The 141,377-nt window shown below is 47.0% G+C and overlaps 3 protein-coding genes, 2 long non-coding RNA genes and 1 other non-coding gene across 15 annotated transcripts; 1 reads left to right on the top strand and 5 right to left on the bottom strand.

The window, feature by feature from the left end:
* Nucleotides 1–30,646: 30,646 nt before the first annotated feature.
* Isg20 (interferon stimulated exonuclease gene 20) lies at nucleotides 30,647–42,321 on the bottom strand. 5 transcript variants are annotated; one of them, XM_039105635.2, is made up of 4 exons: nucleotides 36,968–42,321; nucleotides 36,449–36,699; nucleotides 34,362–34,562; nucleotides 30,647–31,210 (listed from the first exon to the last, which is right to left on the bottom strand). In XM_039105635.2, the coding sequence occupies exons 2-4, from the start codon at nucleotides 36,674–36,676 to the stop codon at nucleotides 31,085–31,087; spliced, it is 555 nt and encodes a 184-aa protein (XP_038961563.1). In that variant the 5' UTR covers nucleotides 36,677–36,699; nucleotides 36,968–42,321; the 3' UTR covers nucleotides 30,647–31,084. The 5 variants fall into 5 exon arrangements, with proteins under 5 accessions (XP_038961563.1, XP_063140729.1, NP_001008510.1 ...); XM_063284659.1 differs by having other exon boundaries at nucleotides 30,647–30,974; NM_001008510.1 differs by having other exon boundaries at nucleotides 30,647–30,974; nucleotides 36,978–36,991.
* An 826-nt stretch (nucleotides 42,322–43,147) lies between these two features.
* Nucleotides 43,148–52,551, bottom strand: Aen (apoptosis enhancing nuclease). Of its 2 annotated transcripts, none has more exons than XM_006229399.5 (4): nucleotides 52,471–52,551; nucleotides 48,746–49,333; nucleotides 45,621–45,821; nucleotides 43,148–44,442 (listed from the first exon to the last, which is right to left on the bottom strand). In XM_006229399.5, exons 2-4 carry the CDS (start codon nucleotides 49,268–49,270, stop codon nucleotides 44,170–44,172), a joined length of 999 nt encoding a protein of 332 aa, XP_006229461.1. In that variant the 5' UTR covers nucleotides 49,271–49,333; nucleotides 52,471–52,551; the 3' UTR covers nucleotides 43,148–44,169. The 2 variants fall into 2 exon arrangements, with proteins under 2 accessions (XP_006229461.1, NP_001101957.1); NM_001108487.2 differs by having other exon boundaries at nucleotides 52,225–52,517.
* A 7,520-nt stretch (nucleotides 52,552–60,071) lies between these two features.
* LOC120099863 (uncharacterized) lies at nucleotides 60,072–67,691 on the bottom strand. Of its 3 annotated transcripts, none has more exons than XR_010063075.1 (6): nucleotides 67,554–67,691; nucleotides 66,448–67,196; nucleotides 63,491–63,609; nucleotides 63,303–63,381; nucleotides 61,448–61,555; nucleotides 60,072–61,080 (listed from the first exon to the last, which is right to left on the bottom strand). It is a non-coding gene; the product is annotated as an uncharacterized LOC120099863 (long non-coding RNA). The 3 variants fall into 3 exon arrangements; XR_010063074.1 differs by having other exon boundaries at nucleotides 61,448–61,550; XR_005499258.2 differs by lacking the exon at nucleotides 61,448–61,555.
* Mir8 (microRNA 8) lies at nucleotides 61,156–61,250 on the bottom strand. The gene has a single exon (NR_031809.1). It is a non-coding gene; the product is annotated as a microRNA 8 (primary transcript).
* A 6,552-nt stretch (nucleotides 67,692–74,243) lies between the features above and the next one.
* LOC120099862 (uncharacterized) lies at nucleotides 74,244–85,624 on the bottom strand. The gene is made up of 2 exons (XR_005499255.2): nucleotides 81,343–85,624; nucleotides 74,244–74,656 (listed from the first exon to the last, which is right to left on the bottom strand). It is a non-coding gene; the product is annotated as an uncharacterized LOC120099862 (long non-coding RNA).
* Nucleotides 85,625–101,683: 16,059 nt separating this feature from the next.
* On the top strand, nucleotides 101,684–117,930 carry Det1 (DET1 partner of COP1 E3 ubiquitin ligase). Of its 3 annotated transcripts, none has more exons than XM_039113038.2 (5): nucleotides 101,684–101,842; nucleotides 104,658–105,750; nucleotides 108,695–108,882; nucleotides 109,495–109,560; nucleotides 114,295–114,432. In XM_039113038.2, exons 2-4 carry the CDS (start codon nucleotides 104,668–104,670, stop codon nucleotides 109,550–109,552), a joined length of 1,329 nt encoding a protein of 442 aa, XP_038968966.1. In that variant the 5' UTR covers nucleotides 101,684–101,842; nucleotides 104,658–104,667; the 3' UTR covers nucleotides 109,553–109,560; nucleotides 114,295–114,432. The 3 variants fall into 3 exon arrangements, with proteins under 3 accessions (XP_038968966.1, NP_001386312.1, NP_001032271.1); NM_001399383.1 differs by lacking the exon at nucleotides 109,495–109,560 and adding an exon at nucleotides 117,292–117,930 and having other exon boundaries at nucleotides 101,717–101,842; nucleotides 114,295–114,486; NM_001037194.2 differs by lacking the exon at nucleotides 109,495–109,560 and having other exon boundaries at nucleotides 101,717–101,842; nucleotides 114,295–114,703.
* Nucleotides 117,931–141,377: the final 23,447 nt, after the last annotated feature.

Raw genomic sequence — 141,377 nt, 5'->3', positions numbered from 1 at the left:
CATTCATAAGATCTGTCTTCTTCTGCCTCCCAGTACTGAGATTAAAGGTGTGTGCTACTAAACAAACCCAGCCAAGAAGCGGTACACCTGAAGCTAGTACATATCTTACTGTGGGCTATGAGGTAGGAAGGCATGGTGAAAAGAAGGGCAGATGAAATCCAGATAAGTGTGAGATATATAGATAGATGACAGAGAGGAGAGAGAGATGGAGATAAAGATGGATATAGATGATATATAGATATATAGATAGATATAAATATAGATTGATACCAATTTAAGCGTTTAAAAATGTGAACCATGTAAATACACTGTTTTCTTTTAAACTGGTTTTGAACTGGATAGATAGTTGAGGAAGATCTTGAACTTCCAGAGTATTGATTGGGTTTATTGACTTACAGCAACATGCCTAGTTTGTGTGGTGTTGGGGCTCAAATCCAGGGCCTAGTGGTACATGCTAGGCAAGCCCTCTGCCAACTGAGCTATATCCCCAGCAAAATATACTACCTTTTCACACTAAAATTTAAGTTAAAAAAATAGGCTAAGTTAAAAAAAAGCAAAGGTCAGGGGAAAACCAGTTGACTAGGTAATTTCTGGATTGTCTTGCAGCCTTGATGAACAACTGGGACTGGGAATAAAGTGTAGAGAGGAACATCAGTATTGGCCACAAATGCCTGTCACCAAAGGCAGAGGGGGGAGGGAAAGACCTGGGGTGCCTTTCCCTGTGGAGTGTACCTGCGAGACTCCAGGACCTGCCCCCAGCCCTTCTGTAAACACAGTACATGCAGGCACCCTGGTGCCTGAGCGCTGAGAGCTCTGTGTGCCCTCCCATGCCCGCCGCTCTCCTGGGCTCCAGAGGGTGGAGGCTAGTGTCTGCGTTCCTCAACCAGCAGGCCAGAAGCAGCCCCACCCACCCGCCAGCAGGATGCAGGCTTGTCTCCAGCTGACGCCAGCTCCAGACTGTGGCCTGAGCCGAGTCCAGAACTGAACCCAGGGCACAGATGTTCATATTCTCCCACTCCCGACGAGCTTCTTGAAAAAAAAATCTCAGAGCCAACCTTCCTCAATCCACCTTTGAGTGAAGAGAAGAGCAGCCCTTCTCTCCTGCGGCTGCCGGCATCTGGCTGCTCGCCCTCGGGGGCCAGCCACAGGCTGCAGGTCCATGCCGCCCTTGTCTGCACTGCTGGCTGTTGGCCGAAGTCCCTGCAGAGAGGTGGTGACTAAGAAAGAGCAATACAGGTTCCAGTTGGCCCCTGTCTGAAGGTCTCTGGTTTTTTCTGGCTGCCTCACACTTTGGAGGGTGTCTGGCTGAGGTGAGGGGCAGACCCACAAAATCCCTAAGTCCCCCAAACCGGGCCCTACAGGCAGATCAGGACATACACACCCGGCCTCAGACAGCAGAGGAGAACTCAGGATCCACTGAGGTACTCTTACCTGCCCAGCATTACGGGACACAGAACTACCTAAAAAGCAAGGGTCTAGGACCCAGGGGTGGGGTTGGAGGTGGGACTAGCTTAGTCTGTAAAGTGCCTCGTTCTGCATAAGCGAGCAAAGGGACCTGAATTCCATTTGCAGCACCCATATAAAAAGGTGGTGGTGAGGGGCTGGGGATTTAGCTCAGTGGTAGAGCGCTTACCTAGGAAGCGCAAGGCCCTGGGTTCGGTCCCCAGCTCCGAAAAAAAGAACCAAAAAAAAAAAAAAAAAAAGGTGGTGGTGAGTGGGGGAGGTTCCCTGGGACCTGACTGGGCAAAGGCCAAGCCTGACAACCTGAGTTCAGTCCCCAGGTCTCCGTGGTAGGAGAGTACAGACGCCACACCACACGTTGTCCTCTGGCCTCTATACTTACACCATGACATGCATGTCCACAAGTGCACACATATGCACATACAATACATGTAATTTTTGAATGAAAACTTAATGCTAAGAAAGGAAAGCCCAAGCATAGTGGGAAGTGCTGTAATCCCACTGCTAAGGAGGCAGACACAGGAGGATCCTGGGGGTTCCGAGGAATCCAGCAGAATTGGTGAACTTCAGCTTTAGGGAAAGACCTTACCTCAAACAATAAGGTGGAGAGCAGTTGAGGACACTCAATTTCTACCTCTAGTCTCCACGTGCACACATGTGTATACACACACACACATACACACACACACACACACACACACACACACACACACACACACAAAGTATTACACATCATATACAAAATTAATAAATAAACTCCAGGCTCTGTCATGAGCATGACATAAGGGCTGAGCCTCAGTTTCATCATCTATCAAATGGGATGATAATAACAACATTCCTGAAGATAAGATGACATAATGGTGATAAATCATCTAGTCGGGGGGAGGAGGAGAAAGAGAGAGAGAGAGGGAGAAGGGAGAGAGAGAGAGAGAGAAAGAGAGAGAGAGAGAGAGAGAGAGAGAGAGAGAGAGAGAGAGCTTGCCCCCTGCCTCTAGGGTAAAAGTACAATGTTAACTAACACCTAACACCAAGTGAGGTTTAAGAAACCAACTGCCCTGGTTCAGATTCTAGCAAGCTATGTGGTCTTGGTCAAGTTACTTACGCTCTCTACCGCTGTGAAAATGTTAGTACATGGTACCCAGGGCTGCTGGGAGACACACTGGCATTTACAGCAGTGTTCATGCTAGCCCATGGGCCCTCTTCTGTTCCGGGAGGCCTGGTTCACCCCAGTCTTTTCACGGTCTATTTCTGACCAGAGCAGGATGGAAAGCTCCATCCAAACTTGGCCTCAGGATGAAAAGCTGGGCTTCCTCTCCCCACCTCCAACCAGCATCAGGTTTTCATAAATGTCTGTAATCTCTACCTTAGGCAACAAAGCCCTCCAAACCACCCATGTGGGGTGAACGGGTCCCCTGGGCTTCCTGTCCACTAGGTATCTAGCCCTTCAATTCCTAAGGCCTTTGCCACCCACCTCTCTGCACCTCTCTGGAGGGAGGCTGCTTCCTTTTGTACTCTCTGTGGTGTTTGCCCCTCTAGCTTCCGGCTGGCACAGCTGACAGCCACATGCCATCCTCCAGCCTGCCTGATGACCACAGTGGTCAAGTACACGTTGTGCCAAGAGCCTGTGACCCACCAGTAAAGAGCTGCGGCCACCAGTAGCACAGTGACTGTCAGTCTGAGGCTGCTCTCCACAGGAGCTCCTTAAACAAAGTGTTTGGGCTGCGGGTGTAGCTCAGTCAGGGGAGTGCTTGCCTGGTATGCACAACCACTCTGGGTTCCTTCCTCAGCACCAGGCACAGTGGCAGGCACCTTTAATCCCAGCCCTCGGGTGGTAGAGGTGACTCATCCTCTACTACACGTGAGTTCAAGGACAGCCTGAGCTCCAGAACTTGTCTCAGAAGTACATAAGAATAAAAAAGAAAAGAAAGGCAGTATGAGTCTTTCTGGTGTGTCAGGTGGAGGGAGAGACTTCTAGAGCATTCTGTCTGCACCAGGGCAGAGGCTGACAGGATCCAAGTCCCTTCATCGTCCCCTGTCGTCATTTGCCTTGATGGCCCTGGGTCTGCCGTCAAGACTTAGTTTGTTACGCAAACCCAAAATGTGCTCAAGTGAAACACATCGTTTGCCTCTTCTTAAACAAATGAAGGGGAGCAGCCATTTTACCCTTTTATAAGGAGCAATTGCTTTTGCACTAGGCCCTGTATGGTAGGTACAGCACCCTGGCCCCACATGGAGCAAAATGCAAACACTGACACTGGTTTCCAAGTAAAATGTGCAACAAACACTAGAGTCGAGATGCTCCACGGCCCAGGTCCTGTCTGTTTTATCTATGATGTATTCCTAGACCTGGGAAGAGAGTTTACCATGCAACGTAGCGGAAGTTTAATAAATGTTTGCTTGGTAGCTATAACTAGACTCACAGCCTGATTCATGTATATGCCCTCTCTGCACTGGGGAGAAGCTTGGCAATCCTCAGGTCATACACCATTTCCTTGGCTCCTCCTGATAGCCTAGCCTGATGTGATGATGTAGTGGGTATCTCCTTATAAATTTATGTATTTTGTAAATTTATGTATAGGTGTTTTCTTTGATGTATATCTTTATGCACCACATGCATTCCTTGTGCTCTTAGAGACCAGAAGGAGGAATCAGACTCACTGGTACTGGAGTGACAAATGGCTGTGAGCTGCCATGTGACTGTTGGGGACTAAATCCAGGTCCTCTGAAAAGCAGCCAGTGCTCTTTACTTCTGAGCCATCTCTCTAGCCCCTCATTAAAGTGTGTGTGTGTGTGTGTGTGTGTGTGTGTGTAGAGGGGAGTGCTAGTTTGTTTGCTTACTTTAATAAAGAGGGTCTCTTGCTGGCCTGGTATTCACTGCTGGCTGACCAGCAAACCCTGGGGAATCTGTTTGTCTCCTCCTAACCAATGCTAGCTGAGATCACAAGAGGGAGCCACCATGCCTGCCATTTTTAAGTGGGTTCTGGAGATCAAACTCAGGTACTTAGACCTGTGGGGCAAGAATTTTGCCTACTGAGCCAACCCTCTCTGCCTAAATGATTGACTTTTAAGAGAGCAGCACAAAATGAAGACTCAAAGAAGGCAATATCGTGGGTCTAGGGGCCAGGGACCAAGCGAGAAGGCTTTAAAACTCCAGGAGAGCGCTCTGAGGTAAAGAGCTATGGTGAGGAAGATGAGTAGAGACTGCAGGGAAATCTTTAGGACGTGGAGAACAGTGAATGAAGCAGGTAGGAGAACCAAGGAAAGTTCTGGTTTCTGATATGTATGAAGGGATAGAGGAGGAAACTCCAAAATCTAGGCAGAGACGCACAAAAGAAAGGTCTTAACAATCAGTGGTGCTGGGAGAATCATGGGTCAATTTGAGTTTGGCAGCTAAGTGAGTCATAAATGGCAGAAGAGGAATCGCAGTGGAAATCTTAACACCTCCTTTAGGATCAGCACTGGAGAATGCCCACGACGCGTGGCCTCTGGAAGGTTGTGGAGAGCAGTTTCACTGAGGCACTTGTGCCAGTTATATGCCAGCTTGACAAAAGCTAGAATCCTTGGAGAGGAAGGAACCTTAACTGAAGACACACCTCCACCAGACTGACTTACGGGCAGCTTATGGTGTTTCTTCTTGGTCAAAGAGGGATGGCCCAGCTCAATATGGGTGGTGACATCCCTGGGCTAATAGTTCTGGAAACTATAAGGAAGTAGTCTGGTGTGAGGGTTTGTGTATGCTTGGCCCAGGGAGTGGCACTGTTGGGAGGTGTGGCCTTGTTGGAGTAGGTGTGGCCTTGTGAGTGTAGGCTTTAATCCCCTTGTCCTAGCTGCCTGGGAGTCAGTATTCTGCTAGCGGCCATCAGATGAAGATGTAGAACTCTCAGCTCTGCCTGCATCATGCCTGCCTGGATGCTGCCATGTTCCCACCTTGGTGATAATGGACTGAAGCTCTGAAACTGTAAACCATCCCCAGTTAACCTTTATAAGAGTTGTCTTGGTCATAGTGTACATTACAGCAGTAAAACCCTAACTAAGACAGCTGGGCAAGACATAAGGTGCAAACCACTGAACAATACTCCTCTTTGGCCACAGCTTCAGTTCCTGCCTCCAGGTTCCAGCATAAAGTTCCTGTTCTGACTTACCTGGATGATGGGACACAAACCCTTTTCTTCCAAGTTGCTTTTGGCCATGGTGTTTTATCACAGCAATAGGAATCTGAAGACAGATGCCGAGAACAGAAGGCAACACTGGGGAGGGAAAAGGAGAGAATACAGTGACCTCAAGCTTCTGAGTGGCTTCAAGAAGCAGCCATGGTTGGAGAGGAGCCCAGGCTCACCAAACACATATGAACACTGTATAGCGTGGCACCTACTGTCTGGAGACTTCAGTCCAACAGGACATTCAAATATTGACCCAAGGTTCCAAAGATGAAAACACTTTTCAATATTCTGAGGCCCCACCTCAGCGTGAGGAGGTTTCTGAGAAAGGCGGAAATCAGAGTAGCGCTAATTCAGTAGTGACTTGGAGTCAGTAGTGGATGCCCAGCTCTCTGTTCAAGTGCTCTCTCTTTGACCGAGGATTCTCATCATTCTTCCTTCCTCTCCTTTCTTCCTTTCTTATTCTTCTGCCTTCTCCCATCCAGAGAACCTTAACCTGCTCTTTTATTTACTAAAGTTACGTCATCAATGCTTTGATCATTATGAATAAAATTTGGGGGAATTCTCAAATTTACATAAATTCTGTGAATCCCGGATCATTAATTCCAATCCCTGCTTCCTTGGAGCAGAAACTAAACACAAGGCAAAAGCACATTTCCTCATAGGTCTGCACAGCCTGTTCTTCATGGGGATCTGGGCACAGCTCTTGCCGTTCCCTGCAGTCTTCAGTAACTACTTTCATGAGGAACAGAAGGTGACAAACTGCTAGAGTTAAAATGATTTCTTACGTTAAAGTTTATGCAAGAGAAGTGGCTAGCTCTCTCTAATATCTCTCTAGGCACTGTCATCCCCAATCCTTCAAGTAACTAGGAGAACAAGTACTAACTTTGTATATGCTTAGATTATACATCATCTTTTAATTCTCTAATCTTTGTTTCCTCATCCTAGCAATTCCATGGCCTCCTATACGATCCTTCTAATACTATTTGATTCTAGATCTTGTATAAACCTTTCTTCTATAAAATAAATCCATCTATCATTCACTTGTATTTTATAGATTCCTATTTTTTTATCCATACCTATATTAGTCAGGGTTCTCTAGAGTCACAGAACTTATGAGTAGTCTTTATATGTAAGGGAAATTGTTGACGGCTTACAGTCTGTAGTCCAACTCCCCAACAATGGTCAGCAGCAGCTATGATTGGAAGTCCAAAGATCTAGCAGTGGCTCAGTCCTACAAGGCAAGCAAGCAGGCAGAGAGCATCTCCCTTCTTCCAATGTCCTTATGTAGGTCTCCAGCAGAAGGTGTAGCCCAGATTAAAGATGTGTAATCCAGACTTCTGGATCTGGGACTTGCTTTGTCCCAGATGACCTTGAACTCAGAGATCTTCTTGCCTGGGATTCATAGCCACTGTGCCTCAAGATCTTCATGACAAGATCAAGGTCAGAAACTTGTATCTCCCAGCCCCCAAGACCTCGATCACAGGTGAACCTTCCAATTCTGGATAGTAGTTCACTCCAGATATAGTCAAGTTGACAACAGGGATAGTCACTACAATACCTTTTCTTCATGAAATCACTTTAACTCTCTATCCTTGACATCCCCAAGTTCACCCTGGCTAATTAATGCAACAGTCGTTGGACTGAAGGTACCTGTGTCTTCTCATGATTGCGAATTCAAGGCCAGTCTGGCAATGAACTATGTCTACAAAAGGACCGTAGGCTTTTATGGCCTCTGTGGTTATGTTGTCTAGATCCTTTCCCACGGCCCTGAAGGCCTCATGACCATCTCCATTCCTCATTCCTGAGAACCACATCTGTTTCGGTTACTGGGTGTGATTAGCTCTGAGTAATGGAGGGAGAAAGTATTATTCTCCGGAAAGAAAGATTGAAAGTAAAATAGAAGAGACAGCAGATTGTTTCCAGGCCAACAGCAGTCATCAGCACCGGTGAGGGATGATGGGGATGTCACACCTCCCCTTATAGAGCCATGCCAGACACGGCATGAATGCCTGAAACATGATCAGCCATGAATCATGATGACAGCAGATTGAGTCTGCTGTGTAAACAATGGAACGTGTCTGTTATCAGCCTGTGAAAGTAGTCCAACTCTTTTAGATCAAAACTGGAAGACAAATAAAAACAAACAAAAAAAAATAATTACAGCAAAATCCTTTGCTACCAGCTTGTAGCTAACATTCTTGCTTTGGGGGTATTTATTTATTTATTCATTCATTTATTTATTTATTTATTATTTTTATTCTTGTTGAGATGAGGTCTCATGTAGCCCAGGCTAGTCCCAAACTCATTATATACCTGAGGCTGGCCTTGAACCTCTGAACCTTCTGCCTCTGCCTCCCACCTACAGACATTTCAGGCATACATTACCATATCTGGTTCACTCTTGCTTTCTTCATCAATGCATTTCTCTTCCATAAGCCCAGCAACACCATGGAATGTTGGCTGCCACCGTAGGGGGACAAGGCATGGGATACCCCTCCTCATAGTAATCCTAGTTTGTCAATTATGACCAAAATACCTGGCAGAATAGCATGAAAGAGGGAAGATTTACTTTGGCTCACGGTTTCCTGGCATTCCACACAGGGCTGGTTGTGCCCCATGCCCAACCCCATAGTTAGGCCAAACACTATGGCAGCCGGAATGTGCGGTAAAGAAGGTTCCTTACCTTTTGGTGAACAGAAAGCAGACAGAGAGGAAGCAACTGGGGACAAGGTACAACTTTCAAAGCCATTCCCCAATGACCCACTTTGTCCAGCTGGGCCCCACCCAGCTCCCAAAGTAGTACCACCAGCTGTAGACTAAGCGTCACCCTGTGAGCCATCAGAGAACATTCCAGATCCAACTCATCGCATCCCAGACTCTGCAGAAGGGAAGAAGCTCTTGCCTTCAGACTTCCAGCCTCCAGCACAGAGAGAATTTTACTCCTGTAAGCCCTCTAGGTGGTGGCACTTTGTTATAGTAGTTGGTAGAAAAAGAATGCACTCCTATAGCTTCCCTCTGTTCAGCCAAGACCCAACTGCGTTTCCTGCAGGGGAGTTTGTAAGCCCTCGGCTTCTCCCAACTATAATCCAAGCGTATCTGCATCGCCACAGCATCTCACTCCTCCTGGGTAGAGTTGGGGCTGCCTTCCTTTTCCCATCCCATGCTGTCATCCGCACTCTGTCCCGTCTCCTACACCCTGGTCCTGACCTTCAGTTACCTACTCGTAACCCCATCGTTCCTCAGTTGCTATAATAAAAACTGCATCTGAGGGCCAGTGGGATGGCAGAACAGGCCCTTGTAGTCAAGCTTGATCTCCCAAGTCCCATCCCCCAGGATGCATGTGGTAGAAAAGAGAACCCCCTCCCACGACTCTTACCTCCACATGCGTGTTCTCAAACATATATGCCTACATAAACAGATAAATGAATGTAGCAAAAGCCTCACTTATTTGAGATGCACAGAAATAATGTTTGCCACCTGAGAAATGATACACCTTAGTGTTGAAACTACCCTCGTGTGACTCCATAACTCTATTCAAACACTACAGCATGCCACTACAGTGTGCTGAATTTTATTTTTCTACAGAATTAACATCTGAACAATTTTTAAAAGAAACTAAACAATATAACAAATCCTATCATAGCAGACAGTGGCCCTTGGCCCAGCTCCCATTATCTACAGCAAAGGTTGTTCAGTGGTCAGAATTTTCAGTGTGCGTAACGCTTTCTTCTGGTGGTTACCTCAACTATCTAAATAGCACCCATGTGCTGGTTGTTTCCTGTTTGGGATTTCCCTGATGTGAAATCCCATCAAAAAGGTAACGGTGCAAATGAGCACACGCTCCCCAACCTCCCCAAATAGTTACATCATCTGGGGTAAGGGCCATTAATCAATATTCAATACTTGTGGTGTTATTATATGTAAATAACTACTTACTATTTTTGCTCCTTGGTTTGAATAATTGTCTCATTTTTTAACTGGCTTTTCAATGTGCCTATAATTAATGCTGCTCCAACCAACCCATTCTCTCCTTTTGGAATGACTTCCCCTCTGTATAACCAGATCCAGGTCTCTAGCTTTCCTGCACTCTGCACTGGCTTCTCTGAGCACCACAGGTACAGCTTGTATCTGGAGGCAGCCCCTTCCCCTTTCCTGGGCACATCTTTTACCTGTCTGTCCTACAGTAACATTTTCCTTTTCTTTCTTTGTTTGTGTGAGGCACGCACACACACACATACACACACACACACACACACACACACACACACACACACACGACAACAGATCGCCTCTCTAAAAAGGAATCAGAAAAATAAGCATTTGTAAGTACAGACTTTTTTGTATTGGTTGGCCTGATACTCAATATAAGGCTTAGGCTTGCCTTGAACTCAGAGCCATTCTCCTGCCTTAGCCTCTGAAATGCTGGGATTACAAGCGTGAACCATGTCTTACGGCTACTATTGGTGTGATTAAAAACACCATGACCGAAAAGCAAGCTGGGAAGGAAAAGGTTTATTTGGCTTATACTTCCATATCGTTCATCATCAAAGGGAGTCAGGACAAGAACTCAAGCAGGGACCGGAAGTCCCACACCCGCGGATCCCGGCCCGCAGCAGCTCTCTGCTCCCAAACCCCGTGGGAGAGAGACCTCACCGCCTGATCAGGTGGGCACTCCTGAGGCTGCAGAGCGGAGGAGACCACCAACACTGCCCACCCCTGCCCACATCCCTGGCCCAAGAGGCAACTGTATAAGGCCTCTGGGTTCCCGTAGGGGAGGGCCCAGGAGCGGCAGGACCCCTGCCTGAGACACCGCCTGAACCTGAAGGAAACAGACTGGATAAACAGTTCTCTGCACCCAAATCCCGTGGGAGGGAGAGCTAAACCTTCAGAGAGGCAGACACGCCTGGGAAACCAGAAGAGACTGCACTCTGTGCACATCCAGACGCCAGAGGAAAACACCAAACGTCATCTGGAACCCTGGTGCATGGAGGCTCCCGGAAAGAGCGGCGCAGATCTTCCCGGTTGCTGACGCCGCGGAGAGGACTTAGGCAGTACCCCACGAGCAAACTTGAGCCTTGGAACCACAGGTGGGACCAACTTTTCCCCTGCAGGAAACCTGCCTGGTGAACTCAAGACACAGGCCCACAGGAACAGCTGAAGACCTGTAGAGAGGAAAAACTACACGCCCGAAAGCAGAACACTCTGTCCCCATAACTGGCTGAAAGAAAACAGGAAAACAGGTCTACAGCACTCCTGACACACAGGCTTATAGGACAGTCTAGCCACGGTCAGAAATAGCAGAACAAAGTAACACTAGAGATAATCTGATGGCGAGAGGCAAGCGCAGGAACCCAAGCAACAGAAACCAAGACTACATGGCATCATCGGAGCCCAATTCTCCCACCAAAACAAACACGGAATATCCAAACACACCAGAAAAGCAAGATCTAGTTTCAAAATCATATTTGATCATGATGCTGGAGGACTTCAAGAAAGACATAAAGAACTCCCTTAGAGAACAAGTAGAAGCCTACAGAGAGGAATCACAAAAATCCCTGAAAGAATTCCAGGAAAACACAATCAAACAGTTGAAGGAATTAAAAATGGAAATAGAAGCAATCAAGAAAGAACACATGGAAACAACCCTGGACATAGAAAATCAGAAGAAAAGACAAGGAGCTGTAGATACAAGCTTTACCAACAGAATACAAGAGATGGAAGAGAGAATCTCGGGAGCAGAAGATTCCATAGAAATCATTGACTGAACTGTCAAAGATAATGTAAAGCAGAAAAAGCTACTGGTCCAAAACATACAGGAAATCCAGGACTCAATGAGAAGATCAAACCTAAGGATAATAGGTATAGAAGAGAGTGAAGACTCCCAGCTCAAAGGACCAGTAAATATCTTCAACAAAATCATAGAAGAAAACTTCCCTAACCTAAAAAAAGAGATACCCATAGGCATACAAGAAGCCTACAGAATTCCAAATAGATTGGACCAGAAAAGAAACACCTCCCGTCACATGATAGTCAAAACACCAAACGCACAAAATAAAGAAAGAATATTAAAAGCAGTAAGGGAAAAAGGTCAAGTAACATATAAAGGCAGACCTATCAGAATCACACCAGACTTCTCGCCAGAAACTATGAAGGCCAGAAGATCCTGGACAGATGTCATACAGACCCTAAGAGAACACAAATGCCAGCCCAGGTTACTGTATCCTGCAAAACTCTCAATTAACATAGATGGAGAAACCAAGATATTCCATGACAAAACCAAATTTACACAATATCTTTCTACAAATCCAGCACTACAAAGGATAATAAATGGTAAAGCCCAACATAAGGAGGCAAGCTATACCCTAGAAGAAGCAAGAAACTAATCATCTTGGCAACAAAACAAAGAGAAGAAAAGCACACAAACATAACCTCACATCCAAATATGAATATAACAGGAAGCAATAATCACTATTCCTTAATATCTCTCAACATCAGTGGCCTCAACTCCCCAATAAAAAGACATAGATTAACAAACTGGATACGCAATGAGGACCCTGCATTCTGCTGCCTACAGGAAACACACCTCAGAGACAAAGACAGACACTACCTCAGAGTGAAAGGCTGGAAAACAACTTTCCAAGCAAATGGTCAGAAGAAGCAAGCTGGAGTAGCCATTCTAATATCAAATAAAATCAATTTTCAATTAAAAGTCATCAAAAAAGATAAGGAAGGACACTTCATATTCATCAAAGGAAAAATCCACCAAGATGAACTCTCAATCCTCATCTTCGGTTGGTTTATATACAAGTGTGCAATTTCTAGGCTTGAAAGTAAAATGATGCTATCTGGTGCTGGATAGAGGAGCCTTATTTTTTATTATGGCAGCTTGCTATTTTTGTAACATGGTGATTTGGTTGAACACAATAAAGTACAGTAGTAACTGATCTCCCCTTCTTCCTGGATGAGTGAGGAGATGATTAAATGTTGATGTCAGCATCCTTGAGCATATTCAGATGAGCTTCTGCTTCTGTTGAAAAGGATGCTGTGTTTGATTGTGGTCCGAAGCTTTGAAGCACTACTTGGCATCTCCTTCCTTGGAGGTCTCACTGTTTAAACATAACAGATTTGATAGCTTGTTGGTAAGGTGAGGTCCAGCTTGTCTCCACTAGGTCATCTTCATGTGAATCCGGTGGTTATACGGTTTTGTTCTAGGGATATTTCATTTTTTTAATAACGGTTTTAGCTGACATTCATGGAGAGAATGAATCCTTAGAACTGTGCCACTAGTGAAAGGAAATCCTGTCTAGAGTATGTTTCTTTACAAAGCTGTGTCACACCATCCTTTGGGCCCTCTGCTGGAAAAGTAGAATCAAGTCTCAAATAATGCCTTTTAAATTGTATCCTCTAGTATTATAGATGTAGGACAGTACTGTATCATACCTCTGTGGATGTAAAATAGCTTGTACCTGCTTTATGATACGTAGTAGTGACCGTGCTTTATCAGAGCTGTTTTTAATGATGTTGCTCAGAATGTTTTCTTTCCAGATGATGATTGAGAAGCTAATTTTAAAAAAAAAATGATGCCAGGTACCACAAGAGTAACAGAACTGTGCTGTTTTCTCGGGTTTTGTTTTGTTTTGTTTTGTTTTGTTTTGTTTTGTTTATTAACTTGAGTATTTCTTATATACATTTCAAGTGCTATTCCCTTTCCCTGTATCCGGGCAAACATCCCCCTCCCCCCTCCTCTTCCTTATGGGTGTTCCCCTCCCAACCCTCCCCCCATTGCCACCCTCCGCCCACCAGTCTAGTTCACTGGGGGTTCAGTCTTAGCAGGACCCAGGGCTTCCCCTTCCACTGGTGCTCTTACTAGGATATTCATTGCTACCTATGAGGTCAGAGTCCAGGGTCAGTCCATGTATAGTCTTTAGGTAGTGGCTTAGTCCCTGGAAGCTCTGATTGCTTGGCATTGTTGTACATATGGGGTCTCGAGCCCCTTCAAGCTCTTCCAGTTCTTTCTCTGATTCCTTCAACAGGGGTCCTATTCTCAGTTCAGTGGTTTGCTGCTGGCATTCGCCTCTGTATTTGCTGTATTCTGGCTGTGTCTCTCAGGAGAGATCTACATCCGGCTCCTGTCGGTCTGCACTTCTTTGCTTCATCCATCTTGTCTAATTGGGTGGCTGTATATGTATGGGCCACATGTGGGGCAGGCTCTGAATGGGTGTTCCTTCAGTCTCTGTTTTAATCTTTGCCTCTCTCTTCCCTGCCAAGGGTATTCTTGTTCCCCTTTTAAAGAAGGAGTGAAGCATTCACATTTTGATCATCCGTCTTGAGTTTCATTTGTTCTAGGCATCTAGGGTAATTCAAGCTTTTGGGCTAATAGCCACTTATCAATGAGTGCATACCATGTATGTCTTTCTGTGATTGGGTTAGCTCACTCAGGATGATGTTTTCCAGTTCCAACCATTTGCCTACGAATTTCATAAAGTCATTGTTCTTGATAGCTGAGTAATATTCCATTGTGTAGATGTACCACATTTTCTGTATCCATTCCTCTGTTGAAGGGCATCTGGGTTCTTTCCAGCTTCTGGCTATTATAAATAAGGCTGCAATGAACATAGTGGAGCACGTGTCTTTTTTATATGTTGGGGCATATTTTGGGTATATGCCCAAGAGAGGTATGGCTGGATCCTCAGGCAGTTCAATGTCCAATTTTCTGAGGATCCTCCAGACTGATTTCCAGAATGGTTGTACCAGTTTGCAATCCCACCAACAATGGAGGAGTGTTCCTCTTTCTCCACATCCTCGCCAGCATCTGTTGTCCCCTGAGTTTTTGATCTTAGCCATTCTCACTGGTGTGAGGTGAAATCTCAGGGTTGTTTTGATTTGCATTTCCCTTATGACTAAAGATGTTGAACATTTCTTTAGGTGTTTCTCAGCCATTCGGCATTCCTCAGCCGTGAATTCTTTGTTTAGCTCTGAACCCCATTTTTTAATAGGGTTATTTGTTTCCCTGCGGTCTAACTTCTTGAGTTCTTTGTATATTTTGGATATAAGGCCTCTATCTGTTGTAGGATTGGTAAAGATCTTTTCCCAATCTGTTGGTTGCCGTTTTGTCCTAATCACAGTGTCCTTTGCCTTACAGAAGCTTTGCAGTTTTATGAGATCCCATTTGTCGATTCTTGATCTTAGAGCGTAAGCCATTGGTGTTTTGTTTAGGAAATTTTTTCCAGTGCCCATGTGTTCCAGATGCTTCCCTAGTTTTTCTTCTATTAGTTTGAGTGTGTCTGGTTTGATGTGGAGGTCCTTGATCCACTTGGACTTAAGCTTTGTACAGGGTGATAAGCATGGATCGATCTGCATTCTTCTACATGTTGACCTCCAGTTGAACCAGCACCATTTGCTGAAAATGCTCTTTTTTCCATTGGATGGTTTTGGCTCCTTTGTCAAAAATCAAGTGACCATAGGTGTGTGGGTTCATTTCTGGGTCTTCAATTCTATTCCATTGGTCTATCTGTCTGTCTCTGTACAAATACCATGCAGTTTTTATCACTATTGCTCTGTAATACTGCTTGAGTTCAGGGATAGTGATTCCCCCTGAAGTCCTTTTATTGTTGAGGATAGCTTTAGCTATCCTGGGTTTTTTGTTATTCCAGATGAATGTGCAGATTGTTCTGTCTAACTCTTTGAAGAATTGGATTGGTATTTTGATGGGGATTGCATTGAATCTGTAGATTGCTTTTGGTAAAATGGCCATTTTTACTATATTAATCCTGCCAATCCATGAGCATGGGAGATCTTTCCATCTTCTGAGGTCTTCTTCAATTTCCTTCTTCAGTGTCTTGAAGTTCTTATTGTACAGATCTTTTACTTGCTTTGTTAAAGTCACACCGAGGTACTTTATATTATTTGGGTCTATTATGAAGAGTGTCGTTTCCCTAATTTCTTTCTCGGCTTGTTTCTCTTTTGTATAGAGGAAGGCAACTGATTTATTTGAGTTAATTTTATACCCAGCCACTTTGCTGAAGTTGTTTATCAGCTTTAGCAGTTCTCTGGTGGAACTTTTGGGATCACTTAAATATACTATCATATCATCTGCAAATAGTGATATTTTGACTTCTTCTTTTCCGATCTGTATCCCCTTGACCTCCTTTTGTTGTCTGATTGCTCTGGCTAGAACTTCAAGAACTATATTGAATAAGTAGGGAGAGAGTGGGCAGCCTTGTCTAGTCCCTGATTTTAGTGGGATTGCTTCAAGTTTCTCTCCATTTAGTTTAATGTTAGCAACTGGTTTGCTGTATATGGCTTTTACTATGTTCAGGTATGGGCCTTGAATTCCTATTCTTTCCAGGACTTTTATCATGAAGGGGTGTTGAATTTTGTCAAATGCTTTCTCAGCGTCTAATGAAATGATCATGTGGTTTTGTTCTTTCAGTTTGTTTATATAATGGATCACGTTGATGGTTTTCCGTATATTAAACCATCCCTGCATGCCTGGGATGAAGCCTACTTGGTCATGGTGGATGATTGTTTTGATGTGCTCTTGGATTCGGTTTGCCAGAATTTTGTTGAGTATTTTTGCGTCGATATTCATAAGGGAAATTGGTCTGAAGTTCTCTTTCTTTGTTGGGTCTTTGTGTGGTTTAGGTATAAGAGTAATTGTGGCTTCGTAGAAGGTATTCGGTAGTGATCCATCTGTTTCAATTTTGTGGAATAGTTTGGATATTATTGGTATGAGGTCTTCTATGAAGGTTTGATAGAATTCTGCACTAAACCCGTCTGGACCTGGGCTCTTTTTGGTTGGGAGAACTTTAATGACTGCTTCTATTTCCTTAGGAGTTATGGGGTTGTTTAACTGGTTTATCTGTTCCTGATTTAACTTTGGTACCTGGTATCTGTCTAGGAAATTGTCCATTTCCTGAAGATTTTCAAGTTTTGTTGAATATAGGTTTTTATAGTAAGATCTGATGATTTTTTGAATTTCCTCTGAATCTGTTGTTATGTCTCCCTTTTCATTTCTGATTTTGTTAATTTGGACGCACTCTCTGTGTCCTCTCGTTAGTCTGGCTAAGGGTTTATCTATCTTGTTGATTTTCTCAAAGAACCAACTTTTGGTTCTATTGATTCTTTCTATGGTCCTTTTTGTTTCTACTTGGTTGATTTCAGCTCTGAGTTTGATTATTTCCTGCCTTCTACTCCTCCTGGGTGTATTTGCTTCTTTTTGTTCTAGAGCTTTAAGTGTGCTGTCAAGCTGCTGACATATGCTCTTTCCTGTTTCTTTCTGCAGGCACTCAGCGCTATGAGTTTTCCTCTTAGCACAGCTTTCATTGTGTCCCATAAGTTTGGGTATGTTGTACCTTCATTTTCATTAAATTCTAAAAAGTTTTTAATTTCTTTCTTTATTTCTTCCTTGACCAGGTTATCATTGAGTAGAGCATTGTTCAATTTCCAAGTATATGTGGGCATTCTTCCTTGATTGTTATTGAAGACCAGTTTTAGGCCGTGGTGGTCCGATAGCACACATGGGATTATTTCTATCTTTCTGTACCTGTTGAGGCCCGTTTTTTGACCAATTATATGGTCAATTTTGGAGAAAGTACCATGAGGAGCTGAGAAGAAGGTACATCCTTTTGCTTTAGGATAGAATGTTCTATAAATATCCGTTAAGTCCATTTGGCTCATGACTTCTCTTAGTCTGTCTACATCTCTGTTTAATTTCTGTTTCCATGATCTGTCCATTGATGAGAGTGGGGTGTTGAAATCTCCCACTATTATTGTGTGAGGTGCAATGTGTGTTTTGAGCTTTAGTAAGGTTTCTTTTACATATGTAGGTGCCCTTGTATTTGGGGCATAGATATTTAGGATTGAGAGTTCATCTTGGTGGATTTTTCCTTTGATGAATATGAAGTGTCCTTCCTTATCTTTTTTGATGACTTTTAGTTGAAAATTGATTTTATTTGATATTAGAATGGCTACTCCAGCTTGCTTCTTCTGACCATTTGCTTGGAAAATTGTTTTCCAGCCTTTCACTCTGAGGTAATGTCTGTCTTTGTCTCTGAGGTGTGTTTCCTGTAGGCAGCAGAATGCAGGGTCCTCGTTGCGTATCCAGTTTGTTAATCTATGTCTTTTTGTTGGGGAGTTGAGGCCATTGATGTTGAGAGATATTAAGGAATGTGATTATTGCTTCCTGTTATATTCATATTTGAATGTGAGGTTATGTTTGTGTGCTTTCATTCTCTTTGTTTTGTTGCCAAGACGATTAGTTTCTTGCTTCTTCTAGGGTATAGCTTGCCTCCTTATGTTGGGCTTTACCATTTATTATCCTTTGTAGTGCTGGATTTGTAGAAAGATATTGTGTAAATTTGGTTTTGTCATGGAATATCTTGGTTTCTCCATCTATGTTAATTGAGAGTTTTGCAGGATACAGTAACCTGGGCTGGCATTTGTGTTCTCTTAGGGTCTGTATGACATCAGTCCAGGATCTTCTGGCCTTCATAGTTTCTGGCGAGAAGTCTGGTGTGATTCTGATAGGTCTGCCTTTATATGTTACTTGACCTTTTTCCCTTACTGCTTTTAATATTCTTTCTTTATTTTGTGCGTTTGGTGTTTTGACTATTATGTGACGGGAGGTGTTTCTTTTCTGGTCCAATCTATTTGGAGTTCTGTAGGCTTCTTGTATGCCTATGGGTATCTCTTTTTTTAGGTTAGGGAAGTTTTCTTCTATGATTTTGTTGAAGATATTTACTGGTCCTTTGAGCTGGGAGTCTTCACTCTCTTCTATACCTATTATCCTTAGGTTTGATCTTCTCATTGAGTCCTGGATTTCCTGTATGTTTTGGACCAGTAGCTTTTTCTGCTTTACATTATCTTTGACAGTTCAGTCAATGAGTTCTATGGAATCTTCTGCTCCTGAGATTCTCTCTTCCATCTCTTGTATTCTGTTGGTGAAGCTTGTATCTACAGCTCCTTGTCTCTTCTTTTGGTTTTCTATATCCAGGGTTGTTTCCATGTGTTCTTTCTTGATTGCTTCTATTTCCATTTTTAATTCCTTCAACTGTTTGATTGTGTTTTCCTGGAATTCTTTCAGGGATTTTTGCGATTCTTTCAGGGATTTTTGCGATTCCTCTCTGTAGGCTTCTACTTGTTTATTAATGTTTTCCTATGTTTCCCTAAGGGAGTTCTTCACGTCTTTCTTGAAGTCCTCCAGCATCATGATCAAATATGATTTTAAATCTAGGTCTTGCTTTTCTGGTGTGTTTGGATATTCCATGTTTGTTTTGGTGGGAGAATTGGGCTCCGATGATGCCATGTAGTCTTGGTTTCTGTTGCTTGGGTTCCTGCGCTTGCCTCTCGCCATCAGATTATCTCTAGTGTTACTTTGTTCTGCTATTTCTGACCGTGGCTAGACTGTCCTATAAGCCTGTGTGTCAGGAGTGCTGTAGACCTGTTTTCCTCTCTTTCAGTCAGTTATGGGGACAGAGTGTTCTGCTTTCGGGCGTGTAGTTTTCCCTCTCTACAGGTCTTCAGCTGTTCCTGTGGGCCTGTATCTTGAGTTCACCAGGCAGCTTTCTTGCAGCAGAAAAGTTGGTCTTACCTGTGGTCCCGAGGCTCAAGTTCGCTCGTGGGGTGCTGCCCACGGGCTCTCTGCAGTGGCAGCAACCAGGAAGATATGCGCCGCCCCTTCCGGGAGCTTCAGTGCACCAGGGTTCCAGATGGCCTTTGGTGTTTTCCTCTGGTGTCCGAGATGTGTGTGTAGAGAGCAGTCTCTTCTGGTTTCCCAGGCTTGTCTGCCTCTCTGAAGGTTTAGCTCTCCCTCCCACGGGATTTGGGTGCAGAGAACTGTTTATCCGGTCTGTTTCCTTCAGGTTCCGGCGGTGTCTCAGGCAGGGGTCCTGCTGCTCCTGGGCCCTCCCCCACGGGAGCCCAGAGGCCTTATACAGTTTCCTCTTGGGCCAGGGATGTGGGCAGGGGTGGGCAGTGTTGGTGGTCTCTTCCGCTCTGCAGCCTCAGGAGTGCCCACCTGACCAGGCGGTGAGGTCTCTTTCCCAAGGGGTCTAGGAGCAGAGAGCTGCTGCGGGCCGGGATCCTCGGGTGTGGGACTTCCGGTAAACACAGGACGTGCCCGGTCCTAGAGGAATTCTGCCTGTGTTTCCCGATTTCACCAGGCAGCTTTCTTGCAGCAGACAAGTTGGTCTTACCTGTGGTCCCGAGGCTCAAGTTTGCTCTCGGGGTGCTGCCCACGGGCTCTCTGTGGCGGCAGCAACCAGGAAGACCGGGTTTTGTTTTTTTTACTTTTTTTTTTTTTAATGGAGTGTGCTGGATGTCTCTACAGTTTTGTTCAGATGACTGCAGAACCTGGAAAAGCTGTTGCTGCTGTTGATGCATAACACACTGCTATTATTGGTCTTTTTATATAAATATAAATATATATATACAGATATATAATTTGAATTTTTTGAAACTTTAGCTGTGCTGTCAACTTTGGAAAAAAGTATCCCCGTTTACTGTGTTGAGTTGGCACTGTACAGAAATTAACAGCCATATTGGTCTAGAAATGTTGAACTTAAGTTTTTTCCATTTGTACAGGGTAACACACTGTATTAAATATGTAAGGTCTTATCTACGTGGGTTTGATTACAAAAACTAATAAAGTATTCTCTAAATTTAAAAAAAAAAGCTATAAAAGGAAAAAAAAAAGAACTCAAGCAGGGCAGAAATCTGTAGGTAGGAACTGATAGATGCAGAGGCCATGGAGAGGTGCTGCTTACTGTTTTGCATCCTGACTTGCTCAGCCTGCTTTCTTATAGAACCCAAGACTACCAGCCCAGAGACAAGGCACCCACCATGGGCTGGGTCCTCCTCTATCAATCACTAATTAAGAAAATATCTTACAGCCTGATCTTATGGAGGCATTTTCTCAATTAAAGTTTCCTTCTTTCGGATAACTCTAGCTGGGTCAAGTTGCCATCACACAAGCAAGCACAAACCATCTCAGATTTCTTAAAATATATGCCTTTATCACGCCTTCATATGTGACCTGTGGTTGTGGCAGGTTAGTACCGAAGGGTGGAAACACTACTTCAGGATAGCAAGACATGGCACACTTCAAGTTTCTGGTCCCAAGACATCTGACACCCTTTAGATGCCTAGTCCATGAGGGTGAACCCTGATAATCCTCTCTGAAGGCTCTAGAGTCTTTTCTTAATCCACAGGAATCTAACTCCCACAATGGTGTGACATAGTGTAAGCCTTTGTTTAGTAATCTTACTGAGGAGTTCTCAAGCTCTATGTCTACTCACAGTGAACTGCCCCCAGTCCCCCGAACTTTTCTTCCTCTCTGTGAATGAGAGGACCCACTGAGGGGAGATTGAGATGTTGATGTTGAAGGTCCAGAGCCTAACTGCAACTTAACGTGGGCCATCCAGCTCCCTTAGAAGACATTATTGCCCACATCTGGATGAGACCTAACATCTTTGCAAGCACTAGGTAAAAATCTGGCATGTATAAACAGACCGCTAGCTTTCATCGTTCAGAGTGTGCCTGCCTGATGTCTGGAAAGTTCTTTGTGGCTTTCTTTGTTTCGTTGCTATAAAAACTTCAGGAAACTGCCACCACATTAAAGAATGGACCTTGGGGTAACCTGAATCAGTGTTCCCAGGACCGTGCCATTCATATACTAAATTCCTAGCTGGATTCTTTAACTCTCTCTCTCTCTCTCTCTCTCTCTCTCTCTCTCTCTCTGTTAATTTTCTGGAATATTTAAATGGCTTGATACCTTTTTGGTACAGAATTTAAAGCTTATGCTATATCTTTAATTGCAAAGAACACTTTAATTCTTAAAATATTTCTTTTTAAACAGTGTTATTTGGGGAGAACAAAGCCTCTTGATTTTCTGAGTGTATTAATTATAGTTTCCTTTTTTCTCTCTGAGTTTCCTTCCCACGTCCTATCTATCCTTTATCTATTCTCCCCTTCTGCTTTTCTACTGTGGGCCTCTCACATCCGTTGCTGGACACTCACATCGACAAACAATGCACTTCGAGTGTGCATGCTGTCATGGCCTTGACTCTGGCCTTGCTGGGCCAAGGGACAGGCTGGGTACTGGGCAGTGTTTTAGTTGCTTTCCCTCTGCTGTGGAGCATATGCAGAGGAATGCTTTATCTAGGCTAACAGCTTTAGAGGTCTCAGCCCATGGCTGCTTGACCCTGTCACTCAGAGCCGGTGTCGATGCAGAGGGTGATGCTGGGGACAATGAGGTCAACCAGCGCTGCTTACTTTCATGGTGACTGAAAAGGAGAGAAACAGAAGAGAGGGGCCAAGGTCTCCAATGTGTCCTTCAGGGGCATGACCTAGCTAGTGAACTAACTTCCTCCATTAGACCCCTCCTAACGTTTTCACCCCCTCCCAGTAGCATCACAGGCTGGGGACCAAAGCTTCTATAAGGAGGCTTTGAGGAGAACTTAAGATTCCAAACTACAACAGGGACCCTACTTAGCAGTATCTGTAGGTCAGTGCATTGGCTTGGCTTCCTCAGAGAAATCCTTCAGTCTCATAGGAAGGACAAGAGATGACAGAGACATTCTGTGGGTATAGCATGGAGAATCAATCCTACAGTTATGAGAGGACTCCCCTCTCAGAATGCTACACTTTGCATTACCCCTGGACTTAGCTCCCAATGACCACAAAACTAATCTCATTTGGGGAGCTATGTCATTTCAAGACATTTCAGTAAATGGAACTACACAGTCTCTATCTGCTGGGTCTGAGTCTGCACTTGACATGATTCTCTGGAGAGCAACCCACATTGTGGAGCATGTGAACAGCTACATGTTATGGACACAAGATAGTTTAGCTAAACATTCACTCATCGGTGAACACCCAGGTTGCCTACCCTGGCGAGTGTTAGGAGGAGGGCTGCTAGAAACATTGTGTTCAGGCTTTTGGCGCAGGCGTGCACTTTTGTTCCTCTAAGATAAAAACTCACTCGTGCAATTACACGAGTATTCTAACCAGAGACTAAGGAGAAGCGCCACAGACCATGACTGCCTCAGAGGACCAGCGATTCCACTGGGTGGTGCTTCCCACCAGCAGCAGCTAGTCTCCTACATACCTTGCTGCAGTCTGAGCAGTCTGTGCAACCCAGCACGCACAAGGCTGTCTCTGACCCCCACGTTAGCACTCAGAGGATAGCACTCTCATCCTCTGGCTTCAGCTTAAGAACCAGAGAGGAGACAGCTTCTGTTCAGAGTCACCCAGCCAAGAAACAAAGCAGCCAAATCCAGACCGCATGCTCGCTGCTTAACAGAATCCACCCTTTTCTCTGCTGCGTCCTGGGCCAGACTTACAGGGTTTCAGAGGCACGCCAGTCTGTACTATACAATTCCAGCCGTTCCATGTCCGATGCAGGAAAGATGCTAACTCCATAGAAAGAATGCTTATTTTACATCTGCCCCTCACCCAGGACTCCCGCTCCACCCCAAATCCGCAAGACCCAGGTTGGGGGTCAGACAAGCAGACAAGCAGAGGCAGAGTCTAGCTTCAGATATGGAGAATGGACCAGCAGAAGGGGCTGAGACCTCCAGCCTACAATCATGGGTTTAGACTTTGTTTCTGAGGCCTCCCTGGAGCAGAGGCCTCCAGGTTTTGCCACGAAACACATGTGGCTGGAAAGGAAAGAGCTGGTGCTGGGCCAGCGCCCTGCCTTTCCCTCCAGCTTTCTCATCCCACAGCAGGAAAAGCATATGTTCTTTCCATATAGAGGAAAGATTGTTCCGAGGGTGAGTAAGTCTCTTGGCCATGAAGCTGGCACAGCCCACAGACCACTGGGCAGGAAGCTGGGCAGCACTAGCTCCCACTCTTGGAAGCTGGACCAGGCTGAGTTGGCTGACACCCCCGAGAGGGCGGGATGGTGCGGGTGCTGAATTGTGGTGCCTAGGTCACTGACATCTTCAGGGCGGGAACCTGGGGGATGCTAAAGGTCTCTTAGGTGGCTGAGCAGGGAGCACTCTTTCCCATTCAGCTGCTGGACAAGACGAGCAAAGAAGCAGGGGTTGCCAGAGGCAGGCGACCTGAAGTCTGGGTCTGAGTCAGGGTGACTCAGGTGTGTGCTCAACCAGGCAGGGTCAGTTCCAGCCCATTATTTCCAGTGCCTCCCCAAATTTTCCTCTGTGCTTCAGCATTAGGTGGCAGTGGGTGACTCATCTTTGACGCCACATATCCTTCCATTAGCCCTAGATATATAGAAGACACTTCTCTCTCCTGACTGGGATGGGTCCAAATTGTTACCCCAATTTACCCCATTGGTTAAAGAACCTACTATGTGTGGAGTCTGAAGAAGGTGGAGAAAGTAGGCTTGGTGTAGTAGATAGGACGTTGGGCTGGTCAGGCGATCAGAGTAAAAATATTTTAAGAAGAAGTGTGAGACACCATTTAGAAAGTCAAGGGCTTGGGGCAGAAGAGTGAGACAGAAAGTCATGTGGAGATGAGACATGTCCCTGGGTCCTAAGCATAAGCTATAGGGGTCGGTCCCTACTGTATAACCTAGGGGTCTACCTGCCGCCAGACCCCTCCAGTCCCAGGATAGACAGCTCCAAGTGAATGGAGGCCAGAACCAGCTGGCAGGCAAAGTGGTGGCAGACTGGTCGTCTTAGAGACCAGAGGCAGCCCTGAGGTTGACCCCTTGGCCAGTCTTTCTTTGTAGCCCACAACCTGCTAGGGATAAATGGTTATTGCTTACTCCAGCGGGTGGGCAGCCCGGTTCTCATGGCTGGACTTGCTCCTGGGACATTTCCATCTGGGCCCTCAGAGCAGATGCTGACTTGGAGTCCTCCTCCTTCCCCAGTCTTGTCCAGAGAGTCCCCTCAGGACAGCTAGGAATAAAGACATGGTGCTTTGCAAGATGCAGGCTCTTCCTGTAGACTTTGTACCCCTGGGTAACATCTAGGGTTCAGGGCATCCACACATCCCGGCCTGAGGCAGGAAACTGAGTCAGAGCATCCCTTTAAGCATCTAGGTTTGTCCTGCCTTTCAAAAGAACTTGAAGGCACAGAAAGGTGAGCTTTGAGTTGGAGAGCCTGGAGTTATCTTGGACCTGGACCATTTCTCAGCCCCTTTCTGGGACTAAGACTAGCAGTCCCTGATCAGCACTCAAGCTTTTAAAAGGTTTTCTTTTTCTTTTCTTTTCTTTTTTTTTTATTAACTTGAGTATTTCTTATATACATTTCGAGTGTTATTCCCTTTCCCGGTTTCCGGGCAAACATCCCCCTAATCCCTCCCCCTCCCCTTCTCTATGGGTGTTCCCCTCCCCATCCTTCCCCCATTGCCGCCCTCCCCCCAACAATCTAGTTCACTGGGGGTTCAGTCTTAGCAGGACCCAGGGCTTCCCCTTCCACTGGTGCTCTTACTAGGATATTCATTGCTACCTATGAGGTCAGAGTCCAGGGTCAGTCCATGTATAGTCTTTAGGTAGTGGCTTAGTCCCTGGAAGCTCTGGTTGCTTGGCATTGTTGCACATATGGGGTCTCGAGCCCCTTCAAGCTCTTCCAGTTCTTTCTCTGATTCCTTCAACGGGGGACCTATTCTCAGTTCAGTGGTTTGCTGCTGGCATTCGCCTCTGTATTTGCTGTATTCTGGCTGTGTCTCTCAGGAGAGATCTACATCCGGCTCCTGTCGGCCTGCACTTCTTTGCTTCATCCATCTTGTCTAATTGGGTGGCTGTATATGTATGGGCCACATGTGGGGCAGGCTCTGAATGGGTGTTCCTTCAGTCTCTGTTTTAATCTTTGCCTCTCTCTTCCCTGCCAAGGGTATTCTTGTTCCCCTTCTAAAGAAGGAGTGAAACATTCGCATTTTGATCATCCATCTTGAGTTTCATTTGTTCTAGGCATCTGGGTAATTCAAGCATTTGGGCTAATAGCCACTTATCAATGAGTGCATACCATGTGTGTTTTTCTGTGATTGGGTTACCTCACTCAGGATGATATTTTCCAGTTCCGACCATTTGCCTACGAATTTCATAAAGTCATTGTTCTTGATAGCTGAGTAATATTCCATTGTGTAGATGTACCACATTTTCTGTATCCATTTCTCTGTTGAAGGGCATCTGGGTTCGTTCCAGCTTCTGGCTATTATAAATAAGGCTGCGATGAACATAGTGGAGCACGTGTCTTTTTTATAAGTTGGGGCATCTTTTGGGTATATGCCCAAGAGAGGTATGGCTGGATCCTCAGGCAGTTCAATGTCCAATTTTCTGAGGAACCTCCAGACTGATTTCCAGAATGGTTGTATCAGTCTGCAATCCCACCAGCAATGGAGGAGTGTTCCTCTTTCTCCACATCCTCGCCAGCATCTGCTGTCACCTGAGTTTTTGATCTTAGCCATTCTCACTGGTGAGGTGAAATCTCAGTGTTGTTTTGATTTGCATTTCCCTTATGACTAAAGATGTTGAACATTTCTTTAGGTGTTTCTCAGCCATTCAGCATTCCTCAGCTGTGAATTCTTTGTTTAGCTCTGAACCCCATTTTTTTAAAGATTTATTCATCTATTATATATAAGTACACTGTAGCTGTCTTCAGATACACCAGAAGAGGGCATCAGATCTCATTACAGATGGTTGTGAGCCACCATGTAGTTGCTGGGAATTGAACTCAGGACCTCTGGAAGAGCAGTTGGGTGCTCTTAACCACTGAGCCATTTCTCCAGCCCCCTCTGAACCCCATTTTTAATAGGGTTATTTGTCTCCCTGCGGTCTAACTTCTTGAGTTCTTTGTATATTTTGGATATAAGGCCTCTATCTGTTGTAGGATTGGTAAAGATCTTTTCCCAATCTGTTGGTTGCCGTTTTGTCCTAACCACAGTGTCCTTTGCCTTACAGAAGCTTTGCAGTTTTATGAGATCCCATTTGTCGATTCTTGATCTTAGAGCATAAGCCATTGGTGTTTTGTTCAGGAAATTTTTTCCAGTGCCCATGTGTTCCAGATGCTTCCCTAGTTTTTCTCATATTAGTTTGAGTGTATCTGGTTTGATGTGGAGGTCCTTGATCCACTTGGGACTTAAGCTTTAAAAGGTTTTCTTACTACACCCCATCTTCCTGCCTTTGGGGCAGCCTTCTTAGGCCGATGGTCCATGACTGCCACCTAGTGGTTACTGGCTGCCAGATAGGGTAAATGTACCGGGGAGGGTTGGGGTGGGGGTTTGGAAGTTCATAGAAAACAATAGAACAGTGAGCATGGGGTTGGGGAACACACCTTGAGAATAAAAACTGCAGTCTCCACTCCTGGGAGGAAGTCCCTGAGTTCTGTGATCTCAGTATCACAGATGACAGGCACGGCCACCGTAAAGCACCTCAGGTTTGTGGTGAGAGGGGGACCAGACCTGAATCCCTCAGATCCTACTTGATCTGCTGTATTGTGTTTTGTGTTGTGTTAGGACGGTATTGTTGAGGCCTAGGTAACTTTTACCTGTCCAGCCTGCCATCTTGTGCTATGGATAATGGTATAAGGAAACTTTCTATCGTGCTGTTACTAGGAAACTTTCTCATGCTCTGGTTGCTTGCAGGTTTTGTTCTGTTCTGTTCTTTGGTGTTCTTGGAAACCAATCACAACAGGAATCAGCTAGAATGGCTTTGTATAGTTAGTCACAATAAGCTTGGACCCGAACCAACCACCAGGCAGCACTCCCTACGCCGACGGATAAGCCTTTGGTTTCTTGCCTTTATAAGCTGCCCCTGGGATGGACCCCAATGAGAGAGAAATGGCTGCACCAATATAAGAAAACTCCATTTTGAGTAGGGGCCAAGTAAAGTTTATGTTCCCAAGACCTCCCTGGGTAACTGGCGTCCTGGTTGGTGAGTTAAGACACGAATGTTACCCAAGGCAAGTCCCCTGCCACAGATGAGTCCCCTAACCAATGACAACAGGATAAGTGTACAACAGAGACATGTTCCTAAGGACGTCCCCTAACCCTAAATCCTGATGGGCAGAATAACTTGGCACAGATGTTTGTGGATTTTAAGACTTAAAATCTCTGTAGGACCCTGGCTCCTGGTTGCAGCCAGCTCCTGAGTCCGGTCTTTGCCCCTGATTGATCACCCCTGAGGTAAACGTTCAATAACCTATCCCTGACTGAGATTGGTGTTCATATGGTTTGTGAGTGACTCCTGGACCCCAACAGGTATGAAGTGGGCTAAGCTAATTTCATATTTGCTGTGTAGCCAATGGTGACTTTGAACTTCTGATCTTCCTGCCTCAGCCTCCTGAGGGCTGAGAGTCCACACATACAGTACCATGCCTGCTCTATGTGGTTCTGGGGATCAATCCCAGGGCCTTGGTGATGCCAAGTGAATTCTCTTACAAACTAACCACATCCTCAGCAAGACTTGTTAGGACCCGACGCGGGGCCTTAGACCTCTCTGCATGAGCACTCCAGGCAGAAGAGGCTAGAAAGGTGACCTAGCCCTCCCTTGCTTAGGACAGCTGTCAACTGTGACTGCATATTGCACTTGCCTGCCATTCAAGCAGTCCTTTTCAAAGCCAGGACCCCTCGGGATGGTCCAGTTGCCTGAGAGAAATGCTAAGTGTGTGGCGAGAAGGTCCAAGGCAACTTACTGTTCTCACCTGTGTGTCCCACTGCAGAGCTATATACTAAACGAGGAGCCAACTCCTGTGGCAGGGTTGGGGTGTCTGTTCTGTCAAGCTCTGTGTGTGATTTTGATTCCCTGCCATTTGAAGCCAGGGGCTGCTTTCTGAGGGACCCTGGGACTTGGGTGCAGTGTGCTCACACTCAGTACGCATGAAGTACTGACCGTCCCCGGTAGCTTCCTGTTCTGCTGGTCTGGGTTGAAGCCTCTGCTAGGTAGTTAGATATTAACAGACTTGGAAAGCTTAGGTGCTAGACCCTGCCTCGTATGCAGTCTATAAACCAAAGGACAGGGACTTGTGGGTATTGGTGGTCACGAGGTTGGGACCAGATTCATTTTTCTTGCTGTGAGAAGAAAAGGGACCCCCACCCCCCTGGACAGTAACTATTTAAAATGGGCTCCATAGTATCCAGAAGTTCATGAAAAGGGGAGCCTTCTAGTAAGGAATGAAAAATGCATTATTCTGGACACACACCACTGAGCCTCCTCCTGGAAGTCAGAGCAAGCCAGTCCAGAGAGATCTATCACCACGGAACAGAACAAAGGCCTCAAAGGAAGGCCAGGGTTTTGTTCTTGGGATTGTAGAAGTGACCACAAAACTGCCTGGTGTGTGGGTCCGGTCACTGGTCTCCTTGGTCATTGTCTGCTGTCCCCCTTGATGGCACTTGCTTTGCAATAAGTTCTGTCTTCTACCCACCACTTTGTGGTTCATATCTGAGTTCTTTCACTGGAAATCACAAGGGCTAGAGACGGGAGTCCAGGTGGAGAGTCTGGCAACAACCCAAGAAATGATGACAGTCACTTGGCATTTGCTTCCAAGAAGACATGGTGCTGGTAGTTGGGAGAGGGAATGTAGCAAAGGAAAGTCGAGATGCTTGCTGATGGTCACACAGCTACTAAAGGGCAACTGGCCTCCTGACCTGGTTCCCTCAGACTCCAGACTTTCTCATTTTACAAATAAGGGAAGGCAGTGGCTCCACTACATCCCCAGTCTCAAAGCACCAATCTCACAATGGGGTGGGTGGACCCCAGAGCAGGGAGCACAGGAAACAGTGCCCCTTCCTGTAAATGCAACGGGAACAGGGTGGTGGGAGCTTAAGATTCATGTTACTCAGATTCCAAAGTGGCTTCCTTGAATATACATTGAGGATTGAGGATGCTAAGAAAGGCCAGTGGCACAGGCCTACAGTCCCAGCTAGTAGCTAGGGTGAGGCAGAGGGATTGCAAGTTCAATGCCAACTTTGGCAATTTAGTGAGGATCCTTTTACAAGCAAAAAGTTAAAAAAAAAAAAAGAAAAGAAAAAAGAAAAGAAAAAAGAGGGGTGAGGTGTGGATGTAGCCCAGTGATAGTACTTACCATATGCATAAAGAACCTGGGTTCAAGCCTCAGTACTGGAAAAAAGCAGGGAAGAAGGGAGAAAGAGAGACAGGGTGGGGCAAGATGGAGCAGCAGATTTAGGTATTTGTCATTATACTTGACCTGAGCTTGACCCTCGGGACCTTATGTGGTGGGGCAGTGCAGTGACTCCCAAGGGTTGTGCTATGAGCTCCATGCGCCGGCCATGGCATGAGCACCCATGCCCATGCACGTGGGAGAGAGGGAGGGAGGGAGGGAGGGAGAAGGGGGGAGGGAGGGAGGAGAAAGAAAAGAAAGGAGGAAGAGAGACAAGAGGAGAGAGAGCGACCTGATAGAATGAGGAAGTGCTGAGCACTAGCTAGAACGTGTCATCTAGGAGGATATGAAGCTAGTTGTTTTTCTAGTTCTAACTCTGCCGTGAGTTTTTGTTTGCACTGGTGGACAGCGCATAAAAATATATCGTGAACGTGATGTTCGGCAGCTTCCGTTCCAAATGGCTACTCCAATTGAATAGACAGCCACTGAATTCTTGGAATATGGTTGATTTGGGTGTGTGATTTTTTTTTTTTTGCCCCTTTTCAAATAAAGTTTAAAAATTAAAAAAAAAAAGTAATTAATGGCAAAAGTGGGGTGGGTGAGGGAGAGAGGGCTGGGGGTGTGGCTCAATGGGAGAGCACTTGCTTAGCATCCATAAGGCCCTAGGTTCAATCTCCAGAAGAAAACAACATCTAAAGTCTCTATGTACCTAAGCAGGCCGTGGTAATACACACCCCGAAATGCTAGCACTCAGGAGGCGGAGTCAGAACAGTCATGAGTTGGAGGCGGGTCTGGGCTCACGAAGAAAAAGCAAAAGCATGTTTTCCCATCACTGCCATGCCGGGTGCCCACTTTACAATGTACAATATAATAAACCTGGGGTAAGGAGGGAAAGAGAAAAAAGAGGACAGAAAAATGAGAGGGGTTGGGGGACAAAGGAGTAGAGGAAGAGGCACTTGCCCATTTCCTGGGCAAAAGGCAAGAAAGAGGTCCTGGTGGTTGATTAGACAAAATCAAAGTCATTTATTACTAAAGTTTGGTTTTTTTTTTCTTTGCTCCAAAGCAAGAGAATTGCTGTAATGGCGGAGTGTTCTTGCTTTTGCATTTTGTGGTTGTTGCTGTTGTTGTTGTAGCTAGAAACAGGTCTCATTCATGGAAAACTATGGTCCTTCAAGGAGTAGCTGCTTCTGATCCTGGATGAGGATGAAGTTCAGGCTGATGTTCCCAGGCAGGGCAGCCCTCGCTGGGCTCTGAGTCGCTGAGAGATTTTGTAGAGCTCCATTGTGGCCCTGGCATCTTCTACAGAGCAGTGGCCCCGCCAGTTGTTCTGCAGACACAGGGAGAGCGGGGGGCTGAGGGGGCTGCCTCCTCAGTTCTGGGGCTGCAGAGTGACCCTGGGATCCCTGGCTCGGGTTCAGGAGGGGTGTCAGCGGATGGCTAGAGCTGACAGGGCAGGAAGGGCAGCAGCCAGAGGAAGCAAGCAACTCCCGTGAGCAGTGGGCGAGTGAGGCAGCTCAGGGTGGGAAGGGCAGCAGCAAGTGGAGACCAGCAATCCTGATCATTCTACACAGAACGTAAGACCGAGGTGTCAGTGCTTGTCCAGCTGCATCCTCCTTCCCCCAAGAGACTGCCAGTACCTGGGAAACACGGCCAGAGTGAGGCGCTAAAGCAGAAGCTCTTTGAAGAGGAGGCGGAGCATGGGGTAGACCCTCCCCCTACACTCCAAGAGCTACATCTGATCGTCCCCAATTTTAGAAGTGGTGAAACAGGCTCAAACGCTGCAAAGGTTATGGAGTGAGGGCTTTTGTCCATGAGCCAGGCCCACGCCTGCAGCATCTTTTACCCCCCTGTGCTTTCCAGGCCTGGCTGAGGTCTTGCCTGCTCCTGGCCGCAGGGGCCGCAGCAGGCTGTTCAGGCCTGTTTCCCTGATGTCTGTTGACTGAGGTGGCCTGCCTTTCCTCCCAAGGGCTCTTTTCAGGGACACCTGCGGGGAGACAGGCTGCAGCATCCCATCCCCTGTTGCTAATAAGCAGGTGGCTGTGGTGTCTGGCTTCAAAGACTTGCCCTGTCACCACTCTCACTTGCCAAGCAAGGAAACTAAGGACAGGTTTCTGAAGTCTACTGCTTTGCTATCTGTGGAAGCTACAGGTGGACTGGAGCATCATCCCGTGTGTGTGTGTGTGTGTGTGTGTGTGTGTGTGTGTGTGTGTGTGTGTGTGTGTGTGTGTGTGTGTGTGTGTTGGGGAAGGGGAGTGTCAGTGAGAAGTGGGTAGTTCTGGCCTTGATCACAGTTTTAGTTCTCCTCCTAGGGCCTCAGGCGAGTCACCAACCTCCCTGTGGGGCTCATGCCCTTGAGGGGAGGGATCAGCACCTGACTGTGCAAGCCTGGGTCAGCTCTGGTTCAGGTGATCAGCAGGGTGATTCCCCTCATGTAGGAGCTGGAGGGCAGGTTCTGAGGACAGTGAGGTGGGAGCTGGTGAGGGGAGTGAACCAGATAATTAATGCAGATGAGGAACAGAGCCTAAGACCCGGCTCAAGATTTCCCATGACAAGGCCTGAGCTGAGAGCTACAGAGGGTATGGAGGGACAGGTGTGGACAGGTATGTGGATATCCCTGTAAGGCTCCTGATTCACCAGATCACAGCATCCAGGCCCCCGGGTTACGAGAGAAGCCAGGACCATTCTCCTGGGTCAGGAGACTGACAGGCCAGTCAGGTTCAGGCCCACTCCTGCTTCTTTCACAATTTCCACACATGTGGGGTGGGGCTCCATGCCACTAGCCGCTTACCCAGCCAAGTTATCTCCAAACTCCAGGCCTCATGTACCCTTTCCAGCCCTCTCCTTCCTCTCTAGACCTCTGTAATTTCAGTCCTGCAAACAGTGCTGGGATTTACTCTTTTATTCCGCAGACCATTGTTTTCCCCATCCTTAGGATACTCTCTCCCACCCCCCATATTTTAAGGTTAGCCTCTGTGGCTGAGGGTGACCAGAAACTTCTGATCTTCCTGTTCTACCTCTCAAGTGCTAGAATTCAGGCACGTGCAGTGCTTGGTTTCTGCGGTGCTGGGGATTGAACATGGGGCTCTGTGCATGCTAGAAAAGCAATCTGCCAACTGAGTGTTATCCCCCACTGTCCCCTACCTTCTACTGGGCAAAGCCTGTCCCTGGGGGCCTCCCATTCAACCAAGAGCTCCTCCTAGACAGGGGCATGGCATGCTAACCTGCACACCTGACACAGAGTAGGTGCTCAATGAAAGCTACTGAAGCTGGTCATTCATATACCTGCAATGCCAGCATTCAGAAGGCTGAAGGGGGAGAAGGATTATGAGTATCAGGCTGCATAGCCAGAGCCTACTATAAGAGAATGAAGGCTGGCCAGGGGTGTAGTTCACGGTAGGGCATTCGCTCTGCACGCTATGTTCTAAGCCCTGGGTCTGATTCCCCGGTGCTGGAAAAACAAAACAAAACAAAACAAAACAAAAACCCCAAAACAGCTGAGCAGAGCCAACAGACCTTTATTCCCAGCCCTCAGGAGGCAGAGGCAGGCAGGTCTCTATGAGTTCGAGGCCAGCCTGATCTACAGAGACAGTTCAAAGACAGCCAGGGCGACACAGAGAAACCTTGTCTTGAAAACCAAACAAAAGAAATTGTTGACTAGGAGGGCCTCTGTGTAGTATTTGGCTGTTAGGGTTTGTCCCCCACTGTGATGGTTTGTATGCGTTTGGCCCAGGGAGAGGCACGATTAGAAGGTGTGACTGTGTTGGAGTAGGTGTGTCACTGTGAGTCCTAGCTTCCTGGAAGCCAGTATTCTGCTAGCAGCCTTCAGATGAAGATGTAGAACTCCCAGCTCCTCCTGCACCATGTCTGCCTGGATGCTACCATGTTCCCACCTTGATGGTAATGGACTGAACTCTGAACCTGTAAGTCAGCCCCAATTAAATGTTGTCCTTGTAAGAGTTGCCTTGGTCATGGTGTCTGCTCACAGCAGTAAAACCCTAACTAAGACACCCACCCACAGCTCTTCCTATAGGGGTGAGGGTGAATCCAATGTCACAAACCGAGGAGGTAGCACCTAGCAACAGCACTGACTGATCTAGGACTGGACCCCCCCCCCCAGCTGTCAGGTCCCACTATGGCCACGGGAGGTGCAGGCTTTCCACCACTTTCCTGTGGGGAGGGCGGCTGTCATGGCATAAGCCTTGTGGATTTAAACCAAGAAGCCTGAGCCAGGGGCTTTCCCCTCTCCCTCACTGTGGGTACTCATGGGATTCAGAGACTTTCTGAATTCTTCCTGGACTCTGGTCTCCTGAAGCCAAAGACGCATCACACATACAAGCATCCAGTCTCTCGGGAGGAGAGGAAAGAGTCGTCCACACAAGGGCTCCTTGAGTGTTGGCGTGGAGTCCCAGGGGATGGATGAGGCCTAGAATCAGCACGCTGCAGAGGCTTCTCACCCGGAGCCTGCTTAGGCCAGGTGGGACTGACCTGCCCTTGGGAGGAGTGGGAGCACGGGGAGGAGGGAGAGGAAGATCCTCACTTTTAGAATCAGGGAAGGAGAGGGAGGACTAAGGGAGAAAGCAGGAGGACTCCTTGCTTGGAGGAGGAGAGGAGGAAGAGGAAGGGCAGGTTACTCCTTACCTGAGTGGGAGGAGGGAGGGAGAGAGAGAGGAGGGAGAAGAGAGAGAAGGGTCACAGGGGCCGGGAAGCTCCTCACCTGGATGCTCTTGTGCAGCAGGCGCTTGCACAGCAGCCTCAGGGACACACGGCTGTAGCAGTGCAGCTTGGCCTCGTGCCACAGCAGCATGTCTGTGGACGTGTCGTAGATGGTGTATTTTCTCATGTCCTCCTTCAGGGCACTGAAGTCATGCTTCAGGTCATGGCCCACCACCAGCTTGCCTTTCAGAAGCTGCAGGATCTGTCCAGGAAGACAGGTTGTCTCACACACTGTCCACCCTGGGTTCTCCAGGCCTGGGGATTCCCCCTTCCCCATAGTAGCCACTCCTGGGGTTGCTAATTGACCTTGGGCAAATCATCCTTCGTCACGGGTGGGAAGCAGGGCCCGAAGCCCTTCTCAAAGCAGTCTTAGTCTGTGAGGATTCCTACCCTGGGCTGCTCCCGTGGCTCATGGGATGGGCCTTTGTGAACAAACAGCACGCAGACTGCATCCTTTAATCTCCTTGGCAACTCGGCTGTGGCGGGGCACATCATGACCTCCTGAACGCTATCCCGACCCCTCTGAGGAGAATCCGTGACTACATCCCTAGATCGGGGATGGGGTTGGGGCGGGGCAAAGGTGCATGTGGAACTTACATTGTTAGCCAGATGATGGTATTTTAGAAAGGGGACACTTCTGCTGGGATTGTAGCTCAGCTGGGACATTCTAAGATCCAGTCCCTGACACTGGACAGAGAGGATGGGACAGCTCCAGAACAGGTCCCCCTGATCACAGGGCCCTTACTCTTGAAGGCTAGGGGTTCTTTATGAAGAGAATTTGTGTGCTGTTGGTCATTTTGAATATGGAGGAAGGACTAAGGCCAAGGTGTCCCAGCACCTCCGGAAGCTGGGAATGAGCCTGAGGAGCCAGTCTTGCAGATTCCTTAGCTTTAGTCCCATTAGGCCTTGAAGAACACTAAGATAATAAATCCACCTCGTCTTAACACATGAAGTCGGCGGGTCGATTCAGAGGCTACAAAAACTAGCTCCGTTAGGAAGGAGGCCCGACTTAGCAGGACCTTACAGAGAACAATGGAGATCCTCAGGAGTGAATGATTGTGCCCAAAGTGCCTCTGACCATTGTAGATATTTGCAAAGACCGTAGTAGTCCTCTTTAAAGATTGATAACTAAGACTGGAGTGTGGGTCAACTGGCAGAATGCTTGCCTAGCATTCAAGGACCTAGGTTCTATCCCATATAAACCGGGTACCATGGCACATGTCTGGAAGCCCAGGATTTGGGGCAGATGGAGGCAGAAGGATCAAAGCCAGCCTGAGCTACATGGGACCCTATCTTAACAGTAGGCAAACAGAAGATGGGGAATGGAACTCCCATGGCTGAGAAAACCCTGAAGGAAAGTCATGCACGGAGAAAAGCCTAGAAAAATCCCGTAGGGCGGGCAAATATTACACCTAATTCCTGCCCACTGGCCCTGACACACTGCCCCTCTACCTGTCCCTGCCAACCGCAGATGCATCAGTGTGACAAATGCTACTCATGTTCGGGCTATTTGGGGGTGTTTTGCTAAGCACCATCAGGGTACTGGGATTTCCACAGCGGGTGGGGGTTAGTGGCAGAGGCTGGTTGCTTGTTACGCAGCTGATGAGCCAGCCTGATCCAGGCATCTGGCAGCCCAGGAGGAGGATGGACAGCCCTTAGCATGGCTCAGCTCCGTGTCCTACATGTCTGGAAGACATACTCACAAGGCTGAAGGGTAAGAACCTTGGGCTTCAGTGACCCAGAGCACGTAGTCTGGGAACACAGTCTCCTTCAGCCAAGGAGCCTCTGGCTGCTGCGTCAGAACTAACTCAGCCTCAGAACATCTCCCAGGCTCACCAGAGCAGCGTAGCATGGAAGAGAGGGGACCCAATGTCCCCATCGTAAGACCGGAAAGCTGGACCAGATAGACGCTCCAAAGGGGAAACTAGCTAGCTGAGGGCTGTGACAGGGAGACCCGGAGTTCTCCCCTCAAAATTGTGAGGAATGTCTCACGGGAGAGTCGCAGACCACAGACCTCAGGAAGGAGCTGAGGAGGAAGGAGGGGGTGTCTGCAACCTCTGCTGACTTGACTCATGGCCCTTCACTCACCTCTAGCCTGGCTTCAGCAAATGGCGTGGCCCTCGCCATGTGCTGAGGCGTGATCCCGCTGACTTGGGTTCTGTAGTCCGTGATCTCTCCCTCAGGCTGGATGTACTTGTCATAGAGGACTGCGCTGTGGACGTTCACAATGCTGCAGCGGGCGAGGCCACTCACCCTTTGAGGCCCGAGCCCCACCATCTCACAGTCCATGGCTACCACCTCTGGGCTGTCTGCCATGCTCCTCAGACCCTCAGGAAGTCCTGGAGGATGGGGAGGTGGGGGGGGGTGGGGGAGAACCAGGGTGTCAGTCAAGAACCAACAACCCTCCAGGCATCCTGCACCACCCTGCCAAACTACACCCTGAGCCCTGCCCATTATCTCCAGTGCCACCTGGCAACAGGCAAAGCTGGCCTCTTGCCAGCCTTCAGCTTCTCTGTGCTATAGGTCCCAGAGTTTGCTGATCCTGTCTGGCTGTCCCACTAAGAAGCCCCCTTCCATTGCCTCCCAGTTTGGACGCCGATGTGGTACCTGCTCTCACCTGTCCCAGTGCCCTGGGTTCTCTTCTGCCTCTGTTTCTACTTCTCAGCTACTTTAGTCACTTTGGGAAGTGACTCATCAAGCGGAGCCGTTTTAGTTTCAGTTTCTGGTTCATTATCAAGGGAAGTTGGGGAGTGGGGGCAGGCCTAGTAGGCTGGGCTGTTCCATCTCCTCAAGGCTGACAGGTAAGGGGGCTGGCAGGTTGAGTCAGGGCTGTCTGCATCAGGCTGTCCCTCCTCTGGCTCTGCCCTCCTCCCTTTCAGATGACGTGGACAGAGTGGATTGCAACATCTTTCTTTGCTTTTTCACCCTCCACCCAGAGAATAAACATCTCCGGAATTGGAGCCTGGGAAATGTCCCACAACTTCTGGGACCTGCTGCCAGTGTGCTACGCTGTGAGGTTTTCTGTGGGCAGAGCATGCTGTCCTTGAGGCACCGGTACTGGGAAGGGCAGGAGGGGGTTTGGGTAGGAGGGGGTCTAGTCGTTGGTGGCTTCTACCAGTTTAGTGCCTCGCTGGACCGAGACTCCACCTGGGAGAGTTTGACAAACAGCACCAGACTTTGAGAGGGCCTCAAGCCAGGCTGTTCTTCCTACAGGGTTGTAGTCTCCTAGCCTGGAACTTAGAATCCTTAGAGTGGTGCCTATTATTAGGTCCAAAAGGAAAAATCCCAAGACCCCACCCCCCCACCCCATCCAGAAAAGGGCAAGCCCACTGACTTTGTCCAAAATGACAGTCTGGGCTCAGCTCAAGCTAGACTATAGGATTTCTGGGGTACAGATTAAAGTTCTCAAGCAGTATTCCTCAGAAACGTGTCAGGTTTCTGCTTGTCAGAATAGTTCTGTGGTTACATTTGACAGCCCATGCTGGCCTCCAGACTCCCTCAGTACCTATTCACATGCACCTGTTCTGCACTAGCCTCCGGAACCTTCTTCCCTCCGTGACTCCTCCACTATGCTAGCTCCCAGGCTCTCTCCATTTTCTTTAAGACCAGCAATACCCCCACCCCACCGGGCTTCTCTTGCTATTCTCTTCTCTAGCTCCTCCCTCCTATTTGCTCCCGTGAGATGGCCCTGTTCACTGGCAGTCTGCTTCTTTCCCTCTCTGCTCTGGACTCTTCTAGATGCCCCTGGCCTTTCTCCTATAGCTACACTAAACTCCCCTGAACATGGAGCCGCCTGTTGCTTACACCTACCATGCAGGGAACGTTCAGTATTCTACTAAACAAACTGAGCTACGCATGGATCAGAAACAGACTCAGCTCTCTAAGAGGAGCGCTCTTAGAACATGTCAGGATGAGAGTTCCAGGGAATGTATGTAGATCTGCTTTCCGCTTTGCCCCTCGGGGAGGCAAAACACAGAGGCGCTAGGCTACGTTCCTTTCCGCTGGGGCGCTGGGCTTGTGGGACACACAGCTCAGGGGGGTAGGAAATGAAACCTAAGATAGGGGTCCCAGCCCATTTTTTTTCTGGTCAGAAACTGGTTCTCAAACTCCCGGGAATGGGAACTGCAAGAGTTGAAGGGGTGGGAGGCGGGGGCGGGGCACAATGAGCCTGGAGCCAGAATGGCTTAGCTTCAGACCTTCGCCTGCAGGAGACTTCAGCGAGGCTCTGTAGGACAAAGGCTTGCCCCCTGGGAAGCCTCGATGAAGGAAACTGTCGTTGCTTGTCCAAACTGTTTATTCATGGAGGACGTTAGGGATGCCTCATCTGCCTTCGTGTGGAAGGACCTCAGCTGTTGTCCCTTACGTGACTGATTGTCACAGTCCTCTCAATGGAGTGTCATGTTCAGTCGGGAGTAGATTTAAACGCCTACGGGTCTCGATTATGAGAATTGCTGGGTTTCCTGAATCTGCTTGACCTTACCACGTTTTCTGTCTGGTGGCATGGTCCACTGCCCCACATAGATAGTCTATGTATTTGCTCAGATCTATATAGACTAACAGCCCTCAAAACCATGAGACATTAACAAAGACTTGTGGCTTGGATAAGAACTTCCCAGATGTCTGACTTTAAGACTTCAAAAGTTAAATGTTTGGGTTGAGGGTGTAGTTCAGCATGGTAGAGTGATTGCTTAACATGCAAGAAGTCCCACGCTTGATGTCTAGCACTGCATTAACAAGATGTGGTGGTTTAGCATATAATCCTGATACCAGCTGATGACACCAGCTGATGGGGATAGGAAGATCAAGAGTTTAAAGTCATCCTTAGTCATACAGCAAGTCCAAAGCTAATCTGGACTACTCTGAGACCATGTCTTTTTTTTTTTTTTCAGCAATTTCTAGGCAGTTTTCATCTGTCCCACTGTCCCTTCCTTCCAGTCTCTGTGGCACCCTCTCTGAACTATGGCTTCTTCTCGTTTAAACCTGAGCTCTGGCTTTGTTCTGGGGCTTTATTGGGTGCCTCTTCCCAGGCCTAAAGGTCTCAAAAGCCTCCTTCAGACCATTGTTAACCATTTCCTCAGTGCCAGGACCAGTGACTAGACTTTAGTGGTTCTCAACCTTCCTAATGCTACAACTATTTAATACAGTTCCTCATCTTGTGGTGACCCCCAACCATAAAATTATTTCTGTTGCTACTTCATAATTTTGCTACTGCTATGGATTGTAATGTAAATATCTGATATGCAGGATATCTGATATATGACCTCTGTGAAAGGGTCATTTGACTCCCCGAAGGGGTTACGACCCACAGGCTGAGGACCACTAGAGGAACCAGTTAGGCTCCCACTCTAGGTGGAGTCCTGCAGCAGCACTGTGAAGGTGCCTTCTCATATGTTCATGTCTCAGGGTTTGGCATTTGCGGCCCTGTTTCAAGAATTGCTTTTCTGGGAGTAATAAAAAAATGTTTACCTTCTCCTTACAAAGTCCAACAAGCGAAAGAACAATTCTACCAGATTACAACTTGGGGGGCAAAGAATTCATTTGGGCTTACTTATAGAGCGTGGGTGAGAGGCTACTTACAGAAGCCTGGAAAGACATTAAAACAAACACACTGGTAAGTCTTTGTCCAGTGTGGGTGGTGGCATCCCTGTAGCCGCTTAGCGGGAGCACCAATCTTCCCTTGTTTATAGACTTTATCACTGCCTAAGCCCCCCAGATCCCATGCTGTTAGGACAGAATTGCATGCAAATGGTTGAGGGAGCAGCTGAAATCTCAGCTGAGGGCCCAGAGACCCTCCCAGCTACTCCCCCTGGGAGGGGCTATCAGTAGTTCATAACTGTAAACAGGCACAGCTGATCCATAAAGATAGAGGCGATTGTTTGAAGAACAGGCTTCTACACCTGCCTGACATTCTGGAAAGCGCACTCTCATCTGCCTGGCAGCTCCCCCTCCAGGCCGCTCTGTGTATGTGCACCTCCTGTCTTCTTAATTAAATGATTATCTAATTGTTAAGGCAGTCTCCAGCCCTCTCCTTTTCTATACAAGCAGTTATACTGTGTATTCCGTTTGCTCTCGTGTGGTTCCCCAGAGCTGGGCCTCAGCTCCCAGAACCCCGTCTGAATTATGCTGAACTTCTGTCCAAGTGTACAGTGTGTTCTGTTGGACCCAGGTACTGGTGATTAACAGCCCTCATGGAGAAAGCCCTGACTCCAGCTAGCAGGCTCCTTTCCAGCTTCACCTGACAGCATCAAACACGCAAGCCAAGTCCACAGGCCTTGATCAGGCAACAGCAGGAGTCACTCAGGGCAAGCTTGTCAGCCTTCCAAGGACACATCCCATCAGCAGCTCACCCATCATGCCTGTAGCTGGCAGGAGGCAGCTTTTCAGATGGCTTTTTCTAATTCCCACTGGGCGTGATCACACACTGGGAGGACAGTCCATGCTATTGCTCTGGTGTGACTTGATCTAGGGCCTCAGTTCAAGGTGGCTGAATCATGCAGTGGGGCCTGGTGGGAGGAATGTGGGGGTAAATGGCACACATACCACCTTTGCGAGTGTCTCTTGGAGTTCTAGGCCTTTGTGAACTGTTGTTAGCACTGTGCAAGTGCTTACAGTGGTCTCACTGTCCAAGACTCCCCCACTTACTGCCTTGCCATGTGGTCCTTTCCACGAGTGCTTCTGCTACTACATCATCCACTAGAGCGACCCCCAGCAGAGCCCTGCGGACCAGCACCATGTTCTCCAATCGCCGTGGCTGTGATTTATGTAAGTCTTAATCAAACACCAGCCTCGGATGTTTTGTTATAGAGTACAGAAGAGTCTGAAGATAATTAACTGCATCAGAGGCCCTTCTCCCTTAGAGGCAGTGTGCCCGGCAAGCTCAGCTATCTCAAACGGAGGCCAAGGCAGGAGGCTCACCACAAACTTCAAGTCAACCTAGGTCAAATGATATGACCCTTCCTCAAAGTAAAACTGAGATTCCTGTGAACTGTGGACGGCATGGTGACCACTGCACCAATCAACACTGCGGACCACAGTTCTCCAGCATCCTTCTACTTTGTCTTTGGTGATTCTCACTGTGTTAGGGAGTTTCCTTATGTTTCTTCCTTTGGGGAATTCTGTATGAGCTTTGTCAGAGGATGTGAATGTGTACAATGGCAGTCTCTAAACAAAAGCTTTCTTTAGAAAACCTCTGTGCCCCAGTGGAACCATATAGCACGATAACTCTGTCTACTACAAAGAATCGCCATTGTGCCCTTGTTTGCACTAAGAAAGATGATTCCAGGAACTCTCCGGCACTTGCAGCCTGAGAACACACAATCCAAAGAAACAATGGGGCCTAGCCCAGAGTCTGAGGCCTTGGCAACGAAGGGCAAGAGTTCAGTTAATAAGTACACAAGAGTTCCCACAGTTGGTTCTCTGGGTATGTGACTTACAGGATGAATGGGAGGATTGGGAATGCCCCATGAGGAGCGCTTTCTGTTAATAAGTTAGACTGGCTTGCTCCCCCTCTGCCATATACAGGAGCATACACTGAAGAACATAGGTGGTATGGCAGGCATAGTGAAAGAGGAGTAAGGGGGTTGGGGATTTAGCTCAGTGGTAGAGCGCTTGCCTAGGAAGCGCAAGGCCCTCGGTTCGGTCCCCAGCTCCGAAAAAAAGAACCAAAAAAAAAAAAAAAAAAAGAAAGAGGAATAAGATATCAGGACTCTCCCTTTGGGGAGCACATGAGACCAGGCCCACATTGTAAGGCTGAGGCACACAGGAATGCAGGAATCGTGCTTACTAAGCTACCTAGCACAAACACTGCACCATGCCCCTTGAGGAATTAAAACTGCTCTCATGGGTTTGTTTCTCAGGACCACAAAGGCTGAGTTCACGCAGGAGGAAATGTAAAGGCACCTGGTGTGGTTGCTGAACCTTAGAAAACAATAGGGACTCCGATGCTTGCTAAACTTACTGCTTTTGTGTCAAAGAAAAATACTGTAATAAAGTTGACTACTGCTTTCATTCTGGATGTTGAAAAATAGGGCTAAAATGGGTTAAAAACAAATGTAAAAAAATCATAACCTCTCAGAATCATTAAGTCCACTTTCTACATTACCTGTCATTAAGTTACTATGCAAATGTAGTAGGTGAAGCCTTTTACTCAATAAACAGCTGCTAGCTGTCCTGCTTTACCCTCAGATCCTGTCAGTCTCCCTCTCCAGATGACACCATATCTCCCTGGCCCAGCAATTCCTCTCCTGGGAATCTACCTAAATGACTTGAAAGCAGGATCAGAGGTATCTGCATACCACATTATAGCTACTTTAGTCACAATAGCCGAGAGGAAGTGACCTGAGGGAGTGTTGTGCAGGCATGTGACTAACATTACACACACACACACACACACACACACACACGACTGTTACCCATAAAGGGCAGTTGTAGAGGTATGGCAATGCATGCTCACACTGCAGACTGAGTGGGCTAAACAGGAAAATCGCCATGAGCTCCCTAAGGAGTTGCAAGCAGCTAGATTCTATCATGAGATTCTGTTTCAACAGCACACAAAAATCCCCCAAACAATTTCTGATATGAAAGCATAGCTTTGGGGAGAGACCAAATCAAACAGTGTGCCGTGTAACAGCCAACTCCAACTGAAGTCAGAAATTGTTGTGGAACTAACGTGTACCATCTCGAAAGGTGTCAAGACCAGCATCTAGCAAAGCTCAGAGCCCTAGGTAGTCCCTGCCCTCAAAACCCTTCAGCCTAGCTTGAGCACCCAGAAAGGACCAGTTCAGCCACTTTTCCAGTTGCACTTATTCCTTTACTCCTCTGGAAGCACAAACAAGCTGATTTCTCACAGTACACTTCTCCCAGCTAGTAGTTCCACCACCCTTCAACCCACAATGGCTACTGCCCAGCACCAAGGCTGGCACAAGCTGCTGCTTTTTAAGGAAACAAGAGTTTACCCCTGGCGCCAGACCATAAGTGGTGGTGACGATTTTGCCAGCTCCCTTTTTCCCTGGCAGGGAGGAGCCAGCAATCAAACAATCTAAAACTTTCTGCAATCAGGACCTCAGTGGAGAGTGGGAAGTGTGGTCTCAGTAGTGTCCCTTCCTTCCTGACTCTGCCTGGATTACTGTTGTCACTTTCCCAGATGCAGTGTCAAGAGGCTGGTGTGGAGACAGAAGCTGGCAGCAAGACCTGCAGAGACCTCTGAACTCCCCTGCCCTGCTTTCAACTCCTTGCCCTGGCCCCACCTCATCTGATGGAAAAGCCAAGTGAAAAAGTCCTGCCTGAGCCATAGCTGCTTGGAAATCAGGCCTGAATACAGCCCATGCACTGAATCACTAGGATACACTCAACATGCTTACACACCCATGAGGTAGATGCCACCACTCCCCGCTTTACAAAGGGAAAACAGGCTCGATTAGGCTTGCCTAATGTATCCATGCTAAGTGGCAGGAATGACGAGACTCTGACAGAGGATGGTGTGACCTGAGTCCTTGCCTACTACTGCCCTAAAGTCATCCCAGACCAGTGGTTCTAAACCTTCCTAATGCTGCAACTCTTTAAGACAGTTCCTCATGCCGTGGAGAGCCCCCAAAATAAAATCATTTTTGTTGCTACTTCATAACTGTAATTTTGCTAGTTACGGATCATAATGTAAATACCTGTGTCTTCTGATGGTCTTAGGTGACCCCTGTGAAAAGGTTTTTCAACCCCACAAAGGAGTCCTGACCATCAGGTTTTGAGAAACATTGCCTTAGAACCCTGATCCTGGTTACCAGGAGGTTACTTCAGTTACCTCCCACCCTGTGTGACTAGGGAGGAGCACTCCTGGCTCCCTGCCCTTCCTCTCCCTCCTGTCTATCCTGGGCCTCCCTTGTGTCTCCCCTGGTGCTCTGGGCCAGGTCCTCAGGCCAGTACTGGTCGTCCATGTACTGCTCCACATCAGTGCTGCTGTCAGGGCCCCTGTCCTCAGGATGGGCCTTGGCGGTGCTGGCCACTTGCTGTTCCCACTGCACCTCCACCAGCTGGTACAGCTCCATGGCTGTCATGGCATCCTCCACAGATGAGTGTCCATGGTGACCTACCTGTGGACAGGAGCACAAACATCACTACATGGTGAAATGGACCTGACCATTGACGGTCAAGAGCACTTATCTCTGAATGAAGCCTGCTATGATTTTGATACAAAGTATACCCCAAAGGCCTGTGTGATATGGGCCTGTTCCTCAGCTGGCAGTGCTATTTTGAAAGGTGGGACTTGGCCTAAGGAAACACATTGCCAGAAAAGGTCCTTGGGAATAGTCTGTCTCTGTTCTTTTGTCTGCTTCCCTTTCACTATGGGATGGGCATATAGCTCCATATGCTTCTACCTCCATGATGTTCTGCCTAAGCACATGGACCCTATAAAACCATCAACTACAACAACCCTTCCTTTATGTTGGGCTGGAGAGAACGAACTATAGTTAAGAGCAATGGCTGCTCTTCCCCAGGGCCCAGGCTCAATTCCCAGAACCTACAAGGCAGCTCACCAATTGTCTATAACTCCAGTCCCAGAGTTCTGATGCCCTCTTCTGGTCCCTAAGAACGTGTCATGCATGTATGCACGAATGTATATGCAGGCCAAACACCTACACACATTACAAAAAAATCCTGGAATGGAGTGGTGGTGGCACAAGCCTTCGATCCCAAAACTCAGGAGGCAGAGGCTGGCAGACTTCTGAAGTAGAGCCCAGTCTGAGTTCCAGGACTGCCAGGGCTACACAGAGAAACCCTGTCTTGAAAAACAAAACAGGGGATTGGGGATTTAGCTCAGTGGTAGAGCGCTTGCCTAGCAAGCGCAAGGCCCTGGGTTCGGTCCCCAGCTCCGAAAAAAAGGAAAAAAAGAAAAACAAAACAAAACAACAACAACAACATAAATAAATAAATAATAAATAAATAAATAAATAAAATTCCTGTCCCAGAGGTTAGAAGACAGATACCAAAACAGCACAGAGCAAGAGTCACAGGCCCCTTGACCTGAGCCTCTAGAGGTAGTGAGTCAGAATACATCCTATAGGGACATAGGACCTGGGCAAGAGTTAGGTGGGCAAAGAGCTAAAGAAGCGATAGCCTAGAAGATCTTGACTCTCACTGGGGAGTCCCAGAATAAAATGGCTCCACACTGCACAAACAGCAGGCCACAGTCCTAGCCACACCTCAGCAGTTATGTAAGTCAGATGAGCCTCCCTCCCTCCCACCCTCTGAGAGATTCCGTACCACATACCTGGATCTTCTTGTGCAGCAGGTTCAGGGCCAGGTCCTTAAGAGAGACCCGAGCTCGGGTGAGGGAGCTGGGCTGGCTGAGCAGGTTTGGGACATAAGTCGTATCCCGGATCTGGCTCCCAGGGTGGACGTACTTCAGGGCCTGGAAGTCATTGTGCAGTGCATGCCCCACCACCACCTTGCCCTTCAGCAGCTTAAGGATCTGTGGGTGGAAAGGGAAGGCAGGAAGACCCCACTGTCAGGCAGGAACACACCTGAGCTCCCATACCATAAGTACATGGACTCCCCCATCCCCCAGAGGAAGGCAGCAGCGGGAAAGGGAGGGTAGTTTATGAGCCCAGGCTACCATGATGTCCCAAGTTTAAATACTTAGCAACTGCAAAAGGAATACTATCCACACCCCTACAGGGAACAACTGTGAGGGTCAATTTGTGTGTGTGTGTATGCATGTATGTATGTGTGCATGTATGCGTGCATGCACGTACTCGTACCAGGTCTTCGAGTTGAGAGATCCAAGCAGCTTTGCACTGGCACGGACACTTAGCTGTAAGACCTTCTCAGTTCCTCTGCCACTCAGGTCTCAGCTCATGAGCCTTCCCTGGAAGGCTTCCCAAGACCCTCATCTACCTAGAAGCCCCGGTCCCTCCTTCAAGTCATCCATACTTTCTAAGTATGGATTTAGCTTTTACACACTTCACACATTTAGCTCTTGGGACACTCTATTCTCCTTTCCTGCACTGTAAGCTCCATTTGACTTGACCAGTGGTGCTCAACCAAGGCACAGCATGCACAGATTTGCTTTTGTTTGTTGGGCTGGTTCTTTTGAGACAAGACTCCCTCTGTAATCCAGGGTAGAACTTAAATCAATCCTCCTACCTCAACGTCCCAACCAACTTATTTTCTGACCAATAAAGAACCATTGAATGAAACCAACAGAACCGTGTCTGGCGCTGGTTAAGAGTTAAGGAGAAGCCCTGCTGGTACTAAAGGAAACAGTTCCTTGCTCCTGTATGCACTGGTTCTCCCTTCCTTCCCTCTAAACCTGCTCTGCAGCTCTGGTTGGGCACATCCTGCTCCTCCCTTTCCTCACACTCAGGGAAAGAAGGCCTGCTAATGCCTGGCCTTCTGCAGCCTACCTGTACTAGCTAGAACCCAGCTTTTATAGTCTGAATAAGATGCATGTAGATTTTTGATGGGATCACCCCGGTCTCACACCGGACCTGCCATCAAGAGGGGAAGAAATCAAACCTACTCCATGAGGGAGCAGAAAGGAGATGAGCCTGCTCCAGGGGTCACTGCCCACAAACATGGATGGAGGAATCAGAACAGAAGGCTCACCACACACTTACCTTCCTATGCTTCCACTCATGATCGAATCTTCCCAAAGCAGTGCTTTGGGCACATGGTATGTGTCTTAATTAGGGTTCCCACTGCTATGGTAAAACACCATGACCATAAGTGAGAAAAGGGCTTAGTTCATCTTTCAGCTTCGTCACTGAGGGAATTCGGGAAAAGAACTCCAGCAGGGCAGGTAGGAACTGATGTGGAGGCCATGGTAGAGTGCTGCTTACTGGCTTGCTCAGCCTGCTTTCTTACAGCACCCAGAACCACAAGCCCAGAGGTAGCATTGCCCAGTGAACTGGGCTCTCCCACATCAAGAGTTTGCTAACAGGCCAGTCCAGAGGAGGCATTTTCTCAACTTTAGGTCCTGCTTCCTTTGGCTTATGTCTAGCCAGCACACTATGACAAAGATCATAAGATATAAGTATTTCTCAAACCTTCCTGATCCCAATAACCCAGAGACATTAAAAAGTAGTCCTGGGGCTGGAGAGATGGCTCAGGGGTTAAGAGCACTGACTGCTCTTCCAGAGGTCCTGAGTTCAATTCCCAGCATCCATCATCTGTACACATCATACAGCTCACAACCATCTGTAACGAGGTCTGATGCCCTTTTCCGGTGTGTCTGAAGACAGTGACAGTGTGCTCACATTAAAATAAATAAATAAATAAATCTTTTTTTTTTTTAAATGTAGTTCCAGGGGGTGGGGAGCGAAAAGAAAAAAAGTAGTTGTTCTAATGCTTGTTTTGAAGAAGTGAATTTGCCGATATAACCGTGATAGAGCAGAACTTCAGAATGTGGATTTTGCCTTTGTTTCTGCATAATTTTATACCTGAATAAACACTACACGAATGCAGCCAACTGCTGCCAGCTAAACAGATCCAGGAGCACACGGCACTGCACACCTCCACCACCTGCCAGCGATTGTTTTGTTTGCCAGAGCGCTGAGCCACACCAGCCTAATACAGTGTTAGACTCGGAAACTCTACCCCACTTCACACAGCCACAGCAGCGTCCTCCTGACCTTCCTTCCACAAGCCTTCTCAGGCCTTTCCTAATCATGGCTCTGATTACTGTCATTGCATTTCCTAACCACAGGCAAACCAGAGTGCCATTTTCCATTAGATCTCTCTGCTCCTGTGGTGACGTCAAGTCTTTTGAGAGTTGTGCCTGAACGCCATTACCTTTTAAAAGCCCCGTGTCATAGAGTTTCTCTCGCCAACACCAGGCATGGCTCTGTTGATATCACCCAACAGGTCATTGATTAACCCCGAGGGAGGCCTATTTATAGGGACGCTGGCTTAACAGTGATTGTCAGACAACCGTGGCGAGCCCTAGAGATCCAGGGGAACAGTGTCCGTGGAAGACCAGGACAAGGCTTCTAGTCCATCTATACAGCTTCTACTGTTTCCTACAGCCAAAGGCCTTTGCAGATTCCTAACACACAGGGGTATCCCAACTACTAGTCAGTTTTCCAAGCACTGAAGAACCATAACGAGATGGGACAGGGCCGCGGGCAAAGTTTATGGATTCTGAGCAGTCTCTAAGTTATCATGCCCTTACCTGTCATATAACCTTTCTACAAGCAGCCCCTGGCCTGGCAACCCTTCAGAGTGGTAGCACCTAGATTTATGCTAACCCATTCTCTGGAAAAGGAGCTGCATGTTTGGAGAAGTAAAGTGACTTCTCAATCTCAAGGCCCTTCACCCTAGTCCAAAGCGATCCCTCACACCAGGGCTTCTCTCCCCAAACTGTCATTCTGGCCAAATAAGGCCCAGGGTCCTTACCTCCTTCTGGGCCACCTGAAAGGGGATAGCCTTGTGCATGTGCTGACGGGTAATGCCGCTCCAGCGGGTTCGATAGTCCACAATGGGCATTTCAGGCCGGATGTACTTGTCATAGAGAACATCACCACTGTAACTCACCACGGAGCAGCGGGCTAGCTCACTCACTCGCCCTTGGGGGCCGGTACCCACCATCTCACAGTCAATGGCCACATACTTGCTGGGCCCAGAGCTTGGGGCTTCTCTGGGGACAGGCCTTTTGCTACACAGGCCTTTGCTGCCAGACCTGGCCTTGGTACGTTGTTTCCTGTTGCCTGAAGCCTCTGTGCCTGCTGGCGTCTGTGTTGGGGAGGGCAGAGGGCAGAGTCCTGGCCCTGGTACCATGCTCAACGACTCCTGCTCCTGAAGCAAGGCCTTGCGGGCCATGAACCGCTGGTGCTGCCGGCTTCTCCTTTTGTGTCTCCTCCGAGCCACATCCTTGGTCTTCAGGCTAGTGAGGGAAGACTCAGGGACTTCCCTGGGCACCATGCCAGCCAGCTCACAGGCAGCGGTAAGAAAGCTCTGGAGGCTGTCTGCCCACGAGGCAGTGTGCTGAAGAGAGAGCACAAAGGAAGAGGGGCTGGGAGGAGGATGCCAGGACGCCCTGCCTCTCATCTTCAAGCACCTGCCTGAAAACTCAGACGCCTTCACCAAGAACTGCACTCAAACACTGCACATGCCATCCATGCCTCCTGAGAATCCCCTCAACAAGAGCTGCATGGAATATCCCACCCCCACCGACCCCACAAAGTATCATCACCCTCGCTGTACAGAAAAGAAACGGTGTAGACAGGAACCCAGAGTCCATGCTCTGAACCTCAAGCTCACTCAGTGGTGTGAGAAGTATGGCTACAGGGCAGCAAAGATTACAGAAACAAGAGTCCAGCTGAACACCCCACACCGAAAACCCCCAAATCTGCCGAACAAAGTTTAACCTGGGTCTTTATAAACTCTTGTGCCCAAGTCTGTCTACTTCTCCCTCCCTTACAAACACACACACACACACACCCTTCTGCCTTTTCCTCAGCAAAGCTTACTCTTTCCTACGCCAGACGCCAGCTACCCTTGGGCCAGAGCACCTCCACGTGGACTCACTGCTGTTCCCAAACCACACCCCTCCAACGCCTTCAGACACAGTTCTGTATCACGGAATGCTGTTCTGAAACCCCTGGATCTCCCCAACGTTACAAAGAGGTTCCCTGGGGTCCCAACTGTGCCAGGTGCTGGACAGTTACAAAGATGGATCCCGGGCCGGGAAGCTTGGTTGGACCAGACACAGAAATGCGGCAGACAGTGCGCTGAGAGCCGGCTAGCCATACAAGGAGGAAAAGAAGGCAAAGAGCTGCAGATGATCCCAGAAGTCACTTCCGAGTAAATGGGGAGCAGTAACCCTACAGGGAAGAGGGAGTGGGCAATGGAAACACCAGGGACAAAGGCCTGACTAGTCTCATGCTGGGGCAGAGGGGCCAGCAGCAACTTGAAGTCACCAGTTATAACTGTCTGGTGGGTTACCACCTCACCTTCTGCCATTGACTTGAGCGGTCCTTCCACAAGCCACCCTTACCCATACTGGTGTCTTCAGCCTAGTGTCTGCTGGTGAAGTGAGGGAGGCCCAAGGCACCAAGGTGGGCCAGTAAAATGTGGACCAAGCAGCACTGATCCAGGCTATTAACTGTCTATGAGGAGAATAAAGAAGGTCATCCTGCATACTGCAGTACATTGGATTTTGCCCTCCTCAGACAACAGGCAGCTTTCCTCAGAGTCCCCTCAAGTCAGCAAGCTGCAGAGCCCCCACTGTGTTTGCTGTCCCTCTCTCATGGCTTCAGAAGCCCAAGCTGGGCCTCCCAGTGGCAGGCCTGGAGGGTACTACAGAGCTCGAAGTCCTCCAAACCACGGATCAACAGGAAGGGAACTTGAGAACCTGGGCAGTCACCGGGAAGAGACCTTGAGTTAAGGAGAGCCGGGAAGCCCAGGGTGGGAAGAGTATTCAGAAAAGAGAAACCTGACAAGCACAGACCTAAGAGCCAGGGAGAGTAGGCAAAGAACTTGGTGCAGCCTGTAAACACCTAGGGAGCAGGGGGTGTACTGAGTCACTGGAGGACTCCAGGGGACATCGTGGTTACCTCATCAGAGGATGAGGTCAGACTAGGAGCCCAAGATGTGACATTTGCATATGCTTGGCCCAGGAAGTGGCACTACCAGGAGGTGTGGCCTCATTGGAGGAAGTGTGTCACTGTGGGCGTGGGCCTTAAGACTTTCATCCTAGCTGCCTGGAAGACAGCCTTCTGTCTGCCTTCAGATGAAGGTGTAGAGTTCTCAGCAACTCCAGTCGCACACCTGCCTGGATGCTGCCATGTTCCCATGTTGATGATAATGGACTAAACCTCTGAACCTGTAAGCCAGCCCCAATTAATTAAATGTTGTCCTGATAAGAGCTGCCTTGGTCGTGGTGTCTGCTCACAGCAGTAGAACCCTAAGACACAGGGTGGAGTAGCAGTAGCAGCGGGGAGGAAAGAACAGTCTGTGTTTGCTGATGCCAGCATGTGCACTAGGAGTAATGGTCCACTTAGCCAGGGGGAGGCTCAGTGACCCATGCTGACACAACTGCTCTCGGCTTGCTCATCTGCTCTCTGAATAGTACCCTGTCTTTTAAGAGGTTGTCAGCAACTTCCTCATTTCCACAAACCACATCTCAGAACTGACAAAAATTCAGAAACTCAATTTGCCTTAGTCCAGCAAAGGGAGAAAACCTGGCCTAGAAGACCTGTGCTAGCCCTGCTGATCACGGACTTCCGGTTGGGGGCAGGAGGATGGACTCTCCTACCCCCTGCTGGCAAGGTTTGAAAGAAGCTAAAATTAGGTTCCCCGGAGTAGAGGTCTCCGTATTTTTGCATTTGTTTGAAAAGATAAAGGCAGTCATTTCCTATAGTCCCTGAACCTGTGGACGTGCCAGAACTAACAATTATCACGGGAACGCACTTCCACAGCCCAAAGCCCTGAATGACACTCACTCAGTTTAGCTGGAGAGAAGTATTCAGAGGACACAGCTCTTTTAGCAAAGCCACGTACAGATATTCCACATCATAACTCTCTCTGGCCAGTATGGAAGGCACTTGGCCTTCATGTGAAGGTCCCTGACCCAAGAGGACTCCAGATGAGAAGGTTCCCAAAAAACTGCAAGGCCAGAATCGTCACTGGCATAAGGGTCCCACCTGCCATGCTGGTAGACCCGACCTCCGTCAGTGGGCCCGTCTAGACACTGTTCTGGCACGAAATAACCTGATGACATCAGAAAGTCACTGTCCCTTAACCATCAACCGCCCTAGGTAGAAGGCAAAGTTTTGGGACAGGACCCGAGACCCCACCCTCAAGTCACGATTGTGAAGACCCCAGTTTGAGAAAGGCTGGCGCAATAAGGTCCCCAATGCTACCCAAAAGCTTACCTGACCAGTTTTTTGTTTGTTTGTTTGTTTTTTAAGTATGAGGGCAGGCCGCAATCCTCACAGCTGAGGCGTGCAGTGGACGCTCAATGTCCACGCGGTCCCCTGATGCCCACCGGCTCCAAGTTGGGAAAGACCGCGTGAGGCCGCGTTCCGGCCTGGCTGCACACCACCCGGTCCCGAGAGCCACGTGAGGCTGGCGACAGGAACCCGCAGCCCGGGGCTCCCTGTGGCGGTCCCCTAGCTCACCTGAAGACCGGGCCGCACTTTGCGGCTTTCACGTGGAAGCCTTGACGGCAGCAGTAGTTGCTTGCCCGGACATGCCCGGCTTCGGCTGCCTGTCTATTGGTTCGCTGGGCCGTAGGGCCCGCCTAAGGCCTCCTCGGATTGGCTGATCCTGCTCCTCCTGGAGTAGGCGTGCCAGTCAGAAGGGGTGGGGCTACCGTAGGAGGAGCGCGTGGTCTGCGCCGGGAGAGGGCAATGTTTAGGAGGTTAGTAAAAAACTGAATGGAACGTCTGGTTTCTGACCTGACGCCTAGTGAACGTCAAACTTCAAAGACTTAAAGTCACAAGGTGCACACCCAAATCTGCCTAGGGTGAACTGCAGCCTCTCCAGTCTCGGAGTTCTGAGAACCGGGTGAAATAATACAGTATTCTTTAAACTTGAAAAAAAAAATCAGGTTTGCTTTTTCTGCATTGCTTTTTCAATATTTATTTAATTTGTGTTTTTTTATTTTTTGTTTTGTTTTTCGAGACATGATCTCCTGTAGCCCAGGCTGTCTCATTTTCCTTCTTTTTTCCAGTATCAAGTTCGTATTTTCTGTATAGTTGTGAATGAACTTCTGATCCTCTTGCCTCTGACATCCTAAATACTGGTATTACAGCATTTTGCCACCACACCCATATTAAGTATTCCTTTGCATATTTTATTCATATACTCATTTCCCTATGAAAAGTTTTTAAAAGGGGGATGGGAGAGTTGCCTCGGAAGTAAAAAGGTGCTTGCTCGGTAAACCCGATGACCTGAATTTGATCCCTGGACCTTCTTAGAAAGCTGATTAAAGTGCACACCTTTAATCCCAGCACTCAGGAGGCAGAGGCAGGTGGATCTCTGAGTTCCAGACCAGCCTGGTCTACAGAGCAAGTTCCAAGACAGCCAAAGCTACGCAGAGAAGAAAGGAAGGGAGAGGAAGAGGGGGAGGGGAAGAGACAGAGTACTCCTACAGTGCTACAGTGAGATGGTAATGGAGACAGAAAAATTAACCGAAGCTCTCTGGCTAGCTAGGGTAGGCAGAAACGAGATACCCCAAACAACAAGAAACTCCCTGAAGTTGTCCTCTAACATGCACGGGCATGCATACTCACCCACCCACACCCACCCCAGTCCCTACACCTACACACACACACACACACACACACACACACACACACTCACTCACACACAAAATAGGTTTTTTTTTAAATAAATTTAAAAAGGAAAAGCTAGAGGAGCTCATAGACCCCAGAATCAAATCTACTACTGTTTTGCTAAACTGACAGTATCAAACTGCCCTTAAAATTTGTATAATCGGGCTAAGATCAAAAACTCAGGTGACAGCAGATGCTGGCGAGGATGTGGAGAAAGAGGAACACTCCTCCATTGTTGGTGGGATTGCAGACTGGTAAAACCATTCTGGAAATCAGTCTGGAGGTTCCTCAGAAAATTGGACATTGAACTGCCTGAGGATCCAGCTATACCTCTCTTGGGCATATACCCAAAAGATGCCTCAACATATAAAAGAGACACGTGCTCCACTATGTTCATCGCAGCCTTATTTATAATAGCCAGAAAATGGAAAGAACCCAGATGCCCTTCAACAGAGGAATGGATACAGAAAATGTGGTACATCTACACAATGGAATATTACTCAGCTATCAAAAACAACGAGTTTATGAAATTCGTAGGCAAATGGTTGGAACTGGAAAATATCATCCTGAGTGAGCTAACCCAATCACAGAAAGACATACATGGTATGCACTCATTGATAAGTGGCTATTAGCCCAAATGCTTGAATTACCCTAGATCCCTAGAACAAACGAAACTCAAGACGGATGATCAAAATGTGAATGCTTCACTCCTTCTTTAAATGAGGAAAAAGAATACCCTTGGCAGGGAAGGGAGAGGCAAAGATTAAAACAGAGACTGAAGGAACACCCATTCAGAGCCTGCCCCACATGTGGCCCATACATATACAGCCACCCAATTAGACAAGATGGATGAAGCAAAGAAGTGCAGACCGACAGGAGCCGGATGTAGATCGCTCCTGAGAGACACAGCCAGAATACAGCAAATATAGAGGCGAATGCCAGCAGCAAACCACTGAACTGAGAATAGGTCCCCTATTGAAGGAATCAGAGAAAGAACTGGAAGAGCTTGAAGGGGCTCGAGACCCCAAAAGTACAACAATGCCAAGCAACCAGAGCTTCCAGGGACTAAGCCACTACCTAAAGACTATACATGGACTGACCCTGGACTCTGACCCCATAGGTAGCAATGAATATCCTAGTAAGAGCACCAGTGGAAGGGGAAGCCCTGGGTCCTGCTAAGACTGAACCCCCAGTGAACTAATCTATGGGGGGAGGACGGCAATGGGGGGAGGGTTGGGAGGGGAACACCCATAAGGAAGGGGAGGGGGGAGGGGGATGTTTGCCCGGAAACCGGGAAAGGGAATAACACTCAAAATGTATATAAGAAATACTCAAGTTAATAAAAAAAAAAGAAAAAATTTGTATAATCGTGCATTCGATTAGTGCAACCCCAGACCTCATTAGAGTAGTTTTTTGGTGCAGTGGGCAAGAGGAGACATCTATGGCCCACCCCTTCTCCCCAAAGCTCAAGACCATCTTGGAAGACTGGGCAGAGAGACTGTAAGAGCAAGAGCAGGAGGAAGAGGACTGGGGTCATGTCCATGTCTCCTGGGCAAGACAGGACCATGGCACTCTTAACTTCATAGCCCCTGGGGCTGCCTCCACAGGATCAACACAGTCACCCTTTCAAGAGCTTGAATCCTGCAGCAACTCACAAGCCCTCCCCATCCTTGGCTGCTGATAGTTGATGGTTGCTGGGAGAGAGAAGAGCTGGCTTTCCTGGATGAGTCAACAGAATGTGGCTGTGGATAGGTCGACCAACCGCACTCCAGTGGCTAGTTCCACATCCGTGCAAACCTGGGCAGCGGCAACTGGAATCAGTGGGTCGCAGTAAAAGAAAAAACGACCCGAGATTGGAAGGGAGAGGGTGGCCAGTAGATCTAGGAGGAATGGGAATGAATATGTTTAAAATGCATTGGATGTTTATAGTTTTTTTTTTTCTTTTTTCTTTTTTTCGGAGCTGGGGACCGAACCCAGGGCCTTGGGCTTGCTAGGCAAGCGCTATACCGCTGAGCTAAAATCCCCAACCCTATAGGTTTAATTCCCAAAGAATTAAAAGATATTAAAAAAAAATAAAGTTAGGACTGGAAAGATGGCTCTACTCAAGCCATCAAAGGCTAGGCTCACAACCAGAAGGACAAAATAGAAAGTAAAATTTTAAAGGAAGGCTAACTTAACTCAGATCATTTGTACAAAGCAGAGGGCTTTGTCGATGTGTTCGTATCTGTACACGATGTGCTTAGATCTTGCTCGACCCTGTCTTTGCCCTCTCTCACCAACCCATGGAATCCCCTTCTTTCACATAAAACCCTCGTAGATACGCCTTTTTTTCCCCAAAAGGAGCAAACAGGTGTTGTATGAACAGGGCATAAGTATAGGTGCCCGTGGCTCTGGACCCTAAAGCCAGCAGACCAGGGCGTGCTTTCCCTTCTTGAGTCAACCTACACCCCAGGAGCGCAGTTTGGAAGAAATGTAGGCTGCTCGAGTTGAGGATGGGCCAAAAATCTGAAACCTTAGAGAGGGACAAAACCAAATTTTGATTAGCAAGCCATTTGTTCCAGTTGATCTATGGAACAAGGGAGTGGATTGCCAAGGCATCAGAGAATGTGAGTGTGAACGGTTCTTTTGTCAGAGGCCAGAAGTGAGGGATCCATGAGTTTGAGCTCACTGTATGGGAAGGAACAACCCTTTATAGAAAGCCATTTCCAGAGCTCCAGAAGTGGTGGGAGAAGTTCTTAACCAGTGTGATTTTCTTAGAACACTTTGGGAACGTAAAAAATCAACCGAGTCTTTCGTATGCTTTTAAAAGGGCAACGATGTGGTGGGCATGGTAACCAGCCAGGGCTATGTAGGGAACCACCGTCTAAAGAAAAGAAGAAAAGATACCGTGCTGGGTAGTAGTGGTGGGCACACTTGCCTGTAGCCCCAACACTTAGGTGGGGAGGCTTACACAGTCATCCTTGGCTACGTAGCAAGTTAGAGCCACCTGGGTTACAAGTGACCGGTCTCTAAAACAAAATAAAAACCGATGGATAGAGCTGAAATCAAAATGGCTGTATTATGGAGATTCGGTTGTGTGCATGTGGCAGTTGGGTTTTGTTGACTTGGGAATGTTTGGGGCCTTTTGTTTTTGGTTCCATTTATTTTTGTATGTGTGCCGGTGCACCCATGCCATGCACTGGGTGCGGGAGTCAGAGGACAACTTATGGCAGTTGCTTCTCTCCTTCCTCCATAGGGGTTCCGGGGATAAAACTCATGCCATCCACCATGGCAGCAATCGCCTTCAGCTCCAATCATCATCTCACTCGCCTGTATCTTTTATTAGAGTCCCGTGTAGCTCAGGTTGGCCCCCAACTTGCTCTGCACCAGGGATGACCTTGGAATTCTTATCTCCATCTTCCAAGTGTTAAGGTTATAGGCATGTGCTACCATACCCAGTGGATTAGGTGCAGAGGGCAGAACCTCATGGCGTCCGACATGCAAGCATTCTACCAACCCAGCTTTGTCTTCAGTGCTCATATTTTATAGTGTGCGCGTGCGTGTGTGTGTATAAGATAACTCAAAGGAGTGTTTGTTTCTCTCTTTCTACCATGGTCCTAGGTGTTCAACTCAGGTTCATCAACAATGGCAACATATTCATTTAGCAGCTGAGCTATCCAGCTGGCCTAAAAGAAACATTTAAGATGCCAACATTTCTGGAACATCTTTTGGATTATGACAGAAATATAACCCAACAACAACAACAACAACAACAACAACAACAACAAAGAGGTCCCAGGCACTGGTGACAGCTGGCACGTTGATGGTTTGATGGCAGGGACCATACTCACTTTGTAAGGGGAGCCACTGGGCTCACTTTCCTAACCCTGGAATCAGACCCTGAGGGATTGGTGGGAGCGTAGCTTTTCCATAACAGAAACTTCAAGAGCTGGGACCCTGACTGAACCCACCTCTAGGGACCCCTTCCTCTCCGTCTTTTCAATCAGGAAGCACGATTTGATCCCCAGCACCACCTAAACCAGGTGAGTTTGGAGTGCTGTTGGGAAGAGCTGTGCGAATAAAGTCATTAAATGATTTAGTCCCTCAGACCCTCTCACAGCAGATCTGGAACTTGGTCCTACTTCTGGACCACTGCTGTCACAGCACTTGAGAGGTGGAGGCAGGAGGATCAGAGGTTCAAGTTTACCATTAGCTACACAGCAAGAGGGAGAGGGAGAAAGGAAGCATTTGTGACACAAGACTTGATGTTTTGTTTTTGCAAATGGGTGTGCACAATGCGCAGTCCTACCTGCCATGTGGACCCTTTCTGAGAACAGCTGGGGTTGCTGAGGGAATGCCCCTGATGCTGGACTGGGTGTAGATTTCAAAGGGATGCTCCTCTGTTCCGCTTTCAGAGTGATGGGTCTTTACCTGCCGGCGCCATAGGCATTACCTGTTGGACTCACTGAAAAACGAGGGGGGACCCAGCAACTTGGTTTGTATTGCTGGTGATAGAAAACACACCCAGCCAATCAATATGTCTACAGGGTAACAAGATGTTTAGTCGTGGTCCAGAACCAGGACCGAGTTAGAGGGACTGAAGGGACCACATTTAAATCATTTCATCACCTTACTCACACAGCTGCCCTTTCCAACAGCACTCCAAACTCAAGGGTGGCTGGACTTTGAATCTAGATGTTTGAGGTACCATTATGCCTCTCCCAACTCCTGAGAATGTGCAACCCACGTTAATATCACACTTTATTTATTTATTTTTATCATGGACCACCAGATGGATTCACAACCAGGGTAGTTCCAGCTGGAGAATTTTATTCTCCCTGTTGCTTGTTCTGTTTTAAGGTACGTCTTTTTCACGCATCAAACCAATCCTTAAATCAGTGGTCATTAGTTTTGACTGATCCAAAGAGCCTGAAACACCACCAAACATTTGGGTCACAGCCCCAGATTCTGATTTTGCAAGGTCTGGATTGGTTCTTTTTTTTTTCCCCCCTCTCTCTTTTATTGGATACCTTTTAATTTACATTTCAAATGTTATTCCCTTTCCCCGGTTTCCCGGAATAAGCCCCCTATCCCACCCCCTCCCCTTCTTCTATAGGGGTGTTCCCCTCCCCATCCAAACCCCCTTCTTTGGTTCTCCGAAGAACGGCCACTAAAGAACCGGAACCCAAAAGAACCAGCAGAGGGCGCTGCGGCCCTGCATATTACGAGAACCGTGCTGCTAGGCGATCTTACCACCGCAGAGGTAAGCAGCCCGACTCTGGAAAGAGGCATTGATGGAGTTACAGAGACCGAAGATCCGACCCGAGTCAACCGCCCCTTTGTGTTCTAGAGCTCCCCGAACCTTGCTTTACTTTAGAAAGTAAAGAATTGTTCCTTTTGCCATGTAATTAAGAGGCAAGTTGCAACCACTCTAAACCTTGATTTGTGTCTTTAAATGGAGAGGTTTGGCCAATCTCTTTTTTAATTATATATTGATTGGTTTGAAATAGACATGGTGCTACTCTGGGGAAAGGGATTAATACTTAAATGGGCTGATAAAACTGCATACAGAGAGAGGCTAGTAGTTCTCACTTACTCTGACTTCAAAGTAAAAGAGGTGGCTTAGACTGCCTGGTGACAAGGGGAGACCTAAATGCCTTCATGTGTTATGATGCCTCCCCCTTGCCTAATTATCATAAAAAACTAACTAGGGGGGGTGGGATTAGTTATACACAACAGTTGAGACGTTTGAAGCTCAGAGATGGCAAGTGCCTGGCTCGAAGTCACACAGCGATGAAAGTTGTGGAAGGTGGCTTGAAGCTGAGCTGTTTGATTTCAGAGGCAGGACTCTGCTCCGCACCCACAGGGGCACTTATCCAGCTCTCAGATCTGAGATAAACCTCCCTTCCCTCCACCTTCCTACGTATTTGCTTCATGAATACAGCTACCCCATGCCACCCCTGGATGCTGAGGGCAGCTGGGGGAAGAGCTGAGTCCCCTTCTCTCCTCTTGTCAGCTGTGAATTCTCTCCCCCCCCCCCACACACACACGGGTAAGTGCATGTCCCCACTGCCACTTGCAGGCCCAACACCTGCTGAATGACCCAACTTATAGACTTCTCAAGTGTGAGTGGGATTTTCAGTAGGACAGGCTGCCTACTGGCAGGGTTGGAGCAAGAAGCTGAAGAAGCTGAAAACTGGAAGGAGCCATGTGTAGGAGGGGAGGCAATGGCTGGATGGAATGACCTGGTTCAGAGAGGCTAAGCCCCTTGCCCAAAGGTTGCGCAGCTTCTGGGGGTTAGTTACTGTCCCCGCTGAGCTTAGTCAAAGATTACATTTTCCTGTTTTCTAAAAGCACACGGCTCCCGAGCCAATCTAGGTGTAAGACACTGTAACGTGCTCTGCTTCGTGGGTTGGGGACGACAGTGGGACTCGGCTTGGAAAGAAACAGAGGAGTCACTTGAGTTTATTGCTCAGAAATTTATTTCTACCAAGGGTGTCAACGTTAGGACTTGGTGCTCACCTTATGGCAAGGTGACCCCGACCGGGCAAGGTGGGAACCGCGCAGGCTTAGCGTGTGTGAGACCCTAGGCTCTATCTCTAGTACAAGAATGAAAAAAAGTTAGGAAGGAGGGAGGGAGAGAGAAAGGGGGAGGGAGGGGAGGCAGAGAGTGTGAGAAGAAGGGAGTAAAAGAGGAAGCAAAGGAGCAGAAGGGTTCAGTGCAGTGCTTGCTTCTCTTGTGTGAAGCCTCGGGTTTGTTTCCCAGCTATGGTTGTGCACATGCCCGTAGTTCCAGCACTCGGGATGGAAGCAGGAGGTTCAGGAGTTCAAGATCACACTCAGCACATAGGGAATTTAAGGCCAGACTGGGCTACATGACACCCAGAAAAAGGATGGGGCAGTGTGTGTGTGTGTGTGTGTGTTCGTTCTATCTCTTTCTTTCTTTCTCCCATTTTGAGACAAAGGTTTACTATGGAGACCAGACTGGCCTTGAATTTAACAAAAACCCACCTGCCTCTGCTTTTCCAGGTGCTGGACTTAAAGCACATTTGTGGGGCATTGACTACTTTTGCCATCAAGGTGACCTCCAAGCACAGGCTGGGGGCAAGGCTTCTGAAATTCTGTTTCTTGAAAGTGGGAAGTTGTAACTATAACCTTCCTTCCCACACGCAGGCACAGACACTCCAGGTCAGCCAGGATCCCGTGGCCCCCTTGCTCCTGAACCCTAAGGTTAGAAGTCCATGCTCCTGTGCTGGTCCACACTGTCATCTGCCCTCTGTGTGTCTCGTGTGGTGGTCTCTCAGAAAGGAGGGGCTTGCAGGATGAATGAGGGTCTGCAGGTGCAAAGCAGCCCACCACTCCCTGAGGACAGGCATCCTGTCCCCCGTCCCACGCTAGAGCCAATGTCCTTGTTTCTGGAGAAGTTCCTCTGAGGTATCCTCGGCCGAGTCTGGTAGTTTCTGGAGGTGTTTGCTAGGAAACATAGAAGGCAGGAAAAAATATATCCAGAAGTGGGGCTCCCCTCCCAGCCCAACTCCCTGCAGTTGCTGATGTGACCAACACCATGTGGCAGACTGGGACTTGTTGTTGGACACAGACACAACAACAAAATCACTAGTCTTCCAGACAGGGCTGGTCTGTCCATGGACTTGCTAGCCACCTCCTCCGGGCCTTGGCACACCACCTGCCATCAGCTGGACACTCCTGTAGGGAAGGCCAACTTTTGTGCCCACTCCTGTTGCTTTGTCCATATTCCCATGGCACCCTGCCTGCCCCTGATCCTACACCTAAGAATTCCCTAGAGCCTCTGCTCAAAACTGGGGAGAAATAATTTTCTTACCCCTTCCCGAACACACTTCCTTTAACCATAGGGACATCTTATTTCTCACGGGAAGCAGCTGGGTAGCTCGTTTCTCTATATCTTCTTCACAAATTATAAAAGCCTGCACTATCACAGAGAAAGGATTTAAAAAAGAAAAAAAAAAAAAAGCAAGCCAGGTAGTGCCCATCCTGGCCTCTTCTCCCCTTCCCAAGGATCCTCAGGGCCCAAGATGAACATCCTCACGGGTCTCATGAGTCACGATTCAAAGTCAAGTGGGAGAACAGGCAGGGGATGTAGGCTGTACAGTTAATTGTCCTTTCACTACGCTGATAGAAGGTAGGCGAGGCCCCACGGCCTGGGCCAGCCTCTAATTGCACGGGCAGGGCACATCCGCTCCTTAATTAGGAAAAGCCACAATATCCTGGCAGCTCCAAGAGCGCATGGCCCTAATTGTATTTCTGCAGCAGCTGAAGGATAATTACTCTTCCCAATTGGTGCTTTTAATTCTTTTGCTTTTTAATTGCTAGCTCTTCCTCTTTGCCCCACCCCTCCCCCATCCTTTGATGCATTCTGTTCATCTAGACTGGGGAAGGGCTTGCCTGGACACGGAGAAAATCCTGAGACAGATGAGGATGCTTGGAGAAGGTTCTCAGTCCAATCCCTTCAGAGCCTATAGCCTGGGTTGGGGCAGAGCTCTACGCAGGCCTGACTGAACTCTGAGTTCTTTGTGGAGGATGCGAGGGACTGCGCCGCTCCACAGTCTGAACCCAGGACCGCTCTGAGGTTGAGAGTCTGCCTCAGTGCACGCTAAAGGACAAGTCTGACTGAGCTGCTAAGCGTGAGTGGTTGGTAGGAAAGGGTCATACAGTATTTCTGGGAGGAATGGGATTTCCTTAGGGACCTTCAGGTGATGGATGATGACTTTGGAGAGAATCTCAGAAGCGATCCCTAGACCACTTTGCAGACCTAGATTCGAGCATCCCTGACTCAAAAGCCACCAACTGAGTCACTGCCCTGTGCCGAGCTCCCTGAGAGAGTGGGGGCTCTTACTAACTAGACTAGCAAAACAGTGGCAAAGAGGCAGAGGCTAGAGACGGAGCAGCAGTGCATCGGGTGACTGGGACCCATCCGTTCCCATTGCTTTTCTCCTTGTAGATACAGTGGCGACGGTTTTGGCCTGAGGGTGGGCAATTCGGAGTCTCTGAAATTCTTAAACTCTGGCTCCTTGCTGAGTTGGAGAAAGATGCCCAAACTATTGCTTCCGATAACTGTCTTCTATCCAGATGATAGGATCTTGGAAAAGTGACCTGCCCTTGAGCCCCCACTAAGTGTCATTCCCCACTTCTCATTTCTTTCCTCTGAATTTAGAGCTGTCCCCTTAGCAACCCTGGTTTCCATGGTTTCCTCCATGACAACCATCCCCAAACCCCTCCTCTCTTTTACTTCATGACAGTAATGGGTGATAGGAATCCTCAGTATGGCCACTCCATGTAACCATGGAAACAATTAATTGAGCCTTCATGTATCCTTTTGTGAGGCAGGCTGGAGAATATGAAGCTTTAGATATGGAGGAAGTCTGAGGTGGGGGTGGGTACAGGACCTGAACTACGGTGCTCATAGGGAGGTTAGGAGGCTTTTCCAGATGCGCTCCAGGAAGGTTAGGTCTTGAGCCTCTGCTTCAAGTACGACTAACTTCTGGGGAATCAGAGTCCCTAATACAGTCTTTCGCTGGAGCCCAAGGTCCCGGTTGAACTCAGCAAACGGTGGGAGGTGGGGAAAGGAGGTGGCCCTTCATGTCAACACCCTGCACCTTCAGGTGTCTCTGTGTACTCCCAGGAACTAAGAGGAGACAAACCGAGGAGACTATACTCACGTTCAGGCTCCTGCAAGCTGTCGTCGGAATGTGTGTCCAAGATGAGGAGGACAGCGGGCTCCCCTGTCCCCACCTTTCCCTGTGGAGTGGAAATACACATCAGCATTTCAGGGCTTGGAGTAGAGAGAAAGGAAATAAATGGTGACAACAGTCCAAGTACAGTTCCACAGACCCACCTTGGCACCTACCTGCCCATACCCTTCCTAGGAAGTGATCCGTCTGCTCCGCTCCTGTGTGAGGGCCGTTGTCTCCGTCTGTCCTTGGCAGCTGCCAAGACTCAAAGTGCAACTTCCCCAGTGCACCAGGGCTGAGTGGAGTGAATCCAAAACATTGAGACACTTGCTCCCTGCAGGTGAGGGGACACTTCCCTCTTCTATTTCTCCATCCCACCCCCGCCAAAGTTTCCCAAACCCCTCACACTAAAAGTCCAAGTCTCTGTCTCTAGAGATCTCAGATCCACGAACCCCCTGATGTACTGATTCCCAAAAATAACCCGTACTGGCTTGGAAATAGATTTAGGCTGCATCAGAAAATGGGAAAATACAGAACAATGTAGCCCGCGGCTATGCTCAAGTGAGCTACAAACAGCTAGGCGGAAGAGTTGATTCATGGAAACCAAGTGCGATCTCAACTGGCTAAAGCAAATCCCTCGTTCTGGGTTCCAGAATTCGGAACCTGTCCTTTGCTCCTGGACAAAACTAAGGCAGATTCAATCATTCTGGGTACCCTGCTCTCTCAGCTAGTCAGGAAAGGATAAATGGCATCCTCTTATTGGTTGTCGAGGCAATACATTCCAACCAATGAGAGACTGGCTTTTCCTTTCTGGCCAATAAGGTCTCAGTTATCTTCTTGAAAGGAAAGTAAACCCTTTGTCCATGAAGAAATGAGCAAAAGAAGGAAGAATAATTTTTTAAAAGGAAAAAAGGACTATTGTTGCTATGGGACATTGCTGATGTGATCAGTGATAGCTGGCCCAGAGAATTAGTAAAGGGAAGCTTTTCTCTGAGCAGAAATCTCAAAAAGCAGACCAACTGCCTGATTTGGTGTAAATGAAGTTTCTATAGTAACATGTAAAGGAAAGACATTTTGATTAAATGTGTCTGACTGACCATCTGCCTGCCTGCATGTATGTATGTATGTATGTATGTATGTATGTATGCATGCATGCATGTATTAGCACCAAGTGGAGAGAAAGGCTGAAGGAAACATGATTTGTTGGTGCAAGGCATCTTCATAGTTACTGCCTAAAACAGGTTTCCCCTCTCTGTGTCATCAGGTGTTGGACATGTGGAAGTAGCAGGTTCTTGGCTCTTAGCGAGAGCTATTCTAGATGATAAACGTATAAAACAGGTTGCTTGGTAACTTCCTGGGCTTTCCCCTCCCCCACCCTACCCATGAGAAGGCTACAGTCACCTTTGTAAATGTGTAGGTACAATGATTTCCCGCCGTGTGTTACAGATGAAAGTGGGGCTGGTGTGGTAAGAAGTAGTCAGAGCTAGTCAATCCAGGGAAAGGGGGAAAGGCACGAGGACTGAACCTCTGAGTGCTGGTTTTGTAAGGAAGCCAATGCCGAGGAGGAAAAATAGATAAACGTTTGGAGAATCCAACACTGCTGTGCTGTAGGGCGATTTGTTAAGGGAGACACATGTCTACCTGGCTTCATTCTCTGAAGTCCCAGCAGTGAGGAAATCTGGAATCCAGACCCATCTCTCATGAAAAGAATGGGAGGGGGCTGGAGAACCAACATCTATAGCCCCCTCCCATTCCTTCTGGAAATAGGAAATATCCTTGCACCTCTCTTTAAAGGGGAAAGAATGTGGTGGTGGTGGTGTGGGGTGGGGTGGGGTGGGGTTGGGGACAAGGTAGAGGAGATCAACTCCACATTATAAAGGGATAAATAAAAGGATCCCTAACTGCGAGTCCCAAGAAAATGACTGGGCAGGTTATGATCTCATCTCTGAATTGGGCTAGGGTATGGTTGGGGAGGAGTTTGGGGGTCTTATTTCCTTGATTTAGGGGAAAAAATCACCTAGGGTGTCCTCGAATATTACATGAGAATGGCAGTGACTCCCACGCAGCCAGGACTGAGGCAGGGGCTACCAGGAGATATTTAATTTAGAGAATCAAGGTACTCAGAGATAAACAGCGGCCCAAACCCCTCCATTCACTGTTACCAAGGCAACAGGAAGCAGGGGCTGCGGGTGGTTGCTTGGTAACCACACTAGAGCTGGCGTCCTGTCCGCTCTGCTCTCCTCCCCCACCTCCATTAGCCCTTTTGTGACAGCTCCCCCCTCCCCCGGCCTTTTCCTTCCTGCCAAAACAATTATCTGTGCTCCTCTACAAAGGTTTTTAGGGCTTCTTCAGATTAAAAAGATTATATATATATAAGTAAAAATGTGTACCTGGATGCTCATTTGGGGCAGACTTCATCTACACCCAAAGGTGCGGCGTCCAGACACAATGTACTACTACTTCCTACCATAGCCTTGTTTTCTTTTCTCTCCAACTCCATGTTGTTTTTCCTTCGTTTACCCCCACTAGGGTTTGGGGAGAAGACAGACTCAAATGTGGCGATTCCCCTTTGGTTTAGGTAGTGAAGGTGACGTAGAATGCCCTAGACACCCGAACCCCTGGAGAAATGAAAAAGCCGACACCCTCCCTAGACCCCCGCCCTCTTTCTTCTACAAACAGCGTCGCACCTCCTGGCCTCGTTTGAATGGAGACTGGGATTGTGGGCATGAGCCTGGTTGCTTAAGAGCCCGGGAACCGACCTCTGGTACTATGAGGACCCGGTGCTGTCCAGCTTCTGGTGCCGAATGAATGGTGCTGAAGCTGTACAGACCGTACGTAGTGGTGTCCTTAGCTCCATTCAGGATCCCAGAGAGTGGAAAGGCAAGCCTGGGATTTATCTGCCCTGTTTGCACCTTTTCATCAGCTACTTCTCCGGCCCTCACAGTCCCTTGAGCCTCTCTCTCCCTTCCCTTTCCTTTCCCCTACCCCCCCCCCCCATCCCGCTAGTGGGGCCACCAACTAATGTCGCAAAGGGTAAGAAAGGGGGTTAGTTGTCTTGGGATGGTTATCCGCTGCTTTTCCCAGCACTGTGTTCGTTTTCCTCCCGTGGGCGTTGGACTCTGGGGATGCTCACCAGCAGGATCGCGGCTGATTTCAGCGCGGACTCCCGGCGCTCACATCTTGTGGGACGCTTTTCCCGCAGGCAACAGGTCGGTTAAACCTAAAGTCTGGGCGAAAGGCACTGGAGACCCGGCGGCAGCGCGGGGCTTTGGTCGCATGCAACCCTATTACTCCAGTTGGCAAGAGAGCTCAGTGCCAGTTTCAGGGCGGCTTTCCCAGCTACCCCCCCCCCCCGCATCCCTTCCCACCCCAGTTTGGAGAAAGGGAGACATCGCACCTGTGGCTGAGCAGCTCCTTTCCCTTCCCTCGAGGGACTTGACCTCGTGAATCCAGTTGGGACTTGGTGTTGGCAGCCCTTCCAAGATGAGCCCTTGACAAGAGGAAGGGATGGGGGCGGGGGGGGGCACTAACAGATTTTTACCTACTAAGACTTGAGACAGCCGAGGAGGAAAGCCTCTGTTCTGCTTCCTTCTGGAAGAAATCCCTTGCCCCAGAGCGAGAGCGTGGGCGCGGGGGCTGGGTAGGTGTGGAGGATGCTCTGTGGTGGAATCCTCCGTGGGTACCTGCCTGTCTCCGGTAGTATGACCTGTCCACCGCTACCTTCACGCCGAGAGGAGATAGGAAGATCTGGAGTCCCAGCACACTCTCAGACGTGGACAGTAGCCACCCGCCGGACTTCGAGGGGACAGGGGCACAGCTCCTTTAAAGCCGAGACCAGTCTGCAGGTGGCCTGTCAGCGACGCGGACGTCTGTGACGTCATACTGAAAGCGAGCGAGGAAAGGAAGAGGAGGGGGTCATGGCGCTTCGCATCAAAAGTCTCCAGTGGCCATGGCAACAGCTTCGGAGGAGAGGTGGAGGGGGTCCAGCGCTCGCCTGCTCTCCCTCCCTCCCTCCCTCTCTCCTCTCTCCTTTTTCCTCTCTCCTACCTGTCTCTCCCCTCTCCCCTCTCTCCTCTCTCCTCTCCCCTCTCTCCTCTCCTCTTTCCTCTCTCTGCTTTTTTCTCTCTTCCCTCTCTTTCTGCTTTCTCTCCCTCCTTTTTTCTCTCTCTCTGCGCTCGTACCTCCCTCCCTCTCGTGTGTTGTTGGTACAAGAGTCCTGAACCTAGCCCTTTCCCTTACCTGGCGAGGCAACCGTGCAGAGTCCTCATGGCTGTCTTTTCTCAGGCTGGCCAGATCCTGAGATCCGCTTGCCCTTAGGCTCCCAGAGGGCGACCTTGCAGAATCCTGCATTTCATTAGGACGTTTCTTGCCTCCCCCCACCCCCCATCCCTACGCAACCGCAACCGTTGAGGTCCAGTTCACTTAACCACATACAGACCCTTTTTTTTCTTGAATTCAAGGACTTGAAAGCTCAAGGCTCCCACTTACTCTCCACAGACCCGCGCCTGAGCTCCCCACTTCCCAGGAGGCGGCGCCCACGCAGAGCCACCTGTGTCATTCCTCCTATCTGGCTCCCCCGGGGATCCAGAAACAACCAACCAACCCAGGAAATAGCAAACCCTCCTAGGATCTCTGGCTTCAAACTCATGGCAGCAAACTCCGCAGTCCAGAGCATTTGCTGGCCGGAAAGAATGGAGAATTTCTTATTAAAATCTGGGCTTTTCTCTTCCATGAAGGGTTGTTATATCTTATGATTCCCTTGTTGAACGGGCTAGGGGCTCAAGGTTGCCTCTCCTTTTTGTCAGGGTCTCCAAGGCTATTTTATCACATGCATCTCCCCTTAAAAGAAACGGGAGGTGACTTTTGTCCTCGCCTGTGTCACTTCACGAATGTTCCCGGTGGGATCTTGTATGCACATGGATTTCCTGTCCTACACTGCTCAGAAGCTCGCCGTAGCTTCCCTCGGGAGCAATTCCCACTTCACACTTGGGAAGTGCCCTGCAGGCCCAAAGCTGGACCAACACATGGATATCCCACTGCTTCCATCCTGACTTTACAATCAGCAGGATATGTCCTGATAGGGGTGTGTGTGTGTGTGTTCGCGCGCGCGTGCATGTGTGTGTAAGCAGGGTCATTTCCTTTTTTTAAAGTATAGCATAAACCAGGCATGGTTGTATCTGCCTATTATCCTAGGTTCAGGGTATGGAGTGGGTAGGACCAGAATAAATTCAAAGTCAAAATATCTAGGTGCTTGGGAACACTTAAGAACATTTTTCATTTATCACTGAGGCATTTAGTGAGAAAGAACCTTCTTTCATAGTGTTGGGGACTGAAACCAGAGACTTAACAAAAAGCATTCTTTACATCGTTTAATTTAAGAAATAATCTTTTTCATAAATACGTAGGGGGGGGTGGGGATTTGCAAGGTGATTTTGCACTAAATCAGTTCCAGTGTGGAACCTTTGCAGCTTCTCCCTTTCAGATAGAATCAGATAGAGAAATAGGATAATTCTCTTGTGGTAAGTAGAATCTGCCAGCTCTTTTCTTTTGTTTATTTTGACCCTTAACACAACACCGGTTTCTTGGAGGCACCATACCTGTGAGTCTAAGTACTCAAGTGTCCATGTTAATCCACTTTAGCATCTTGGAGCACTGGATAGTTCACCATTTTCACAGTATCTGGTGGACAGCTCACCGGTATTTTTACAGTGTGTCTGGTGGACAGCCCATCCACATTTTCACAGTATCTGACTGTTTGCTCTGTCTAGGAAGAGCAGTGAATGCCACCTACAGTTACTACAGCTTTTTCTACTAACAAGACCCATTTGTCTCCTCTGTACGAGTTACTGAATTATTTATTAAATGACTAAGGATGTGCCCTGGGACTCAGTTCAGTGGTTAGAATATGAAACAGATAACTCACAAACAAGCAAACCTCCCAAAACAACAACAAACTCCCAAACTCTGCTTTATTTAAAAGAGAAATTCCCACATCCTGAATTTAAATGTTCTTTTTTAATTTACTCTTAATCCTGGGGAGGGCATACCTTGTGGAGGCTGTAAATTGCTTAGTTGATTCATTGGAAAATAATTTTACAATTCCTATCAAAAATTATTAATTCATTCACACCCTTTGGGCTAGTTCTGAATATTCTAGGAATGCAATGTTAAGTGCAGGGGAGGATCAATACACAAAAGAGTGTGTGTTAGCTTCTGTGAGGAGATGCCGGACAGAAGCCTCTTGAGGAGGAGGAATTTGTTTGGTTCACGGTTCAAGCATACAGTCCATCATAGTGGGGAAGGCAGGGCGGCAGGAACTTGAGGCTGCATCTCACGCTTCATCCACAGCCAGGAATGAGAGAGAGATGGATGCTGGTGTTCCTCTCACTCCTAGTCCGTTCAGAAGCAGCCTGCGGAAGGCCGCTACCCACTTTCACAATGCATCTACCCACCTCAGTTAAACCAGCCTAGGAGCTCCCTCACTGGTACGGCCAGAGATCAGCTTCCTTGGTAATGCTGCATCTTGCCAGGTTTAAAAATCAATATTAACCGTCACAGTGTGCTTTGTAACACTGCTTAATGACTTTAAAATGGAAACGGCGTAAATATCAAGCATTCAGCGATGCTACATCAGTGGTCGAGTGGATGACGTACCGACTCTAAAATCTATGTTTAGTCTTGGCAGGATGATGGCTCAGTGGGTAAAGGCCGTTGCTGCCAAGTCTGGGAATATGAGTTTCATCCCCAGGACCCATGTGGTGGACATAGAGAACCAAGGCCTCTGATCTTAATATTTGTGTTGTAGCATGAACACATCTCCTTTCCCAGCACCTTCCCCACCAACTGGGGAATGTAATACAGTTAGGTTTATATTGAAATGAAAGAACTAAATAAAGTATTTGCCCCAGAATGTTATGGAAGGAAAGGAACAAAATGTAGATTTTCTTGCTCAGCCATAATTAAAGTTCTTTTGGTTTGCTTGTGAGACACCGGGAATACTGAGCCCAGAGCCTTGCACGTGCTAGGTAAATGTTCTACCTCTGATCTACATGTGAAGCCTGGGTCATAGTGAAAACAATGTCGTTGAACTGCACACGTGGGGCTGCTTGGTGTTTGCCTCATGCAGCATTTAAAAACAGCATGTGGACCTAAAACTCTAGAAATGGGACACGTCACATTGTGGCTGTTTATACTACAGGACAGCGATAACTGGGACTTTTACAGTTTTTTTTCCTTTTTATCCTGTTTTCCAATTTTTCTGAAGCCTGATCGTGTAGTTTCTATAGTGAAAATGTGCACTGACAGAAATGGGGGAGGGAGCAGGACTCATCACAAAGCCACCCTTTACCCTGCCCTGTTCCAGATGGCACAATTGGGACAGGTGTGGAGGTGTGGAGGTTGCTTCAGATCTTGCCTGGGGTGTTCGGTGATCATGATGTAGCTTGAGTTTGTCAGTAAAAAGGCTGAGAAGGACCAGTTGGTCACTAGTTAACTAAGATAATGTCATCCGCCCAGTAGGCCTCAGCGTCTTCTCCAAAAACTTCTCTCCATTAGTGACCACACTTCCCTCCAGACCTGAAGGAACAAGGCTATGGTGACAAGGGCCTGTCCCTGGCTGGTTCTAGAAAAAGGGCATGTTAGATACTTTTCTCCCTGTCAGTGGCCAAACATTCAACAAAAGTAACTTAAGGGGGCTGGAGAGATGGCTCACCGGTTAAGAGCACTGACTGCTCTTCCTGAGTTCAATTCCCAGCAACCACATGGTGGCTCACAACCATCTGTAATGGGATCTGATGTCCTCTTCTGGTGTGTCTGAAGACAGCTACAGTGTTCTCATATAAATAAAAATAAATAAATCTTAAAAAGAAAAAAGTAACTAAAGAAAGGGAACACAAGAGAAAATCTAGACAAGATAATTACTTTTAAAAAATTATATGTGTGTATGCGTCTCTCTGTGTGTGGAGTGTGTATGTGTGTGATTGTGGGTATGACATGTTTGTGAGCAAGGGCACACAGTGGTGCCTATGGTGCCTATGGTGCGTACGTGGAAAGCAGACAACACAGGGACAAAGACCTGAAGAGACCTCTCCAAAGCAGAGATCTGTAAAGTCAATGGGCGTCATATCATATACTTGGGTAAACGTCAGTTAAGGCAACAGGATACCACAGCACGCCTGTTTAAATATCAACATTTGGAACAGTGCTCACTCCATGTGCTGGTAAGGATAGGTGCAGAAGCAGCTTGTTACCTGTAGAAGTGTGGAATGACACAGTTTGGAAGGACGTCCATTGTGTTCCACAAGACTAAATACTTCCCTCTCTAGAATCTTCTCTCCTTGCTGTGACACGGGCCTGAGGAAGGCAGCTTAAGACAGGAGGAGTTGATTTGGGCCTACAGTTTGAGGGTACAGTATTGTGGTGGCAGGAGAGTGGCAGTTGGTCACATTGCAGTCAAGAGATACCTGGGATGTGTTCGACCGACCAGCTAGCTTTCTCTTCTATTTCAGGCAGGACCCCAGCTTGGGGCATAATGTCTTCTGCATTCAGAGTGGGTCTCTCCTCCTCAATTAAATCTTTCTGGGACCACCTCTCAGACATATCCAGACGTGTACTTCATGATGATTCTAAATCCAGTCAAACTGACAAAAGACTATACCTACCACACTTACATATGACCCAGTAGTCATATTCCTGAGTCTACACAGAGCCTGTGCACATGCTTATAACAGACTTACTTCCTTAGCAGTGCACTTAGAGTCTGGAGCAATGAGTCATTTTTTGTAGATAGGAGATATTATTTCAGAGTGAAATCCTGGCCAGGGCTGCTGAGGTTGTGGGACGTCTCTCCACAAAGGGAATGGGTTCCTGGAGCACTCAGCTAATTTCTCCTTGAAGATGGGAAAATGTTGCTTTTACTGAGATTTCCCCTGACCCAGGGACCTGTCTTACAGACAGGCTGAGGACATCTGATGAATGCTTAGGACCTGAAGCAGGAGTGGGATGTGGGCATGGAACCTCTCTGTTTCCTTCAGAAGGGCAGGCAACATTGAACTGCTTCAAGGGGATTCCTGTGGCTTCCCTGTTTCCAGAACATCAACTGCTCACCCTCATCCTTTCTAGAATGATTTACTTCAGCATGGCTCCTAGCAGCTGCCTTGGGTGGCTGCCTCTCTCAGTCTCCAGGAAAAGGCTCTTGTGATGAACAGTGCCACCGGCTGCTGGGACTGACGATGTGGGCGCTCCTCTCTGGGCAGGCAGCTTTTATCTGTACTAATGGGAACACCCTGGGGAACACAAGGGAGATTAAGTTCCTTCTCCATAACCTAATTCAAAATTAGAATGATTGTGGGTATAAATCTCAGATTGAGTTGTCTGCTTGTTATGGTCTTGCCATTTCATTTCATGAGATAACAATAATACCATGCATTAGGCAGAACTTATGGTCTTCCACGTGTGCTCCTTTCCTCCCTCCCTTTCTCCTCCCTCCTCCCCTCCCTTTCCTCTCTCCTCTCTCTGCTCTCTCCTCTTTCTGTGTCTCTGTCTTTCTTCTCTGTGTCTCTCTCCCTCTCTGTGTCTCTCTCCCTCTCTGTGTCTCTGTGTCTCTCCTCTCTCTCTCTCTCTCTCTCTCTCTCTCTCTCCACACATCTGTCTATCACCTAAGCCCCAATCCCCTGCTCCATAGAAAATGAAGAGAACCTATAAGATGGACCTATAAGACCAAACACCAATTTCTACCACCAAACAATCTTGTGCAAAGATCACGCCTGCTCTTTAAAAAACGAGTTATTAGTGCTGGCGAGGTGACTCGGTAGATAAAGGACACCTGCTACCAAGCCCGACAACCTGAGTTTGATCCCTGGGACCCTCATGGCAGAAGGAGAGAACTGGGAGCTCCACAAACAACTGTCTTCTGACTTTGGCGTGTGTACCATGGCAAGTGCAACCTCCCACTCACGAATAATAAAAACGGAGCTAAAATGAGCTGTTAAGACTTTTGAAGATGTGCTGGCTATTCCCAGTTGTCATCTTGACTGCATCTGGAATGAACTATAATCCAGAAATGGAGGGCATCCCCTTGATCCAGATATTGAGCCTGGAAGACACGGGCTTTTGATCCGGATCTTGAAGCATAGTGGCCACGAAAAGCTTAGGCCTATGAAAGGTGGTACGCACCTTGAATCCCAGGAGACAGAGGCAAGCAGATCTCGGAGTTCAAGGCCAGCCTGGGATAGAGCAAGTCCCAAGTAAAAACAGCTTAGGTCCAGGCATGGTGGTACACACCTTTAATCTGGGCCACACCTTCTGCTGGAGGCCTACATAAGGACGATGGAAGAAGGAAGGCTTCCTTCTCTGCCTGCTTGCACTCACTTGCCAGAGCATCTGTTGGAACCTAATTCTTCAGGATTCCAGCTTCTACAGGAGACCAACTGAAACACCCAGCCTCGTGGGACTGAGCGACTACGAGATTCTTGGACTTCCCATCCACAGCTGCCCATTGTTGGGTTATCTGGACTGCAGACTGTAAGTCATTTCAATAGTTTGTTGTGTGAGTCTAGAGAACCCTGACTAATGCAGGAGTCATTTACCATGCGTGAATAGGTGCTGGCACTGTGAGTTGATTGAAACAGGGCTTACTTATCTGGCAAGCATAGCCTAGGCGGGCGACTCCAGTCCCAGCCCTTGAGAAATGCAGACAGGATGGAAAGTTTGAAGGCATTCTCAGCTACGTAGTGAATTTCAGGCCAGCCTTAAATAACTGCCTTGAAAACAAACGCTAACAACAACAGCAACAACAACAATAACAAAACAAAACAAAAAAACAAAGAAACAAAGAAACAAACAAAACAAACTAGAAAGGCATCTGTCTATAGCTCTCTGTCCATCCATCCATCCATCTATCCATCCATCCATCCTTCCATTCTTCCTTCCTTTTTCTAGGATCTAATCAAGGTTTAACCATTTTGCCCTCTCATGGGCTGAGGGCTCCAGGCACACACAAGTTGCATAGATGTAAATTATGCAAAAACACCCAGAGAGATAAATTATTGCGTCAAATTACATATTTTTAAATCAAAAGGAGTTATTAAACTACCCCTAAATAGCTTTCTGGCAAGCCAGGGAATGGTACACAGCAGCTCATCCCGTCTAGTTGTGGTGGCAGTGGTATGCTGAGGTGCCAGGGTCTACCTCACAGGGGAAACTGCATCTGCATAAGCTCTGCTGCTGCTGCTGCTGCTGCTAGGATTGCCTCCTTTAAGGTGAGTTCCGTCAGTTGCCAAGTGGAGGAAACTGATCCTCAAACAATATTTCAGCCATATTGCTTGCCTGAGGGTCATATACATCTAAAAGAGAGAGAGAGAGAGAGAGAGAGAGAGAGAGATGGCACTATCATGTTCTAGAATCATCAAGACCCAAGCTTCTGAGGGCAGAGCACATCAAACCTAGAAAACATCATTTCATCTTAATTCGAGACTGTAAGCACTGTTGGAGTTAAGGGCGCCATGTTTTCCTATGAAGTTACACTTTCTTGTCCAACGGTTTGGGGGATACGGGCTCTTCCCACTCACTGTGTGACTAAAAGCAGCATGTTTATAAGAAAACAGTGGACAGGCTTGTTGTTTTGTGTTGTTTTAAGCATACTGTAGTTATTGGCTTCCTTAATATATGTAATACATAGATTTTTTTTAGGATTATTTTTACCATTTCTAACCAAACGTACTACATGTCTGTATAACTTATTGCGATGACCCACTTGTGTAAATCCTTAAGCAAATAGGGACAAATATCAGGTTAATTGGTTTCTCGTTCTTTTTTTTTTCTTTTCTTTTTTTCGGAGTTGGGGACCGAACCCAGGGCCTTGTGCTTGCTAGGCAAGCGCTCTACCACTGAGCTAAATCCCCAACCCAATTGGTTTCTCTTTAAACACTGATAATGTGATGTTTCCCTCCCCAAACTCAGAACACAATGCAGCCTAGCCACACTGCTGGAAGGAGGAAGACAGGAAGTAAAGAGACTCTTCTGAAATAAAACGTTACTTTTAAAAAAGAAGGGTTTTTTTTTTTAAAAAATGTGCATTGGTGTTTTGCCTGCATGTATATCTGTAGGTGGGTGTTGGATCTTGGATTTATAGAACAGTCTGGTGTGTGCTGGGAATGGAACCCTCTGGAAGAGCAGCCAGTGCTCTTAAGTGCTGAGCCATCTCTTCAGCCCCTAAAAAAAATTAATCATTTATTGGGCTATTTCTTTTTGTTTGTCTGCTTGGCAGGGTCTCTCTCTCTCTCTTTTTTTTTTAAAGATTTATTTATTATATGAGTACACTGTAGCTGTCTTCAGACACACCAGAAGAGGGCATCAGATCTCTTTACAGATGGTTGTGAGCCACCATGTGGTTGCTGGGAATTGAACTCAGGACCTCTGGAAGAAAAGGCAGAGATCTTAACCGCTGAGCCATCACTCCAGCCCCTACCATTAAAGATCTTATTGACTATATTCAGACTCGGAAGTAGATGCTCTCAGCAAGGACAGCCTGCGTCTCTTGATAACCTGTTCCTTGTGATTCTCTTTGGTTTTCTTCCATTTTCTTGGTCAAAGGTCTAGCACATCCTGCAGCCTCCTGATTTTTCTTAGAGCAATGTATCAGGGCCTGTGCCGCAGGACCTGTCAGGTATTAAGACGCTAAACCTTGGGGACTTTGGCCCTGGGGGGTCTTACCTTGTTTGTTTAAGGGCTTTCTGATAACACGCTGGCAGATGTCACCTTCTTTGGGGAGACTGAAAAGTTTTCAGATTCTGCAGCTCTTTAGGGTCTCAACTGCCGAGGCTCAGTAGCATCTGTCAGTCCAGGGATAGCCTTTTCTCCCTTTTTTTACAGTAACCATGTTGAGAACACTCAGGTTGGCAGCCACTACACATCCTCAAACAGATTTGTAATTCCCCTCTCCAGTTCTCATTGATCTATAACAAGAATTCCCCTTACTCGGAAGCACACATACTCTGCCGTGGGTCAAGACACTGTGCCTTATGGGAAAATCTTGTTTGCCGTTCCCGGCGTCGATTCAGATCACATAACCTTTCCGCTCTGCAGCTGGAACATCGACAGCGACGTCTGTGGTTGTTGCACATCGAAAACACCTTGACCGCATCATCCACTTCAAGGAGTTTTGGACAATTGGTGGCTAGGAGGACGATGTTCATCTTGGTGCAGCTGACCACCACGTAGGACATGGCAGGAAAAAACTCTACCTCCCTCTTCTGATGATGGCTAACATATTTGCCTTATTTAGGTGATTTCATTTTTTTTTTAATGTGTGTGAAGTTTAGACATGAGCTTCTTAAGGTTTTCTCTGTGTAGCCCTGGCTGTCCTGGAACTCACTGCAGAACAGGCTGGCCTTGAACTCAGAGATCTGCCTGCCTCTGCCTCCCGAGTGCTGGAGTTTAAAGGCGTGTGCCACCATCACCCCAATGCTTTGGATACCTTTTTTAAACATAAGAGGAAAGTATACAAATATCGATGCCTCCATCCCATCTTCTGTCTTTCCAGTCAGATGTGAATGCTAGCCTGAAGGCGAGCCCTGTCTGGCTGTTCATGTTACTAAACACTTACCGCTTGGATACTTACCTAGAGTAGTCTACGTTAATATTATGTGCTGCTTGTCTGTTTGTTTGTTTATCTAGCTGTTTGTTTATTTATTCTGAGATGAGGTCTGGCTGTGTTTTCTAAACCAGCCTGAAACTCTCAATCCTCCTGTCTCTGCCTCTCTCATGCTGGGATCAGAGGTGTGTGCCCTCATGACTGGCTTTGGCCTTACTTTTTATTTTAACACTACAACTTTGGGCTTCCTATAACATGGTAGCTCCTGTATGTTCAAGTTCACTTCTAAGATCCAGAGTTCATTGATCACTCTATTTTTGCCCCTGACTATTTCGTTGCCTAAGTAGGAAGCTATTTCTGTGTCTAAATCGTTTATAAGCAGTGCTACAATGAGCACCTTGCTTCTAGAATGCTGCACAGAGGATAACGTCATTCCAGGTGCCAAGGTTCAGACATCAGCTTCGTAAGTGGATGGACCACTAAGGAGATCTGCTGGATCTTAACTGCTGAACCATCTCTCCAGCCTGTTACAATGTTTTATGTTACGTTGCCTCTATGGCTGGTCAGTTTGGGTACCATTTAATTATTTCCTTATTTTTGAAACAGGGTCTTATGTATCCTCGGTCACACAATGTAGCCAAGGATGACCTTGAGCTCCTCCTATCTCTGCCTGCCAAGCATCCTGGGATCACTACAGCTGCCCATCGTCAAAGTCTGGCTTCTTGTGATACTAGGCAATGAACCTGGGGATTTGTGCACACTAGGCAAGCGCTCTACGAAGTGAGCTACATCTGAGGGCTCCCTAGGCATCTTTTATAATATTGTTGTCCTTTTGGGCATCCTCTGCTATGGATTGAATGCCTGTAACCTTTACTGCGTTTTCAATACTCTTGGAGCTGGAGAGATGGATTAGCAGTTAAGAGAGGCTATCACTCTGATAAAAGACTTGAATTTGTTCCCAGAATCCATGTTCGGCAGCTTTTAGGTCCAGCTCCAGAGGATGGAACAGTCTCCTCCGAATCCCATGGGCGCTGGCACTCAAGCGCACACACCCCGCCCTCCCAATATACATAATTAACAATAGTAAGACTTAAAACAATCAATACTTTCTCTTTCTTATCAATTTTACTAGTGTTTTGGGTATTGTAACTATTAACTTCTTGTTGAAGATAAGCTTTGCAAGTTTTTTTCCCCAGTGTGTTGACTTGAGTTTTACCTTAGTTTATGCATTTTCTTAGGTTTTTATGTTATTGACTTTATCTTTTTTTATTTGTGTCTTATTTAAATTTAAAACCCATTCTCTGTTAGTGAGGCATGGTAGTACACACTGTAATCTCAGTACTCGGGAAGCTGGGGGAGGGGATGGAAAACACAGGGACAGTGGGACAGCCTGGGCTATGCCATGAGATTTTTTTTTTTTAAAGACAGGAGGAGAGAAAAGGCAAGGAATATAGAAAGCAAAAGAGGAGGAAAGAGAGAGGAAGAGCTAGCAAGGAGGGAGCTCTGCTATTCTGGAGATGTGGTCTGACCATCCTGTTACACTGCCCTTACACTACTTAGCTAAAGCAGTTCTCTGGCCTTAGCTTCCCAAGCATCTGTTACCCACACACCCAGGAGCAGTGGGGTTTTTATTTTTTTAAGATTTAGTTTATTTATAAGAGTACATTGTAGCTGTTTTCAGACACATCAGAAGAGACCATCGGATCCCATTACAGATAATTATGAACCACCATGTGGTTGCTGGGAATTGAACTCAGGACCTCTGGAAGAACATTTTAACTGTTGAGCCATCTCTCCAGCCCTGGATTTCTATCTTTTAAATCACCTTACATGTCAAAAACTTAACCTAAGACTTAGCAAAGAGGTTGTAGGGACGGCTCAGCAGTTAAGAGCATGTACTGTTCTTCTATAGGACCCAGGTTTGAGTCCCAGCACCGATGTTGGGTGGGTCACACCTGTCTATAACCCCAGCTTTAAGGTGTCTAACTCTAAGGTATCACACACACTTATTTAAAAAAAATCAAACTAGAACAAAGACTTGAACAGACACCTCACCAGAGCAGCGATCCCTGTTATCAGTTGACTTTAGACCTTATGTCTGAGAAACATCAATTAAAACAGCAGTATCCTCAGACTTACTGGCCAGCCACTCTAGCAATTGACCAGCTTTAACTTCAATGAGAAACCCTGTCTCAAAAAGTCAAATCCTGAACAGAGATCATGGAAGACACTGTACATAAACCTCTGGCCTCCATACAAACATATACATGTGTAGCAGTATGTACACATAAACACACACACACACACACACACACACACACACACACACACACACACACACACTCAAACATGGAGAGAGAGGGAAAAGCAAAGCTTGTGGTAAGGTTGTCACCTGTGTGTGTGGTCATGGATTTCCCCCAAATGGATCATGTGGTGTTTAACTTCTAGTTCATTGCCTGTGTCCCCCCAGCCTGTCTGTCTGCTTTGTTCAGTGCATTACCAGCCCACAGCCATACCAGGCATACACTCCTGTTGACAGACATTTGTTATCAAATGGATGAACAGGGCAAGAATTCTGTAAGGTCCATCTCAGAAGCACAGGCACGGTCTTAGTGATGGTGGATTCAGAACTGCGCAGATCTCAGATTGGTCCACATGATGACTGAACTAGATGCTGTGCTAAATGTGTTTTCGAGCCCGGCATGGTGCTGAACCCTGTAAACCCAGCACTCAGGGGAGGGACAGAGGCAGGAGGAGCAGGAATTCAAGGTCAATCCTCAAATGTAGCAAATATGTAGCAAGTCTGAGGCCAGCCTGGGCTACATGACCCTCTGACAAAAAAAAAAAAAATCCAGAAAACATAGGAAAGAAAGAAAACTCAGTTCTATGAATGAGAGCTCTGGAGAAGAGATAGGGCGTGGAGATCGAGTTAGTGTCCTTTCTTCTCATGGACATGAGGTTGCATAGCAAGTTTTGAGAGAAACCCATAGTTTTTCTTAAAGAGACAACAGCAGGTAGCCTGGACATCTATCTCTCCTCAACAGAATAAAATCCTTAAGTGGCTGAGTCATTTCCCAGAGTGAGGATATTGCTCAGGAAACAAAGGTTACCTAAGGCACTATTAAATTTGGATTTTCTGACTCTTCTTGCTATAATCTTTTTTCTTCTGACTACTTGGTCCAATTTCTCTTTCTCTTTCCTTTTAAAATCTCTTCACATTTAAATAATAATTGCAAGAACAGTAGAAAGAATCAATGTCTATTTCTCTTCCGATGTGTCAATGGTGTGATGTTCTTCTATTGACATAGCTGATGGCAAATATTATCAGGAGGAGATGGTGGGTCTTACAGAAGACATCTGGGTCTTACACAGGAGAAGAGGCGTTGTATTTTTTTCAGTCCACCAGTTCTGGGTGTCCATAAGTTTGCTGTCTTACTGCTCTGGCTGTTGTTTGCCTTGAACACTTGGTTAGAGTGGTCCTGACGTGTTTCTCTACTAGAAAACCACCACTGACACCTTTGTGATCGATACCAGATGCTTTTAAAAATTACATTTTGTCTGTCTGTTTGTTTGTGTGCGGGTGTGTGGACCCATGCTTTGGTGCATTTGCGGGGCTTGATTCTCTCCTTCTATTATGTGCATCTTCTGGTATGGGATGGGGAGATGGAAGGAAGGGAGAGATCAAACTAGAATCTTCAGATTTATTGGCAAGCGTCTTCTATCTGCTGAGCCAGGCCCTTGGAGAGATGATCCCAGGTATACTATCCAGCATCCTTATCAACTTTTGTCCCCTGATTTTAGCTACAGGAGACATTCGATTTCCTAAGGCAATATTTTACTTATAGGTTCCATATAAAATATAGTCTCAGGCTCAGTTTGCCGAGGACAACTGTGAAATCGTTTTTACTTTTAGCATGCAGGGTCCCTTCCGACCCAGAGATAGAATCTGCTCAACGGTGTCTTTCTCCTATGATTTTTATGTACATCAGGTAAAGTTCATCTGGTTCCTGTTCCTCAGAGGTGCCTTGCTCTCTCGGTAGACAACATATGTCCTTAGCTTCTTCACTACCTTTCTCAAATATTTATTGTATCTATAACTACTGTTGATGTTTTTCTTCCCTATGTCAATGGTAGTATGACTTAAATACAGTCCTATGCCTTGTTTATGCTTTTGTATAACATATACCTTGGAGATCATTCCGTGTTAGTATATAGGATTAATTGGCCCTAATGGCAGCAGAGCCTCTTTTTTAGGAAGGATTCCCCTGGAAGTTACCAGTTTCCCCTGTTCAGTTAGTGTTCCATTAGCTTTCAGTCTTTTGGGGTCAATGGTGTGGCAATGCACTAGGCAGATGCCCTGGGCTGCGACAGATCACCTTCTGATAAAACCACCTTAAAGTTGAAAAACGTTATAGATGGAAAAGGCACCTAACGCACCTGATCTACTGACACTTTCGTTCAGCAGAGCGGCTTGCTCTGTTTCCCCGCGACTACAGACTGCATGCAGTTAACTAGCAGACGAAGCTTGCTACAGCTTCTCAGCATCACGAGATTCCATGTCCATATTTCCTGCCTAGGAGAAAAACCAAAATTCAGAGTATGGTGTCTTTAGGGGCAGGGGTGGGGTAGGCAGAGTTTTACAAAGCTCAGACTGGCTCCACCCTCACTGTGTAGCTGAGGATGACTTTGAACTTGTGAGCCTCCTCTTGCCTCCACCGAATCTGGGAGCATGCATGAGCACCTGCACACATACCCATGCACACAGAGACACACACAGAAACACACAGACAGACACACACACACACACACACACACACACACACACACAGACAAAACACATGAAGGAACAATTAATATAAAAAGATAGGGGAACTTCTGTGTGTGTATCACACACTTATAATCCCACATGTGTACTTCAAGTCCAACTAGACCTACATGAGAATCTATCTAAAAACAAAAAAACAAAAGACAGTGGTTCAGGGGAGCCAACACCGTCCAGAACTTTCTCAAACCTCTTAGCGGCATAGAGACTTATATTCAATAGCTACTAACTAGGCTCACTGGCCCTGGCACACTCACTCAAGGGTTCGTCTTTACTGTAGGATCATCCAGGTTGCCTAGCAACCAGCAGCAGGTCGAACTCTCACATGGTCTCCTTAAAGAACATGGCAAAGCTCTCCTTCCTGTTACAGTCCAAGAAGGACCTAATTAGTGTGAACCAGAATCAATGCTGGGAGAAGGAGGGACACAGGACGGTTGCAAAGTGTGAAGAGCACAGCCTGTCCTGCAAGGCGCACTTAGGGGCTGGCATGACAACAGCCATGACTTCTTAAAGGTCTGTGTATGAAAATCACCCACAGATAAATTCTCTTCATACTGCCTCTATGACAGAACATGGTACAGGGCCCAGCGGGGGGGGGGGGCTTTTGAGGCTCATGGCTGACCTACTGTGAAAATAATATAGGGTCTATAACCTGGACAAGGCTCCTGGGAGGTTGGGAGTCATGATGGATTTAAATTACTTAGCGCCTAAAAGGGTAACATGGCGATTTTGGAAATGCAGATTCAGAAGCAAGGAACATGTTCTTGTTTTTATGTAAGGTTTCTTAGAGACCAGCCTGGCCTTGAGCTCCATATGCAACTGAGAACGACCTTGATCTGAGCCTCCAGCCTCCTGAGCTGGATTACGGTCATGGTCATGACACTAGGTTATGTGGTGCTGAGGATTGAACCTAGGGCCCTCATGCATATTAGGCAAATGCTTAACCAAGTGAGCAGCATTCCCAGCCTAGGGGATGTTTGGAAATGAGGGGGCTTCACATGAAGTGTCTGTCTTGGGGAGTCATGGAGTACATGTAGCACAGACCTATGAGCCTGGGAAGAATGGGCACCGATGGGCCCGGTGCTTTTGATTCATTCATTAAGTGTGAGCAGGCTCTGAAATACCTCACTTCAGACGGCCTCATTCCCGAATGGGCCTAACTATTCAATGTGAGAGCAAAAGATCTGCCCTTGATCTCTTAGTGTGTTGGGCAGCTATAATAAAATACCCCCAAACTAGGTAGTGGATCAGCAATAGAAATGTTTCCCATAGTTCTCCAGGCAGAGAAATCATGATCAAAGTGCTGGCTGCTCTGACGTCTGGTGAGAGCCTCGTCCTGGTTCTTAGGTGTCTTCCTCTTCACAGCATCCTTATATAGCAGGGGGCCAGGTGGACTCTCACTGGTCTGGGACTGGGGATGTAACTCAAGTTACAGGATGCTTGTCTTGCGTGTTGGAAGCCTTGGATTTTGTCTGCCACACCACATAAAACTGGCCTTGGTGGCACATACTCTTAGTTCCGGCACTGGGCTACCCACAATCCCAGCAGTGGGCTATCTAGCAAGTCGGAGGCCAGCCTGGGCCACATATGACTCTATCTCAAAATGGGGAGAGGGTTCTTAAGCATATAGTTTAAATGACTGAGGATGTAGAACAGATGTAGTGTTGGCCTAGCATGTCTGAGGCCTTTAGGTTCAATCCCCAGGACTGAAAAAATAAAACAAAACAAAACATTACATACAAGCATAAGGTGTAATTTGTAATTTATAATGTTATCAGCCATGCACTGGTGACTTGGGCTCCTCCCTAAGCTCTCACAGATCTGAAGAACCATTGTCTGGGCTGGATACAACACACACACAGCAGACCCCCTTTTTTTCTGTATCATATCAGATCTTTATTGAAAGGGTTAAATGTATACATTAATGGCTTATGTGCAGCTGGACAGGACCTAATATGATTTGCTAACATAGGTACCAAGCTCTCTTCCTAAATACTATGGTTTCCAGAGAGCAGAAGAGGAGGGGATGTGGAGATTGTACCACAGATAAGCTTCAGAAGCCCAGCTTTTGAGATGATTAATGGTGCCCGGGCTGCTGCTCTGATTCAGTCTGATAGAAGAGAGGGGAGTCTTGTTTAAACTATCCCTGTTCCCGACCCACACTCTGTTATCTCAGCAAGGTCAGAATCAATCCACGCTTAAACTATTAAGGGGGGTGGGGGGGAGGGTGGCTCGCACAGGTCCCGCCCCACCACTTCACAGCTAGGGACACACATCTGACAAAGCCAAGAAGCAATTCCAAAGTGTTACCTGGGGACCTAGAAGGCTGCCTTACAACATTGGGGTTTAGGAAAAAACCCCTCTTTCTCCAGCAGGTGTTTTGGGACCCCTCCAGCCCTGACCTTTGAAGAGGTGGGCAAAGGAGGCCCAGGGTGGCTTGTCTGCAGAACAGAAGTGCCAGATGGCCAGGCAGGTGTGCCTGCTAACATAACAGCCTTATCAGATGCATGCAGGGCCCAGCCCCCACACAATCCTGATTATTGAAGGGGAAGGTGTCCCCTCTCCTCCCCCCTCCCCTCCTCCCAGGCTGAGCAGAGGACCATCCAGGTGGCTCTCAATTGTTTACTATTACTTTTTTTCCATCCACCTCTTGGTCCTTAGAACTTTGGCTGTCTCCTAAGCTCCGCACTCACAAACTGACTGGAAAAATGGGGCTACGGGAAAACCCCTTCCTGGCTGACCCAGAAAAACCAACAAGAGTCCTGTTAGGGTCCCTGGAGTGCCTGATCTCACTGAGGTCACACTGCATGGCTTTGGCATCCAACTTCTCTGTTCTCCTGGGCTAGACCTGGCCTCTGCCTTCTCGTCGATCACTTGAAAATGTTGTGTGGGTGCCAAGGGAAGCAATTGTAGATGGCCTTGCTTTTAGGAGGGGGACCAAAGTTCATGTCCAGTTGCTATAGTTATTAGATATCTATCACAAATATCAACGTGCTGTGGTTCAGGCCTACCCAACAATGTTGGGACAGCCCAGCTTTTCAGTGGATGTACCAAAGATGCTTGGGTTTTGTTTGTTTGTTTGGTTTGTTTTGGTTTTTTTTTTTTTTTTTTGCTGTTTGTTTTTGTTTTTGTGTTTTCATGTGTAGGCATTCACCTGGATCCCGCAGTCACAACCCCTCCCAGTATTCTAGCTCCCACCAGCTTCTGAACTGCTGAAGGGGAATACAAAGTTAGCTAGGCGGCACTGTGAACGCACACACTTTCCCCTTTCTCCCTTCTGGTTCTATTAAAGGGAGCGGCATATAGAAGGAAGTGGATAAGCTAGGAGCAGGGCCTCGGGGTGGGAGTGGGGTGTGCACTGAGGGCAGAAAGTTCTGGGCAATAGCGGGCAGAGGTTTGCTGAACGCTACGAATGCCGCAGTGGACCTTGTCACTTCCCCTAAAAGGTTCCAACTTTAGGCTGGTATAAAGAGCAACCCTCTGCCTCGTGTCTACTCCTGGAGAAGGTGCAAGAGCGAATTTGAGACAAAGCCATGAGCTCTAGGTGTGTCTGATACTGTGCTAAGGCCGTGGCTCAAAGCTGCACAGGAGGAGCTGTGGAAGTTCTCCAGTGAGCCCTGGGCCGGGGCTGGAACTCATGTCGCCTACCTTCTCTCCGCTTTTTTCTTTTTGAGCTGGTGTCACATGTATGCCATGCTGCCCTTGAATTTACCGTGCAGCTGAGCATGATCCTCTGGCCTCTACCTCCTGAGCGCTGGAACTGCAGGCATCTGCCGCCACAACTCAGTTTTATTCAGTGCTAAGGAGGCCCCTTACCACTGTGCTGTAGTCCCAGTTAGGACTCGGTATTTTAAAAATACTTCCGTTGAGTCCTTTTGGTCAGCCAAGATTGGGCACCACCCCCCTGACCCCTCCCACCCCCACCCCCGCACCCCTCACCTCCACCCCCGCACCATCCCCTACCCCCCACCCCCACGCACACCTTCTTTCTAGCACCAGGAAGTAGATGAATCAGCCAGCCCCCTGCCTGCTGCCCTAAGGGAAGCCTGCTAGGCAATCACAAAGGTTGCTAGGAGACCTCCCTCCAGAAGCCCTCTGACTCTAGCGTACCAGGATCACCTAGGATGCAGAACACCTTGAGCATTTGCTTCTCTGAATGGTGCTGTACTGAGGGAGAAGAGGATGTATCCGTACCGGGTATTGCAGTGTTTCTCCAGGGACCCTGCCTGCTCTTCCTGAGGACTAGCTCACAACTGTCACTCACAACCCTAAACTTCTGCAGTCTTCGGAGTCCTAGCAAGGACAACGGGCCGGTTCTCACACTTTTCTTCATAAGCAAATTCCCTCCACTATCCTGTATGTCAGGTCAACTGGATGTGGGGCCCTCTTGGTCTTCCTGTATCCTGTCCTCATCCCCACCTCTATAATCATATCTGGTCAGATAGATGGCTCAGTGCTTAGCATAACACGGGGTGCCTGGATTTCAGAATGGAAGAAAAGATCTGTCCTTGCTGAGACACTGTGTTCATGAATAGCTTGTTCTAAAGGAGAAGAGGAAATATATATTAATTATTATATATGTATATATGTGTATATACACACACATGTATATATATACACATACATTTTTCTCCAAATCTTCATCCTTTTACTGTTTAAAAATATCCCAAGCATATCTTAATCATTTTATTGATTATTGAAATAGAATAGGCAGTGAGGAAGATCCCAAGGGCTCTCTGGCTACCAAGCCTAGCCTAATCAGATCACTTCAGACCTGTGTGAGACTCTGCCTCAAAAAACCATGGTGGCAGCTCCTAAGGAATGACACTTGATGCTGTCCACCACGTACACATGTGTACATACATTGCTGGACTCCAAAAATCCAAAGCAACTGAAGCAGGCACAAGAGTCCAGCAAAGCAAGAATTTGATTTGAATTAGGGAGCGAAAGCTGACCAGCCAGGGACAAGAGCAGCAGAGACTTGGGAGCTGGCTGAGTCTTTGAACTTGTTCTCAGCGAGTATTTAAGCAGATGACAAAATTTTATTGTACTCGGGGCTGGTACTGATTGATCAGGGCCAAAGATCGGACTGGGAGCTGAACTGCCATCCGGAGCCAGAATGCTAGAGTTTTTAAGCCTGAAATCCACAAACATTTGTGTCAAGTTATCCCACCAATCCAGATTTAGAGGTAGATGACTTCCTTAGGAACATGTTTTTGTGGTACACTTTTATCCTGTCCCCATTGGTTGGGTTATTCAATGGTGGCAGGGTGACTTGCCAACCAGGATGTCAGTTACCCACTTGTCTCTTTCTGCCAAGCAGGATATCAGCTACCCAGAGAGGTCTTGGAAACTTAAATTTTATTTGACCCCATTTTTGTTCAAAATGGCTTCACTTTGGTTTCCTTCTTATAACGTGTACCCTTCTACAAACATCCACGCACATGGGCGCACACAAGCATGGAGATGTCTATCAAGTGAAAATAACTCTCACTCTTTTGCTCACTAGTTATAATCAGTCAACAGACCCCGCTCTAAATGTGCTGACATTTTATGACCCATGTGCTGTGTAACAATATTTGTATGACCTCCCAAATCTATTTGCTTAGGTCTTAATGTCCAATACACTGGTGGTTGAAGGTAATTAGGCCATGAAGGCAGCACCTGTGACCTTAGATGAAGATACAAGAGAACTTGATCCATTTACTCTCTGCCCTAGTGATGTTAGGTCATAACTGATAATTTCTAACTGAGGTCTATGCTTCCCCGCTTCCCTTTTCAGACTATGAGAGTCACTTCTGCCCCTGAAAGGAGCCACCTGCCCTCTTCCTTGGCTCTTTGCTATAAATGAATATGGTTTCCCTAAGGTCAGACCAAGCCTTTTTCTTTCTGTCTTTCTACAGCTGCTGTTAATCCTGAGATTCACTGGAAAAACCCAGTTCTACCATTTCGGGCTAAATTTAAAGCAAGCTTTTTAAAATATTAAGTACTGACCAAGAGATGGTCTTTGATCAGGACCACTCTCTGGAATTTTCCCAGTTGAGTTGCCCTGAGACATTTGTTGCAGGGGTTTATGAAGACAAACGTATAGGTCACCATATTTCCCCATGAAACTTTGTTACTTTCCAAGAACTACAGCTCCTAGCATTCCAGGAAGTTACCTGGTCCTTGGGCATGTAGGGCTCAAGGGTTAACTTTGGGCATTCCACTGCCTTTTTAAAAAAATTAATAATAACCAGGAAGAGGATCCAACCACAAATGAGATCTTGGCTTTGATTTTGATCTCAGGCTTTCCAGCCTCCAAAACTATAAGAAATAAATTTCTGGTGTTTAAGCTACCTTGCCTATGATACCTTGTTGTAGAGAGTCGAACTTAGACCATTGATGACTCTACCCTCACTTTTTCCTCTTGTCATGTTGTGATGTTTTACTCTCCTTGTCAACTTGACAAGATTTAGAAACACATAGGAGACCAGTTGACTCCTAAGAACTGACAACATTCCAGAAGGAGGTATTCTCCAACCCTGCCTTCAGTGATGAAGTTCCATCATTGCTAAAGGCTAATACGACATGCTTTCTCCGTATTTTCCCCTATGCGCATGCTCCATACCCAGTATGAAGTCCACATCCATGACCTGGTCCTCTGCTATTTCCATCCCATCTTAAAGGCAGCCATTCTGCATTCCCCTTCCCCCAATAAATCTCTTGCATGAGGTCTGTTGCATGGTGTGATTTTTGTGGCACTCCTTGGCCCGATGGTCAAGACACTCTTTCACAGCAAAACCCTTTCACTAGTGAGGCATGAGTCTGGCTGTGTCTGCTCTGTGCTTTCAGAGTTGGCAGACCCACCCCGAATGTGGCAACGCTATTCTGTATGATAGAGGCCTTGGCAGCATGAAAAGGGGAAAGAAAGATTTCAGAGCATCAACGTTCCCTGTTCTCTGCTTCCTACCACATTCAGTTACATTTTAAAATTGATTCGTTGTCTTCCTATGCAGCTTTGTTATTATTTTTATAGAGAGGGTCTCACGTAGCCCTGACTGGCCTCCAACTTGCTATATAGTCAAGGATGAACATGAGCTCTTGCTCTTCCTGCTTCTATATTCCAAGTGCTTGGATTACAGGCATGTGTCACCATGTTACATTTTTGTTAAAGCATTTGTTCCACTTTGTCACTTAGCTCGCCATAAACTCATAAAATAGAACCCATATTGTTGGCTTTGCTGGGTCTTTAATACGCCTTTTCCTGCTGTGGGATGTTTGGTTAGTCTGCACATTTGGTGCCCACAGTTCCACCTCCTTTGACTCGAGCCTGTGATTCCCAGACGGTTGGTGTTACCTTCCCTCAAGCTGTTTTGAGGTCACTTCAGCAATGTCTTTCAAAAATCTGTCTCTCAGAGTCTGCTACAATACCGAGAAGGTGTCTCAGATCTTGTGCCTTTTCACCTAAGGTCCCCCTCGTTAACCCCACATAGGTGCACCTCAGGCCTGATTAGAGGCCTCTCTTCTTGAACATTTGCTGTAACTGAGGACCATGTGGATGGCTCATCCCTGCTACATGTCCACAAGGCCCTGTGCTTTGTAATTAACACTTCCATGTATCTCCATCTCTTCTATGTTGTAAGTTGCTCACAGCTATATCCTCAGAAAATGAAAAATAAGATAAGAGGGGACAGAACAGGAGAAAATGTCCTGTGCCACCAAGTCCACAGTGCCTCTGGTGTCCTGCAGCCTATAGAGGGGAAAGTATATTAGTTCTAGCCTAGCCACTCCTGTTTGCTTCCCACCCCAAGAGCAGGTTCATACTCTGGGGGGCTCATAGGTGAGACATGGGGTAGTGTTTGGGGGAAGGTATAAACCTTTTTTGAGTGCCCAGATCAGTCCGCTGCCTCTGGTTCTCGGAGTTGCTCCCATTATAGGCAGCATTGATGCTGGTCTAGAGAGGACTATTTGTTCAGTCCTCATAAGAGAGGTGATTGCCAGTGCAGGAGAGGAAGAACTGCTGCCCACCATCCAGCCAGCTTGGCTGCCCTTTCCTGATAGCCTCTCTAGGTCTTATCAAATTTCAGTGTCTTCCAATTGCCTCTAATGTCATTGCATAGAAGAGAGCTTTTCCCTGCAGCAAGGGCTATTTTATGTTCCCTGCTCTTTGCCTCTTCAGCCCCAGCCTCTTCCTTTCCCTCCTTAAGCAGCAAGAGCCATCCTTACCCTGGAGTTCCTCTGGCTCCCCATCCCTGGCTGCTGTTGCTGCTGCTGCTGCTGCTGCTCCTCCTCCTCCTCCTCCTCCTTCTCCTCCTCCCCCTCCCCTCCTCCTCTTCTTCCTCTTCCTCTTTTTTTTTAAACAGAAGTTTTACAATCTATAATTTCTCTAAAGGTTTCTTCTGAAGCCAAACCCCCACCTGTGACATTTTATTTTAATATTAAATGTCGTATTCTGATTTTTCTTTCTTTTTACTGGATTTTTTAATTTACATTTCAAATGTTATCCCCTTTCTGGTTTCCCGACTATAACCCCCTATCCCCTCCCCCCTCCCCTTCCTCTATGAGGGTGTTCCTCCACCCAACCACCCACTCCTTCCAGCTTCCCTGTCTAACATTCCCCTACATTGGGAGGTCCAATCTTGGCAGACCAAGTGCTTCTCATTATTTCTCATCCTGTCCCTGAGATGGAGGGTCGGGGGAAGTCGCCAAAGTGCCCTGGGACCCAGGTTTAAGTAAAACTCTTCGCAGGATTCTCTAGAGACCTTGTTTCTACACTGCATCCTAGGTGGATCTAGAAATAGGATGAGCGCCAGGCTTCAAACTGGCTTCATTGGTCTGTCTTTCTGTCTAACAGGTGCCTGCTAAGCTGTTTATTATGACTTTTTGAGACAGGAAGTAAGCCAGATTGGCTTCCAACTTGTAGCATCCCTCTTGCCTCTGCCTCCCAGATGCCAAGATTACAAGTGTGACCCGCCATGCTGGTGTCCTAGTTAGCACTGTCAACTTGACCCTCCCTGGAGTCACCTGAAAAGGAAATTTCAGTGCACAGATCAGATTGGCCTGTGGGCATGTCTGTGGGGGATTGTCTTGATGATGAGTCCATCTAGGAGGACCCAGTCCATGGTAGGTGGTACCTTTCTTTGGGCAGGCCGTCCTAAGCTGTAAGTGGGAGACAGCTGAGTGTGAGCCCAAGTTAGCCAGCAAGAAGCATTTATCCATAGGTCTCACTTCAAATTCCTGTTGATTTTCTGTCTTGACTTTTCTCAATGATAAAATACAGCCCACAAGCAGAAATCAACCTTGCCCCTAGATTTGCTTTTGGTCATGGGGTTTATCACAGCAACTGAATGAAGGAAGCTAGAAGGCCTGCCACACCCCCTAATACACCTTAGAGGCACCAACCAATCAAAAGCCACTTAACACAGGTCATGGGTGAAACAAAGTCACACCCTTAATTTTAAGACTTGTTCTCCACTTTGGAGAAGTTTCAAATCTATCAGGGCGTGTAACTCTTTTTTTTTTTTTTTTTGGTTCTTTTTTTCGGAGCTGGGGACCGAACCCAGGGCCTTGCGCTTCCTAGGTAAAGGGCGTGTAACTCTTAAGAGTTCGGCCCAGCACTGTCAAAGGCAATGGTGCTTGCTACCTGCTTGAGATGAGGAAGGTGAGCCTTAGAGCGCTAGACCTCTCTCGTACCTCTGTCCAGCTCACTTCAGGAATACCAATCTGTGCTTCCTTCTCCAATGCTCTCTGCTTTGCATTTCAACGTCTTCTTTTCCACACCCCCTGTTAAGATAGAGCTCCTAGGCTGCCCTCAAATTGGAAACGCAGAAGAAAACCTTAAACGTTGGATTCTGTTTCCATCCTGTTGGGCGTGGGTACTGTGTACCACCACACTCAGTTTTACTAATGTGAAGGGTAGACTCAAAGTTTTGTGAATACTAGGCAAGCATTCTACAAATGGAGCCACCCCTCAGCCCCCTTCGTGTCTGTTTTGGAGCATTAGATTAAACAGTCATCTACCCACCTGCTTTGCTATATGCACCTCTGGTCTGTGCTTTCCACCTACTGGAGGAGGGCAGCTATCTGATGTTAGGTCCGAATCCCGGGGCAAATGGCTGAGGTGCTATTTAATGTATCAAAGTGGACCTAGCTGCCAGGTTCTCCCAGCATCCCTCAGTCCCTACCTGTTACGCTGATTACAACTGTTCCAGAGTCCTGCTGGTAAGCATATCCTACATCACCCTTCACCCCAACCCCTGTGAACTTTTCCAGCCCAGGATCTGAGCTGCCCTTTTCTATATAGTCCAGCCATTTTAGTTACCTGTCCCCTTTGTCTACTCTTTCCTCTCTTGGCTAATCTCTTGGTGGGCAGTTCCTCTCCTCTCCCCCATCTCATCACATGGCCAGGCTCATGTTCACTCTGGATTTTCCCAGAGTTCCCTGACTCTGACAATGCTCTTCCTTTGATCTATAATAAACCTCCTTCACCATACTTGGGGACAGCCACATCCTTCCTTCCTTTTTTATTTCTTTGTTTTTATTCATCTGCAAGTGTCCTTCCAAGCAGTCCTAAGGTAGGAATTATGACCTTCTCTCTCTTTTCTGCCTCCTCAGCCTAGCACAAAGCCTAGCTTCCAAAATTATGGACTGAGACGCCAAGAGGTGAAGTCACTGGCTGTTTGGAACCATGGTTGTGCGGCATGTTGGGGATAAGGAAAGGCTGCCTTCCAAGTAGATGGACTGCAAAGCAGGTTTTCTTGGGGACCAGTGGGTAAGGTACACCTTTACCAGCTCACGCATCCCTGGTCAGCCCCCAGGCTTGACTGAACCAGCATGGACTTAATTTCATTCCTAATGTTGTTAGGCTAAAGTTCCCATGTAAGGGATGGCAAGAGGGCAGCCTGTTCACATGCAGCTCAGCTTGGTACTAAAGTCCACGCTTCTCTTCTCTGACATGAGAGCAGAGACAATGGAACAACATGAACTGGGTCTCTCAGGCTGTCCAAATACCCAGAAATGAGCTCAAGCTGGACTATAGGATTTCCGGTGGATCCGGCATTTTTCAGGAAGCTGTGAAGCGGGTTCTCAGTTGCTACAAGGAGTCATTTCCCTTACCTCTGGCAGAAGGGACATATGGCTCCATTGACATATACTGGGGGCTGCATATCGAAACCCCTGCCAGCTTCCATGCTCCCCCAGGCCCTATTCACAGGTACCTATTATATATTTCAAAGCCTACACTGCTGTCCTGGTCCTTCTTATCCTCTCCTTATCCCCTCCCAGCTCCCTCCCAGATGCTCATTCTTGCTCCCACTTATTCTCTTAGTGTCTCCTGCCGTTCTAATCTCCATCTCTCACTAACTCACTATCACCCCTGTTCTCTCCAGTTCCCTCTCTTCTCCAGCCTTGGCTATGTCCAGTCTGCTGGCCGTGTGCAGTCTTCTCTCTCTCTCTCTCTCTCTCTCTCTCTCTCTCATTTTCAATAAAAAACTAAACCAAATCATGAAGCAGGTATATTGACAGTTTCTTTACTGTGATCCCTCCCTCAAATACAGCATTTTCCAGAGAAGTGTGTGTGTGTGTGTGTGTGTGTGTGAGAGAGAGAGAGAGAGAGAGACAGACAGACAGACAGACAGACAGAGAAAGACAGAGAGACAGAGAGACAGAGATAGAGAAATAGTATCTAGGGAAAGCAACTAATAAAATAATGAATGTCCTAAACCACTATTACCAGGGTCTCTTGTCCCTCATACCAGATATTATTCTCTGCACAGAACAAACAGAACAGAACTCATCTGCTTTTTCTAAGCATCAGTAAATAGAAGACATGGGATGAGGGTATCTGACAAAGGCCAAAGTCTCAGGGTCACTAAAGATAAGGCAAAGCAAATCAAGGGCAATGAGCACTGAGCAGAGAGGATGTGGGGAAGGAGTCTTCATACAGCTGACAACAATTTGTTTTGAAATCTGAAGGTGGTGCAACGGCAAGCAGAAGCCTGACATTTTCTGCAAATTGCAAAGAAGAGATGAGCCTTGCAAGGAAGAACGGGGCAGGCAAGCACAGCAGGGTCAAGTGTCTGGCTCTTCTAGAAAGACAAACAGTGCAAGAACCTCTTATCCATGGTTCCCATCTGCCCTCTGAGTGGTTCTTAATGCTTGAAGTGAGCAGGGTGGGGGTCAGGCCTTGGTGGGTCTCCCCTCCTCCCTGGGAGAGAGGACAGCGGTGAGATGGAAAGGAAGCAGAGATAGGGAGATCTGGGAGAGGAGGCCAGAGAGGTGCGTCTGTAAAATGGGGATAATGACACTGCTTCGCTGAGTCATCAAGGGGATTAAACATGATAATGTGGGTGAGGTAATTACAGAGGATCCAGCATCCTGCAAATGCTTACTAAATGGTGGTTGTGATTATTAGGACTCACAGACTTCTCAGGACTGTGGTGGTACCAAAATGCTGAGGAGAGAAGTAGGGAGAGGCAAGAAGCACTCAGCAGCCCCTCCTAGAGAGGGAGGAAGGACAAGAGACTCTTACCCTGCTGTTCCTGTCTGCCCTTGTGAGGCTAATGCAGGCTAAAAGCCTTGGCGGAAGATGAGAGCGAGCATGGAAAAGGTTGGCAAGTCCTTCAGGTCTCCTTGCCACCCCCTCCACCATTCCCGAGACTGGGGCATCTTCTGGGCACAGAGGAGGAAGCAGGAGGGATGTAGAGAACCATCGTGTCACCTGGTGTGTTTGAAGACCATCCTGCTGCCTGTTTCTACAAAAGGTTATGGTTTAGCATCTAGGAAATATTTACTGAGTGTCTGTGTACCTGGGATTGTGTTGGGCTTTGGGATAAGTAGCCTGAAAGGGGGTGGGGGTAGCAATCTTCTAGAAGGTGACATCATATTTAGCCAAAGAAAATATCCTATTCTGAGTCAGAACACCTGGTTACTTAGGCCATGGGAACGTTCTTGACATCTTTCTTTCTCTCACGCTGTTTATCCAATTCATTGTCACATCCTGAAGACTCCATCTTCTCTTTATCAAAAATCTAGACCACTTCTCACTCCTACCACCCTAATCCAGGTCGCCATCATCTCTTGGAACCTCTGAGATGGTCTTTGCTTTTAGCCTGCTCTCTCAGGCCCCCTCTCCTCATGGCAGCTAACATGAATCTCCCTAAAACACATGTCCTTATGCTGCTTCTCAACTCTAAGTATTCCCAAGACTCCTTGCCTTACTTTCTTATGAAAGCAAAGTCCCTACACTGACCTATAAGGTTGCCTTGGCCCTGGCTGCCTCTCTAGCCAGCCCCGTTGTACTCTGACAGCAGTAACATCTGCTAGAATGAAATGAAGCCCACTTCCTGGAAGAGGCAGGGAGCAAAGACAGTGTGGGCCTCCCCTACTGCTAGCAGACTTCCAGGAAGTATAGCACTGTGGTTTCCCCCCACTGGTCTCTGAATTAAATTGGCTAACAGCAAGACAGGCAATGAATGTTTTTAAGACATAATTATAGACAGAGTTTAAAGATGAATATAAACTTCACATAGAAAAACGTGCAATATGAACATCTTAATATATAAATAGCTCCTATAAGCCTGTCACTCAAAAACTGGGGAGATGATGTCAATGCAAAAAATAACTCACAGGAGAAAATTAAATGTCCTGAATGTATCTAGGAGGGAAAAAAAGAGCTTACCTCACCAGAAATCAGGGAGGCACACATTTGAACAGTAAGATGTTTTCTTTTGCTAATGCAACTGGCAAAAGTAAGAAAGGTTTATGATGTGGGGCTGGGGAGATGGCTCAGTAGATTAAGGTGCTTGCTTCCAATTCTGATGACCTGAGTTGAATCCTAGGGACCCATGGAGCAGGAGAGAAACTACTCCTGCAAGTTGTCCTCTCATTGTGGCACATAAACTCACACACAGAGACAGACAGACGATACAAATAAATGTGATACAGTTTTAAAAAGATTTGTGATATAAAGAATGAGCAAGAACTATTGAAATGAGAGTGCGAATTGGCTCAATCTTTTTGTAATTAACACACTCAATTAAGGCTGTTATCCTGGCTACAACCGTATCTCTGGGGGAAAATTTTGTGGTTTTGTTTAAGCATAAATAAAGTGCACATGTAAGCCATCTATTCATTTTCTACGCTGTGCAGCCTGCTGTGGGCTCAGTGCTGATGGTCAGCTGGGCTGTTCTTTCCGTGTTGCTTTCGTTTTTTTCCACAATGGCTCTTGGAAGAAATGTGCATGATCTCAGCACAGTAAGATTTCATAGGCATCAGGGACCAGTAACTTCTGGAAGCTGCCGGGCAGTGCCTGCTTTGTTTCCTTGTTTTTCCTGTAACCAATGTTGGGGGTCTGGCCCTGGAATCTTCTCCATTCCCCATTGATAAAACCTCTGGGTTCCTGCCAGTTTCCCTTAATTTTGACATATCTGACAGATTTTTGTCCTCTTTTTGATGCTCTTGTGTTTCACTAGAAGTTGAGGGTAGCCCTGACATTGAGTAGCAGATAGCTATCACTTCCAAAGGCAGCATCGAGGGAATGCGCTAAAGCTTTGATTAAATGTCTAATTTAAAAAATGTTATCTATATACTTCAGACAGGTTCTCAAGTGTCCCAGATTATGTACCCGAGAAGGACCTTGAACTTCTAATCCTCCTGCAGTATTTTGTCTTCAGAATACTGGGGTTAAAGGAATGCACCCCCATCTTGCCCTGTTTATGTGGTGCCAGGGATTGAACCTGGGGTTGTAGGTGCTAGGCAAACACCCTGCCAACTGCGCTACGTCACCAGGCATATTTCCTAACTCTGGGCCTAGTAACTTTGTTAATAATGGTGTTTATAACCAAAAAACACTCATCGAAAAGGAAGTGTTTAACAATGAAAACTAGAAGAAAACTTTCAGTTTCTCTTTTTTCCTTTCCCTCCTTTCTTTTTCCACTTTCTCTTTCTTTCTTCCCTTCCCTTCCCTTCCCTCTCTCCCTCCTTCTCTCCCTCCCTCCCTCCCCTTTCTCTCTTTCTTTCTCTCTCTCTTTCTTTCTTTCTTTCTTTCTTTCTTTCTTTCTTTCTTTCTTTCTTTCTTTCTTAGAGGGTCTTATGTGGTTCCTGTTATCCCTCACTCTATTAGAAGATATCCTCCTGCCATGCTTGGTTTATGTAGTGTTGGAGATCCAACTCAGGGTTATGCACATGTTAGGTAAGCTTTCTGCCAGCTGAACTATGTCCCTAGTTTTATGGAAGAAGCTTTAATGCTGGCAGGAGAGTTTTGTCTTGTCTGGTCTTGTCTTGTCTTGTCTTGTCTCGTCTCGTCTCATCTCGTCTCTTTTCTCTCTCTCTCTCTCTCTCTCTCTCTTTAGAAAAAGAAAAGTTGTTTGTATGTGCATGTGTGTGTGGGGTGTGTGCGTGTGTGTGTGTGTGCGCGCGCGCGTGCGTGTGGGTGCATGTGTATGCGTGTGCGTGTGGTGGGTGTTGGGCAGTGCTGGCCAGGCATGTATGTGAAAGTTAGATTACAGTTGTCAGGAGTCAGGATGAGCTCAGGTCCTCAGGGTTGTGTGTCGAGTGCCTTTACCCACTGAGCCACAGGAGAATTAGTCCATCAGGCCCATGGGCACTGCTTATACAGAGCAGCACCCCTGAGCTAAGTCTCTATGAGGCAGCATAGGGCAAGCTTAGAAACACATTGATATTGGAAAATGGCTGGCTGCAAAACAGCATCTACGTCATAATCTTTTTCATATTTAAGGACAAAAGTGAAACAAAACTATTTAGTAGAACTGTATGTGCTCATACATTGAAGTGGTTAATTCATAGAACAGCCTGAAGGGATATCTGGTTTTAACTACAGAGGGAGGGGCAGGCCTGCCCTGTGGAGGAGGGGTTCTATTGTCTCCTCTGCCTCTACTTACACTTTATGAGTGTAATGTGGTTTTGTACTATTTGTGTAGTTAAAATTTTGGGTGGGAGCTGGGTATGGTGTGACTCGTGCCTGTAATTTCAGCTCTTGGGAGGTGGTTGAGGGTGAATCAGAGGTCGAAAGGCCTCTAGGATCATATTGAGTTGAGACCAACGTTAACTACACAAGACCCAGTCTCAAAAGAAAACAAAACTTTGCTAGCTGGACCTGTTAGCATAACCTGTAATCCTAGCTACTCAGGAGGCTGAACATCACAAACTCAAGACCTTCCAGGTCTACAGAGTGCAGTCAAGGCCAGCTTAGGCAACATAGTAAGAATCTATCTCTAAATTAAAAGTAAAAATACATTTCTCTGTGTATACAATGCCCCATGTTCAAGTCCCACTGTCTAATAAAAAGTTTAAGCATGAGTATATTTGACTAATTTAAAACTCATATAAAAATTAGGTCTTTCATCAATACAGTGGCTCTTCCCTACCTTAGTTCCACATGCACCCATTTCACAGATGCAAAAGCAACTAGGAATAAGTGATTTTGCTGAGGTTTCGCATCTGGGAATACAGAAAAGGAGCCAATACACACAGAGAACTCAAGAGTGTTTGGTCTGGGGTGATGAGTAGGGTCTGCAGCAGTCCTGACCCATGCTTCACTGGGGAAACAAACCCTCAGTATGCAAGGCAAAGTTGATAACAAATAAGAGTTAACAAGCCCACTTAGGTGGCATTACCTATAATCCCAGCACTGGGGAGGCTGAGGTAGGAGGATCATGAGGCTCACATTTGCTGTATAGCCAGCTATATCAGGCTGAGTACTAAGAACTTCATATCCTAATTATAATGTTATCATTAATATGACTGATTTTATTTGTGGCCCCCAACCCTATATGTCCTGTAGTTTTATTACCCTCATTGTCTAGGTGGGATGGTCAAGATGCAGATAGGTTAGGGAATTCACAGGTAGGAGGTTTGAAAGACGAAATATCTTTTAAAGGAAATGTGTCTGAAGGCCACATATCTGTCAGTTAATTTAGAGTGCCTAGCCCTCTTGAGACCCTGGTTTTGATTGACAGCAATACATAAATGAGGCATGGAGGTACACGTCTGCAATCTCATCACCAGGGTGATAGAGAAAGGAGGGATGAAAGTTCAAGGTCATTCGCCATCATTTGAGCTTGAGGAATGAATAGGCTTTTAGAGAAAGTGTAGAAGGTCATTGGGGAAGAGAAGGCCTACTATCCATCTCTCCATTGTCCCTTGTAGCCACGGGCAGTGGGGCTTGGCTCTGTCAGGGATGGACTTCCCTTCTTTCTGCCCTCTCCTACCTCATACAGCCCCTCCTCCTGCTCTTCCTCCCACATGTTCCCAAGCACCTCACCCCTGAGCTACATCCCAAGTCCTATTTGTTTAGTTAATTTGTCTTTACTTGCCCATCAGTTTATTTTAGCAATATTCATATTCACTAAATCATGAAACCAACCTGGGTGTGAAACAGCAGCGGAGTAGATAACGAAAACATGGCACGTGAGAACCAGGAACTTTCCCCAGCCATTAAGAACTGAATTATTTTGTTTGCAGGAAAATTGATGTGGAATTCCATCCATGGAGCTGGAGATGCTGTAATACCATCGAGTTCCTTTTGGAACTCCTACCTGACGATTACAAAATCCACTATTTTAAAATGGTCAGTTCAATGGTTTGAAGAATATTCAGAAGTGTGGCTGTCACCATTACCCAATTCTAACATGTTCATCCTGCCCCCTGCCCCAACAAAAAAAATCCAGATTAGCAACTACTGTATCCTCCAAGACCTTATCTGATTCCTATTTCTGGATATTTCAACCAGTATGTGCAGACTGTGTCAGGCTCCCTTCACCTGGTATAATGCTTTCAAGGTCCACTCATGTTGAAGAATGAATCAGTACGTCATTCTTTTTGGTCTTCTCTATAGAGTCTCATGTAACCAAGGCTGGCTCCAAACTTGCTACCTATGCTAAGCTGGCCTCAAACTCTTAATCTCTCTGTATTGGCCACACACAGCGTGGACTTTCTACTTTCCAGTAAGTGTCCTTTGAAATATAACAACTTTTATTTTAAGGAAGTGTCGATACACACTTCCTCTTTATTTTCCTGTAAGCCATTGGCTAACCCAAGGTTACAATAAATGATGTTTAAGGTGTCTTCCGAGGGCTTAGTTATTTTGAGTTATTTTTGTGTGCCATGAGATAAGGGTGGAGTTCCTCTGAAGGTCGACTCCACCCTTCCATAACCACACAGGAGGGAGAGTTTGCTTTCTAATCCTAAACAGCTGTCATTGAGGAACTCCTACCTTCAAACCCCAGGCCCAGAAGTGAAGAACCAGGCTTAAACTATTTCCAAGTTCAAAGTTTTTGCTAGTTTAAATTTATTCTTCTATCTGACCTCTCTACAACCAAGTCAGAACATTGTATTCATTAGAGATAAAAACAACAACAACAACAACAACAACAACAACAACAACAACAGAGAAGCCAATGTGTGTCTTGAAGCCACAAGGGAACCCACCTGTCAGGGTAGGAATGTGACCTGGAGGAGGCAACCTTCTGAGAAAGAGATGCACATCTTGAGTATTAACACAGCCCTGCCACATGTTTGTTTTGTTTTGCTTGGAAGCAAGGTGTCATGTAGCCAAGGCCAACTTGTGGTGCAGCCAAGAAAGGCCTTGAGCTACTGATTTTCTGGCCTTCACTTCCTAAGTGCCGGGGCTATGGATCTGTGGCCCTACCCAGACTGGCTCTCATTCTTGTGTGAACTTGTGGGAATGATGTATATCCCCTTTTGGGTTTCGGTGCTGCAATGGAGAAGGAAGAGAGTTGTGGCCGGATACTTTAGTAATATTTTATCAAGACTTCAAGTATTTAGGGATAGCAGATTTAATACTTTGGATAACCTTAAGAGGCAGAAAAGGGCATGGAGTCTCTGAAGGCAACACCTGAGAACAGCAAGCTAGGAAATGTTAGGACTGGGTTAGAAACCTATCTTTCTCCTCACAGCCACTCAAGTCACCTTTTCCCCTCAAACCTCAATTTCTCCCTCTCCCTGGTAAAAGTCAACAAATATCCCTTCCTCGTGCTTTTTTTTTTTTTTTTTTTTTTTTTTTCGGAGACTGGGGACCGAACCCAGGGCCTTGGGCTTCCTAGGTAAGCGCTCTACCACTGAGCTAAATCCCCAGCCCCCCTTCCTCGTGCTTTTATCTGCAAAGATATCCATTCTCTGAGTCCTTTGGGTATCAGGGTTGGGAGAGATCAAGGGTCAGCCTGGCCTCTAATTCTATATCCTATGCCTCAGAAGAGCTAGGGATATAGAATGAAGATGGTGTGGGGTTCAGAAGACATGGACCATCATGGCTCACTGATGGAATATTTATTGAGCTTCTATAAGATGCCAAACCTTGCTATGGGATGGGGCGGGGGGGGGGGAGCTAGAACAGAAAATAAGACAAAATCCCTATTCTTAGTTTATAGTCTACCAAAGGGAAGAGAGATACAACAAAGCAATACACAGTAACAGAAACAGATATTAGACAGTGATGGGTGAAGAAACAGCGGCGGCGGCTACCCAGAAGCCTTAAGAGAAGGCATTTTGGGATTGTTTTCCTGCCAAAACATCAAAAATAAAACATATACCCAAACATAATCGTGCGCGCTGTGGGACAATTAGGTTAGACAGCCTAGGAAAAGGCACAGGCTCACAAGAAAGAAATAGCTTGTAAGAAAAAAAAAGTGAATGAAGTAATGTGTCAGTGAAAGGCCAGTAAATGTTATTGGATTCATTTAGTACAGAAGCTGTTATTGTATTCCCATGTGCAACCAATAGCAAGGAGAACTCAGTGGTATGGTGCATGTATAATCCATCTTCCACCACCACGCAAGAAGCAGGTGAAAACTTAATTCCTATTCATAATAGTTATGAATGTGCTTTAGATCACTAGGCCCAGGGTTTATCCAGCCTCTACGGCCACGATCCCTCCTCCGGACGCCAGGGTGCGCTGGGCCGCTCCTCAGCTGGATGGCGTCTCGTCTTCCGAACTTCCCTTCTCGCTGCGCAGCACTTCCGGTAGCGGGCGGAAGCAGGGGCTGGTGGCTGCCGACGCCGGGGTCCCGAGGCATGGCGGGGGCGGGGCCGGGGGAGGTGTGCACCGAGCAGGCTAGGGCGACCCTTGCCCTGGCCCCATGAGCCAGGACTCGACAGGTGAGGACTTGCCCTTTTCGGCCCGTGAGAACTCTGCGGAGGGCTCCTCCCCGCATGATGCCCGGGTCTCAGGAGCCCGGGCGCCAGGCTTTGCCCCGGGAGACCCCGCCCTGGGCTTTTCTTTCCGGGAGCGACCCATGGGCTTGTGTGTCTGCCTCTTGGCATCCTTTTCTTGTTTTGGAAGCAGTCGCCAAGAATAAGGGGACATGTGCACTTGCTCTAACGAGGAATAAAACTTGCTTTCACACACCGAGTGACCCGGTTTAGCCAGGCTTTCTTTCGTTTCAGACCGCACCAAAGTGTCCACCACGTGCCAGCCCCGGGGCTAGATGAGTATACCTCGGTGACTGGAGTGGAACTGGTTACTTTCATTAGAGAGAGTACTGTTCAACGAGAAGACTCAAACATTAAACACAACCGTGCAAGCGAACGTGTGAATAAAAGTCGTGACAGATTATTATAGAAAGAGCTAGAAAAAGACGAGTCCTTTAGGTAGGGCGGTCAAAAAGACTTCCCAAAACTTGACACTAAAGTTGCAACGAGAGAAGTTAAGGCATGGACCAGGAAATGTATCTCGGAAAATGAAAGTTCCCCTGTGTTTACCTGGGTTGGCCAAGAATATGGCTTGAGGTAGGCCCACTGTTTAAGAAGGAAGCTGACTATGAGTCAAGCACTGTGATGGGCGTACGGAAGACAAATGTATAGTTGACCCAGAGCGATCACCATAAATACACACATTAGTAAAATACAGAGAGTTGCAAAGGAGTGGCTAGTGTGTTGGGATACATGTCTCACGAAGTGAAGGACAGCCTTCAGAGACAGGATGATGGAGCTGATATTGGAGATAGTTCTCAAAGGTGAAGAATTTAGTTTCTACAAAAGACCAGATAGTATATAGTTCAGTGTGTGACCTGTCACAGTCACTGAGCTCTTTTTTTCCTAGGGCTAAAGTGGCTATAGGCAATATGCAAATGAGTGAGTGTTCTAGGGAAAGGTTCTTTCCAAAAAACAACCAGAGGTAGTAGTAGTTTAGAGCCCTGACTCCCTCAGGTCTGGTTCTGCATGCCTTTTAGATCTTTATCCAGTGGATGTAGCTTGTACAAGGTTAGGCTTGAAACAAAAGGATTGCAAAACAATACCCTTCCTATATGTTGTGAGGGTTTTGTTTTGTGGTCCTGGGGAATCTAACCCAGGCTGTTTGTTATGATAGCCTTTGCCAGGACACTACTCTCTCCCTCCCCCCACCTCAAGGCTTTTGTTTTTTTTCCTCTCTCACTGATGATTCTTGGTATGCATACCTTCTTTTTTTTTTTTTTTTGGTTCTTTTTTTTCGGGAGCTGGGGACCGAACCCAGGGCCTTGCGCTTCCTAGGTAAGCGCTCTACCACTGAGCTAAATCCCCAGCCCCGGTATGCATACCTTCTTTGTTGGCCATTTGTACTTTATCTGGGTTTGTGGCTATTTGTTGAGTTCTAAAAGTTCTTTACATGTGTTAAGTATTAACTCCTAATCAGATATTTGGCCAGCAAATAGTTCTATTCATCCTGTAGGTTGCCCTTTTCCCTTTCTTGGGAGGAGGGGGGTAAGAAAGGGGGGTGGGGGTGTTGAGACATGATCCAACTGTGTAGCTCTGACTGTCCTGGAGCTCACTATGTAGACTAGGCCGGCCTCAAATTCACAGAGATCCCCCTGCCTGCTGTTGGTTCTGGCCTTATGGAATACCAAATGGTGTTTGTTCGTGTATGTGACCCTTTGGCTAGATAGCTGAAAAAAGCCCTCATCACCTACTTGTCTCTGGCACTGATGTATAGGCACCCAGAAGCATGCTTCACCTATCTCCTAGAGGTTTCTAATCCAAGCATGTTGACAAGATTGATCGTGGCAAGTGAAGGTTTATTTTGAGATTATATTCTTTTCCATTGGCCTGTTGTGCAAGTGTTATAGGTTGGGTTTTTATTATTATTATTTTATTTATTTTTACTGTGGCATTGTAATAGGTTCTGAAATCAGGACGTATAAGCTCTACCTGTTATTGTTACTGTGTTATTGTCGATATTATCTCAGTCATTTTTTACGCTTTGAGACTTCATACTGCTTTTAGCATGTAATTTTAGGTTTTCCAAAAAATGCCATTGGGATTCCGGTAGAGATTGCTCGAATTTACAGATGGCTTTAACATAACAGCCCAGTCAGTGTATATGTGCACGTTCAATGTTAACTTTTTTAAAAAACAAAACCAGAAATTTGAGGAAAGTAACAAAGTTGACTCTTTGGCTAGCATACACAAGGCCTGAACTTCAATTTCCTGCACCCTATCAGTGTGGGTGTAAAACTCTGTAATTCAACACCGGAGAGTTGGGGCAGGAGGATCCAAGTTGAAAGTCATCAATGGCTGCATGACAAGTTCAAAGCCTGCTCAGAAATAAAGACAAGGGTTCAACCTGCATTCTAGTCTGACCTTGAACTTGAAATGATAATCCCTGCCCACCCCAGCCTCCTGAGTGGTGATGGTAGGGTCTTTTACTGTGTGCCCCTATATCTTGGGAATGGGATTTTTGTGCTGTTCACTTTTGATGTACTCGCTGGCTTCTTCTTTGAAATTCCTCTTTATACTTGGAAGGTATTCCCTGTGTCTTATATCCTTCCTTTTGAACCTTAAAATTTAAAATGCCAGCATCACTGTGCAACTGTAATCTCGAGAGAAATCTGGGTCACCGTTGTCCTGGAAGATCTCAGGTTCATTTAGATGCGTTAGTATGTTTTGTTCCGTTTTCTTGAGTTCTGCTCCTTTTTTTTTTTTTTTGTCTTTCACGCAGAGATGTTATAATGGATCATCATGTTTCCACGATTAAACCTCGAAGAATCCAAAATCAAAACGTCATCCACCGCTTAGAGCGCCGGCGCATCAGTTCAGGCAGGGCAGGGACCCACTGGCATCAGGTCCGAGTCTTCCACCAGAATGTCTTCCCCAACTTCACGGTTGTCAACGTTGAAAAGCCTCCTTGTTTCTTGCGTAAATTCTCGCCTGACGGGCGCTACTTTATTGCTTTTTCGTCTGACCAGACATCTCTTGAAATCTACGAGTACCAGGGCTGTCAGGCAGCAGAGGACCTCTTGCAGGGATATGAAGGGGAGATCTTGTCCAATGGTAATGACCAGAGGTCGGTCAGCATCCGAGGCCGGCTCTTTGAACGTTTTTTTGTCCTGCTGCACATTACCAATGTAGCGGCCAATGGCGAGCACTTGAACCGGGAGTGTAGCCTCTTCACGGACGACTGCCGCTGTGTCATCGTGGGCTCCGCTGCCTACCTTCCAGACGAACCTCACCCTCCTTTCTATGAGGTCTATCGGAACAGTGAGTCGGTGACCCCTAACCCACGGTCCCCTCTCGAAGACTATTCCCTCCACATCATCGACCTTCACACTGGCCGTTTGTGTGACACACGCACATTCAAGTGTGACAAGGTGGTCCTGTCACACAATCAAGGGCTGTACCTATACAAGAACATCCTGGCCATATTGTCTGTGCAGCAGCAGACCATTCATGTCTTCCAGGTGACTCCTGAAGGCACGTTTATTGACGTTCGGACCATTGGCCGCTTCTGCTACGAGGATGACCTGCTCACTGTGTCTGCCGTTTTCCCCGAGGTGCAGCGGGACAGCCAGACAGGCATGGCCAACCCTTTCAGGGACCCTTTCATCAACTCCTTGAAGCACCGGTTGCTGGTTTACCTCTGGCGCAGGGCAGAGCAAGACGGTAGCGCCATGGCGAAGAGACGTTTCTTCCAGTACTTTGACCAGCTGCGGCAGCTGCGCATGTGGAAGATGCAGCTTCTGGATGAGAACCACCTGTTCATCAAGTACACCAGCGAGGACGTAGTGACGCTGCGGGTCACAGACCCATCTCAGGTACGGGATGAGGTCTCCTGCCTGTGCCCCGTGTGTATCAGAAATGGTGCCGGTTTTTGCTATGCTTGGGTTCAGATTTAAAGTCAGTTCCTTTTTGTCTGGCATCACATATTGAAATTGGCCAATGGAGGAGGGTCAGCGTCAAGCCACTGCCATGTGGTTATGATCTCAGTCATTCCTCAGGACATTCTCAGTACCTGTCATACAGGAGCCCAAATGCTGTAAGGCCGGGGTTTGGACCACACATTTATAATCCTTCCTAAACTTTGTAAGACTGATTATTGAACCAAAAAGGTTCTGGCAGCAAGAATGAGCCCTCCATGCAAAAATGGAAGTCCTCAGGGACGGGTGGTAGAGAGCTTATTCAGGATATGAGGCTCAGAGTCCCTGGCACTGAGGACTCTAGGTATGATGGTAGGCATACTTCCATAATGCCGACAATCCCAGCAGTGGGACTGGAGGCAAAGAGAGCTTGGATTTGAGGGCAGTGAGTTCCAGACCTGACTGTGTTATGAGACCTTGACTTAAAAAGTTAAAGGAGGATAAGTGGTGACAAGAGGGACAGACAGACAGACCCGAGCTGAGTTCAGATACCTTCTGGGAATCTTTGAAAGCTCTGCACTAAGTGTGGTCTGAGTAAGAGGCCCACCTTTCTGTACCTTGCTTGCCCCCAGTCAATCCTCCTGCTTTAGAAACAGCAGTGAGGCAGATAGTAATCTAGGAAGTCAGCTGACTCTGCCTTTAAGGGATTCTAGACAGTGTTGGGGGTTGACCGAGTGGTTTAGGCATCTTTCTTGCAAGCATGAGGGGAGTTTGGATTCCCAGAACCATTGTAAATGCCAGATGGGTGTGGTGGCCTTCTGTAATTCCAGAGTGCAGGAGAAGGAGACAATCCCAAGAGTGAGCTGACTCACCAGCAAGCCGTGGCTTCAGGGGAAAGACACTTACCTTAGTGACTTAATGACTGCGACAGACAGTGCTGGAAGACCATGTGCCAGCCAGGTTTGGCACATAAAGTACACACACAACATACACATACACACATGTACCACATATGCATAAGAAACATACATTACCAAACCTGTGGTAAAATATCTTCCAACAGCAACCCCCCCAAAAATAATCACAGCTTATGTATTCTAAAAAGGGGAAAGTGATCAGACTCGAGTATATATTTTTTTTTCTTTTTTTTTTTTTCGGAGCTGGGGACCGAACCCAAGGCCTTGCGCTTGCTAGGCAAGCGCTCTACCACTGAGCTAAATCCCCAACCCCTTTCAAGGAGTTTTTTTTTTTTTTTTTTTTTTCTTTTTTTCTCGAGTATATTTTTAAAAATCTCTTTCTTCCTTGTTAATGATGGGTGGTGTTGCTGAGCCACCACAGGTGAACATCTAGTTCATCTTCTGCGTCATGGAAGATAGGTGGTAGAGGCCTTGACTTCTCTCCCCTCCTGTCCTTAATTTCCCAGTCTGCCGTAGAGGGAAAGCTGGTAAATGTTTGTGAAATTTTATATTCGCATAATTATGAAAGATCCTGTTAAAACCCTGATATGATCAAAGTGGTGTCCTGGTCTATAGATGGGACATGAGTCACTCTTTTATTTAGGTTTCAGCTATAATTACCTTTCTATTTTGGAAGGAATAAGTTGTCTGTTATCACAGTGCTGAGATTATCCTTTTTTTTTCTTTTGCTAAAAGGTGACCTATTTTTTCCTGGTAGTTGCAGTCAGCTATAACTGGGCATGCTGCTGGAGTTGGAAACTCGAAACCAGTCTCCACGCTCCAGTTGTCCTCTTGTCTCCCCTTCCAGTTTCATTTGATAAGTTCCAATAAGGTTAATGAGTAAGAACTACATCCATAGACAAAGCCTCGGTAATATTATGGGTATTGTTCTCAGGTTGTCTCCAGCCACTTTAATTTGCAGCCAAATTTAATTTCCAGGTGACTGCAAAGTCATGTAAGAGGAGCTCTGGGGAGGACTAATTACTACGAGACAGGTGGGCCAAATGGCTGCAGAGATGGGTAACAGATTAAAACTCAATCAAAGGAAGGTGAAATGCGAATCCGTGAGTCCCGGACATCTTAGACTCCTGCTGGAAGCTTGCAGATTTAGTTCACACTGTAGTGTTCACTGTGACAAAAAAACCCTCAAGGTACCTAGAGCTTCCTTCCTGTTAGGCAAGGCAGAGCACTCAAGGTGTCAAGGAAAAGGCCCAGTCGCCCAGGGGTCCCTCCATTCAGGAAAAATGGTGACTGCCACCTATGGCATTTGAATGCTTTTCAGGTCCCTGCCCCCCCATCCTAATTGGCAGAAATCTCAAATGTACCTTACAAAAGCTCTTGGCTGAAAGAACATTTATGGAAAGGAAATGGGAATGTCTGTCTGACTTTTCATTTGTTCATCCGCAGTGCCCTGCGTGGATACAACTTGTCCAGGCGGTTTAGCACACAATGTGCTTAAGGCGTCTCTCTGCATGCTAGAAATATAAGAGGGAAAAATAAATGCCCCTAAATTGAACTTTCAACTGTACACATAGAAGAGAAAATCATTTACCAACAGGCAGCCCTGGGCTGCAAATCACTTTCCCAGCAGGAAGGAAAATTAAATCTGGCATTTTAAAAACTTTTTTTTTTTTAAAAAAATCTTAGGGTAGATTGGGGAACAAGTAGCGAATAAACACTTGGAAGGAAAAATATTGAATTTGTACAGTTTGAAATGAAAGACTGAAAGCCTTTTTATGTATACACGCGGGCCAGCTCAGTAATCCTAGCGGCGCAGTAGCACGGGAAACCTTGTGGCATCAAGGTTCTCAGCAGTGCTGGTTCCTCCATCCCCATCTAGTCCCAGGCGGGGTCCCTGAGTGGGTTGTTGGGTGTCGTGTGTTTCAGGTGAAGTAGAAAGTTACCTAGGCATGACCACCCCATTGGCTGCCTGTCTTCTTCTGCAGGCCTCCTTCTTTGTGGTGTACAACATGGTGACAACAGAGGTGATTGCCGTCTTTGAGAACACGTCAGATGAACTTCTGGAGCTCTTTGAGAACTTCTGTGACCTCTTCCGCAATGCCACCCTGCACAGTGAAGTCCAGTTCCCTTGCTCAGCTTCTAGCAACAACTTTGCAAGGCAGATTCAGCGCCGGTAAGCTGTTCCTCCAGGCCCTGCAGGCTTAACTTCATATGGTTGGCCTTAGGCTGGTAGCCATTTGCTTCGGGACACTGTGTTCCCATCTGGCCTTGGTAGGTCTGCCTGTTGCAGCCAACTCCTCTGTCATCCTGATGTTTTCCCATCTCTGAGGACCTGTGGTTGTTGGTACATCTTCCGGGTCCTTCTTAGACCACATGTGAGCTGCAGAGAGACAGAAACTATGTCTGCTTATTGTTCTATCCTCAGTGGTTCACTGTCAAGTCCTTAAATATTTGAGGAGTGAGTGGTGGAGATCATTTTAGAACTTCTGGTTAATATGGCGTGTTGAACACATCCACTTTGCTCTGCTCCATTGGAAAACCCCTCTAAAAGTCTAGGGAGACATAGGGGGGTGGCCCTTAAGAACAAGACAAGCCAGAACTGTAGATGGTTTTGGAAGTAGGAAGTCCATGGCATCTAAGAGCCTTCTTAGTATATCAGCACGAAAGGAACAGCTCCTTTGGGCTAAAGCCCCGGGTAGTCAGGCAAGGCCTCCTTGGCTTTCATACCTAAATTGCTCTAACCTTAATGAGGTATGGAAAATATCTGTTTTTGGTCCCCAAATAGGCCAGACCACATTGAGCGGATGAGTCAGAGCAAGCATTGCTGCTTCTGGGAAAGATGAGCAAACAGGTAAACTTACTACAGCGGCTCCGTGCCTGTGCACAGGGACGGTTGTGGGCTAGATGGACTCTGACACTCGTTTACCCTGCCCGCTCTCTGACACACCTGTCTTCTGCCTTAGTAGCACCATTCTCTTCTTTTCAGTTGAAAGCAGTGTCTCACTGTGTAGCCCAGGCTGGTCTTGTGTGCTTCACCTTCCCCGGTCTTCCTGGTGCACACGTGTGGAACACTTCCCTCCCTTTTTGATAGCAGTGTTGGAACTTGAACCTAAGAGTCTTCTTTCAAAATTAACTTTAAGTTAACCATTTCATTAGCAAGTTATAGAAGGTAGGTGTCCTAGTTTGCTTTCTGTTGCTTTGATAAATACCGTGACCAACAGTAGCCCGGGAGGAATGGGTTTAATCCAGTTTCTATTTCCATGTCACAGTCCTCCGCTGAAGAAGGTCAGGGCAGAAATTCGAGGCAGGAACTTGGAGGCAGGAACTTGACAGAGAACCAGAGAGGAATGCTACTTACTGTCTTGTCCCTGGCTCATTCCTAGCTAGCTAGCTTTTGATATAGTCCAGGGTCGTCTGCCCACAGTGGGCTGGGCACTCCTTCATCTGTCATCTGTTAAAACAGTTCTCTACAGACAAGGTCACAGGAAATGCTTCAGTTGTGCTTCCCAATTCCAAACTAGCTAGTGCAGTGGGCACCCTCAGTCACATGATCAAAGAGCTGAGAGGAGCTGTAAGCTCACTTAATGAGTTTAGATGTTTTTCATGCCACCTAAGACTGAGACATTATAAATGTCCTTGTACATCTTACCCGCTGCCACTATCTTGAGTAGATTCTGTAAGCTCCACGGTCGTAGTTTACTGTACTGAAAATATAATGTACATGGGAATTGAAATTATTTTTTTGTTTCTTGTGAATACATGGCTCCTAATGCAAAATTGTGTGGTAAATGTTCTCTAGTAATCTTTATGTAGAAAAGCAAAAAAAGCAAATAAACATGTAGGTCATGGGTTAGCACAAAGCGTGCAAACAGACACAATGGACTCCTAAGACCTGAATCATGTAAGAAATTCATTTATCCTAAGAGAATCCCCGTCCCCATCCCCCATCACCCCCCCCCCCCCAAAAAAAAAAGACTAGGAAAGGAAGAGGCAGAATTGTGGCCACTGCGACACCGGGAGATGTAAGCAAGGGTAGTCCTAATGCCAATGCTCTAGGAGACCTACAGTTGTTAGATTAGCGGTTGAACTCTCCAAGGGGAAAGGGGGAGTGAGGGAGGGCATAGGGAAATGGGAAAGGAAGAGTTAAAGGAAAATTGAGTTCTGTACCTGATGTTCCTAAGAAAGAAATCGAGGACCAAAGAGGTAGAAACAATATGAGTACTTCCTAATCCTGAAAGCTAGATCATCCACGACTATTGGAACCAACATGCGGCCAGTGGATTGTTAAACATAGCCATTCCTAAGCTGTAGCTAGTCCCTTGACATGATCCATGTTTCTGAGACTATGTTATCTGATGGTGGGGGCTGCGTCGTGCAGCGCTATGGATCCTCTCCAACTGTGTTTGATGATGTCATGGTGGTGCCATGAAATTGGCCACAGCAGGCAGCACAGAAATTGGCAAATGCTACAAATGATGCCCCTTCCCCTGCCAAGAAAGATCACCCATGTTACCAGTATTCTGGTACTTAGTATAGTCAGTGAGGAAGGGCCCACTGGAGGCATTGAAACACTGGAGCTAAAGGTAAATTACAAACACTTGGAGCAAGGACTTACATGTCACATGCAAAACTCTTACTAGAATGGCATCAGATTGGTCAGTGACAATGCTAAGCACTTAAGATGTGAAGAACTTGCCTTCACAATTTTGTGAAAAGGATGATTTCAAGGCTTGGGAATGTAGTTTAGTACATTCAGTACTTGTCTGGCAGTCACACGACTCAGGTTCAAACCTGTCTCCACCTGTAGAGTCACCCAACAGTGACTGACACACACACACACACACACACACACACACACACACACACACACACACACTCCCGTCCCCCCCACCCCCCGTCTCTCCCTCTCCCTCCCTCTTCCTCTCTGAGAGTCCAGGCTGGTCTTGAACTTAGTTCTTCTGCCTTGGGTTCCCGAATGCTGGAACTACAGATTACTGTGCCTGGTGAAAAGGATGATTCTCATTTAGAATCCTATATTCTAATAGAATAGAACACAGATATTTTCACATCTGTGAGACAAAACAATAAAATCACCTTCTATGTGTCTTTCTGAGGAAACCTTTGGAAAACATGTCATCAGTAGACCACAAGAAATGGGTTTTGGGGGGCTGGGGATTTAGCTCAGTGGTAGAGCGCTTGCCTAGCAAGCGCAAGGCCCTGGGTTTGGTCCCCAGCTCCGAAAAAAAAGAAAAAAGAAAAAAAAAAAAAAAAGAAGAAGAAATGGGTTTTGGGCAACAGGGAGAGTCAGAGTTCTGAAGGTGCTGTACCGGAAGCTACAGGGTCGCAGGTCACAGGTCAGACCTGAAGGGTATGGGAAAGTGAAGGATCCAGGAAGGAACTGTTACAGGAAAAGGCGGAGCTGGGGTGGCATCTGGTGGGTCTGAGTGTATCACCACTGCTGTTGTGGTAGGGGTGTCAATGATACCTAAGCAGAGCTATTGAAGGAGACCAGGAACTAACCCAGAGTTAATCAAAAAGACAGATGACATCAGCAGAAGCAATAGCAAGCCCAAAGCCACTGAGGTCTTTGAAGGACACTAATGGTGGCTGGATTGGAGTGAGCAAGGAACAGAAGTCAGAGATAGGTGCAGAGACACAAATGACTGGCTGTCCTACAACTTCAGGTAGTACAGAGGAGTGTTGGATGATAGTGGGGTGTTCTCTCTCTCTCTCTCTCTCTCTCTCTCTCTCTCTCCCCCCCCCCTTCCTTCCTCCCCCTCCCCCTCCACTGAGGACTGACCCTGGGGGCCTCTGGTATGTTTGGCAAGTGCTGTGTTGCCGAGCTATATCCCCAGCCATCTTTTTATACTTTTATTTTAAGGAGGTTTCACCAAATTGCCCAGGCTTGTCTAGTCTTGTTCTTGAATTTTCAGTCCTGAAGATTCTCAGTGTCCCAAATAGCAGAGATTACAGACCCATGTCACTAAACCAGATAATTTTATTTTTTTGTTTTAAACTGAGAAGTAATAATGGCATGTTTGTGTGTTGATGGGACTGATCCTGGAGAGGATCCTGCCTAGTGGGTGGGAGGGGATGAGATCTGCCACCCAAATAGAGAGATTGGAGTGCCATGCAGGAGCAGATGCTCTGTGGGGACTTTAAAAGGTCCTCTTGCGCTTTCCTGTGTTTGTCAGTGACGAACTAGGAAAAGATGAGTAGCTATGGAAGAGAGTGGGAGGCAGACTGGACTGTGGAAGTTCAGAAGAGTATCCTCCCACATTGAGAGCCTATGTGGCTGTGCGGCCATGAGGTCAGAGTGAGCATTACTGTTCACTTCCCCAGCCGCACAGGCGTAGAGTCAGGAGAGCTGAACTGCACTAGAGCCCTGCTGTAGGGCAGGGTTGAAGGTTGTTGAGCATGCAGTTGGCAGAGCTGGTTCATGACTGACTGACTTCTAAGATGCCTAAAGAAGACAGCGGATGTAATGGGTGTGTGAGATGGAGGGAAAATGTTGGAGAGATAGGAGAGGATGTCTGGAACATGAGATGGTCACTTGGGGGTATCGTCCTTTCAGGGTGAAGTTGAGGCTGTTGGAATGCAGGGTAGAGGCTGAGAGGAAAGTCAGGCTAGGTCATGCCATTAGAAGGGTCTTTACTGAGAAGTTTGGAGTCACCCGGAGTTAGAAGATGTTAGTTGGACAGAATGAACCAGCTAAGACTAAGAACTAAGAGCTGCAGACTCCAGAGAGATGGCTTCTTTATATTTCAGGCGGTGGGGCTCTGGGGGACTGGAGACTCAGTGGGTGTTGCTGAAGAATAGGAACCACTTAAATGTCCTAGAGGCTTTGTGCTCATCGATCACAGCCATGAGCCAGCTCCTGTCGTGTCACCGTCAGTGGTGGCAGGGGCAGAAAAACAGCTCCATGGTGTCACCTGTAAGTAGCCTGAGGAGTTTCCTTATCCTCTGGGGACCTTCACTGCAGATCCATGGCATGGTTACAGAAAAGAGTCTCAGGTTGTGACAGCATTGAAAGTTACTAAAAGCATTGTGAGCAGACGTAAGAACAAGGGTTGGTAGAGAGGCACTCGGGAAGGGTGAGTTATACCCACGTGGATCTGGGCTCTCAAATGACAGTTGTGATTAAATGTCTAAAGTAGCTATATAAACTGGTTTTGGGGGCTTCTGGTTATTTCTGAAAGGGTTGCTAAGGAACCTTTTTCTTTTCAGGTCAGGGTGGTTCCAGAGATGCACTGAATAGGAGGATATAGCTGACAAAACTCCTAGTTCACAAGAGCTCGAGGGAAAGTTAGGGTTTTAATTTTTTTTTAATAAAATTACTGTATTGTAGAGTGTGTATGGAAGTGTGCATGCATGTGCCATGATACACGTAGGATGTCAGGACCACCTTTGGGAGTCCGTTATCTCCTTCCACTGTGGGAGCTGGTGACTGAACTTAGGCTACATTTTCGGGCTTGTGTGGCAAGCACTTTCACCTGGGGAGCCGTCTCTGGAGTTTCGACATATATGTGAGTTTTAAACTGAGGCAGCTGCTGAGAAGGCCTTCCTTACTGGTGCTTTGTTTTAGGTTCAAAGACACAATTATAAATGCCAAGTATGGAGGGCACACTGAAGCTGTGCGCCGACTGCTAGGCCAGCTCCCCATCAGTGCCCAGTCTTACAGTGGAAGCCCCTACCTGGATTTGTCTCTCTTCAGCTACGATGACAAGTGGGTGTCAGTCATGGAGCGACCCAAGACTTGTGGAGATCACCCGATCAGGTACTTTATCACCACCACAACTACAAACTGCTTCAAGTGAGGGGAACCGTGCTCCCCCTCTCTCCTCTGCTACAGAATGAGTCAGTGACTGATTCTCTCTCCTGTGCTTCTGCCAGATGGAAAGAGCGGGCTGTCTCTGTTGTGTGCTGAGAGCTTGGATCCCTTAGGCATTATTCTCAGAAGTTAGCCCCGAGAATAAAGCTTTTATTCAGATAAATGCTGTCTGCTTTTAAAAGTATCCAAGGAAGCCCAGCATGGTGGTACACACCTTTAATCCCAGCACTTGGGAGGCAGCAACAGGTAGATCTCTGTCTGTCTCTTGAGTCTGAAACCAGCCAGCTCTACAGAGTGAGTTCCAGGACAACCAGGGCCAAGAAACCCTGTATTGAAAACAACAAACAAACAGAAAAGCGAAAGCATCCAAGAAAAGGAGGTGTAATTTTCATTTTTAATATCCTAATGGCATTCCATCACAGATTTTGTATCTAGTATATCTTACTCAAGTTATTTTATCCATGTTACTTAGTAGAAAAAGCAGAGATAACTTTTTACTGCTGGAACCTTTTTTTGTTTGTTTAGGATTATCTTAGGAGTATGAATGTTTTGCTTGCATATGTACCTGGTGCCCACAGAGGTCAGAAGAGGGTGTCATGCTAGCACGTGGGTGCTGGGAATTGAACCCAGGTTCTCTGCTAGAGCAACACGTACCCATAACCATTGAGCATCTAGCCTTTCAGCTCTGCTGCTGGGTTCTTAAGGCAGGTTTGAGGCCAGCCTCGGATGAGACCCTCCCTCAGAACAAGCAAACATTTGTTAATGTCACCAACCATCTCATCAGTTTTCCCCGTGTTGCTTGAGAATGTCATTCACATAGTTGCTTTGACTCATGCGCTAGGCAAGGCCCATGGGCACGTGACTGCTAGCCTTAGACCTTAGGTTTACTTCCCTCTTTATTTTTCTTACAGTGAAATCAGTGCTCATCACCAACTCATTCATCCTGTAGTCCTTCCCACACCTGGGCTCTGTCCATTGCATGCTGGGAGTAGTATTTACAGTGTTCCTCTGTGAATTCTGCTTCCTACAAATTGATAGTTAGATTTAGAGGCACAGACAACTCACTTTAAATTGTTAATCCCATGTGTGTTGGGAACTATGTGAGTAGGTTAATGAGCTTTTTATGCATATAATCACATAGTGGGCCTCATTTGATACAGCCAAACAGATACATTTTTGTCTGTGCTGACAAAATTTCCTGCTTTTCTGGTTTGAAAAGAAGAGCCCAAGTAACAGGCTTGAAATGCCATAGCCATGACGGAAGGGGCTTCTCCTGTAAGCCCTTTGTGTTTTTACTTAAAATGAGAACTAGAAAGACATTGAAGACATCTGAGGAGGTGGTGCTGCCAGGCATTGTCGCTGTCTGTGCCATTCTGGTTCGCCAGTAAGTGTGTTCATGCACGTTTTGGTTTGTAGCGTTAATCACAGGAGGCATCATAGTTTGTTGACTGCTTTAACTGTAGGGCTGTCTTCCACTGGGTTACACAGTCTTCGTGTGGTACTGTTCCACACTGAGTGATGACCACAGTTATCCAGCCTCCTGCCCGTCCCTTATGCATTTTTATATTACAGCAACTCTGATAGTGCCATTGTTAGTCACTTAAAGAAGTTCTGAGGATATGAATTCTTGGAGATGGGATTGTTTTATCAAAAAGCATGAGCATCATTGAGCTCAGGGGTTGCATATTTCCCTGGTATGTGCAAGGCCCTGAATTTGAGCCTTAGCTCTGCAAAATAATAAATAATAAAAAGTGTGAGTATCTTTAGATGTTTCTCTGCTTTCCAGAGAGGGTAATAAGAGCTTTTTAGTAATTCTCCTCCAGCCCATTCCTTATCTCTAGTTTCCCAAACCACAAGTCATTCAGAAACACCTTTTGCTTCATCATGTCAGATGGAGAATCCCAAGCCCACCCACTCATCACCATCTATACCTGAGTGCCCTGCTGTGAGCAGCAGCCTAGCGTGCCATTTGATTTCTGTATGTGGAAAACGACAACCTCAGAGAGAATGCATTTCATTTTTTAGTATTTTATTTACTGAGACACACTCATGGAGCCCAGGCAAGCCTCAGACTTGCTGTATAGCCAAGGCTGGCCTTGAGCTCCTGATCCTCCTGTCTCTGCCTCCAGAGTGCTAAGGTACAGGCATGCACACTATACCTGGTGCAAGAATTTGTTCTTAAAACTGAGAATCTTCAAGACTAGCCCAGAACGGTCCTGTTGTTTAGTTGCTGCTAGCCACTGCTGGCTGCTGGGCACTGAGATGATGCCAAGCTGAGACTGTAGGTGTGCAGCTCAGATCTCAAAGATTAGTGAAGCAAAGCTGTGCGATATTTTGGATATACTGGATTAAATTAAATATATTACAAGATAAATTCTACTTTTTTGTTTTGCTTCTTTTTTTCAGAGCTTTAAAGGCACACATGAAGTTTAGGTATGCTGTTAGCATTTCATTTCTAATGTCAGCTTAGACAGTCTTTAGACAGGAGCTTCTAGAAGTAGGAGGTCGTAATTTGGAGTCTGATTCAGGCCTATTGTGAGAAGTGACCGGTGCCTAAGGTCAGCAGTTCACTTTACAGTCACTGCCTCTAAGCCGAGCTGATGAGATAAATAAATGGCTTTGAGCTTCTGCTAAGCTGGGCTTGCTGCAAGAGGCAGTTTCATTTATCCGATGAACTATCCTGTCTGCATCCCCTGCCGTCCAGATTTCAAGATGGCAGTGATAGCAACACCGTGTCCCTTTTCTGCTTAGGTTCTATGCCCGGGACTCTGGCTTGCTGAAGTTTGAGATCCAGGCAGGCTTGCTGGGCCGCCCCATCAACCACACGGTGCGACGCCTCGTGGCCTTCACCTTTCACCCCTTTGAGCCATTTGCCATTTCTGTGCAGAGGACTAACGCAGAGTACGTTGTCAACTTCCACATGCGACACTGCTGCACCTAGTCACCCCGTTACGATCATGATCACGCCGTCCAGGACTCCGCCCCTGCTTCGCTCAGTGGACGTTAAAGCAAAAGCTGCTAGCCGCCTGCTCTCGTCGGCATTCCACACTGGCATGCCTCACCTACTCCAGAGCCTGAGGAGAGGGTGGGGGTGCAGCCTGGTGGGACTCTGTTGTCTTCTACCCAACTGATGAGCTTTAAAGTCGTCTTTTCCCCGTGGGAACACCTGGTGTTAAATCCATTCTATTTTGTTTACTTCGCATCTTCTGTCTGTGGAGATAGAAGCACTTACATACACCTTTCCCCTTGATATCACTCTTGAGCATTACGGTGTGAAGCCTTCAGCAGGTAAATCATGTTTACTCCTGAGAATTATGTACGCCTTTCCATCCCCTCAACACGCAGGGCTATCTTTATAAGAGAAAATAAAGCCTTGGTATTTTCTTAGGACACCGTCTCTTGCTTGATGTTTCCCTCACACCAGTGCTTTCTCCATACTCGGGGAGAGGGGGACTGAGAGAGAAAGGAAAGGGCCTGGATGCAGCAGCTGTTCCCGGGTGTGCTAAGTGGCTAGTGCCCTTGTCAAAGGCAGTCATTTGTCTCCTTCCCCTGGGCTTTCTGCTGGTAATTGTTAGCACCGGAGAGGTAGGAGTAATCACACAGCCTCATGTGGAAGCATGCTCACATCTGCTGCCTGTGTCATGCTGTCGGGAGAGCATGCAGCCCTGTGAGTCTTGGCAGAAACAAACACTGTGTAGCACGTACTGTCCTTTGAGTAGCAGAAGCTGGAAGGCTCCAGGTGTCCTTAAACAGATCAAACTGGCTGTCCCTGGGTGGCTGAGCTCTCATAGCTCTCCTGTAGACCCCTGTTGGCACCAGACAGCACCCTTCTGTCACATTGTCCACCAGGCTCCTCCAGAGGGCTTGCGAGCCTGTTTATATCTCATTTGTATAATGTTTCCCCCCAGTCTTAATGTAGTCAGCTTGTTTAGAAACATCTGTCTCAGAAGGTGCCTCTGAAATGTTTTGTACCAAAGCAATCTAAAAGGAGCCATGGATACAAGCAGTTGGGTCCCATATTCCTTCTGCTAGCCAGACTTCTGGGAAATCTAAGAAATATGATAGGAGATGCTAGGCCCCATCCAAACCAGTTCCATTAAGGTCATCCTCCTCAGTAGCTTGAATTTTGTTTGTTTTGTTTTAATTTTAATTTTTTGCACTGCTGGGAATTGAACCTAAGATCTTGCCCATATCTGGCAAGTGCTTTATCAACTGAGCTGTATCCACAGTGTGAGTAGATAATTTTATTCTCTGCCTTCAATACAAGTCTGAGCACCTAATCTGAATCAGGTAGATAGTTTACTAAGACTGCAAGAGCTAGGGAGATGTTGCTGTTAATTCGGCAGAGAAAAAGAGTACCAACAGAGCTTCTCCAGACAGTGGGGGAGGTGGAGAAGCACGAGGAAGAGCTTCGGGAACTGCAGCACTGACTGGTACGTGACCCAGGATGGTGCCGCTCACCGTGAGTCCTCCCGCTTCTAGAAACTCTGTCACCAACAATCCCAGGGCTTTGTCTCTAAAATGATTCCAGTTTCTGTCAATGCCAAGATGACCCACCACTGCATTTTTTTGTTTTCACTGTGACCAAATAATCTGACCGAAGCAACTGAGGCTGTGAAGGGTTTGTTTTATTTAGTTCACAGTTACCTGGTGAAGAAGAGGTAATGATTTTCACAGGGCTGGAGACGCTTACTTTTCTCTCATCCTGTCTGCCAGCTCAGAAAGAGACACCTTAGGTAAGAAATGACAAGCTGGGTTGGGAATTTAGCTCAGTGGTAGAGCGCTTGCCTAGCAAGCACAAGGCCCTGGGTTCGGTCCCCAGCTCTGAAAAAAAGAAAAGAAAAAAAAAAAAAAAAAAAAGAAATGACAAGCTGTAATCCATCATGATGACCCTGGACATGAGTCACTTAAGCCTCGGGTGCAGAGGGTCGAGCAGCCTCCAAGACTGGCAGCACCAGTGTGGGGACTGAGGAGTTAAACATACGAGCCTGCAAGGAACATTCTGTACTCAGACTGTGAGAGCTCCACGTTGGACCTGGCGCATGTTTAGCCAGTGAATTAGTTCTGCCTCACAGCTATTCCAGCACCCAAAAGTCTTGCATCTGCTTTCTCTTCTGTCCTCTGTGGCAATCAACCTGCATTGAGTCAGGGCAGTGGGAGTGTGGAGAAGGCTCTGCTTGGTCATAGGCCCCTGTTCTTAAGTGCCCTTCCACACACGTCCTGTTGTACCTAGCAAGTGTACACACCTGAGCAAGAGACTCCAAGAACTGTCATATGCCTGGCTAGCCATGTGCCGGCTTTTCCTGTTTCCAGAGGGAGGGAGACTGAGTTTTGATAGACAAGTAGCCATTGCAGAGACCTGAGCTTCTTCATTAGCTCTCACTTCCCCTCAAGGTCCTCTTTTTCCTTATTCAGTCTAGTTTGCTTGGTGTGATATGAACACTATTTTGTCAATGCTCTTGACTTTTCTTTTTTAATGCTGTTCTGCTTCCTTCGTGATATATTAGAACAGCTTCAACCCTTTGTCTGCGTTTGAATGGCTGAAACCCATGTTTGCTCTTGAGCTTACGATCACAGCTCTGAAGAGAACGCTCAGTGCTACAGAGTTAGCCTTGCATATTCTCCTTGTCTTGTTTTCTACCCCTGGAGGCTGCTGTTTTTCACCTTCTCTTGCCTCTGTCTTCAAAAATTCTTTCTAGGCCTGGAGAGATGGTTCAGTGGTTAAGAGCATTGGCTTGTTCTTCTTAATAGGCCCTGAGTTCAAATCCCAGCAACCACATGGTGGCTCACAACTATCTGTAATGAGGTCTGATGCCCTCTTCTGGTGTGTCTGAAGACAGTGACAGTGTACTTTATATATAATGAATTAAGTAAGTAATTTTTTTTAAAAAAAAAATTCTTTCTATATTTCTCAGCTGGCCACCTTGCTCCTCCATGTCCAGACAGAAACCATCAGATGGGAATTTCCCTCCCTTTCCTTTACCAGGAGACATGTCTGTACTTGCTCCTTGCAGGTACCTGATTAGCCAGGAACATCCACAGTTCAGAGCAGAGAGAACAAATGCACGCATGCTTACTGTTGAGCTTGTTTTCTTCATTCTTAAACAGTCCACTGCCCCAAGCTTAAGGGATGGTACTGCCCACAGTGGGCAGGTCTTCCTGCATCAGTTAACACAATTACCATAATCCCTTTCACGGAGGCCAGCCTGATCTAGACAGTCCACTGAAACTCTCTTCCCAGGTGATTCTAGATTGTTTCGAGTTGATAATTAAAACTGACCACTGCATCTGTGGTGTGATGATCAGATGATGTAACTGCTATAACCTCCAACCTCAGTGGTACAGTCTCCACTGGGGGAATTTGCCCACTGCTTCTTGCAGCGTATTTCAATAAGTTCTCTGTCTTTTCATATCTTGGTAAATTCTTCTGCTCTCCAAATCACTGCACTGCCTTGTATACGCTGTTTTGCTGGACAGCTAGTGTATCAAGAGAGAAACATCTGGTTCTGGTTTCTAGAACAGCACGTTTCCAGTTCTCCTCTGGTCTTCCTGACTGCTCTTTGTTCCCTGGCTTCTCTAAGCTCTACCGTTAGAGATTTGGCTGCTCTAACACTGGACCTTGGGTTCTTACCTCTTTTTCCTTCCCCCACTCCTGCACCTGTGGTTTTACCTATAGACAAGACTGATGGTCTTCAAAGCTGTTAACTCAGCTGCTCCCCCCCACCCCAGCATCATGGTGATCCTGATTTACATGGAGACTTCATTTGGATAGCTAGTGTGCTTTTCAAAACTAGCCTGTCCCTAATTTCATTGAATTTTGACCCTCTCTCCAATCTATTTTTCCTACAAGATTTCCCATCTGGAAGCCGCTGTGGTGATAGACTTGGGAGGCTGAGGCAAGTTGATCAGGAGTTCAAGGCCAACCTCAGCTCATAGTGAGTTTATGGCCAGCCTGGGTTAAATGAGACCCTGTTTCAAATAACCCAACCCACCAACCAAACAGGCCAAATGATTGCCCATATTGCTTCAAAATCTATACCTGTTAACTGGAGTTCAAATAATAGGACATGTCTTGTCTATTCTATTCTCTAGCCCCATACCTGAATTTATTCTAGGAGGTTGCCATGAGCACTCTAAGGCAATTTTGGCAGCCCTATATCTATTGTTACTAACTAGACAGGAGCCTAGACCAGAACCTTTTAACCTATGGGGGTTACTTTAAAGACAGCATGCACTTAATTCAGGCCAATGGCTTAATGAAATATGGGCTTCTGAGTAAGATTCCTCTATTGGTAGTGGCAGTGAGGGAATGTATAAGCCTCCTCTCCCATAATCCAAGGCTCTGCATCCGAATTCAAAAAGGACTCAGCCTCAGGAGAAACTTGACCTGATGCTAGTTAGCCCTGAAAGCCATTCTACAGCTGCATTTTCAGTTCTGTGAGGCAAAGTCCCTTTTGTTTAAAGCTCTTTGGATGGGGTGGTCTGTTTCGTGCAGTTGGGAGCAAATTAATAGGTGCAAAGAGAAAGGTCCTTCCTTGTGGAAAAGATTGTCCTTCATTTTCTCTCTCCTTCTTTCCTTCCCTCCCTCCCTCCCTCCTCTCCCTCCCTCCCTTTTTCCCTCCCTCCTTCCTTCCCTCCCTCCCTCCCTCCCTCCTTCCTTCCTCCTTCCTTCCTTCCTTCCTTCCTTCCTTCCTCCCTCCCTCCCTTCCTCCCTTCCTTCCTTCCTTCCTTCCTTCCTTCCTTCGTTCCTCAAGTTGGCCTTGATTTCTGAAGTCAGGAGGTCTTGCCTTGACTGCTCTGGAATGGGTTACAGCTTCAGAGTGCACCAGAGTGTACAGTTCCTTGTGTCTGTTGTAAATTCATGGGATCTTTGGAGACTGGAGTTTAATGGATCTGGTTTTGGTTTCCATGAAGCCAGCTGCCAGGGTTCCTGTTCTCAGGGCTCTGTGATGGCTTCTGGTGTTCCCTTGGCTTCCCTGCAGCTTTCCTTGAGTTTCTTTATATGTTTCTGAAAACTATGGGGATTTAACTAAAATTGGAGTTAAAGCACTCAGCCCATTGAGTACTTGCTGGTATTAAGTTCTCAATTGGGTGTATTGTTTATTTTGCACCTGAAGGATTTAAGGGAGCTCTCAGTAAATTCTACCTTCTCCACTCAGTAAATGTCCAGAGTCTCAGGACTCTTTGGAGAACTGACTTCTTTGAAACTCACATGTTTAAGAAAAATAGGAGTGGACTTCAGGGGATATCTTTCAGTGCTAAATCTTCCCTGAGCCTCCCACCCTCCCTCTTGGCGGAGGGCCTCAGAAGGAAGCTTCTGCGAACCTCAGAGAATGCTGCCATTTAATTTAGCACTGCCTGTTTCATTTGCACGCCCTGCAGACAAGCCTAAGTGAGTGAAAACCTAAATTAGATAATTTTTAAAAGGACAGTAGCTTCATTATTTTCGAGTACACAGAGTATCTTAAACTCGGCAATGAAGTGTTCCGTCGTAGCAGCCCTTCGGGACTTTCCTTAATGAGTAGATTATAATTATTGCTAATCAGCATAACAGCTCCCCCAAACTCGTGCTTTGAAAGCAAGTGAGCATATTAAGTGACTTGGATGTTCCAAGGGGCAATTTTGTTTACAACATTAATTTGCTGTCTACATATCTTTCCGATCACTGTAACTCTCTGTTGTTTCAAAGAAAACACTTTAAAAGCTTTCTGCACCAGACGACATTTGATTATGCTTGTAGAAAACTCAGAGATGCATTCTGGGACCGGAAAGGTGAATAGTAGGACTAAGATTCTTCATCCATGATACCCTTATCTAATGGTGGGATTAGCTCTGGCTAGCATGGTTGCCTAGCACCAGCCTTGAATCTGTCACCTATGAACAGAGTAACCCTGAGCTTGGTTGATCATTACCAAGCCTCAGTTTCCCTTCTATAAAATGAGGGTAATTTTCTTACTTTAAAGACCTGATGCAAGCACAAAGTGTCAGTTAAAGCTCTTACTAAGGACTCATCAAATGTCTGCTGCCCTCTTCTTTCTCTTTACCCATTTTGGCCTGAGGGGAAGTTCCTTGTTTCTTCAGCACCTCAGAGACTGCTTCCAGCTCTGGTGACAGAGATCAGCTTGACCTTTCTCTAGTTTCAACTCCTGGCCACTGAATGAAAACTGGTAGGATCTCAAGTGGTGTCACAGCCTCTGTTCCCAGTGTACCAATGTCTGAGAGGACCCAAGCATCCCATTCCTCTCCTTGCAGCTGCGAAGCTCATTGATTTAAGAGAGTTTGGTCTCCTAGGGGTTCGTTTCTGTTGTGCTTTTAATTATCACTGTGAAGAGGCAGTAGCCATACTAAGTGCCTTCCATAGGAAGGGATGGAGTCCATCCCTTCAGCTCTGTAAAGTGTGTGTGTGTGTGTGTGTGTGTGTGTGTGTGTGTGTATGTGTGTGTGTAGCTTTTTGCTATACACTTTTAAAAATTGGAGGTTGTCTTATGACCAGCTCCTTGTGAGTGTCAGGCACGCAGCTGCTGTGATGAAACCGCTGTCATCACCTGTGCACACGCAAACTGGTTGTGTTGTCCCTGTTGGCACCCCTTCTGTAATGTCCACTGTTGGCTTCGCAGGTGTCCCGCAGAAGCACTTTGTAAGGTATTGCCAAAAAGATCACAATATGATTGGGTCTCTTATTGCAAGGCTGTTGTATATGGCACAGAAGCAGAGTCATGAGGGCAGCGTTCAGTTCAGTGAATTGCAGATTTGTCACCAAGCCATTGTCCTTTCCAGAGCAGCAAGCGCTCTTTATAAGTAAAAGAAGAAGATATCACCAAGAAATGACAGTTTACTGACATGATGAACTGGTGTAGAATTATCACCTGTCACATCAAAAAGTCATGTGAATGGAGGAGAGATTGTCTCACCCCTTGAAATAAATGGAAGAAATTTTAATAGGGCCAGAGCCCCGCACGACCAATGCTTATAAAGCACAGGGCTAATCTAATCGTTAAGGTGGAATAGATTTGTTAGAAGCTTCCTGCTGACTTTGAACAGGACCTGATTAACTTCTGAGATAGGTGATCCAATACAGGAAAACATGAAACGCATGTAAGCTGAGTACGGAACACTGGAGAAATTGCATGTTCTGCAACATGCCTCGAATACTGCACAGCACGAAACTGCAAACCTAAAACCCAAGATGTTTCTTGTATCTATATTGCATGGTGCTCTGTATGGATCTGAGCTCTGTAGACAGTGATGTCATGTCACTCTGTCAAGAGGCTGGGAATGCCTGCACATGAGTTCCAGCTCAGCTTCCTCAGGGCCAGTCTTTGAAAGCGTTCATTGCAGATTCAGAGGTTTGAAATCTGTCCTCAGGGGAAATGTAGATGATTCACAGCTTCCACCTCTACCTTGTTTCTTGAGGTCAGGGGTTGTATTTCTGTGGTCATTTTGGATTTAAAACAAAAAAGGGCCTTGTTTGTTTGTTTGTTTGTTTGTTTGTTTTGTTTCATTTTGGTTTTTGGTTTTGTTTGATAAAATGTATCTGAGAAGTGATTTTCAAATTAGGGTAGGTTACAGTAAGATTGAGGTAGTAGGCATGTGAGGCTCTTGAGGGCAGCTAGACAACAACAACAACAACGACACCTCAATCAGCATCATTTTGGGGAGGAATGACAAGTGCATACATTTTCCTGTTAGGAACTTAAAGAGTTTGAGAAAAATTCGTGATGGGGTCATCCAGGGGATATAACAACTGATCGCTGAACATACCCTTTCCAAGTCTTGGAAGGACACGAGGCTATTCCTGGTCATCAACCTGGTGTGCACGGGGGTCGGGGGAGCGACACAAGGTTTAGAAGATTGAGAAATGTGTTAGGAAAATATAGGTTCTGAATGGTGGCACATGCCTGTTATCCCAGCCCCCAACATGGTAGGGTTGCATGACAGCATCATGGGTTGCATTCTGGCCTTTGTTCAGACTGGTCTCTGACCAGTAGAAAGGATTGCTGCTCAAAACTGACATTCCACAGAAACCTTGTAAAGTGCTTTTCTGTGTGCAAGGAAAAAGCACTTACTTTCTTGTCTCCCCACCTACAGCCCCACCTCACCTCCCAACTTCTGGAAAGAGCAGCTGGTTATTTCCTACCTCAAACAAACCTTCAACAGATCAAAGCTGGTTGATTCCCAAGTTGTTCCAGTTAACTTGGCCCCCCTCACACCACAACATAACCCTGTATAACTTGTAAGAATCTGCCATTTTTGCTCTTTTCCTCCGCCCCCGCCCCCACCCTAGTGGTAGCCATGACAGTTCTGAATTCACCAGAACGAACATTCCCCTCACCCCGGTCCACTGAGCAGTCCCGTTCGATGGCTCCATTGTGTCCTTGTTTACACCCGCTCTTTGGGAAGCCAGGGTCGGAGGACCACATAGGTCTGAGGACAGTGTGAGCTACTTAGTCTGATCCCATTTTGAAAACTAAAAGGAAAGAAAAAGAAAGTAAAGAGAAAAGGAAGAATACCAGTTTGTCTGGTGGAAGGTTGAGCCGGTGTCATGATCAGAGAGAGCCAGGGCTGCAGACTAGATGAGACGAGCCAAGATGCCCTTTGTCATTTTACAGCGAGGAAGGACCTATGACATCGAACGTCTACAAAGGAAAACATCTGTATGGCAAGGCATACCAGAAAGTCATACAAAGTCAAATGATAGACCTTTATCAAAGGACTGATGTCATTAGTAACAACACTTAGACTTTAAAAATTTATAATCGAAAAATATGAACAATATAAAAGCAAACCTAAGGTAAAGTTATTATCAGCAGTGTGTTCACAGGGGCAAAAATGAGTGCAGGGAAGCTAGGTAAAAAATGCTTGTGGTCTTTATTTCTACCTAGTTGATAGTTAAAGGCTAGAAATATTTGCCGATTCTGTATTGACAAGGGCATAGGCTGCCCTTGCCCATTGATGCCGGGAGAATCTGTCGATTCGGATTTCCCGTAAGACAAAGCAATACTTTAGTGAATACACACAAATTTTAACGAGCCAATTTTTAACATGTTAAAATGTATCATGGCGAAATAGTTGCATGCGCCAACAAGATGCATGTTGATCGCAACCTTTTCATTGTGAAAGGCTGGAAGCTATTGAACGTGTGCCTATAGAAGACAGGCTAGCGCAAGGCCCTGGGTTCAATCCCCAGCTCCGAAAAAAAGAACCAAAAAAAAAAAAAAAAAAAAAAAGACAGGCTAAATTGTGCAACATCTCGGAGACGATGAGACCCGACACAGCCATGAGAGATAATGGGCGGAGATGTGCAGACTGAAAGCACTCCCAGGCTGAAGAAGGTATTTAGGGTGGTGCTAGGTTGGTTTTGTTTGTTTGTTTGTTTGGGTTTTTTTTTTGCAAAAATAAAAACAAACACACAAACAAATAGCTCAACCTTCCTAGTGCTGGGAAATTTCATACAGTGCCTCATGTTGTGGTAACTCCCCTCCATAAAATTATTTCCTTGCTACTTCATAACTGTCATTTTGCTACCATCACGAACTGTAATGTAAAGATCTGATGTTCAGGATACCTGATACCCCTGTGGGGTCGAGATTCACAGATTGAGAATCGCTGCTCTAAGCTTTTTACGGCTTTGAAGTCAATACAGACATAAATAGGTGTGTGCTTGTTGCACCAAGGAAGATTTTTAGGCTTCCATGCTCAGCTGGAAGGTGGGCCTGGGTGTGGGCGAGGCAGACATTTACTCTTTTACTTGTTCTGTTTCACTCAGTCCTTTTAGCTTTTTGAGTAGCCGTTTTTTGCTTTGTTTGGTTTTGACTCTGAGACCAGACTTTTATATTTCTCAGGCTGTCCTTGAACTCACTGTGTAGCCAAGGCTGGCCTTGGTCTCACAGGGATCCTCCTACCTTAGGTTTCTGAGCACTAGGAATGTAGGTGAGCCCAGCTCTAAACATTTCTTTCTCTCCCTCTCTCCTTCATTCCCTCTGTCTCCTCCTTTCTTCTAAAGATTTAATTTTTAAAGAGATTTATTTATTTTATTTATATAAGTACACTTCAGATACACCAGAAGAGGGACTGGATCCCATTACAGATGGTTGTGAGCCACCATGTGGTTACTGGGAATTGAACTCAGGACCTCTGGAAGAGCAGTCAGTGCTCTTAACCACTGAGCCATCTCTCCAGCCCTTAACTTTTCTTTTATCTCTTTCTTTTTGACAGAGGATCTGTAACTCACTATGCAGACCAGGCTGGCCTCAAACTGGCAGTGGTCCTCCTGCTTCTGCCTCTTGAGTGCTAGAATTGCATATATGAACTCTCACGTCCAGCTGAATGTGTATTTCTTAAAACAAAACAACAAAACCTTTAAGAACACCCAGAAAGTACTGAGAGCTGGGGAAGGAGAGCTCTAAACTGCTGGTTTCTGGACACGGTGTGCTTTTGCATTTATGGATTCACAGCAGCTGTGGTTACCTGCACAAGCTGAACAAGATCAAGACAGCTAGAATCCCAGGATAAACTGGACAGATGATCTCCATACCCCGCCCCTTACTGAGAAGGTCCCGACCGTTGGTAGGTGCTGGGAGAGTCATTCTTTATTTAGAGTCTGACCTCTGGTAGGTTTCCCATGTTCCAGTGGCTGGCTCCCCACGAGTGCATGTAGGGCATCACGGACATAGTGGCTTATGAAAAAAGTTAAAAGACGAAGTTGGGAGGGGGTGGGTTGGGGGAATGTGGGTCGGGGGAAGTGGAGCAGATACAATCATGTGTATATAAAATTCTCAAAAGCAAAGAAAAAACTGATTGCAGATTACTTTACTGGTAGAGCGCTTAGCATTTGTGGGGCTCTGGTTTCAATCCCCAATTCTACCTAAATAGGTAATTATAGTGAAGAGCAAACTTTGTCATATCAACTGTAAGTGCACATACTTACACGGTTCAGCATCATTAAGTATATTGATTTTTTTTTTTTTTTTGGCAGAGTCTGATGTATCCCAGGCTAGCCTAAAACTCAGAGGATGATCTTGAACCTCTAATCCTCCCATCCTCACCTCGCTGGCATTACAAGTATGCACTATCGTACCAGGTCTGTGGTGCTGGGGATGGAAGCCAGGGCTCTTCCACGTGCTAAACATTCACTCTAACCAACTGAGCCACATCTTGGAGCCCCATTTACATTATTCTATGGATACTTAATGTCAGCCTCTAGAACTTTTGTTTTGTTTTCTTTCAGTGCTTGGGATTGCTAAGCCTGTGTTCCACCACTGAACTCAGCCACCACCCCTCCCCCTGCAAATGTCAATCTTGTACAGCTGAGACTGTGTTTTCACTAAATAGTGACTGCCTATTGTCCTCTCCCCAAGTCCCTGGTGAGCACCCCCGTACTTCCGTCTGGGAATTCAAGGACTCGATACTCGCATTTGAGTAGTTTGCCCTGACTGTGTCAGCACCATGTGTATAAGGTTTGTTCATGTTGCCGCAGGTCCCTTTAAAGGCAGAGCATGGTCTACTATGCATGCATTTGCCTCCTTAGTCACCGACGAACGCTTGGCTTGTGACCTCTTGGCCTAATCACAGTGTCGCCTGCTATGAATTATGGAAATACAAACATCTCTTGAAAAGCTTCTTTCCGTTATTTTCGATACCTATCCAGATATGGGGCTTAATGGGTTTGCTCAGAGGTAGTTAACCCGTGAATTCATCTGTGTTGGCAGTGCAGGCATCGGGGAGATACTCTGAATGGGGCACACCAAGTATTCTGAGGCCAGGATTTTAGTTACCATCTCCCTGGAGTCGGGGTGGCGTTGGCAACTTCGTTCTAGCCCCCAGAGCCTTTGTAGAGAGGCAGGGGGAGGCCGAGCCTGTTTGTGAACCCAGCTACTCCGGTCTGCATTAATTCAGCACATTTCTGCGGCTCCCTGAAGGAAGAGAGGCTGTAGCAGCATTTAATTAGCAGCCAGGAACATGCTTTGCCAAGGACAGGACTTATTTCTCAGCCAGCTGTTACCAGTTGCTTCCTAGCAACATGCAGCCTGTACAGCAGATTGCTCTAAGGTACTCTGTGTCCGTGGCTGTCCACCTGCCATCATGTCTGGGTGGGGGGTAGGGAGCCCTGGGTCTTGGGCTAATTTTCCAGAGGTGTTAGTGAGCTGAACCTGTTATTTCTGCCAGCTACAGTGTTAAAAACCCCTTTGCTCTTGAATGACCTACTCCCAGCGGGTCAGGTGCCTTACCACCCCTCTCCTTCCACCTTCATGATTAAAACAGACAGAAAGAACATTGCAGCCGTAAAACAGCCACAGCCACAGAAAGTCCACCCGGCGAGAGAGATCAGGCATGGAGGGCGAGGGTACTTGCCGTCAGGCTTGCTAGCCTGAAACCGATCCACAGAACCTACTAGGTAGAAAGAGGGAACTAATCCTCTGATCTCCATATGTGTGCCATAGCATGAATGTATACAAACATATATACATATGTGAATCTATATACATATGAACATACACAGTTACACACACAACAAATACATGTAAAGAAATCAAGGCCACTGGGATTTTAAAGTGTAGGTAAAATGAAGTACTTAGAGAAGAGAGAACATCACAGCCTTCAGTGATGAGGTGAGCCTAGCTTTCAGGAGGTAATGGGGGCTGCTTTAGGCCCCCTGAGGCACACCATCTGTGTGGCACTAACCGGGATGCTTCATAGAGACTGGCCAGCTAGCTGCTTTTGGTTTGTAGAGCCCTGGAAAGAGGGCACAGGAGGCAGCAGCCATGACTCTGAGGCAGAAGCTGTCTTTCCTCAGAGCCTGAGAGATGTACTCCCAGGCCAAGGTGTGGCTGGCTCCTTCCCGTGCTACAGGCTTTGGGCGAAGATGCTGCCTGCTGCTGTGCTTCATGTGCTGTACTTGGTCTTTTTCCAACTTAATATCCTGCCTCTTCACGTTGCCGCCAAGGGGCCTCCCGTCCAGCATGCCAACCGCTTGGGGCCATCCAGACTGGACTTGTGCTCTTCTGATCCGGACCTGTGTGAGTATGTGACCCTTGCTGTGCTCGTTGGCAGCCGCCATCATGGCATGGCTCCCTCTGCAAAGGTTACCTCTCCCACTTACCCTGTGCATATTTACTGAGTTGTCTTTGAGTGTCTGATCTTGAGTCAGGGACGCGGCTGAAAAGCCCAATAAGGTATGACCCTTGCACTCTATGAATTTATGGGCCAGAATGGGAGCTAGATAAACAGACAGGTATCGGACACAAACTGTCTTCAGGACGTAGAAGGGTAACCCCCGGGGAGTGCAGAGACCTCTGATACACCATCCAAACCGAAGGAGATGGCATAGAAAATTCTGGAATGATGTTACCTGAGCTGAAAATTCTGCAAGATTAGGAAAACTCACCTGATGTCAGAGGGGGAGAGGAAGGGAACAGGGACAAGAAGGACGGAGACAGAGGCACGTGTAGGGGCCAGCAAACAAGATTGTCAGTTCCCTAAAGCTCTGCGTACCTGTGGAAGTAGATCAGGTGGGGTGGGGTAGGGGAGCAGGGATGGTGGGAGCCAACCCACATGTGAAGAGCCCTGCTGGCTTGCTGAGGCCCCGTGTGCTTACAGAGCCCTTGAAGAGTTTAATCTGGAAGCCATTTGTCAGATTTATGTTCACAAGAACTAAAGAAAGGAAATATTAAGAAGCCGATTAATAGGCATTAATAATATTTTAAAAGGGCAAATATATTAGGTCTTTGGGGGAGGGGAAGTGTAAAACATAAAAAGAAAAGAAAAAAAACTAGACTCACTTGAGAAATTGAAGCACACCTCTGGGCATGTGTGTGAGGGCATTCCCAGAGCAGATTAACCAAAGGAGGAAAGCTCACCTTCGGATGTGGGTGGTCCCATTCTGTGGAGAAGTGGGGCCTGGGTAGAATAAATGGGAAATGGAGAAGAAAGCCAGCAAAGTGCCACGGAAGTCCTTCTCTCTGCTTGCCACCGATATGAAAGGGTCCTACTCTTCATCCCCTCTCTGCGGTGCTGGGCTGAGCTCTCGGTGCTGGGCTGAGCTCTCGGAAACAGTGAGACCAAATAAATCTCCCTCCATATGTTTCTGCGCAGGGACCCACACAGTTATGAGAAAGTAACTAACACAAAGCCAGTGGGCCAGGAACTAGGAGCTGTCATTTTGAGGATGACCAAGTGAAGATTAGGAGACATTTCTAGGCCCTCAGCTTCTGGACTTGGTTATGAGTAAAAGAGTCTGGGTTGAAAGGGGATGATTTATCTCCTGAGCTTCTATGGAGAGCATCCCATGGCTTCACGTCCCCATCAGTGTGCCTCTGAGCCCCTGTCTTAGGGGTTATCAGACAGGCATACAGTCAGAATGCAGGCTCTGGGAAGGGGAATGGTAGGATTACTGGTTTTCAGGTTGGAACAAAGTACTGGACATGTTGGAGAAGCATTCAGGATTTGAAGCTAGTTCTGCTAGATTCTGACTCCAGCTGTTTTCACAAACAGACCTGTTTTTAGGTCCAGTGGGTTAGTGAAGGTGGTAAAGACTTCATGTAGACCTGAAGATAAGAGTTGGACGTCCAAAAGGTGCTCTTAGTTAGGGTTGGTTAATGATGCCGATGTGAAACACCATGACCAAGAGAAACTTGAGGAGGAAAGGGTTTGTTTGGCTTATATATCCTGAGTCATAGTCCACTGAGGGAAGTCAAGGCAGGATCTCATGAACTTGGAGGCAGGGGCTGATGCAGAAGTCATGGAGGGGTGCTGCTTACTGGCTTGCTCCTCATGGCTTGCTCAGCCTGATTTCTTATAGAACCGAGGGCCAGGGGTATCCCCATCCAAAAAGGGCTGGGCCCTCCTACATAAATCACTAATTTAAGAAAATACCCTTGAGCTGGGCACTGATGGCACACGCCTTTAATCCCTGTGCTTGAGAGACAGAGGCAGGTGGATCTCTGTGACTTTGAGTCCAGCCTGGTCTATAGAATGAGTTCTAGGACAGACAGGGCTACACAGAGAAGCCCTGTTTTGAAAAGCAAAACCCAAACCAAACCAAACAAAACCAAGCCACCACCACCACTAGCAACAAGAACAAAGAAAATGCCCTTCATGTTTGTCAGCCTACAACTTAGTCATACAGAGGAAATTTCTCAGTTGAGGCTCCTTCCTCTCAGATGACTCTAGCTTATGTAAAGTTCACATGAAACGAGTCAGCTCAAGGGTCAAACAATGTATGTGCTGGCTAAATGCCTGCCAATTTGACACACAGCTAGAGTTATTTGAAAGGAGGGAGTGCCCACTGAGAAAATGCCCCCATAAGGTCTGGCGGTTAGTCATTTTCTTAATTAGTGATTGAAGGGGGAGGGCCCAGCCCATTGTGCCATCCCTGGACTGGTGGTTCTGGGTTCGATAAGAAAGCAGGTTGAGCAAGCCACGAGGAGTGAGCCAGTAAGAATACCTCCCAACCCCCACAGCCTCTGAGTCAGCTCCGGTCTCTCAGTTCCCGCCATGGTGGAGGTCCTGTCCCAGCTTTCTTCAGTGATAGACTGCAATGTGGAAGCATAGGCCAAATAAACCCTTTCCTCCCCAACCTGCTTTTGGTCATGGTGCTTCACTGCGGCTCAGTAATCCTAAGAGTGCACATAGGAGGGAGAGTAAGTAGGAGGGGAGAGGGAAGGGACCTGCATCAGTCAGTTTTCCATTGCTGTGACAAAATACCCAAGCAGATCACCTGGAAGGAGGCCATCTTTATTTTAGCTCGCAGCCTCAGAGACTTCAGGTCATTGTCATTGTTGTTGGGATTGTGGTCAGGCATCTGTGGCAGGGACTCAAGCTGCCACTAGGGAGTAGAGAGAGAAGGCTAACATTGTACTACTCTTCAAGGGAACACCCCAATAATCTGATTTCACCAGTTGTGCTCCACCCCCCTAAAGGCTCCACCAGCCTCTAGTACCACTTAGCTGGGGGCCAGTCTCCCCCCCCCCCCAATCCCCCCCCCACCCCCCCACCCCCCACCCCCCACCCCCCCCACCCCCCCCCACCCCCCGGCTGTGAGAGAGCATTTGAGATGCAAACTAGCACTAGAGGGAAAGGGTTCTTCAGACTCTCTGAGGGAGGGAAGGCTACAGTTTGGTGTCTGGAATCCCGCCTCCCTTCACTCTGTCCTGTCACCTCTTTGCCCTCATTTTCTTTATGGCTGGATGATGATACTGACTTCCCGGGGCTGTGTAGTCCATGAAATCAGAGACCACGTGTCTAGTCTGTTTGTGACACACGGTTCTCAACACACAGTAGAAAGCACTTGCTGGATCAACAAGAAAAAAGCACTTGCCTCATAACCATGTTTGATGCCCAGAATCCACATAAAGGTATTTACAAAAACAAAAGAATTGGCCCCAAAAAGTTGTTGTCTGACCTCCAAACACGTGTGGCGGCCTGTCCTTCACATCAGCCACACGGTTACAAACAGTAATAAATGATAATAATAGACCACTTGCCAAGTACGGGCCTTTGCACTCCCCTCTAGAGAATGTCCAGCCTTTTACATTGGGTGAAGGTAGGAGCAAGAGAGCATTTGAAGGGTTAACCTGGCCCTTTTGAGTCACTCCCATCCATGGCAAGAAAAGACTAGGGTTTTTCCATTTCTAGAGAGTCCACGGGAGATGACAACCCTGGTTCTGCCTTCCCTTCCAGCTGCTACGGATTGATGAAGTGAAAATGGGAAGACACCACCTCGCCGTTCCCCACTGTGCAGGCAAGACGGGCCTGTCCCAGCCTGTAGATGTCTTGCGTGTGCATCTTATATTGCGTGAGCCACAAAACAATAGGAAGCCAGAAGGGAAGGCTGGGCCCTCCTTACCCTGCCCCAGTGAATAGCTGCTGGGCTCTGTGGTGTCGGGAAGGCAGTCTTGTCCTGCATTCTGACAGCAAGGCAGAACTGGAGAGGGGGGAAGAGGCCACCTCAGTCGGAAGCCCCCAACAGCCTCAAGTTCAAGGCCTTTGTTCATCTGTGACCTTAGTGGTCTCACCTCCACAATTCTCACAACTTCTGAGTGACAATGTCATTTGTCAGTTTTATTTCCCACCATCTGAACTGCTTTCTAGTTGGTGTGACAAAGACCAGATTCCCCAACAGAGCCATTGCAGCTGAGGCCCTCCCATGCCGGACTTCTGGAACTAGCTGTGTAGGGGGTGGGGGGCTTGGGTGGAGAGCTCCCTGGCTATGGCAATATGCCCCTGATAGTAAGGCTATATTTTAGTATCAAAGTAGTTTTTTTTTTTAGCTCATATTTGGAAAGAACATACAAAGGTATTGAGACTCTAGGTTGGAGTAGCAAGGTCGATCAAAACAATTCTCATTGTACAGCGTGGGAAACCAGCAAAGAGAACAAGGGGGTCAGAAAGAACTGAGGGGACACGGCTAGTGTGCAGGCCTTTTATTTGACAGCCTTTTTGGTACGTTCTAAAGGTTCAATTGTTTCAGAACATCCTCTGAAGCAGCTTCTTAAAGCTGCTGTTAAGTAGATGGAACAGAAGCCCTTGCGGAGGTCACTGGGTCCAGTGCTTGTGGGTATGAGTCCCCAGGGGCTCACGGGGAGCCGAGTAATAATTTCCTACACTTAAAGCAGATGCAGTGCTCTGATGTGTGTGTGTGTGTGTGTGTGTGTGTGTGTGTGTGTGTGTGTGTGCATGTGTGTGTGTGCATGTGTGTCTGTGCAAGTGTGTGTATGTGTGTGTGTGCGCGCGCACACACGTGCATGTGTGTGTGTGTGTGTGTGTGTGTGTGCATGCTCGCACGCGCAGTTACACATGTTGACTTAATCTGTTCAGCTCCTGAAGGCCTTTTGGCATGATTGTTATGTCTGGGTGAGGAACTACAGCAGAGGGAGTTTAAGTGGAGTCACTGGAACCAGAATTCTAACTCAGACATTAGAGTCTGCCTTTAGCTACCCTCTTACCTGACAGGTGAGGGGCTTGGCTGGAGGGAGGCAGTTGGCACATCTGAGGTCGTGGGAGGCTAGCCATGTGGGAGAGATGCAAATCCCCATGTGAGCTGCTGATCCAAGGCAGGTGGAATGGGGTGAGATGCTCTAAGGACAAGGGCTGGCTTAGACACACCTGTGACTCTCTATCCCAGGAGGGTGAGGAGCAGATGGGCAGCCATGGAACTTAGCTGGGACCAGCCGCTGTTTGCAGGAAAAGGCCCCAGTGGTGAGTGCAGGGTGGCTTGTGGGATTAGGTGTACCAGGGACCTCAGTGACTATTGGATAGTGATGTACTATGTACTATGGGCCCTTCTGGGTGGCCTTCCCAGCAACTCCAAATCCTGGGTGCATATTGTTTGCTAATCTCTGTCCCCATGACAGCAGAAGGTACCAGAGCCACCCTTAAGACACTGAAATCTCCCACTTCTCAAGGGCTAAACTGTTCACCATGGAAATGTCTCCTTGTCTGAAGAGCTGAGAACAACAGCTTTTCTAGATTGCCCAGAGTGCCTCCCCATCTCCTCCCTTCCACAACGGAGGGTAGAACACTAGGGCAGTGTGCCATCCATCTACAGCCGGGACCATGGTCACTCCCCAGGCCTCTCATGTTGGTCTCAAACTCAACACATAGTTGAGGATGATTTGAACTCCTCATCCCGTCTCTGACTCCCATGTGTTAGGATTACGGACATGTACTACACTGCCAGGCAATACAGAGAATTGTTGTATCCCAGTGATGGAGGGGCCAAGAAGGTTCCAGAAGCATTAAAAGACATCTGTAGTCTACATTGCACCAAGCTGGTAGGGTTAACTGACAATCTTTCCCTTCTTAAAATATTTTATTTATTTTAAATGTATACTGTCCTGTGTGTATGTGTGTTCTGCAGTCATGCAGTGTCCATGAAGGTCAGAAGAGAGGAACTGGAGTTACAGACACTTGTGAGCTGCCATGCAGGTGCTGGGAACCAAATCCAATCATCTTACAGGGGCAGCCAGTGCTTTTAACACCTGAGCCTTCTCTCTAGCTCTTCTCTCTGGGTTTTTATTTATTCTCTAATTATGTTTATGAGTTTCAAAGAGTAATGCAGTATGTACATCTTTGCAGCATAAAGAAAGCTATGAGGGTAGAGAAGTGGCTTAGCAGATAACGGGCTCGCCACCAATCCTGGTAGCCTGTATCTTATCCCTTGGCATGTGACAGAAGAAGAGAATGGACTCCACAGCTTGTCCTCTGACCTCTGTGTGGATCTGCAAACATGCTTATGTGTGCATGTGAAACAAACAAACAAATGTATTCTTAAAAAGAAAGCCAATTTCAGTCTTTCGAGAATTATTTTTTCTTGTGGAAAGAAAGTTCCCCATTAACCTGTTTCGAAATATATAGGAAATCTATGGGAATTCTTTGAGTCATAAAGTTGTGATTCGGGGGTTTGTGAATTTGCATTCACAGGTGAAATGTGACTCCATCAGTGTGCACATCCAGAAAGTGTAGGTCGATTTTTTCTTACATTTATTCACTTGTGGATGTGTGGGCATGCACATGCTACAGAGCATGCGTGGAGGTTAGAGGATAACCACAAGATCAAGCCCAGGCCAACAGGCTTGGTGGCAAGCATGTTTACCAACACAGCCATCTTGTTGACTGTAAGTAATATTTTCAATTATTTATTGTTATTATTATTGCTGTGTCTGTATGTGGTGTGTGCGTGTGTGCGCGCGCGCGCGCGCGCGTGTGTGTGTGTGTGTGTGTGTGTGTGCGCGCGGGTGTGCATACGTGTATATGAATGGGGACACACAGGTGCTATAGCACACATGTGAAGGTCAGAAGAAAACTTTCTGCAGTTTATTTTCTCCATTACCATGGGTCTCAAGGATCAAAATATACGTCATCTTGGGGCTGGAGAGATGACTTTCTGTTTGGGAAGCACAGACTGCTCTTCCAGAGGTCCTGAGTTCAAATCCCAGCAATCACATGGTGGCTCACAACCATCTGTAATGGGATCTGATGCCTTCTTCTGGTGTCTGAAGACAGCTACAGTGTACTCATATAAATAAGTAAAATATTAAAACACACACACACACATACACACACACACATATATATCACTTTAATTCCTCCATGTAGTTCCTCTTAGGTAGTCTGCTTACTATAATTTCCTCAAATTTTTGCATATATCTCTATGTAATATTATTGAAGTATATATAAAATATAAATATTTGCCAGAGGTGTCTGATAGCTCTCTATTTGGTTGTGGAAGGTGGAAATGTTAAAAAAATAATGTATATATTCAAATGAATGGGAGAATGAAGTAGAGACAGGAGTGCTTTAGAGCCAAAGAAACACATGGGCAGGGCATTAGTGTGGCCAGAAGCCCAGACTCCCTCGTACCCTTCTCAAAATTATGCTTCTGGAGCTACACCCAGATGCCGTACATCTAAAGCCCATGGTGATATTTTAGGCATATTTTCTTTGTGACACAAAGAGAATTCATTCAATAAATATCTACTAAGTGCATACTTTAAAAAGATATCCTAATCCTTTTAATGTCTAACTTTGTTATATTTTGGAGACATTGCTGTGGTTGGTTTTTGGAATCAGACCCTGGCTGGTATTTTGAGTCATAGATATCATGGTAGCCATCTTGTTGGTAACCTGGCTTTGCCATTATTGTTTCGGAATGTTCTAGTAACAGTCTTGAAAATCACATGACGGGTAACATCTATAATGTTCTTCAACATGGCCTTGACATTTTCTGGAGCATGGCTGACTGTGGAGCCAGGTCAGGGCAGTCCTGGGTAACCAGTTTGATTGGGGGTTAGCATGGAGGCCCCACCCCAATCACTGGCTCAAACTTTTCTGTTCAGCGAAGCCCTTAAGCACCTGCTTCCCGAGCACTGCTCACCTTGGTGCTCTTGCGGAGCCCACAAGTTTCTTCCTACATCGACTTAGCTGATGAATCTGAACATGGTCAAGGAAACGATTTGAACTGAAAAGATCACTCTGGGAATGGAGGAAAAGTTGAGGGCTGTGCCCAAAGGTGATGGTGGAGGGGAACAGGGAGGCCACTATGCCGGGTCGAGGGTCAAGGTGATAGACTTGGTAAGACAACCGCCAGCAGAGTTGGGGGTGGGAGAAGTAGTCAGGCTGAGCCGTATTCTGGAGGGAGCGTGGCCTGGGGACTGCTCTGCTTCACAGGCTGCTTCCAGGAGAATTCAAACACCCCTCCTTCACTAACAAGCATGGCAGTCTGAGGCTGAGCCCTCCCAACACCTCTCAGCTCCAGCCCTGGGTCCACCCCTTCCTGGATCTAACAGGGTCAGAAGGCCAATGTGATGCGACATCGGTTCAAACCCACCCCACTTCACAGTTCCCACTGAACCACAGAACCTTGTTGGTCCCTTGTGCCAGCAGTTGCTAACAATATGGCTGCCTTGCTTTTTCCCCTTGCCCTACAGGCTGTTTTCTCCAGTGTGGCCACAGCACCATCTCCATCTTTGTGCCTGTGTTCGCCAGAGTCAGGCTCTAGGAGACATCACCAGTGTTTTGCTACCAGAAGCTCTCCTGTCAGACTCTTCTCTCCAGGTGGCATGGAGCCAGTTCACAGGTCTGTGACTCAGGAGACTTGCTCTCACTTAGGAGGCACTGTTTGCTGTGCTTCCCTTCCCCCACTCCAAGCCACTCTTTCTACCACTTGGTGGCACAGTGGGGAGCAGCCAAGGCTGTAGATGGTGTCAGCTGCATAAGAGTTGGGAGGAAGAAGTGAGTCAGAAACTACCTCACTATCTCCTCTGTTTCCCATGGTGGTTGTAAGAGGCAGTTATGGCTGGGGGCTTTGGCAATCTCTTCTTCGTGGGTCAAGGGGAAGCAACAGTCTGAAGGTCATCTTTCTCTACAATGCCATCAGAATTCCTTCCTGATGAAGTCAAGTTGGAGCACATTGTATCTGTAGGGACAGAGCCAGACCCTTCCCAGAGTCTGGAAACACACAATTTTTGTTGCAAACCCTTGGCTAACTAAAATAGCCAGAGTAGTTTTGATATGCCCATTGGAAGCATGTGACCTGGGCAAGACAGCTTTATGGGGCTGTCGCTGCAGCCAGAAGCACTTCTAGCAGATGTCAGGCCCTTCCCTGGGAAAGTTTGGGTGCACAGATTTCTGGCCAGCATAGAAAGGTCTAGGACAGAGAGCTCTGCACAGGTGACATTGGGGCAGGTTGGTTAGGATGGTTCCCACAGAACTGAGCACGGGCCCTACAACCCTGTCAGTAAGGGAGGTATGATGGGTAGTGTTGAGCAAGAATGATGTTTGAGGCTTTGTCCCATCTCTTAGCTCCATCTTCTTCTACTCAGGCTTGAAATGGAAGAGGGGAGCCCGAGGAAGGGAAAAGCTCTGAGCAGTCTGTGAGGCTCAAGTTTGGTTTAATATTTGGGCAGAGTTTTAGATTGTTGAAAGAATTACAACTCTCAGACTGAACTTTTGAAAACAGGGTCTCACATATCCTGAGAGAATAGCCTTGAACTTCTGATCTTGCTTTTGCTGTGTGCTGGGGTTACATCTGTCTGCTGCTGTCACACCTAGTTTTATGCGGTGCTGGAGGAAAGGGACATTCTTTGAAAGACGAGCTTTTTCCTATTAACTCATGTGATTTAATGACGGCAGTGATGGGAGGCAAGTGCAGTCCTCATGTGGGAGCCCTGGACTTCCACCTTGCTTATGAAGGGTACACCCAGGCAAGGGGCTTCGTCTGCCCAGCCTGGCCATGTCTTCAGATGGTAGGGATATGGGTGAGGTTGTATTTTTTGCTTGTCAAATCCTGGGAGCCTCAAGAGCCATGTGATGTCCCAGTTTTCTGCCTCTGTCTGAGTGAGCTGAGCTCTGATTTGAGGAGGTGTGAGGGCTCTAAATGACTGCAAAGTACATTTCAATCAGACAGAAAATAGGTGAGAAATGCATTTTCCCTTAATGCCCCAATTATCCCAGTCCCAACAGGACAAAAAATGTGCTTTTGCCTGCTCTCAGGGACGCTGTGCTCAGGATCCCTGCCTGTCCCCAGGATCTCTGACTGTGCTTTGTGCGCAGGGACACGTGCTCCCCTCCAAGGGCCCAGGATGCAGGTGAGGAAAAAGCACCTCATCTCTCAGAGGAGGAGTACTGGGGAGGACTGGCAGGCTCCTTTGTGGTACTATCTCTCTCTCTCTCTCTCTCTCTCTCTCTCTCTCTCTCTCTCTCTCTCTCTCTCTCTCTGCAGCAGCCTCAGAGCTTCTCTTCCATCTATGCTTCTCCCCAGCTTGTCTGGAAAAGCACTGCTCCATGGTCCTGCTCACCCCCCCCAACCCCCACTCGACACCTCCCTCCCCCACCCCCACTTCTCAGCTTTACCCTCTCTTTCCACCTGGATTAAATAAAGCAGGGTTCCTAGTTCTCCCTGCCTCCCCCATGCTCCAGAAAGGTCTTTCTCAAATACCTTCCTCCCATGCTGTGACCCTGACAACTGCCAAGAGCTCCCACTGCCCCCCCCCCCACAGAGTGTCCTATAGACAGACATTCCACACTCTATTCCTTTCCCCACCCACACAGTCCACCCAAGCCTGGTCCAGTTGTCTTCCACACCTCTCCATCCTCACTGATTTCCCCAGCTCTCTCTCTCTCTCCTGCCCCTCTGTATGTACCCTTAAGGCTTCTGGAACAAATGAGTGCAATGCCAGAGGCCTCAAAACAACGGGAGCTAGCAAGACCTGGTAGCACAGGTCTGCAATCCCAGCTACACTGGAGGCTAAAGCAGGAGGCCCTGGAGTTCAAGGCCTGACTAGGCTACAGAATAAGTTCAAGGCCGGCCGATATTGAGATCTGTCTCAAAATAAAAAGTG

The sequence above is a fragment of the Rattus norvegicus genome, chromosome 1 (assembly GCF_036323735.1).
Source record: "Rattus norvegicus strain BN/NHsdMcwi chromosome 1, GRCr8, whole genome shotgun sequence".
NCBI classification, from domain to species: Eukaryota; Metazoa; Chordata; class Mammalia; order Rodentia; family Muridae; genus Rattus; species Rattus norvegicus.
Note: the sequence above shows the minus strand (reverse complement) of the source record. Positions and strands in the feature narration are given on the sequence as shown.

Bases quoted from the DNA above. Each gene is read 5' to 3' on its own strand.
- Isg20 (XM_039105635.2), bottom strand. From the start codon at position 36,676: ATGGCAGACAGCCCAGAGGTGGTAGCCATGGACTGTGAGATGGTGGGG. The intron at 34,563-36,448 runs GTGAGTGAAGGG...CTTCCTGGACAG, and splicing joins TTGCTGAAGCCAGGCTAGAG to ATCCTGCAGCTTCTGAAAGG. The intron at 31,211-34,361 runs GTGAGGAGCTTC...CGTTCTGTGTAG, and splicing joins TGCTGCACAAGAGCATCCAG to AATGATCAGGATTGCTGGTC.
- Aen (XM_006229399.5), bottom strand. From the start codon at position 49,270: ATGGTGCCCAGGGAAGTCCCTGAGTCTTCCCTCACTAGCCTGAAGACC. The intron at 45,822-48,745 runs GTAAGGACCCTG...TTCCACCCACAG, and splicing joins TTCAGGTGGCCCAGAAGGAG to ATCCTTAAGCTGCTGAAGGG. The intron at 44,443-45,620 runs GTATGTGGTACG...TCCTGTCCACAG, and splicing joins TGCTGCACAAGAAGATCCAG to GTAGGTCACCATGGACACTC.
- Det1 (NM_001399383.1), top strand. From the start codon at position 104,668: ATGGATCATCATGTTTCCACGATTAAACCTCGAAGAATCCAAAATCAA. The intron at 105,751-108,694 runs GTACGGGATGAG...CTTCTTCTGCAG, and splicing joins GGGTCACAGACCCATCTCAG to GCCTCCTTCTTTGTGGTGTA. The intron at 114,487-117,291 runs GTACTTTATCAC...TTTTCTGCTTAG, and splicing joins TGTGGAGATCACCCGATCAG to GTTCTATGCCCGGGACTCTG.